The 133,317-nt window shown below is 37.0% G+C and overlaps 2 protein-coding genes across 4 annotated transcripts; one reads left to right on the top strand and one right to left on the bottom strand.

Moving 5' to 3' along the window:
* Nucleotides 1-22,311: 22,311 nt before the first annotated feature.
* On the bottom strand, nucleotides 22,312-126,410 carry znf385a (zinc finger protein 385A). 3 transcript variants are annotated; one of them, XM_038283125.1, is made up of 8 exons: nucleotides 126,208-126,410; nucleotides 66,504-66,655; nucleotides 56,005-56,115; nucleotides 44,209-44,383; nucleotides 34,784-35,137; nucleotides 29,253-29,437; nucleotides 28,144-28,236; nucleotides 22,312-26,427 (listed from the first exon to the last, which is right to left on the bottom strand). In XM_038283125.1, the coding sequence occupies exons 1-8, from the start codon at nucleotides 126,218-126,220 to the stop codon at nucleotides 26,176-26,178; spliced, it is 1,335 nt and encodes a 444-aa protein (XP_038139053.1). In that variant the 5' UTR covers nucleotides 126,221-126,410; the 3' UTR covers nucleotides 22,312-26,175. The 3 variants fall into 3 exon arrangements, with proteins under 3 accessions (XP_038139053.1, XP_038139054.1, XP_038139055.1); XM_038283126.1 differs by lacking the exon at nucleotides 126,208-126,410 and adding an exon at nucleotides 112,594-112,969; XM_038283127.1 differs by lacking the exons at nucleotides 66,504-66,655; nucleotides 126,208-126,410 and adding an exon at nucleotides 62,086-62,458.
* Nucleotides 126,411-129,165: 2,755 nt separating this feature from the next.
* Nucleotides 129,166-130,773, top strand: birc5b (baculoviral IAP repeat containing 5b). Its single transcript, XM_038283128.1, has 4 exons — nucleotides 129,166-129,353; nucleotides 129,940-130,049; nucleotides 130,433-130,550; nucleotides 130,621-130,773. Exons 1-4 carry the CDS (start codon nucleotides 129,228-129,230, stop codon nucleotides 130,711-130,713), a joined length of 447 nt encoding a protein of 148 aa, XP_038139056.1. The 5' UTR covers nucleotides 129,166-129,227; the 3' UTR covers nucleotides 130,714-130,773.
* The last annotated feature ends 2,544 nt before the right edge of the window (nucleotides 130,774-133,317 follow it).

The raw sequence follows: 133,317 nt of genomic DNA, 5'->3' as shown, positions 1-133,317 counted from the left end.
TTTTTAGCCTTCCTATTGCTCATGGCGACATGAGAAATAATAGTTAAAAAAACAGTTCTGCATCTGAAGTCTCTCTGTGGTAGATCATAAGAAACACCTGACAATAATTGACTTAATGGTTACTAATCAAGCTGGGGAGTTTTAAATGAGAGCTCACTTATTCCCCTCTAAGGGGGCATGCAAAATTACTTTGATGGATGCAGTTTTTTTTATACACCCTCTCCTCTGGGATCTTTGGCTTGCAAGGTCCTGCAGTGTCACTTTCATCTAAATGTTAATTTGAAGACACCATGGATGCTGATATTTTTTGAGTCATTTCATATAAGACGATATTTTTGCATAAAAGGTTCTGAATGACAATGTCTGAAATATAATAGTTTTTTTCCAGTCTTTTAAAAATGTTTTTTAGGTCCTTACTGGGGGAAAAAAAAAAGAAAAAAAACTTTTTTGTTCCAATGTCACAATAACTGGCTACAGAGAAAATAATAAGCTTTGATGCTTTTGAGACCGTTAGATAAGTGACCTTTTTTGGTCTGTCTCCAAACTGCATTGCCTATTTTTCAGCTGTTGAGCACACTCTAGAAGACACATTAGCCTCCTGGTTATCATAGACACAATCAGTGCATCTCATACTGCCTGCTGTCTTATTTGCACTTCAGTTGGTAAAAGATACAATCAGGATGATTCATATATGAAATTGTTTTTAAGTCACAACGTGCTACTTTTATACCAGAGAGCACAGAGGTCCAACTCAAGCTAACCTTGTGGACCATTGTTTTTTTTCTCTACAGAGAACGCACAAGAAAAGCTACCAATGACTTTTATCTTTGATAAGATGGGAACCATCATCATGTTCCTAAGTGAAGTGAAAACAGAATTTAAAAGCTTGAAGAGTTCAGTTTAGGCAACTCAACGTTCAAAGTTTCCTAAGTCATTGAGGAGAAATAACAAAAGATCTGGTTCAACTGCAAACCTATGGAGCGGTTATGTAAGAGGTTGGCTACTGTCATGTGTTCATCACCCTTAGTTTGAATGCCTAACCCACCATGCCTGAGGGTGCGTTGAAAGAAGCCAATTTTGACTTATATTATTTGGAGTTTTATTCTTCAGCTATAATCCATGTTTGATGAACATACATCGGAGCTCAAAATAATTTCACAATTTCCTCACAGCAGATCAAGTAATTGCCCGAGTAATTACTCCAGGAGAGGCATGAATCCTTCTAACCGTCTCACCTATCAATACTAATGAATGAGACAATGAGATATCTGAACTCCTCTGATTGAAGTGAAGCCTAGCACCTGCCTTGAGGAAACATCAAACCTTGCTTCCGGCTCAGACTTAGAGCAGCTTAATTTTATCTCAGGTGATCTGCAACTGCTTGTAAACTGTTGCAGTGATAAATAAAGGTTGTATTGAAAGTAAATAACCTGATATGATTTTACCTTGTAGTTTCTTAATCAAACACTGTTGTTTTCACAACTACACTGTAGGATTCTCCTAATGAGAAAAAAAGACAGGAAACAGGAAGATGGGTTAGTAGTAATTACAGTAAGTACAAACCTGCACTGTGACATGCCTTCACTCTTTGTCAGAATACACACACAGCTCTTGCGTTGGGCGTTCACAGACCATAGACAACAGAGGCAGACAACCCCTACTCCATGGAGAGTTTTGAGTATTATTTTTGGGGTTTGATTGATTGCCACCTTTACCATTTGAAAGTTTAGCATATCCTGGAAACTCCGAGGCTGCTCAGTGGAGCAGTGGGTAGAACTGCTGCCTTGCTGCAAGAAGATTCTGGTTTCGATTTCCGGCCCGGGGTCTTTCTGCATGGAGTTTGCATGTTCTCCCTGAGCATGTGTGGGTTCTCTTTGGGTACTCCGGCTTCCTCCCAAAGTCCAAAAACATGACTGTTAGGTTAATTGGCTTCTCTAAATTGTCCTTAGGTGTGAGTGTGTGAGTGAATGGTTGTTTGTCCTGTTTGTCTCTGTGTTGCCCTGCGATGGACTGGCGACCTGTCCAAGGTGTACCCCACCTCTCGCCCATTGACTGCTGGAGATAGGCACCAGCACCCCTCGCAACCCCACTCGGGACAAGCGTGTCAGATAATGGAAGGATGGATGGAAACTCTGCCATCTTCTTTTTTTTGGCCTCTTGGATCACCCTAGAAAAACATGTCAACAGGGGGGAGATGTACAAATGCAAAGACACTAGCTTTAGGTTCTGTTAAATCAACAAAAAAAAGGCACAGAACCTTTGACTATGGTGGTAAAATTGTCTAGATAATGTGTGAACTCAGTTACTTTATTTTGGGAAATGGTTAAAGCTCATTACCACGAGTAACAACAACATACTATCAAGCTGTAACATTGAGAAAGTGACTGTTCAGGAACTTTACTTCCCTCTGGTTGTTATTTAATTGGTCCTGCCTGCTCAGAAATTTGTGTCAAATTCAATCATGTAGTCATAAAGAGCAGCAAAGACGGCAACCACGAAGAGTCCATCGTTACATACAAACTGTTTTATTCAAACCGAGCTATTTATGATTAGGATTCGGTGACAAGTTTTTGTTTGCTGCACCAAGTTTATGTGCTTTTATTCCCTCATTTACATATACATGTATCCAACAATAAATGAAAACTTAAAAGTTAAAAAAAATAAATAAATAATCAGACAGCTTACAATTTATCTGGATGCATGTTTTAGCACCAAGTCTGTAGAAAACATTTCTTGACAGTTTGTATCATATTACACAACAAACCAATTTATCCTGTTTTCACAGCAGTCAGAATAGGTCATACCTAAACAGACAGAAATAATTTGCTTTTAATTAATGAATATACACCGTATTATTTAGGCTAATACCAAATCCAGAAAAAAAATCTTAAACATTTAGAGAATACGAACTGAAGCTGACTCCTGTTATGTAAATGTGCACACATGCTGCAGAATTAAAACAAAAAGTGTAACAGCTGTAAAACCACTAGGGAAATCTCAGTGACAATACTAAACTTTTATTTGAAAATTGCCTTTATCTACTAAATGTTTTAGTTTCAGGGGAGACAAAGCCCATCGTTAAAAACATTATTTATAGCGCATTCACCTAGAAACAACTGTTATTGCTTTCATAATAAATGAAGGGTCTTCCATTGATCATTACTGATATATTCACATTTCAGGACTTATCCTAATAGCAAAGCTGCAACAGTTATTGACAAGACCTGATCAAATTAGTAAATGATATTGATTTTTTTAAAACAATTTTAAATTTATGTATGGATTGCACACAACATCATAAAGGGCTGTTAAACCTTTTCAATCAATATTTCTATATTAAGCATGGGTCCAATGACTAATGCGTCTCATTAGGTAAAAACTCATACAGGCTAACAAATGCTTGTCAACAAAATAAATTGGTATTGTTATCTTTACTATTGACGTCCTTCCATAGGGTAGATAACTAATTGATGGACTGTAGATGTTTGAAGTAAAACACTAAAAGAGTATCAAAAAGTGAAACAGCTTAAAATGTCACTAAAAGAACCATGTTTTGCTGTATTTAATTCCAATAATGTTATGACTTTATTGTCATAATTAGAAAAAAGAGCTTTAGTATGGCCCCAATACTCTACTGTAGTAAGAATTTATTTCTAAAGGTTAGTGTTTATTTTTAAAAAGTCTAAGTACTAGTTCACATCACAATATGTTGCTGCTTTGCACCAAAAGGATGACAAACTTCACTGATACGGTTTGTTGTACAAATTACTCTACTGAGATGCAGCTTGATTTGCCAAGTTATAATGAGCCATTATATGTCTTTATACATAGTATAATGATGTTGAAGCCCATTAAGCAATAATTGAGCTCATATAGACTCTATCTAAAAACACTTAGGGACAAGGGGGGACTTAGACATATTAAGCTCCATCTACTTTTCTGCTTACCTGCTAAATACTTCTGTCATATATATAGAACTGTAGAATCAACACAGGGCACTGGTGGCTGAGCTTCCTTTACTTTATGATCTGCTTTTCTTATTAGTTCAAGGCAACCAAACTATTTCCTTTGAGGTGTCATTTCTTCTTGTCACAGTTCCTCTGCCAAATAATCGTTTTTAGTTTGATGTTAAATATAAACACATATAGTCGATGATAAAGGAAAACCCCAAAAATGCTGCATCTTGGTTATCTATAGTGATGAAAAACTAGAAAATTAAACCTGACAAAAAAACGGTCAGCTATATGTTTGAGTTTTATGTTCACTGTGTTGCAGTTTCACTATATAATATATTGCATGTTAATTTTGTTAAAAAAGGAATGGTCTTGCAGAAAGCCTTCATAAAAAAGGTTTCCATTGAGTCCTGTCATTTAAATCGGATGCCCACCTTACCTTAAATACTTCCATTTAATTTACCTTTCTCATGTTAATGCTATTTTCCCTCAGCAGAAAAAAATAGTCTCCATGATATGATGCTTCTGGTCCTCTTACTTTAAAGGTTTGGATTATGTTGTCAGAGTTGCAAACTTCTGCCCTGTTTCTCCAAATGTAACAGTGGTAATTATCGGCAAACACTTTAAAGGTACAGTGGAGGATTTTCACAAATTTTTGAAAAGACCCGCCCTCTCCACTTAAAAAATCTAAAAAATCACACCCCTGTACCGTCTCCTGAGAGGGAATGCCTATTAAATGTGTGTAAGTGCATGCACAAGCCCATTTCTCCTCGTCTGTTTAAAAGTTGCTGTTTGCATCAGTCATATAAGCTTACTTTCCAAAAGAAGATTTGCAATTTTTTCCACTATGTCAGACACTTACACCGGTAAGTGAAAATGGGGACGACCACGTAGGAAGGCCTTACGTAAACATATCACCAGATTGACAGAAAATAGGAGGACCAGTAATTTTGATAATCCATCTGGAAAAGGAACATCCTCCACTATACCTTTAACTTCAGTTTTTGAGTACAGAATTTATCTCCAAATATGCAGATCTTTGCCTATTTATTCATTTCTTCACAGCCTGATATCCGTGATAAAGGAGAATTTCACAATTAGTTTTGAAAAATATATTGCAAGCTCTAAACATCTCACGCAACACTACACCTGCAGACAACTTAATACAATGGAACAAGGCTTAACCCCTTAAGCCCAGAGGGTCTTCGGAGCAAATTCTACTTGAGATATATATGTCATGTCACCATGTCTGATTTATAGGTGATTAATCAAAGAAAATATAAAAGATATTTAGCCTGGCCAACATTTTTTCCAAAATAAACAATGAACACAATGAAATCCCATTTGAAACTCTGGATGAAACCTCAGACTTTATAGATCCACATCTTGACTTTGATTCATATTAAATTTGGACTGAATAAGTTAAAACATGTTGGTTCCACGAATATTTTAGTGGACAGTGCCAAAATTGGCAAAATTGTGCCAAATGCAATTTTCCACTAATTAAAGGGGATCTGACACAATTAGAGACCTTCTGTATAAAGCAAAGCCTTTTCCCCTTTCATTTAAACTAATAATTGAACACACAATATTATCACCAAACTCAATAGAAAATAAGAATAACATAGCAAGCTTATGTAACACATGCCAGTTACTTGCCTGAAATGGGCACACAATTACCTCCCTTCTGTCCTTGGAAAGGTCTGAGCCTCTAGTTTCCAATGATGCGGGCCATCAGGGGGTCACAAATGTCATGTGGAATTTTAAATCTCAATTTATTTGTTTACACAGCTATAAAACAAAAGGCATTTGTGAAAAAAAAATTGAAACATGTTTTTAGAAATTAGTTGAAGTAAACCATTATAGCTAATTACCTTGAAAACAATATTCTCCTCTTTAAACATGGCGGCAAAGGCATCATCAGGGGTAAGCTTATCCTTAACTGGGTACAGGGGGTTGTTTAAAGATGATGGGAAGATGGAGCTCACCATACCACTGAAAATAGTTTGGAAAGATGGATCAATAACTTCTGTTTTTGTTTGTTGTTTTGGTTTTAGTATCCCATGAGTCACATTGAACTATCCTGTGTAAAAATGCAACTTTCTCTTTAGTTTGGCCTGCCTACATACTGAGTGGAAAATATGTTTGGATTGTCTGGTTCCAGCTGGTCTGGTTCAGATCTTATTTGGCAGAAACTTTGCAATACTTGCAGCTACTTTGTGTAATTTGGCAGTTATAAATTACAGCAACTAATAACTGTCCTTTTCACCGCTGCAAGCTTTCTTTATCACACTTTAACTTTCTATTGCAATGTGAGCAATAGAAAACCAAACTAAATTCCTTGTTTGCGCAAGCTTGACCTTTAAGTTGATTCTGATTGATTTCTTTTAGTATGACAAAAATGTGGAAACGTTAATGGATTATCCATGTTTTTGCAATGATGTTATAAAATTTTGTTTCTGCACATAAAAAGAAAACAAGTTTCACATAAAGCGTGCCTACTTTGTGAAATGATTTGTACGTTCATTAATTTCCGAGGAAATTAATTGATATAAAAATTGAAGGATAAAATTATTTAATTTCTCCTAAAATCATTGCACCCTCGATAGTCGGATCTAATCAAAATGTTATTACCCTTTGTCCAGTTAATTTAACATTTCTTCTGTCTATTATTTCTGCATTTAGCAGCTTTTTATCACTGACTCACTTCAATAAGGGGCGCAGACACAGAGATAACAGCTTTACAAGTGCCATCCATAACAGACAGGCAGGGCTTCGTAAAGAGATTAAGTTCATAATACAAGATGTCCTGGCAAATAAACCTGGCACCACATCTGTAGACACGAAGGCTAATTGCTCCATCCGTATCAAATTTTTGATCATGTTTTAGGTTTGTCTTGAATATGGGTGGGAGTGTGTGTGTGTTGGTGGGGTGTCCTTGACAGGACTGATGGGCTTTACCTTTATTCCACCTCACTTACTGGAGAAACCGAGTCTATAAGTGAAATGATGTACTGTAAGAGAGTGCCAACTGTCATAAAAACTGATAAGATACTAGAAGGAGGAGACTTACTGTCTATCGTGGGCATTGGGAGGATATTATAAACCCATTATACATGACGATCTGATAATCACATGCATTATAATTCATTATAAATCTGGCACAACTGGATAATGATGGTTTTATCTGTCAGGGTCATCTCCTGATTATAACAATCATTTTGTGATTTATTTATGATAATAAAGCATCCAGAAGTAGACAGACAACTGAACAAAGCAGCATAGTTCTCAGCGGTTTAATCATTTTACCGTATTAGAGATTATGTTATTATTAATAGCAAGCCAACATTACTAAAGAAGTGATGAGCACATCTTTAAAAGTAACCATTATACAGTAAACCAGTGAGCATCATATGACTGAGGCTATCTGGTAAAAGGATGAGAAGCCATTATTTTCAAATCTTAACAGGATTAAGTTGAACTGAATTCAAAGTGTTCAACATCATACTGTTAAAGGTTCTTCTTCAAACATTTCACACCTCACGCAAAACACTTTGACAAGCTTTCAAACTGTGATCTGTTGACTTGCTGTCACTGCTGATTATAATTCCTTTACCAAGGTGAGAGCCGAGGTGGTGGAGGGTGGTGTTGGGTGCTGTTTATTACTCTGTCTGTTCGTCTGTCTATTTGTTTACCAGAATGATCAGAAAAATAAAAGATGATTCATGTTGAAAACTTGATAGATATATAAACCAGAGATTGAGGACAAAATAAAAAGTGCTTAATGCTCTAAGATTGACATCAACATTCTTATTTTAGACCCCTCGAGTTGCACCTTGTCTTTACAGCATCTTGCAAATATCCATACTCAGTTTTCCTTAATTTACATTTTGTCACCTTTTAACCTAAAAACCTAAATATATTTTATCACAGTTTATATGATAAGCCAAAATACATATAGTGCAAAATTGTCAGGTAGATGATCATTTATAGTTTTATATATATATGTATAAATAAATAAATTATATATAAACATATAGAGATTGATTTTATTTAATTTTTTTGCCTTTTTTGTAAGGGTGTGCAAAATAATCGTCATGACGATGCATCGCGATTCTAATTTTTGTGATCTACTGCATCGATTCTTGAAGGCAAGAATCGATTATAAAAAAAAATAAAAAAAATGAACAAATAAAATACATGAATGGTTGGCGCACATCAGCCAAACCAAGTGGAATACAACTTCCAGTCCAGCAGATGTCGCTGCGGATGTGTTGACACTCGCTGCTTTGTGTCACAAGCATGTCCGGCCGCGGGATACTGAGATGAGTCATATGAAATAAAACATGGAGGACACTATGAAAATTCACCCTGCGGCTCCATCACATTTCAAGTCAGATGCTTGGATGCATTTTGGCTTTAAAAACAAAGAAGGTAAAAATGAAATTGATATGATGCTCGTAATTTGCAAAAGGGGAAAAGTCATACATTTGAATGTTTTCATTTCATTGGTTCAAAGGACCACTGAGGCCATGTAACCGGCACTGATTATCCTTATTTTGTTATTTTAAGTTTGATGAATCCTAAGATCTTTTGTCAGTGTGTCCACGCCAGTAATAGTAATATTTCTGTCCAGTATTTGTTTTCATGGCAACACCTTCAAAAGTCATTTCAATAAATACAGCTATGTATGAATTCAGTTGCTTTCAGTTATGTAGACACTATCCAGACACTATCCAGATCATACCCAGCCAGTCAGCCACTGGTAAGGGCTGTATCTTTTTCTTAGTGTTCAGTGAAAATATAGCAATGCATCGTGATGCATTGCAATATTTCAAGTATCGTGATGCATCATGATAGAATCGCATCGTGGCATGTGAATTGTGATTTGAATCGAATCATGACTTCTTTGCCAATACCCACCGCTACTTTTTTGTGGATTGCTAATTGTTGATTCTTTCTTGTGAAATAACTCTGACTCAGTCAAACTGAAAGGAACGTTTTTGGAAATATATTTCTGTATGTCCTGGAACTCCTCCAGAGTTACCATAGTGACCAATAGGTGCAAATGTGCAGCAAATGATGGTACCACAAATGGCCAAACGTGCTGCAGACACATCAATGATAGGAACTCCAAAGCGCACAAACAAACAAACAAACAAAAAAATCTAGTATTAAAAAATTTTTTTTTCAAGAAAAATGCTGCAGCCACAGAAAATACAGAAGCAAAACAAACAAAAAAAAATGCTGCATTGCAACAGCAAATACAATAAGCTACAAATTTGCTTTAAAAATTGGAAGTGAGAAAGACCAGTACAGGAATCAAACACTGAGTGAGATACAGTAGGAAAAGAACTACAGTTAGACAAAATTTTTTTGGTTAATGTCTTTTTAATCATGCCAGGTTTATTTAAGTCTGCATTTTGGGATTACAATATGTTTCTTTTGAAGTATTTCTCTTTTATATTTGTTTTTTGTTTTTGTTTGTTTTGGAGGACGAGTTATTCTATTTTTTCTGCTTTTTTTGTAGGATTTGTCTTGCACTCTGCTTGCTGCTTGTGTGGTTTAGATTTTGCATCATTCAGAAGTTTAGCCATTTGCTGCGTTTGCACAGGTCTGCCAGTGCACTATGTTTCTTCAGGATAAAAAGCCGAGTAGCAGTTATTTATTATTTTGGTAACTATAAAGAGGTAATTGCAAAAAACATTTACTTCATATATATGCAAGTACAGTAGCAGCCAGTCAATATGGCCCTTCTTAGTCAAACGCCAGCCGGTTGGCAGCCCACCCCTCTGAAACTCCCAGCAAATTCCCCTCCTTGAACCCAACATATTTTTTTAACTCTGACTCCACCCTTTAACTGAATTAAAAGGTTTGACCAGGAGATGACGCTTCTCTTTAGATGACAGAAATAGTATTTTAGTACAAAGTTTGATGTTTGAAAAGGAATTGTAAGGGACCAGCCAGGGACCAGCCAAGGGCCCATCAAGGAAAGTGGGGAAATTTTGAATGGCTAATACTGTATACATGGCTCAGTTTATGTAATTTGGTTATTTTATTTGTATTTAGAACATTTAATATAATATTGGTCTCATTTAAGGTAAACAAAGACAAATGTGGCAAAAGAATGGCAGATAATTAGGGAATATTTGTCACATCAGGATACTGCTAAAAGACAACATTACTTGTTTCTTTCAGTCAGCCAGTCATCCTCTAATTGACAGTGGCACCCAATCCTTCACTTCATATCCAACTTCTGACCGTCAAGCCTCTGTGTCACTATTTTTCCCATCTTCCACTCCCCCGTGATCATTTTCATCACCCTCATTTCCTGAGATGCTGCAAGGCTTTACACTCAAGTATTGTGAGAGACTTAAATAGAACAATAATAGAAGGCCATCTGTGACGCAATGTGCCTTTGGGCAAATTTAGCATGGAGGGGTTACAGTACAGACAGTAGATCTGCTTTGGAGCTTTACAAACAAAAGACAACAGTGAAAATTCAGATAATGTCTAAGAGGCAAGTTTATATTTACATTGATTAGCTCAATTTACTCCTAACATAAACACTATGCAACGCTGTAAATTTGAATTCCTTATCTTAAATTCTTTGTACGAGTAATTTAACAATGGTATTTAGAGCTTCAACGTGACCATTCCACAGATTTACACTAATATGATATTTTATATATGTTAATAAATGTTTGCCAAAAGTGTTCCAAAATCAACATCATAAAGAAGATGACTATCTGTAATTGTAATATTAAACCCCTGATAAGTCCCTCTTTTTCTAAAACTCCAGAAGTGATTTATGGACTACAGTACCTCTCTTTGTTGACGTCAAATGTTTATCAGAGTTCACCGTTGATGTCCTGTCTACTGATGTCCTAGTAATTGTAATTTTAATCAATATTAAATCCAGTACTGGTTTTCTGCCTAGTTTTGCACTTATGAGGTACTTCATATGTTGAACCAAGAAAATAAATCTTAAATCTCTGAATATCAATCTGTCAGTTGCTTTTTTAGGAGGAGTGATTCATGGGCCTTAAATGGACATAGTGAAAAATATTCCTTTTTTTTACTGCCTGAAATCAATGACTGCCTTTACATACGTGTTTTTATTGATCTATTATTACCTCGACTAATTTCAAAATACATTTTCATAAGCGAAAATATATTATTTATCTTATATTATATTAATTTATACATAAGGATGGTCAGCTATTTACGAACGGGATGACAGTCCAGATGCTGGCAAGGGATAAAATAGCACTAATGCTCAGAATAACATTTCAGTATGAAGTTTAATTATACTGAGGGGCTGTAACAATACTTTAATTTGAATGCCTGGTCCAAAAGTTTAGATTTTCCTTATGAATTCTAACCTCCATTTAATTTCTCTACATTCACAAGTCTTGGAAAAATCTTTTTTTCAGTTCTCAAGTATAGTGCACTTGGCTTCACCTTTTGATTTAGAGTAGGGTTCAATTTTGGATGCACGGTTTCTGACCAGCGCAGTTAGTAAACTGTTTTATAAAGCAGGACTTACAGCTGTCCAAAGAAGCCAGACTATGGCTTTACTCTTAGAAGCCCACAGGGATTATTCACTTCCTGTCTGCAATGAGTGATGGGAAAAAACATATCATGCCTGAGGGACGGTATGGCGTAAAAATTTTTAGAGAACAGGATTCTTTGAAATAACTGTTTTGATATATATAATCATCTTAGCCGGATTTTAGTAGAATTGTGCCTTCTTTTGGAATTAGCGAGTTAAATTTATCAGTGACATCAGCTGTAGGAAAAGCCAGGCTATGGCAGGGAAAATAATCTGCTTGACAACTGCCAATCAGATGTATTTGTGGGTAAAGGTGACCTTTAATATTACTTTTCTTTCTTTATGACTAAAAGTTTATTGTCTACAATCCTTTAACAATTTGATTATTCTGTGTGTAGTCTGCTGTTGAGAAATTGACTAAATTTCCCTAAAGAGTGCATGATATTAGTCAGTGGATTCATCCCACTATCTTTATGTCTGCAGAGCGTCAAGAGGTTTCCACATTGACAAATGTGGCAGGATATTGCCTGAAGTGGTACCAAACAACAGAATGAAACTGGGATAGCTGTGATTTATAATAAAGGAAAGAAGTGAAGCTTTTAATGTTGATGAGAAGCACCTGTTTTCCTTTAAGCTGGCATGCCACCATGTTTTTTTTAACTGTAGATAATGCACATTGGGATTGAAAACAAACAAAAAAAAAGGCAGCAACACAACAATTTATCAGATTGAACATTTAGACCGAAGGGCAGCGTTACCTGAATAAACTGGGAGGTGCATTGGTTTCAAAACAATTTTTAACTTATTAAGAAAACAAAATAACATAAAGATTTACCCCGCAGTGTTTTCGCTGTTTCCTCCCAGACTAATTATCTCCTCTGTTATGCACCTGAACCTGTACAGGAAAATCCTGTTTGTGGAGAAACAAAGGAGAACACACAGTTAAAATAACCCAGCCAGGACAACTGCTTCCATGCTTAGATGATCATGTTTTACCCTGCCTAACATGTTGCCATATGGCAGACTGAATGGTCTGAATTTTAATCATATCATTAAGCTTACTCACAGTTTGAGATATGGGACGGACTGCGTGTTAATACATTCCTTCAAAACTAATTTACGGAAATGTGTAAAAGAGCTACAAACATAATTAGTACATTTTTCAATATTTCTAATTCTGCTACATTCATACACTGGGAGTAACCAAAATATTAAAACATAGATAATTGCTTATTTAGCATTGCTGATTTCTGTTACAGTTCTCCCCTTTTGGACTTCTTTTTGAGTTTTAAGTTATTTATGTCATGTTTGCTAGTCATTGGTTTCATTCCATTTTGTGTTATATTCAGAGATGGGAAGTAACGAAGTACAAATACTTCGTTACTGTACTCAAGTAGATTTTTCTGATATTTTTACTTTACTTTACTACTTATTTTTATGGCGACTTTTTACTTCTACTCCTTACATTTTTACACAAATATCTGTACTTTCTACTCCTTACATTTTAAAAAATTGGCTCGTTACTTTAGTTTTGAATCATTTCAATGGAGTTACCGTTATTATTTTTCACGTCATCAATACCAAATTCAATCTAATTGGATGGGAATCTACGTTGCATTTGACGCACCACAACAAGATGAATCGACAGATTCGGCGGTATTCATTGGCGGCAAATCATTGCAGCTTGGTGGCGGTGGCGTTAGCATAGCAGTATGGACGACGAGATGATTGAAAATGAACACAACGGAGATCTAGTCCTATTGGCAGACATCCATTTAAAATGTAGGCAACAGCATGAAAAAAGTGGTTTCTACTTTTACTTTTATACTTTAAGTAAATTTACAAGCCTGTACTTTGTTACTTTTACTTGAGTAAAGAAGTTTAATCAGTACTTCCACTTTTACCAGAGTATTTTTTAACACAAGTATCTGTACTTTTACTCAAGTACGGAAAGTACTTTTGCCATCTCTGGTTATATTTAGGCTGTGTTGCATTTCTATTAGTTACTCCCTGTTGCCCCCTTGTGCCAATCCCCTTTTCCCTAGCACCCTTCTGATTACTTCTACCCACAACCTGCTCCATATTAGCTAAATTGGCCAATTCTTTGTTCTGTCCCCCATATATACTCCTCCTCTTCCATTACTGTTTGCTGGTTTCTTGTTACTTGGTTCCTCAGGTGTGCTTCTCCCTAATCTCTTTTGTTATTTTTTTTGTTTTTTGTTTTTTGTTTCCTGTATTGTTTTTGGATTTATACTTCTGTTATCCCATTTCATCATTCTGCTTAATTCTATCTCTGTTTTCCCACTCTGCGGAATCTTTTAGTTCAATCTCCTACGTTATGCTCTCTCGGCTTTTTCTCATAGTAACTGTGCCTCATCTGTTCCTGTTTGGCTGTGACACCGTAATAGAGAAAAATATTAGCTGCGCTGCTGCTATTTATAGATCTTTGAGATCGGCCTGTTTTTCAGTGTAGTCCTGTTTCTCTGACTGTGACTGGCTGGATGTGCTCTCTTCATCCTCTGACATGGGAGCTGGCTCAGAGCTCATCTGCCTGGCTGTGTGTTTCCTGGACGAGGCCGCCTTTTACAGCTGCTTTTTGTGTCTCTGCTTCTGTCTCCTTGAACCCCAGTCGGCCTCAGCAGATGGCCGCTCACACTGAGCCTGGTTCTGCTGGAGGTTTCTTCCTGTTAAAGGGAGTTTTTCCTCTCCACTGTCACTACAAGCATGTTTAGTGTAAGAGATTGCATTTGAGTCAATGAGTCGATGCAATCAACTGGTTTTCCTTAGACAGAAAACTTTGAATCAATTTGACTGGATGATCTGGTGAACTGGAAAGTGCATTGAGATGACATGTGTTTTGAAATAGCGCTGAATACACTGAATTAAATTGAATTTGTTAAATAAGAACTCAGCAAAACTCATCTCTGCATTTGGGTCCTCAACGAACCTCCACCCAACCTGACAATTTCACATTTAAAGACACTTCAGACATTACTTTTAAATTGAACAAAATGTTGCATTTCTCTTGATACTTTTTTTCCCCAAGTCTGTGGAGGGATTTTTACATTTTAGTCAAAATTAGTGTATTTAACTGTCCAATTTTCCCGTGTGAAAGTATTGCCTGGCACGTGTTTTTTTTTGTTATTGCCACTCTTTGCAATGGAAAGGAGGAGAACTTGCCATGTAGTTATACCTGTGTTGATTGAATCAGTAGGAAGTGGCAGGAAAACAATTGCTCCTCTCACATATAAATCAGCTCGAAAGGGTTGAAGCAGCTAAAACAGAGGTAAACCTTTGCAATATGTATTTAATTTAGAACTCATATGAAAATGCTTTAGGTCAGATTCTAAATTGAGTTTTGATGTCAGTCATAAAACTAATCGTATGTGGTCTTAAATTGATATAAAAGCGTAAAATATAAACATTAGTTTTTTTCTAAAATATGGCTTACACTTTGCTGTACAAAACATTCCACTACATTTCACTGCAATGGTAAAAAAAATCCCATCACTTTGCCTCGTTGACTCCAAATCCCACTGTATGTCTTCTTCTACAGAAATACTCAAAAGAGCCTGGAACTAGTCTTATGTCCACCAACTGCAAGACCTCTTATGCTTTATGATTGATGACTTTAAGAAAAAATGGTAGACTTTCACAACCACAGTTGTTTAACTCTGCTTTGTTCAGCTGATAACAAAACTGGAATTTTTAAAGGTGGAAAGTTTAGTGAACTAAACAAAAGGCCAGAAGGGGTCCTCCAATTATTGCAACTTAAAAAATCAACCCCTTCATCAAGCCCCTGGGAAGATTACCCAGATGCATGTGGGTGGAGATACTACCCTGGCTTTGAAAAGCTCCACACTTTTCTCAAAAGAGGTAACAGGTGCTAATGTGAAAGAATATCTGTGATGCTCTTAGCAACTTTCTTTTTTAAATGTCTTTGGAGCCTTGTTAGAGTGTAAGGCAATTTTTAACAATACTAGTACACATCTAACACATCTCTAAAATATGTCTCTCTCTTTCCATTTACCTCCATTAATTTATACAGCCAAACTGTGACCCTTGCTCTACACCTGACCATTACAGGTTCATACAGTATCTGACCATAACCTCCAAACTAAACTCAAATTCCACCTTATTCCTCAATGTGCCCCCTGATCCTAAAACAGTTATTTCCCTCATGGGGTCCAGGCATTGGGGCCCACAAGGAGCAGTCAGTCTCCATGACATGCTGTTTTTCCAGTAAATGGGCTCCACAAAGTATCAAATACAAGAACACACTCACAAACCTTTAAAAACACCAGGACGCATACGAAAAGAAAAGCGTTTTCTTTCTTTCTTTTTTTAAAAAAGAATAACCAGGTGGTATGGCAGTCAGCAAATCAGTGACTGTTGGTGTATTGCTGCATTAATAGGCTGAAGAAGTTTTTGCATGCTTCAGCCAAACAAAAGGTGTTCTTTTTTAGGTTGGAAAGACTCAGCCTAGTAGCCCATTCTGCCAAGGTCTGCTCGTGAATCTGCATTAGTCATGTGGGATAAACAAATGTTTAGTACAGGAGCTGACTGACATACAACGGCTATTCCAGCAGAACAATGGTCTATCACATTAACCAATTAATCAGAGAAACCGTTCACTAGACAAGAGCTCTACTTTAATGTGAGCTCAACTTACATTTTAGTCCATCTTTGCAACTGCAATAAAATAATCACTCTTTAAGAGTCATATTTGAATTATGAAATTCTGTGATCTTACTGTCATTGCTCTCAATATTTTTGGTTTTGGGATAGCCTGTTTTGCTTGTTTTATTAATCATTTTGTCATGGTTTTGGTTATATTGTGCTTTACTTTGCTCTATGTTCCCTAGTTTTAATGGTTTAATTCCTTTTTGTTGTAATTTCTAGATTTGTTAGTTCTCATGTTTTTCTGTTGTCCTCTGTAGCCCTCTTGTGTGTGTGTGTTTGTTCCTTTGCTCTTGGCTCCCTCGTTGTCTCCTCACACCTGCTCCTTGTCAGCTCGTTAGCCCTCCCTCTCTGTCAGCTATTTATGCTCTTCCTCTGCTCTCACTCTTTGTTGGTTCCTCTGTTGTTGCTGGTCCTGTCATTGCTGAAATCGTCTCCCCTCGTCTCTCCCTGGCTCCTTCTATGCGTTTTCCCTTGTTGTCTCCATGGTTTTGGTCTGTTACATTTTAGTTGGATTTTTGGACTACCTTTGTTAACCATTTTTTCATCAAATCTACAAGTATTCACCTCAGCCTCTCTGCCTCTGCATTTGGGTCCTCCAAACCTCAACCAAGACGTGACACATTTATTTTATTTCACAGATTCACTGTCCACATAAACATAAAAAATATAAAATAAAATGTATTTTATCTTTTTATGATTTTCCTTTGTTTTTACAATTTTGAGATTCTTTAAGTTTGGTTGTGTTTTTTTTTTCTTCTCCATTGTTTTCTATTTCACTCTGTTGTGTAAAAATATTCAATAAAATCCGAGAAAAACCAGGGACAAGGCAGAATGCTAGATAAAAACTTTAACATTTGGAAGGTATAGCCACTAGATAGGCAGAACAGTTTATATCTAGTTTCAAATCTAGTGTTTGCAAACATAAAATACCAAATGTTGTGCTCTGTTTTGGCTACCCTGGGAATTTTCATATGACTTCACAAAGAAATGTTGTTAGAGAGGAAATATTGTTTTTAGAGAATGTTACCTATCCCAGGTGACTGACAGGAATTTTGGTTAATAGTGCAGTAAATTCTGGACTCCTTTAAGACTGCACTGCAATTTGTCAAACCGAAAATCTTCAGGATTTTATTTGCTTTGATCGCAAGTATGCGCAGTAATAATGTTTCACCATATTTATCTACTTCTAACTTAAAAAAAAATAAAATACAGAAAATTATGATTGATAGCAAAGTGCAAAAAGAAACAGAAACAACATCAGAAAGAGGATAATGTCAATATTGGTAAATTACTCAAAAAATTCCTTATACCCTCCTAATACTTCTTATGTTGGATCAGGAGGGGGAAAAGGACAAAAGTCTTACACTTCATGCACTGTGGGTTTATTTTTCTGCAAAGTTTTAGTGGATTATTCTCTTTTTGGCTTGTGTCATGTGTCCGCAGTGGACATAACATAATACAATAAAAGGAAGAAGGAGGTAAATACATGTTTATATTAGCAGAATAAACTGAACCATGAGAATAAACGTGGCAAAGTCTGTCGAAAAACACATGGAAAAAAAACAGGAGAATGGCCCAGAAATCACAGAATGACTCATACAGGGAGGTCGTACCATTATTTAAAAGACTTTTTAAAGGCAGGCACAAAAAGAATACTTTGGGAAATCAAAAGATGAATTCAAAAAGTTTATTTGCTCTGCAGGCAACTTTATAATTCCCTTCATAATTTTCTTGTAAAATGTTATACATACAAAAAAAATGTTTTTGTATGTAGCTTAATAAAGATTATAGTATAAAACTATTTCTGAACTTCAGAATTTGATATGAAACATATCTGCTTTTGAATAAGTTGTAAAGATCATGCTCACAGAATCCAAGCAGAGCTGAGCTGCAGAGAAAACCTCTATCAACCATTCAGAAACCTATTTACTTTCCATGTGAGCACTCATGTTTGACGAAGATTTCGTGGAGCTTTTGCCACATATCAATGCATCCACCTCTCAAGTGCTGCAGGGTCTCCTTAGGATGTAAATCTAGCCTTGCTTTTGCAGTTTGCTGTGGCTTTGAAGCACACAAAAAAGAGAAAAGACTTGTCTGTTATCTGCCTGTGGGTTTTAAAAGTAAAATAATGTATATTCTACTAATTAATGGATAATTATTGCAGCCAATAGCGTTGTATGATGTAATGACAACTAAAGATCAACTATAGGATTTAAAATTTGATTTATGTAATGCAAATTTAGGTAATGATAAAGAGGCTACGTTCAAGCTTTTAATTCTCTGTGTTTTTTAATTTTTTTTTATTCACAACCTTTATAGGCTGAGTGTGAGGGCATATATAAAAAATAAACACACAACACTTTATCACTTCGTGAAAGAAAACCACGATAATCCACTTTGAGTGGTTACATTTCAGTATTATTTCACCTTAAAGAGTTGCAGATTGTATGCATCATTTAATTTTACAATACCTTTGATGGCTCAGCAACCATCTGGACAGTTTATCTAGGTCTCATTGTCACCAAACAGCTTAGAGATCTTGAAGTGGTGCTGCTTGTATGGCACGCCATGCTATCAGTACTGCTCTTGTGTGTGCTGTTTATATTAGCCTGTAAGTTCTTAGATTGTTAGTCTTCATTATAAGGTCTGCTTTGTTACACAGCTCACTGTAAATACCCTGCTCTGTTCTACAGCCATCAGTCTCTCAGTCATTACATTACAGCAGAGCCATCTAGTGGCTGCATTTTGCATTTTTAAACAATGAAGAGACCTGCTCCCAAATACAGAAAATCCTTGAAAGAGATCCAAGGCTGTCGAGGACAAAGCAGAGGATTAGCAGTGTATAGTTCCTTATTAGGAGTCAGTTACCTCCTCCCACTTAATATTTGGGCTATTTAAAATTCAGCTTAAATAGTTTACTGTTTATTTTGGAGTACCTGATAAAACAGCAAAAAATGTAAAAAATAAATAAAAAATTAAAAGGAGAGAAAAAAATACAACTGTATTTTGTATAAAAATGCAAAAAGACACTGAAAAAGTATTTGAAACAAAATTCTTTGAAAACATCGGCTGATCTGATATAGTTTTGCATGTGTTTGTGTGTGAAAGAGGTGATAATTATATATTTATCACCCGTACCACAGTGCTGGAGAACATATAAAAGAGTAGCAATGACAATAATCAATAATTACCCAATGAGTAAATATTTAGGTGAAAATCTACATAGCTTGTCTCCCTTATTTATCTTAAAATGGGCAACTTCTAAAACGTGTGTAATTATCCTTTAAACACCCAATAAGGCCAAATGAAGAAGGTAGAAATAAAGAAAATATTGTCAAATTTTAAATAGCTATGAACAGACACAGGGTTAGGGTTAGGGTTAGACTGCAGAAGAGGATTAGAGCCAATGGAAAAAGAAAAGTTAACTGATTTTTAGATTTTATTTCAGTATATTATGAGAAAAAAAGTCAGAATTCTGACTTTTTTTTTTAAATTCTGACAGCTAACAAACATGTTAACATCAAACCATAGCCACGTCTGTTTTAGAGACTAGATCTCTTATTTTAATCACCTTCTGCTCTTCCATTAATGAAACAGCATCACTAGGGACCTCTCGGGCAGTCATTTTCCACCAAAGTGTCACTGGCCCTTCCAAACAACTCACATCTTTATCAGTGAAGCTGAGTGCTCCCACATCTCTTCCTTCATGGTGCCCATCTCCATTAAGATCCAGAATTCTGAGATTTAAGTCAGAATTCTGAGATTATAGTCTGACTATATTCTGACTTTTTCCCCATGTTAAACTGAAAAACAATCTAAAAATCAGTTAACTTTTATTTTTTCAGTTGCACTAATCCTCATCTGTAAGATACAAATAAATAGACAAATAAATAAATAAAAATGCCTAAAATATTAGCTTAAGCAGAAATGTGCAGCATATTCACTGACTATGTTTCATATTTGTCTATGTGTTACAAACTGGAACCCCAAGATTGTGCTGAAAACTTTTGTCTAATTTAGTAGAGAGCCCCAGAGACCGACAGGGGAACTAATAATCAACTCAATAGAACACTGAGCAAAGACCCTGTTTGTAAGAACCCCCTTCTAAAAGAAACACCAAATTGAAAATTTTAACATATTGTCTAATGTTTGGTTAACTTAACTTTATTTTCTAAAAATGCAGTAAAGATATATATAAAAAAAAAAAAAAACTATTTTGAAAAATCTGTAACCAAAATAATTTAGTATACTCTGTAGACAGTACTCTGCCCTGCCTTAATTAAAAATTTTCCTGGTTAAAAAAAAAACAAACAAAGTCTGATATGATAAGTTTAAAATGTTATCTTTGTTAAAGCTAGAATCTTAATTTCCTGTTTTTACAAGCAGAAAAATCTCACATTGTGTTTTGAAGAATATTAAATGAAAATTTTGAAATACTTTTGATTTCCTATGAAATGGAAAGCCTCTAATCTGATGCCAGCTTCTAGTCTGACCCCTGCTTCAGTAATAAGGGCATTGTTCAAATTTGAAGTAACCAGATTTTGATTCCAGTTCCTCCGTTAGATTCTCGTTACTGATGATTCTTGTCCTTTTTTCTCTTTTATTAGGAAGAGTAAAAAAAGCTTGTATGTTTTAACTGAGCTAGCTAACCAAAGCTCTGCCCACAGGAAATAGTCTGTGGCTGTATCCTGATGTCTGCCCTAACCCCATTGAGGGGTTAGGGGTTAGGGCGCTATATAGAGTGGGGACTACATAGCTGACTTTTTGGTAAACTCAGTTAACTGATTGGTCGGACAGATGAACACTACGTTTCACTCCCTGGTGGTCATGTGACTCTGGTTGCTCGCATGGTCCCTGCACCATCTTTGTTCTCTCTCGCCCCCAAAATCCCCAGACGCTTTGTGAGGAGAGCTCTTGCAAAGCATTCTGTGATATATCTACTGGTTAGCTGAAAAGTGATGCAAACTACTTTTTAAGGTGCATCATGTGAAATTTTGTGTCTTGTACTTTTTCATCCACGAAACATTCAGACGCTTATATGAAATGCCGTTATACCTATATAGTGCTCTATGTAGGGGTTAGGGTGGATGTTGGGACCTTTTAGTATTTTTTTTATTAACTTTAGTATACATTTCAAAAATGTCTATTTTCAACCAGCATGTAAATATCAAACTTATATAATTACATATAAGTTTTCTTAATATCATTTGACGTGGTGGCTTTCAATGTTGTGAGTAAATGTGTTTCAAAATAAAGGCATTTGTGTCGGCGGTAATATTGCCATAACAAAATAGGTTAACCTAACTAATTACTTTTCTCCATTGAATTACTTAGACTATAAGGCAGTACTTTACTGCATTCGATAAATTAATGCCACTTCATAGCACACTATGCTGCAGGAGAGACCTGATTTCTCTTCTAGCACAAATGGAAAACATTCCGTTCCTAAACTGGATGCATAATAGCCAGTATTTTATATTTGCTGAAGTCAGGCTAAATATTCCTGTGATTTTCAGATTGTTTCATGAACAAATAATAAATCCACCTAAGTGACAACAGCTCTAATCTTTATGATACCTTGAATTGTTTCATCCTGTCACAGCACTGACTTAAGTGTCTGTTTTCCAATACAATGCATTTCATTTGTTCAGCGTTGTGCTGAAATTCCTTGAAGAGGAAACTTATTGTTGCACAGAAATACTGAAGTTACATCCAGCATGGCTGTTTTGTGGAATGCTGCGACTACTTAATTCATTTACAAGGTATATCTTGGTTTTTTGTGCTAGTTGTAGTCTGTTTAAACCACCATTCTGTACTTCATGATAATCACTTGATGTACAAGTGATTATCCCACCTCCTGAAAGAATGGCACCATTGGTAATAAAGCATAATGCCTGTATCCAGAACCGGCAAATTACTAACGAGCTGCTTAAATAAAGCTTGTTTTAAATAAGCCTTTAAAGCAAATTAATGTAACATATGTGTATCTAAAAATGGACTAATTCACCATCTGCCAAGGCTTAAGTTCACTTTAATGTCTGTATTTATTATCATGAATATTAAGAACTGATAAAAAAGGTACAAAAAACAATGAGTGTTTTATAAAAACTCTGCAGACAATATCATTTCATGATTTATTGACATTTACTTTTTCACAATGGTTTTGCTTGATATCAATATTTTCCATAAAGTTTTTTTTTTTTATTTAAATTACATTTATGTTTTTTTCACATACACATTTATTGTTTCATTTTCTTATTGCAATAAACAAGAGTAGCCAGAATGAGTCAGGTATTGCTACAGTTTGCCATACAAACTCTTTATCCCTCTGATAATGAAGTTCAAAAATAATTTTATTGGCAAGACAAAATTACACCAAAGCCTCTCGGTCCCTCTCTTTCACTGTTTCTGCCCCGAGAGAGACTGAGGGCAGAATAAGGCTAAGGCTAAGAGCCTAAACACAGCTAATATAATGTCCAGAAAATGTGAATCAGATATTTATTTCCCATATGTGGATAATGAGGATGAATTAATGGCTGTTTTCACTTTGTGAACACATCTAGGACAATTTGAACATTTCAATCATGCTACTAGAATGACTGACCTAGCAGGGATACTAACACTTTGATAAGGCTGAGTTATTGATCAGCTCAATGATAGAATCCTTCCTAATTCACCAGTCTTCTTAAGCCAAACAGGAATTTTTGTCTCCATTACTGGACAAAGTCAGGCCACGTTTTAGCTCCAGGTCACCTCTCTCTGCTACCAGTGGAAGGTAAGAAGTGAGCAGCTTCCATCACAAACTAGAATATATGTGGTACACACACCAAGAGGAAGGCAATCACAAATCCTGGAACAGCATCTCACTCACAAAATGAACAAGAAGATAACTTTCCACAACAAAAAGAGCACAATGGTGGAAGCTGACACAGAGTCAGTTTCTTCTTTAAGTAATGGCATTGATAATGTCTCTCCTGGTTTTCACTTGGACAGATCACTCACAAGAAAAAAAAAGGAAAAAACAAATTAATCTCAGGAAATCCAAATAAAAAAAGACAGCTTTTTGAAAATATCATCAATCTGTACTCCTTTGATGCATGTTGGTTTACCCTGTTCTCCAAACAGAGATTCCCATAGTTTAAAGGCCCTTTAATATGAAGAGCCGGTTCCTTTGCCGAGCTCTGCATCTGCGTTTTGCTTCACCTCCCTCATTACCCTTAAAGGCCCAAACTCCCCACGGAAGATAAAGGAAAAATCTGTCAGCCAGCATGCTACCTCTTTAAGCAACTCCAGACAAAAATGTCACAATGAAGTCACTTTGATAAAAGTTGCTCATTGCATTGCAATATTCAGACAGACGTAAGACGTTAGAGCTCATTGTTTCTCAATGAAAGGGCACAGTGTAATTTTCATTTAAAAAAAGGGATTTTAGTGACAAGCTTTGTAGCAAAAAGGTCTTCTTTATTCTGCTTAACCAGCTTATATTGGTTTGTCATGCTTGTTTCGTTTTCTGCATTCCAGTCAGAGCTCTGACCTTGAAATAATGCAATAGCAAAGTTTAGCCTAAAGGTTAAAGGTCAGGAACTACTGGGATGTGCTAGATTAACTGTACTGTAGCATCTTTGATTCATCAAATTTTGTAAGAGAATGAATCTTTCCAGCAGAGCACGGTGATAACCCATGTTTCAAGTCTCAAAAGGATTTTGAGTGACAACAAATGCAGCTGCTACTGCACCATTCAGATTAAAGTTACCAGTTTATGGCATTATGCATTAAAGAACGCTAAAAGGTATGCATAGTTACACTGTAGACTATAGGTTAGTCGGATCTTAAAGTGTGCATCTTTTGTCATGTACTTTTGTCTGTTTTCTATCCATCTGTTAAGATAAATAGAAATGTCATATCTTAAGTTTAATCTTATAAAAACGTATTAAGTATAATTACTTTCTTTCAGGGTTTGCAAGTAGAAGATTTACACCAGATTTACACCCCAACTTTCTTCAAGATGTATTTGAATCACAGCTATATTAGATTTTTAACGTTCCCACAGAGGATATTGCAGATGCATTTGAATTGAAGCCAAATTTCAGCAATAAGGGAAAAACCGAATGGTACCATGCCATGTTGAGATAGATCAGTCATAATTAAGAGAAAACTGTTAGTTGTAAGTCAGAAATTCCAACTTATAAGTGAAAAACCAAAGGCCTAAGGCTGACAGAATTGCAACCTCTTTCTTCAATTTCTGTCATGGATGAATTAATGAACATTTCCTACCTGCAAAAATATTTTTTGTATATTTTGCTCATTTTTTATGTGCAGCATAAACAAAAAGCAACAGTCCAAAACAAGATAAATCAAAGTGCTCACCAGTCTTTGTAAAAGAAAACAAATCATGGTGCGTGTCATGGCTTTCAGTTGTAAGACAGGAAGTATCAATAGTTGCCTTGAGCTTGACGTCTTGGCTTCTGCTCCTGGGCACTTTCTCTTGGCCTCTAGTTCGGTTATCACTCCAGCTCATGGTCGTTTTAAACTTAGGGAGTATGCTTTTCATCTGACTCCCTTCCAGGTTATTGGTGTGTCAGTTCTCAGACGTAACTGGGTTTTTCTTCTTTTTTTTTTCTTTTTTTACCGGAATAATCTAACCTTTGGATATCAGCCAGGCGAGGAGGAGGATGATGCAGACTTGTCAGAGATGAAAAGGGTCAATGCACGGATGCTAACCCTTTTCCATGAGAAGCCTTATTGTAAGGATGCATGCAGGAACAACATAAATACATCAGAACACAGGGTTAGATTGAAGTCATGTCTTCCCACCTACGCAATAATTCAGCCTGAGAAAAAGGAGCATGGCAATGTGTGGATTTTAACTTTCCTGATGGAAAAGAAAATACTAAATATAACCTATGCTCTTTTTAGTTTCATACCACAATAGTGTAGAACATAGTTTCCTTGAACGCAGTACTATCTGTATAAGATTGCCATGTCTTATATACAGCAGTACAGTGCATTCATCTGGCTGTTCCACCTTTCCCTTCTGCCTTTTTTGAGGTCCTTCTCTAACTGCTATGGAAGCTGGCAAACATGCCCTATAGCAGTGTCAGTTGCTGCAATTTATTTTAAAACACAAATTTGTTCTGGCCTGTATGTGTGTGTCTGCATGCATCCTGTATTTAATCCATCCATTGACCCACTCTTACCCTTCTCTCACCTCAACTTCTTGGCAATGAAAGGGGGTAGAAGTGCAATTCTCTACAGTCCCACTTCTGCTCTCTTAACCTTCCCCACCTGACGTGTTTGGTTGCAAGTACCACCTGCCTGTTAGACAAAGTCATGTTTCATCTAGTCAATACCTAGTGTCACAAATGGAAGAGCTGCTGGATGCAGAGCAGGACATGTACAGTATTGAGGAGAGTGCCACAACCATGTGTGGCGGATACAGCAAAGACCAAAGGAAGCAGCTATCCTACTGACATAACATTATTGTCCTGGATTTTGAGGTGCATAGGATGACAAGAAGAAGTCAAACTTTGATAACCGGAGAAACATCCCCCTTTCCCAGATTAATGAACACTATGCATGGTTTGACATTTCTAGAAAGATTTACGCAGTCTGCGTAGTATTTTTTTTTTTCTAAAGTGAGGTGGCCGTCTTTTGGCCACAGTGCAAGGGAAGGAGTAAGGGAAACGGGAAATGTACAAGAGGACAATGCATAATGAATTCTCTCCTTCACTCATTCCTTTTAAAGAGCCATCAGAAGTCCATTGAAAAAGAGGACGAGTGAGAGGAGAGTTTAAGGTAAAGGGAAAGAGACACATACTACTTGTACTCCTTCCGATTGTTCCTTTCCCTTGCTATTCTATCAGATATTTAAACTACTGGATGTTTCCCTCCTTATCGATTGCTTAATTGTTGACCTTTTTACTAGCTTCACAGTGTGCTTTTGGAGAGAATGTTTCTGATTGGATGAAGTCACAGGATGATGTGTCAGTATGGAGAGAAGAGGATTGGCCCATGGGTGGTACGAATGGGCCCAGGAGCAGGTCTCAAGATGGCATGGCTGAGAGGTGGGCCTTGCAAGAGGTGGTGGGGATGTGGGTGAGGGCTGGGAGCAGCTGCCCGCAGAGCCAACTGGTTCGAGGACGCCGCCGCGGCCATAGCTGCTGCAACGGCAAGGGGGTTGGGCAGCAGCCCTGCACCCAAAGCTTTGGTGAGATCCTTGGAGAAGGTCAAAGAAGACTAAAAACAGAAACAGAGGTGAAGGCAAATTAGTGAGTTATTATGTTTGAAAACATTGGTAAGAGAGCCTATGGCATATATAATCTCTGACAGTTAAGGATTACTGCATTTGGAAGGATATCAAACTGAGAACAGTTGATGGACACCTTCAGTGATTGAGTTGTTTTTTTTTTTTTTTTATACACAGTTTTTGCTAAATTATTTTTTTTATCTCCCTTTATATGTTTACCCATCATACTCAATGCACAACAAACACAAAAAGCAAAAAACAATGGGCTAGCAAACAAAAGAATGAAGCTAACACACACAGCACATACAAAGGAAAAAAAAAACACAAAAAGAAATACTACAATCGCAGAAAATGAAAAGAGGAGATGTGCAAAATCATTGCAAGTACACCAATGTGTTGAAAATAGAAAATGTGCTGTAAACACATATGAAGCTAACACACAAACCCACAGAACACATGAAAAGGAAACATTATACAATTGACAAAAACAACTGCTATTTGGGAAAACTACAAACTAGCACAGTGCCCCAGACTGCTAGTGAAGGAGACCTTGCTGAGACTCATGCTGAGACCAGACATTACTACGTATCATTGTCTGATCAGACTTTTGGTAAATACATAAACAACATGCCACCCCCGACGCAGTAGATTTTGTGCAAGGAAAGAAAACGTAAGTTTTTATCAAATACTTTTTAAAAATACAGAATTCCTCTAAGCTTCGCATTTGTGCCTTGATTAAGGGTCTAGCCCAATAGGAGTTGATGGTTGACCCTCCCTAGTACTCTCCAATACTTCTACTATGTGGAACTAGTTTGCAGATTTTCTTAACTTGTAATCGCTTTTGCTACATAAATCATTTTTATGTGTGTTTGTGTGTTAGCATTATCTATGTGTTTGCAGCACAGTTATGTATTTATAATTGTGTTGTTTTTCTGTGATTGCATTTGTCATTTGTATCATTATTCCTTTGCATGTGTTTGTGTGATTAAGTTTTGCATTAACAACTCTACCCTAATTTTTGTGTTTGCATTATTGTTTGGATTTTTAGAATGTTTGCATCTCTAAGCCACCATACTGTTTCAAAAATTCCAACAAAGTTAAACTAGAAACAATCATATCTTCTGGAATGCTATTTCACTATTAAGGAAGGGAAAATTTAGCTTTGGTTTTATCACAATATTTTGAGGTATTTGTTCAAAATGATCAACAATAAAGAAGACAATAAAATGTGTACATATTTTCCTAAAAGTAACAGCTATAGAAACAACAATTCCACTTCAAAATTAAACTATACTAACCCATTTTCACTTTCATTTTACTGCTGATATTACTGCAACTATACCTCTAAAAGGCATGGAATAACTATATCTATTTGGACAACATTTTTATATCTTGACTTATTTTGATGCTTTCAGGGAACCACTATTGGCAAAAATGTTTTAACAAATTAGTGACTGTATACAATAATGCATTTATTCAGTTTTTAAAGTTTTAAAGTGTTATTTATTATAGTCTTTAAGGTAATAAATCACCATATATATATCACAATAATCCCATATTTTTGTTTGGCTATTGGTAGTTTAATAAACGCCCATCCCTAATTAGCAGATATTAAATGCTGGTATATTCGTAAAAGAAAACTGATATTGATATAGACATTCTTGGGCTTGCTAAATGTTTAATAGGAGATAGAAATCAAGGGTTACCGTCAGATCCGCCCCCCTGTGCTTCTTATGTCGGCTGAGGAGGGGATTGGGCTTTCCTGCCATGCCATCTCGGTGCCGTCTGCTTGATATGTGCTAAAAATAAATTACGCATGAACACTTAAAAATTTCATTTTTATAGGGTTTGTAATTTGCTGACTTTTCTTGATGAAAAAACATTTACCACTATAGGCTAGGCTTACAAAAAATAGAAGAAAAAAAAGATGCAAAAAGAAAAAAAAAAACACTGGTGTTATATCAAGTCTTTACATTACAAGTTTAAGTATTTTCACTAACTCTAAATTTATCTCTGTATTAAACTCTTGTATTATCACAAGCATGTTGCAACAGTTCTACAGTTTTCCAACTATGGATGAGTTAAGTAATTTACCATTACTGAGGAATTACTCTGGTCACTGAAGGATAAGTGGATAAATTCGTACTGCATGCAAAAAGAAGAATAATCAGAAATGAATAAATCTATCAACTTTTAAAAATGTACTGATAAATGTAATCCCCTAATTTTAGGCTAGGTTGACACCAACTAGTAATAGACCTTGGTTAACAATTTAATAAATATAATAATCTGAAGATAAAAGTTTTACATTTGAATATTAAATAGGTGAGGCAGATTATATCAAATGTATCATCATCACAAAACGTTTATGCATTTTTTTTTATAGGCATAGTATGTGACTAGGACTCTTTATGAATTATGCTAATAGAATATTCATTCAGATGGACATAGTCTAAAGGTAGCAGATGGTCAACCTTGGCATAAATGACATGCCTCAAAGTGCTAAAGGTCAGATTAGGAAGCACAAATGAGAAAGAAATTAAAGTAAAATATAAGCATATAACCACAACTGAATTTCCCTTTGGGATTAATAAAGTATTATTGAATTGAGTTAAAATGAATTGATATCATCAAGTGCAATATACAGTAAGCCATCTTTATCAGGATTTTCTTATAGCTTCCCAATTTAAAATTGAAATTATTTCTGTTTTATAGATGACAAGTATGTAAAGCAACATAACATATTATTCCCTTTTTATAACCTTCCCTTAGTTTGTCATAAGCTAGACCTTGCAGGTGTTTATTCTTCACCAACCTGTTTGAGTTGCAGTTCGGAGTTCACCCGCACATTGCAGATCTCACAGTGGAAGGTTCGTTCCTGAGTGTTGGGGTCTACTGGGCCCCCTCCCTGCTCTCCACCAGGCTTTGGACCCAGGCGGGGGTATGCCTTGATAGGACCAAGCCCGCTTCGGGCCTCCAGGATAGTTTTGTGTTTAGTACCTTCAGATAGACACAGAGAAGCAAAAATAAATACATAAATAAACTAAACCATTGAAAACAGATGGTGCCATTATGACAACCAACCTCCCTCTATGTCATCAATAGACCCAAGTAGAACATGATCTATTATAGATTATGGAGCAGAAATTGTGAAATATGAAAATGTTTAAGCTTGATAATAGAATGTCAACCTCTCAGTTCATTCATCAGTAAAGAAATAACCCATAAAGTGGAGCAGAGATCAGATGGTATACAGTAACATTATAAAAATGTAGAGATACATTTCTACCACAAGATGGCAGTAGGTGTACAACAGCTGTAGGAATGATAACCAGAGAGATAACTCAGAGGTGACCTCATAAAACCTTTAAATTATTATTATAATTATTATTTAATTTTATTTTTTTTGGGAGGGGGAGGGAATACAGTATTCATAGCCACAGATACAGCTTATAATTAAAATGTAGTCTGTTAAAATGAAGTCTGCACCTTTAAATAAGCTATGAAAACAAGATAACATTTTTTAAAAGCACAATTTTGTCAAACATTAATATTTTGACCTTTAAATATTCTTAAATATTTCTGCCAGCTTTCAATGCTACCAAATTATTAAACTGTCTCTAGATGAAAGAGATGTAAGACGTTTAAAAATTCTAACAAAATAATGCATCATTTTATTGTACATTGGCTAAATAAAAAAAACATATAACTGCTGAAGAAAGCCTCCATAATTCCTCACAATTAAATAATAATTTCCAAATAAAAAATGTTTATCTTTTTAATAACTAAAATAATTTTGCAAGTTTTCCCTTAACTTGTGATATGGTTCCAGTTGAAATTTAGACTGCATATAGAAAAATAAAACTTGCTATAGACAAGTAGGTTATATCATTATCAGACATCTGGCTTTGGATCAAGAAGTCCCCTTTTTCCAATCCCTTTATTGCTGCAGTACTAAAAAATGAAATGGATCCCACCTTCATCAGTCTGACTTTGACGCAATCATTTTAGCCACCTTTAAAATGAACAATGCAAAGGTCACCCAAAGAAAAGAGTAACCATGTGAGCGAGTGGGCTGTGTAGAACATAAAGGCATCACCAGGGGGCTTGGCAACTGCACTGATAAGTTTTACTCACAGCCATTTTGGTCTGAAAACTAACATTGGCCCCTAGAACTGTTTGTCTTTGTAAGTTTGACTCATTTTATAGACTAACACACATGTTTATAACACTTACTTAAAAAAAACAAAAAAAACAACAGGAAATGTTTTGAGGAAAACAAAGTCTTTATAGTTAAATACTTTGTAATCCTTGTTGTGTTTTTGATGTGTTTGGCACTTAGTCTTTCTGCTGAGCACTTAATGCATTTACGCGTCTGTCTCTGTGTGACACATGCTTTTATTTTTAAACTGTGAAAATGAAAAAGTGTTTTATTTTAAAATCGAGTGAGGGTAATTATTTCCAGATTGTCCTCTCCCAACTTTCAGCTAGTTTAAATGTTAGATTTCCAGGGCCTGAACTCTCCCAGCAGGCAGAGACCCAACACTATGCAGAGAAGGCAAAAAAAACTAAAATACTATATGATGTTTTGCTTTCATCTTGCATGTTCAATTTTTTTTAGAAACAGTGCATTTTTCTGTCACATGTGGAGATAGGAAAAATTATTTGTTCTATAGATGATAAAAAACAATCTGTCAGAAAGTCGTAAACTGCTAAAAATAAATGAAAGTAAATTGTTCTTTAAAGGTGGCAGTGCTAATGCTTATCCCACATTAGAATGGACTTATTAGATGAGGAAGGTGGGACTAATTTACTTAGGATGGGTAGGATGTAATTACTGTACTTCAGTGATCTGCCAGTCCTTACAGCTCTTAGTATTCTGCCAATATTTAGATCTAAGTACTGATGGCAGCTTGAACTCCTTCCAATTAAGCAATGTTACAAACACACAAACAAGATGTGAATAAAAATTGTTTAGCATAGAAAAAAATCAAAAGTATGTTATTAATTTGTATTAACCCCTCTTGTCTTAATGCTTTGCAAAAGTAACTTTTGTTGTAGGTACCTTTGCAAGTCTTTTCAGATATGCTTAACCAATCTTATTTGAAAAGTAGATCAAGCTCAGTCATGTTAGGCCTATGTGAGAGTCATTTTTTGTGTTACCAGAGATGCTATATTGCATGTAAGCTGGCTGGGACGAAAAGTTCAAGCGGCATAAGTTGCTGTAAAATGTTTTCTTTCTTGCATTTATTTCCTAACTCTGACTACTCTCAAACTCTTTTTTATTAGAGAAGCATCTCTGTGTCATGATGCAATCACTGTTATATTTTAAACGACACATGTGTGTTCAACCACAAGTAGTCCTTTGCCTCTAGGCCATAAAAATTCAGTTTTGCTTTGCTTTGCAAGTGGTGACCTGCAAACACAACTCTTTTGGTTTTCTTTTAACAGGATCTATTTATTCTTGTTTTCTCTCCATTAAAGTCAGATTCCTGAATAGTCCAAATAATAGTTGCCTTGTCTGAAGTTTTTCACGTCAAAATAATTTTCCAATTCTGAATCGATTCTTAAAGCTAATCTATGCAACCGGTGTTGATTTTCCAGCGAGGCTCCCCCCAGAGGGCGAAAGTAAAAGTGCACTGTCGTAAATATGCTCAGCTGTTCTCCTGGTTTCTCCGTCAAGCCAGGCGAGGTTGTTTTGAGCTTAGCAGACAGGCGAACGCAACTAATACTGCGGTAAGTGACAATTTTGTTCTCGCCATTAAGCAAGACCGACTCTCGCGATGTACGAGACTTCTGAGCCTGTGGGTGCGGGCCGAGGGCTCCTGCAATTGCAAGTACGGTATTTCCCCTACAGACCACCAGGGCGGCCGAGAAAACCTTTGTTCGACCTGAAATGACTCATTTAATCATTCAAAACGTTATGGAACACATTAATTAACTGAAAAATGTTGCATAGTATGCCTTTAATTCAATTCTTAAAGATCAGTTCATGTAACATGATTGAATTTTAAAAAATACATTCCCACTGCCCTATCAGTTACCACTGACTACTATTGCTGTTGAATGTTAATATAATACTAGTATAATTATTATGCATACCTACACAAATATATAACTCAATTTAAAGAATGTTTTTGATTGCAGCGCTCCAAGTTGAGATCAGAATGGATCAAAAAGAACTAATTCCATATCTTGAGAATTGGAATTGAATCAAACCTTAACCTCTGAATTGATCCCCAGCCTTACTGGAATATTCTTATTCTGCAGGTTCTTTGACAAGCCTTTAGAATTCTTTACAGATCAGATGGATTTATGAGATTGAATTACACACATAACTGCAGTATTTAATCCCTTTAAATGAAACGGATTGTTCTGAATTATATTTAAAATTTTATATTTTACAATTATATTTTATATTTTCTAATTATATTTTAAAAAGGCAGCGTAAAAGAGGCTGGTTACAAATTACTTCATAAATACATTTCTACACACACACACACAAAAAATATAATTTTCCTTCTACTTGAGAATTCTGCTTTAGTTTGTATTAGTCTATTTCATAATATCTCAATTTAAATAAGCTACTCAAAGAATACAAACTGTTAAAAGTCCCTTACTGTATGTAGACTAGAACCATCTTGAGATCACAATTACAGCTAGACTTACTGTAAGGTAGACTGGAAGGATTAAACTGACCACTTTGGCATCTCAGGGATAATTATAACACTGACAAAGCATCATCATGTTTCAAAGCTGTCTGCTACAATGTTTCCAGCGGTATTGTATATTCCTGCTTACATCCCTCTAGTAGCAGTTACACAACCAAACCATCAACATTAAAAGCTGGACTTGTTAACAAGACTTTTAGAGAGATTATGGGTAAGATAAGAAATTACCAAACAAATCCTGATTCAATTGTTTTTAGGCAAGGAAAAAAACATAGTCTGACAACAAGCTTTGTGCTGTGTATCCACAAAAGTTTTAACTAAGAAAACAGTCCTCAGTTACTCCACTTAGTCGCATCCAATACTCTAAAAATGAGACTGTTATTCAAAGTATTTAGTATATATTCTAAGGTTCGGTCTGTAAGATCTAAACTGAAATCACTGGTGAGGGATCTTTAGCTTGATCAGTCGTGCTTGGTAAATAATAAGTCAGCTCAAAAGTCTTTTTCACAAATCTAAGCAAATAATGAATACTTGATTCTAGTGCTGGGTGACATGCACTTAAAATCTTATCACAATATTGGGTAATATTATTATGATAATGATAGAATCAAAAAATTTGCATTGCTTCTTCATAGTCTTTCTCAGTAAATATGGCTTTTTCAGGAGACTACTTACAATAAGAATCATGATTTTTATAACTGAACATCTCATATTATTTATTTTTAGTAACAATAAAAGGACTGTTGGGTGTCCAAGTGCCTTTCCAAAGCTGTGTTCTCCGTAAAACGTGCAGTGGCAATGGGGACATGGCTTTGCCCTTTTTTGGGGGTTGGCTGGCTGCCATTGCTGTCAGTGGGGATGTATGACCAACATGCTTGGATGCCTCTCAGCTTTTTGTGAGGTCTGTCTGGGTGCATGCCTTTCAGCAATTTGGCCTCCCCTGACTGATGTGGGGCATATACCCGAAGCTGGGTGCATGGTACACCGGGGAGTGTTTCCTGGTCCTCCTCTTGGTGGAACGTGACTAGGACAGGGGCATTTGCAACACCTAAGTTGAATCCTGTTATTGTGAAAGAGAAGCAGCTCCACTCTGAGCATCTCGAGAATGGCTGAGTTCTTTCCCCTATTTCTAAGGGAGTGCCCAATCACCTTGTAAAGACGCCTAGTTCGGCTGATTTTACAGGGTTACATTTTACAGTACTGGCTGCACCAATCTGACAATCGACCCCCTCCACTGTTCTCCCCTCACTTGTGAAGAGGACCCAAATATACTTTTGCTGCTCCACTTGAGGCACAGACTGTCCTCCTACGTGAAGCGATGAAGTCACCTTATTACTGGTCAAGAACCTTGGCCTCAGACTTGGAGGAGCCTATTGTCATCACAGCTCAAAATGAATTACTTAATTTAATTCAAAGTGTTAAATAACTTTTAAATCTGTTTTATAAAGAAACTATACAGCTGTCTTTGGGAATTTATTTTTCTGGTAAAATGGACAAACTGGGTCAAATAATTAATTGACATAAATATTTACCAATGTGGGTTGAGGTGATGAGATTACATGTTGGAAAACTGTAAACTTTGTGAAAAAAGGACCAAAGGGAAAAAAACGAAGTCACACTGGTATAAAGCTCCTTAACATCAAGTAACTTTATCAGATCAGAGTTTAGCTTTTACCTTTGTTGTGGGCCTCCAGCTGTGAGAGTGAATTGACAGCCACCTTGCACAGAGAGCAGTACAGCAGCTTTTTGGCCTTATCCTCCTCCGTCTCTGGGTTGGACGGGCTGCTGGAGGATGGAGTGCCTGCAGTTCCCAAAGCTGTTGGACCAGATCCAGGCTGGTCTGAGCTAGTGCTGCCACAGCTGGGGGAGGAAGAAGTGGGTGGGATAATGGGAAGTGTCTGGTTTGAAAGAAGTGGGCACAGTGACTGCAGGGGTGAATCCATGGGTGGGGTTGGTGGGTTGGGTAGCGAAGAAAGGGCTCCTGGTACCAGAGAAGGCTCGTTTAACTGTGACAAAGGTCTTGTTTCATCTGGGGGAAAAAAAAAAAAAGTAGAATTTACTAAGTTTACATAACTAATAGGAAAACACTTTGAAACAGTAAACAGTTTATACTAAAAGATCCCCCTGATAAAACTTTATCTGATGAATATGGCAGATGTGGTCTGTTTGGTACATCAGACAAACCAACAAAGGTTTTAGCACTCAAAAGTAATTTTTATTTACTCTGCTGTAATTCATAAGGGGTTTGAAAAGACCTTTTAATTAAAATTCTACAGTAAAGGAAAATACCAAACTGCTGTGTGTAAAAGAAGGAACGTGTGTGTAAGTCATCGGAGGGCTTCATCCTTTCTTGATGTGGTCTCAATGTGTTAAAAATTTCCAAGCAGGGAAATAGGAAGTAAACACCACAGTCTGTTTAACTCCCGCAAAAACACCTGTTTTTCTTTTCTTACTATTTTGTTTTTTTTTTTGCTTTGGAAATAAAATGTCATATTCCAATTCATAAAGTCCAAATTATTTTGAAAATTAAATTCTTCATCTATTATTCCGTAACACCACACTTCACCAGACAGGTATTCATAAAAACATAATTGACAGACAGAGGGCTATGTGTGGTTATTGATTCCTAATTATCAGCTGGGACCCAGGTTTGGTTATTTTAATAAAATTTTCCCATATTGTTCAGACTTTCCTTTGGCATTAAGTAACCAAACCAAAGCTACAGAACATCCCTCAGGTTTGATTAGTCTAAGTATATAAGTATCTGAGCCTAAATTAATCCCAGTCGGGCTGAAGGTCTTAAACAATGAAACAACCATCCATCCATTTTCCGTCAAAGGAGAATTTAGAGAAGACAATTAACCTAACAGACATGTTTTTGGACTGTGGGAGGAAGCCAGAAGTATATATATATAAAAAGCTATAAAATGAATCATCTTATTGTTCATATCATTCTATTTTTATTATTTACATCATAACAGTTAATTATCTCATTTTATCAATATCATTAATGTTCTTTTATACGTTAAAACTATTGGAAATGAAATAAGATGAAAGAAAGAAACAAACAAAAGTCAAAAGCGCATCTTTGACTTAAATGCTGCAAATTAACTGGAAATCCACAAAGCCAGGATGTCATAATCTGGTCTTTTTGTAATTTCTTGAAGGTATATTAATCTTAAATATGTATACTAAATGGTTAAAAGGTTAGAAAAACCCTCTTGAAGAAAACCTTGCTTAGGCTGTCAAGGACATTTTAATTTGTATTTCCCTGAGGCTTTGGATACGACATAAACCAGACACCCATTTTTACTTTGCCATCTGGTGTAAAGGAGGTATAAGAAGAGAGGGGTTGAGCATAAAGTAGTAGCCTGAGATCAAAAAGTCTGCATGACTACCATTAGATGCTATCCTGATGGTGACTGCTTGTTTTGACGAAAACCAGTAAGAAGCTTTTTACTGCACTATAAAAGGCAAAATGTCATGACCTGCTGCTCTGGATTTTTAAATCTGTTCATTTTCACTTTGATTTTCTGTTTGGGTTTGATTTATGTTATTTTGTATTTGCTGTTAACAATTATATATTTATCTCAAATTATCTCCAGTCTCTTCCCCTATACTCTAGTTTTTCCCTTTGGTCACTCTTTTTTTTCTAGTCATTGGACTTATTCCTCTTTAGCTTTTTTTAAGTTATTTTCTAGTCTTAGTTTAGCCCTGTTTACTCTTTGTTCCCCTCTCCTTTCACCTTAGTTGCTTCTATCCACACCTGCTCTCAATTAGCTGATTACTCCACTCAATGTTCTGTCTCCCATATATTCTCCTTTGCAGTTCCTCATTGCTGGATTCTCTTCTCTGTCATGTGTTTTTATTCTCCTGAGTGTCTTCCTTCTTTGGGCCCTGAGTTCCCTGCCTCTTATTGATTGAATTTATGCTTCCGTTGTCACCACTCTCATTAATTCTACTGTTGTGTTGGGATCCAGCTACTGCATCCTCCGAAGACCAGATTCGTTGGCCAATTCCATCATAGTAAGGCGCTGTGGCCGTTTCCGATTAGCATCCTTGTTTTTGTCTGTTTTGAAGGACGGGTCCTGTGAACGTAGCCTTTGGTATCCCATGATTCAGTTCGACTCCATGCAAGCCAGCTGCTCCATGCTCAGAGGAAAACGGGAAATAGCGCCCTGAACAGTTGTGAATATTGGAAGTGCAGTTTAATATAATACAGGAATGTGAAAATAGTTTTGTCTGGAATTAATGAAAATAGCTATTTTAAATGGTTATTGAGTCAAATATGTGGCAGATAATGTTTGGTTTATTTAAAGGTTTTATCTGTCCCTGTGTGAATGGTTTGACTGACATTCAAGCACAGATTTCAATATCTGCGTAGTGTGGGGACATCAAATATAGTGGTGAATATCATATAGATATTATATTCATGACAACCGTACTGCTGCTGAAAGTCCTGAACAATGTAATTAGCACACATAGAACAGTAGAGAGAAGTTTTGACATCCATTCTTTGACTGCTTTATGTATCATCTGTAATGATTGCTAGGCAACAGAGCGTATGCTGACTGAGCGGGTATCTATTTTGTCAGATAATTTGTCTCAACTTTGAGCAGAAATGATGATGCTCTGGGCAGGCACAGACTGTTTAAGGTAGGTGCTTCTTGGAGAGGATGGTAGTCCCCACAATTAGTAGATCTGTGATATCACTGGTATACAATGAAAAGGAGGAGTTCATCCTCAGAGAGCAGAATGGGCTATAAGCACAACTTCAATAGTTCTTGAACTTAAGAAAGCTCTTTAGTTTTCTGTCTTTCATTACTGGATGAGGTAATAAATCCAGGTGTGTCTGACCATGGTAACTGAGTTCAGGCACACCTGGATTAATCAGTTCATCCAGTAGAAAAGGACAGAAAACAAATGAGCTGCCTTAAAATCAGGAAATGGTGGAGTTATGCATCGAGCCCCTTCGTGAGGATTACTCAGCTGCCATTAAACAGGCAAAATACTTTTTCAGGTATGCTTTTTATAAAGGAATAAAATATAACTACTCAAAGGCTTAAACAATGATTTAACATGATATAGGCCTTTATATATATATATATATATATATATATATATATATATATATATATATATATATATATATATATATATAAATCATCATAAAATGTATGTATTTCAAATGGAAGATTAGATTGTAGGAAAAGTAGCAATGGAAGATTATATGACTGCAAAAAGTGATTAATCCATTAGTTTGTACATTTTTACCTAGAGCAGCAATGAGCAGAAAGCTGTATGTTCGACACATGTGTTTCTTGTCAGCCACACCCACACTCAAGACCAGCGGTATTCACTAAATAGAGAGCACTGACAAAATACCCCCATTTCTTTGGGTGGGGTATTCATATTTCAGCACAGACTGTGGGGCCCGCTTCCAAACAAAATGTAAGCAACACTAAGAGTTATTTTAAAACCTCCCACACATATAACATGACAGGGATTTTATGCACTATTATTGAAAAGGAAGTATTGTTTGTTCTGAATACCTAATTTACAGCTGTTTTTCCATATTCATTGCAGATTTTCATAGAAATATCACAATGATAGTTCATATATTTATTTCTGCTTGATTTACTGTATACCTCATGGAGTGTTTCGGTTATTGTTCTTCTTTGCACAACCTTTAGTCAAGATCATGTAAGTTTCCTCTTGTCCACCGCTTCACAATATTAAAATTCCTTTGTTGCATACTGGTGTCCAGTTGGCGAACTGCATGTGCATTTGTTCAACATATGTGCGTTCAGATAGAAATACATCTCCCTCTCCATGTGACATCAAAAGTCAATAAGTTCAAAACCGGTCAGGGAAAAAGAGACAAGAAAAATTTGGCAATTAGCAACAAATAATTTTATACTCCAAGTCTGTGTATGCAGACAAACATCTCTGCACTTAGTTTTATCTAATGAAATAATTAAATGTACATTAAAGGTCTTGTATTAGCTATCTACTATAAAATAACTTAATTTTGGGGCTTTTGAAACATTGTGCTATAGTTAAACCAAAAAAAAAATAAATGCATTTCATAAAATCTGAGATATGCACTCTTCCTATCTCATTCAAAGTGAAAACAGTGTAATTATTAACATAAAACCACTAGAAGAGAAAGAATGAATAGTTTATTTTCTTCTTTTACACAATCTCTTCAATAGAGTTAGCTGATTCTCCTACAGCTCTGGTTGTTATTATGTTAGTCTATTTAATCATTTTTAAAGTAACTCCCTCATGACCAAGTAGGAAGTTGCTCTTAATGGGGAGAGGTCACGAGGGAGAGATAACTCAATCCAGATGCTTGGCACTTATTGTGGTGAGCTTTAATCCACTTCGGGAAATTAAAACATTGTACTGGATGGGCTCAGGAGGTAAAGGATTGGTTGACCAAAGCTTTTGAGTTAATTGATTGATTTTCAAACACCAACTTGTTTCTGTCAAAAGAAATTGGGCTTAAGGCTGCACATAGATTACATGTAAGGGTTGTTTAGAACTGTCTCTTAAATACTGTTATATAATAATAATAATAATTTAATGCAGATGTTATATAAACGCCTAAGGTGTCTCTTGTGAACAACCAGCTGTCGATTGTGGAGACATTTAAAGCAGGATTATGTTATGAACACTATCTCCCCAGCTGTCAAAGAGTAATGTTCACTCCTTTTATATGGCTTATCAGCAAACCTACAAAGACGCATTCCATAATATAAACTTGGAGACCAGGCAAGGAGAGCATTAATCAGACAAGCAGTAAAGAGGCTAATGGTAACTGTGATGAAGCTACAGAGATCTACAGCAGGGGTGAGAGACTGTTGAAAAAAGGCAGATATTTTTAATGAACTACACAAATTAGGCTTTTATGAAGTGGCATGAAGAAAGTCATAGAAGGTGCTACGGTATAGCCCCCTCGCATTTTGACAAAAGCCATGTTATGGGAACAAAAAACAAGTGGAAAAACACACTCTGGTCAGATCACATCAAAAGTGGGCTTTTAAACGTTGATGCAAAAAATAATCTATAAATGAACTCACTGGCTTAATCTTGAAAGATAGTGGTGGCAATAATATTGATCTTTTATATAGAACTTGAGTAAAATGCATTAAAGTTTATTAATGCAACATGTGAAAAAATAGGAAGGATTTCAGGTTATGAATACGTATGCAGGGTAAATGAAACCGTCTTGAATGTGGTAGCAGATTCTGTGACTATTGTTAATTATTAAAGATCTAAGAAACTCAAAACTAGACTTTCATCTATAATGCATCTGAGGGAATTTTCCCAGTTTGCTATGAATTTGAATCCTTATTCATACAGAGACATTCAAGTTATGCAAAAAATGTCTATCTTGTTCTTTGAATTTGAACTCTTAGCTAAATTTGACCAAATAAACCCAAACGAAACAAAAACAGAAATGTTCAAGCCATCGACAAACAAAAAGGAAGTCCGTTCTGTGTAATCCAATGCTAGCGTCAGGTCCCTGCTGTGCAACACAACCCCTCACATGAAAGTCCTGTTTCATTGACCTTGGGTGTGTGAATGTGGTGGTTTTAATGTAGCCCTTCATTAAAGTGGGAGTGTCAGAAAGCAGAATAATAAAGAGAAAAAGAAAAAAGAGGGGGAGGGTTGATGGAGGAGAGTTTTTCTCTGGTATAACAGCTGTCACTCTACTTTAGGCCTCACCAAAACCTCTTCTCACTAGTCCTTTAAAGCCAGGGGCCTTTTTGGGGAGGACTACCTCAAACCCTTTGATGACTGTAAAACTCCCTCTGTGAACCGTACAGTTAAGGAGGCAAGAGCATTTAGACTGTAACCCCCTGCAGCTTCAGACCTCATCAAAAATCTCCATATGTGGGCATCACTTCTGACTGCATTCAATGTATTACCAATAAAACGATGGAGGACAGTAAATAAAGGTTGATGCATATATGAAAGTCCAGTCTGCTGTTGTATTATATCTTATTTTCTAAGAATGAAAAGGGATATCATCAAAAAGATCTTTTACAGTACGAAAACAATGTCAAACACAGAGGGGGATAATCAAAGCGCCTCTGTGGGAACATCATTCTTACATCTGAACATTTAGCCTAGGCCTTACCATATTGGTTATCTATGTTTACTCATGTTTATGTACATAAACTCCTGTGACCGACTGAGGAAGGGTTCAGATATCCAAAAGACTGTGTCTGTCCCCATAGGATGTTTTCCCAGTTGAGGAAGTGCACAGCTGCATCGTCCCAGAGATCTGCTCTCCACCACTGAGCTGAGGATCAAATCAAAGACACAGACATACATACAAGCCAGCATGCATACTGCAAAATCAGGAAGACGCAAGGTTCCAGGGTCACGAGAGAAAGGCTTGGATGAAAAACGGCATTCTTTCACATGTTTCTACTTTTGGATCTCCATCATGGCAGGCCTTGTTTCATCCCCTTGTGCACTTGGAGTCTCAGAAAATTGCAGTAATGGGGACTGATTTAGAGGTTGAGTCCCCTGGGAGAAAAAGACTAAAAAAGTTTCTACTTATATGGGACCAGCAAGAATAAAAAGTGTCAAAACAGAGGCAGATAAATGCTAAGGTGTTTGCTCTGACATTCTTGATCAAACACATTTCTTTTTTCTTTACTTAAAATGTTTGCACTGAGGTCCCACATCAAACTTGTGAAAATGTCTTGTAAACAGTCATCTGCAGAAAGCTTTGCAAATGTCACTTAAGCATGGTAAATCTCTTATTTCCTGATCCAAATGAAGCAGCGACACTGGGAGAATGGAAACTCGACGAGACAAAAGAAGAGGGGATCGAAGCAGACAGTACTCAGCTGCTGACAGAGCTTGAAATAATAAGATGAGCCAGGCAAGAAGGGCTCAAGTAAGGCTAAGACAACAGGGACATAGCTAGAATTGTTCTGCTTGGGAATAAGCATACAATGTCCCTTCTAACCATTAATCAACTTGCCAACAGTAAACAGTCCTATTAAATCCAGATCAGCTGCTGCCACTGTCCTTTTTGACTTTATGCTTTCCATATTTAATATTCGGGTCTCATCTTTATTTATAACCAGTCAGTCTTAGCACTTATTACCACGTTGAGAGTAAGCAACATTTTTTTTTAATTCAGCTGCAAATTGTATGGTACCCCCAGAAGGTCATTCTGTTGTGCAATGAATGGCAAAATTGCTTATTTTCAAGTAATACAGAAAATTCAATGTATTTATCAAGATTTTATGTCAAAAGCTGCATAACTATGCAGTGCAAAAACAAGGATACAAAGGTGGGTGAGCATTTTTCGACAGGTCAACTCTGCTCATTTAGAGAGAGAAATTCCTGCCGATTCATAGCCTTACCCCTTTCAAACCGGATAGAGCATCAAGGAATATGAATCTATGTTGTTTCCACAATATCTCAAATTCTGAATTTGGGTGAAAAGTATTTGGTTGACACAGAAAATTAGAAATCTTAAAAATCAAACAAACCTTAATGATTTTAATAATAACTATACATATTTGTATTTGATCTGCTCACCAATAAAATAAGCATTCTAATCTGAGTACATTCAAAAAGGTCTCCAGAATCTGATTAAATTTCTGTATAAGTACCCCGTGGACAAGAACGGGGACAAGAGATTGTTCCAACTATAGGAATATCACACCTGTCAGCCTAACTGGAAAGGCCTAAGCAATGGTAGTGGAGATGAGGGTCTGGCTGATTGTCAAACCTCTGCTTCAGGAAGAGCATTGTGGTGGTTGAGCTATCAGAGGAGTTTTCACCACTAGTCAACATGTATGTGAAAATGTAGGAAGTAGGGCCCTTGCACTTGCACTTTTGTGCCCTTTTGATCAGTGAGGTGGTGTTTACAGTCAAGGTGAGGTTGGATGTGATTTGCTTGGCTTTGGTGCTGCTGACCACCTCAACAGCTGAGCTGTTGATGACCAGTGGAGCGTGGTTAGGTCGGTTCTTCCTGAAGTCAACAATGATCTCCTTCACTTTCTCCACATTCAGGATCAGGCTGTTATCTTTGCACCAGTCCACCTGCTGCTTCACTTCCTTTCTGTAGTCCTGGTCATTCTCATCTCCGATGAAGCCCACTGTGGTGTCATCTGCAAACTTCACAATGTGACTGGAGGTGAACCTGGGGATGCAGTTATGTGTCATCAGAGTGAACAGCAGCGGGCTCAGGATGCAGCCCTGCGCTTAGGGTGATGACATCAGAGGTACTCTGTCCAACCCGGACTAACTGAGGTCTGTTTGTGAGAAAGTCCAACAGCCAAATGCAGAGGGGTGTATTCAAGCCCAGCTGTTCCAGTTTTCCTATCAGATGCTGCTAAATGATGGTGTTGAAAGCTGAACTGAAGTCCAGGAACGGCATTCGCACAAGGGGGTTCTTCTCCTCCAGGTGTGACAGGCTCAGGTGAAGAGTGGAGGAGATGGAGTCCTCAGTGGAGTGGTTCCATCGGTAGGCAAACTGGAACAGGTCGTAACCCGCACGTCGTCATATTGGGAGTCAGTGCAACAGGCCTGTAGTCATTGAGTGAGGCGACCTGAGGCATTTTTAGGACCGGGATGATGGTGGCAGACTGGAAGCATGCTGGCATTATGGATTTGATAACTAGTCTGTGTTTTTTAGAACATAAAAAGCCATTGAAATGCATTGAAGTTTGCAGTTCTGATTCTGAAAAGCTTAAGCAACATGAAATAACTCGTTGGTTTGATTCTGAAACTGAATTTGATTTAATGAAACTGGGATTAGCCTTGAATAGTAAAAGGTTTTTACACATATACCAACCTATTATCAGCAGGATATTTGGTACTCTGCTTCTATAACCTCATCAGAGCACGGAAAGATTTTTCTCTCTGTTTCCTCATAGGATCAGCTACACACTGCAAAACCCCTGTGATCACAGGACTTATTATTCTTGCATAATTCCCATTATATATTCTGGCAAAATGTTAACCCTTTATCATCCTGCATGGATATAAATGATTATATTTATCAAATATAGGGATGCACAGGCATGTTTCTACATCAAGTGGTATTTTCTGCTGTCTCACCTGCTTTGCCAGCGTCACAGTCTTGAGCAGTGCCAGGGGCTCCAGGTGGAGATGGGGGAGAGGTCTGGGATAGAGCATGAGGCTTGTCCCCTTCCTGGGGACGACTCTTGGATGTCTCAATGCCTTTAACTCTTCTGGCATGGCGGTTCCCTTTGTAATGGGCCTCTGCCTGGCTCTGTGAAACAACAAGGATAAGAAATTTGTATGGTGAATGAAGACACCACTGACCACTGGAAGAGAATACATATGATTAGACTCTCTGTCAGACTTTTATGTAAAAAGCTATGAACTTATGCATGTATGTTATTTAATCTACATATATGTCACATGCACAGAAAGGCAGCTTCTAGAGGAGGTGGACCATAAGGAAAAATTGAAAAAAAAAAAAACAATGCAATGGTGCTTTGATGGCATGAAAAGTATTAAGTGTATTTAAAAAAAAATGATAATATTCATCTGGTAATAAGTTCCAATATGTTTTATTCTATATGTTAGCTGTTAAAATGCGGAACCCTCCTATTCAAAAAGCCTTAAGAAAATCAAAGGTAAATTCTGCTCTTAGTTAATAGGTAAATATTGGTACAATACTATTATTGAATTATTAGAAAGTATTCAAGATATTGTGTTGTGGCTGATTTGAATAGCTTTCTAAAATCAGATGTACAAGTTAGAAATAATTGGTACACTCTAGTACTTACCCCTGACAAGTTAGGTTTGATAATTATCTTTATTTGAACACGGTGTATAGATTCTGTTACTTCTGTGAGGATTACATCAAAGAGCAGCACTGATATCACAGACAAACATTTTCTGTCACCACTTAGCAGGGAATGCCTATGGCATGAAACATTCACCTTTTTGCAAATTTTAGGAATAAATAGAGCTTTGAAACAAGAATTGTGTTAATGGAAAGCAGTTTCCCCAAAGAGCTATAGATGCAATATATAAAGACTGCTGCAGTAATTTACAACAGTCTCCAACACACGTGTTGAACAGCTAAAGCAGAGCTGATGTTTTAAAGATAAAAGGATCTGGATCAGTGTCAGGTGCAGACAGACATGGCAAGAAAGATGATGAATTGACATATGATGATAAGATCTGAGCTGGATATGATAAAACAGCCATCATATTGGAATACTGTGCTAAAACCCAGGTTAGTCATTTTATAACTAAATATTTTGTTGAATGACTGATTCTGACAGATCCAGAGAGAATTAATTATGATTTCAACAGGAAGAATGTGTGTCTTTCTGGTGGTCAGAACCAAATTCTAAAACAGAAAATAGGAATGAACAGTGACAAAGATAGCTGGTTCATGAGGAGTTTTGAAGAAGAAATGCAAGTCCTACTAACAGCAATCTTTAGTTTAATCAGTGGGTGAAACAGACTACCCATTTTTGTCAGAATTCTTACGCCATACACTCATAGATAAATTTAAAATGTGCATGGATTAGTTTTCATGCTTGTGTTTTATATATAAAACTTTTCAAACGGGTATTTATTACACGTGTGGACTTTTGGCAGAATCCTGACGCCATATACCCAACCTACATGAACTGTACTATTTTTTTCCCCCCATTGTTTATTTGATATATAGCAACAAGCAGCCAACCTGTCTGGAAGTACTTTGATGTGAGGCTATATTTACAACAATCAGCAGTTATACAAGGTTGCTGGAGATATTTTTCCTGGAACAGGGTCTTTCTGAATGGAGTTTGCATGTTCTCCCTGGGCATGCATAGGTTCTCTCAGGGTACTCTGGCTTCCTCCCACGGTCGAAAAAAAAAAAAAAAAACCCTCTTAAAAACATCACTGTTAGGTTAATGGACTTCTCTAAATTCTTCTTAAGAGCGGATTATACTTCTGCAACCGCACACATCAAATGTCGCTTGCGTTTGGTCGCGAAACAGTTTTGCTGGTATGCTTCTGCAATGTCGGTCTGGAATTTCTAGGGACACACAGCAGTTTCCCGCCAAAGCGCTAGGGGGAGCCTATTCAATAGCTCGCAAGAACTCAGGCGGATGGACACGAGAACTTCTTCAGCAGCGCCGACAGGAGTGTTTATTTTCCAAAACAACATGTCTGAAACATCGTACGAGTGGTTGTACTTCCGAACCTCCTTGTTCAACTTCCATTGTTGTTATTACTCCTCGGTTTTTAAAAATGGCGCACCCCGCCACCGAATCGAGAAGGACGACCACACAGACAGCCGGAAAGGCATACCAAGGACCAACCACAGCTGCTTTTTGTCTGCGCGGGTTTACGACCGCCCGACATTTAGTCAGGATGTTTTTGAGGTGCGCGACAACGGTTGCAGAACCTCTGCATTGGGGCGTGGTCATGTACACAGACAGATTTGACGGTTGCATAGGCTATGCGTCAGAAGTATAAATTGGCCTTTAGGTGTGAGTGTGTGCATGAATGGTTGTTTGTCTCTGTGATGTTCACCGCCTCTCGGCCGTAGACTGCTGGAGATAGACACCTGCGACCCCGCTTGGGTTAAGCGTGAAGAAAAAAATTGAGTTAATCTTAAAAGTTCTTTAACATCAAAAGGTTGAGCTGTTGACTATGTAGCTTGTCAAGGTCCAGAAGATGACTAGTATTTCACAATTGTTTGTAAAGGCGGTCATGATTAGTAGCTGGATTTTGCAAATCTATTATCATAGAAGTGATTGGAATACCTGAAATCAATAATTGGGATTGGGATAGTCCAATAGCTGTGTTCCACATGGATGCAGTTTTACTATCTTTTATGTTAAAGGCTAGAGATATAGATCTCGGTGACAAAGCTCTAAAGGTTTAGAGAGAGCGACGGTAATAATGAAGAAAATCTCCCTGAGCACTGTGGGAAGATAAGAATAAAAATCCTCAACATAGATTAAATAATGATATTTTAATGTACACCTTATATGTAGTACTAAATACCAACTTGAAAAATAGTGACAGAAATAATTTCCAGCAGCTCATCAGGATGATCTCTTGATGACAGACTAGGTTTCTGCTAATGTGTTTGTTTAGGGAGATGATCGTCAGGAGACTACATGGAGATTAGGCCGGTCTGTCTGTAGCCACAGTGTTACTATATAGAGGTATGTGATTCAGGGACAACATAGTGGAAAAGATGAGGTTTATATGCAGAACTGTCTCCTAAAGTCTGAACATACAGTAAAGTGACCGTTAAGCAAACATGCATCACCTCACAGGCACACCACATTATCTAATGCAGTGGCTCCAAACCAATGTGGTCCCTGCATGTTTTAGATGTGTGTCTCTTCCAGCACTCCTGATTCAAATGACTGCATTGACACCTCTGCAGCCACCAAGTGCTGCAGAAGCATGTTAATCATTTATTTATTTAAACCAGGCGTGTGGTAGCAAGAAGACACCTGAAATATAAAGGACAAGGGTATTGGAAGAGCATGTTTTGGACCCATGGCTTCAATTTACAAGTTAAATTAGTTTAAACCTGTTTTACTGTGTATTATATTTATTTTCAATAAAAAGCACAAACAGGCCCCTAGCTGAGATGTTTGGTACTTGTTATGTCAGTTTTGCCTTTTCCTAAACAGGTATAAGGAGAGCAGATTTGCCAGTAAGAAAGTGGTTTCCACCAGTTGATGTTCCCTGAGAGCCAAACAATGGCTGTATTGATTTAGAAAGTTACTTTACTTATAGTTGCCAGGGAGAGGTTTTGTGTTGATAAGCAGCTGTCAGCTGTGATGAGCACTAAAAGGGTTGGACACTGACTGACACTTAGGACATCTCACTAATCACAGGCTCAAGTGTGGAGATAGCCTGGCTTGTGAAAGAAGGCAGGGGGTATGAGTAATGTTACCAAGTCTGGTTGTTTATATTAGCTTTATGTGGGTCTTTTAATGCATCAAATGCTGATGATAAACTTAAAGGGATAGGTCACAATGTTTGAAGTAAGGTTCTATTAAAAGGTAGAGGTCATGTTTACTGTATTCCTTGAGAAGCTAAGAGCACACTTAAAAATGTCAGAACAATTCTTGTAAAAGGTGTTTTTATAAACCATTAAATGATATATCCCTCACAGTGGGTGTTTATTTTCAAAGAAGGGAGACATAGAGTTACAGGGTAATGCACAACCAATGATTTTCTGGGGTAAAACCATCCGTCTTTTCCTGCTTATTCCATCAGGGTCTCAGTGGGACCTGTGCCTATCTCCGTCAGTCCATGGGACATGAGATGGGGTGCACCCTGAAGGTGCACAAAGAGGCACAAAACTTTGCACACACATGCACACACTCATACTGCTTTGTGTTCATGAGATATGGGGACATCTCATTGACTTTCATTTATTAATATGGCCTAGCCAGACCCTTACCCTAAGTATTACCAACATATACCTAGCTCTAACCCTAACCTAAACTAAATTGACACTTTAGGCACCTAAGAACAATTAAGAGAAGCCAATTAATCTAACAGACATGTTTTTGGACTTTGGGAAGAAGCCTGAGTAATATAAGAGAACCCAAGCATGCACAATCAATGAGGTGTCAAAAGTTTATTCACAGTCTATTTTTTTTATATCTTAAACATCTGACATCTTAACAAGTAAAATACAAACTGCTATACCTTTTAGAAGAACCTCACCCTAATATTTCTGAGATATCCCTTTAAACTGTGCAGTACTTTCTCATCGAACACATGTTTCCTGTAAATTCAAATCTTAACTGTTCCCTGCCAAAAGGAACTCATTGAAGTGATTTGACAAAGCCTGCAGATTAATGTGGAGAAATAATGCTAAGAAAGAAGAAATAACTTAGATGAAAAAGGGGATTTATGAACACATTAATACCACCTTATTCACTCCTATGAAAGCAATGGGATCCCCTGCTGCACTCAAAAAAAATATTCATGCCCCTCTTTGAGATGACACATTTTCTTACTATTTGACTTACCTAAACTAATTTGTTAGATAATTATTAAGTAATATTTAAATGATGTAACACAATATTATGAACATTTTATGTATGATGCAAAGTAACCTAAATCCCCTGTCACATCTTGACAATGTAGACCAGCATATGCTTGATGTACAGATAATCTGGCAAAACACTGACAGATTGGATAATATATGGGTACTTTTTGTATAAGTTATGAGCACGATGAAGCACACAGAAGCACGCTGAAACACGCTGGTACACGTTGACATATACGGCAAGTACGTCGAGAAATTATTGCAAAATTTCTTGACGTATGCCATACGTGGGGCAATAGCTACAAGTAAGTTATCTGATCATTGACATATGTTAATGTAAGTGTAAGTCACTCATAATTCTTGGCGTCCAGCTTATCCAAAACCTATGAGTAACTTCTCCTCCAGACTGCATCGCCATCATATGGTGAGCGAGAAGGGGAGTGTGATGGATCCTCCATGCGTTCACACCCATGACCACGACCAACAAACTTCCTAGCAAACATGATGCTGAATCTGCTGCGACTGCAAACCTTCTTTCTTTCTTTTTCTTTTTTCTTTTTCTTTATTCTTTTTTTTTTAAGTAAATCACTCCCCTCAGGGCAGCAATGCGCCTGAGGGGAGCTGCTTTAACTGACGCTGCGTAATGCATTAAGCATAAGTTAGTCTGTCATTGGTCATAAGTTCTGGAGTTGTTATGAATACACTATGTATACACCAAAAATTAAAAAAAAAAATCATAGAAAGTTCAGCGTATACCAGTGTTTTAGAAGATCTGGGGACGATGCCCATACTGCCAAAATCGGCAGGTGTGACTCTCAAGAGAAGTAAAGAATTTTCGGATACTTTGCAGTACTCATTAAAATTGGTCCTTGCTAAGGTTACTTCCTTTAAATGTTGGACCACTTTTGCCAGAGAATGAGCCAACTTGGCAGGTAATTCTACATCTAAAAGAGATAGTGAAGTTAGTTGGTGCTACAAGTCCACACAGATGAAACCATAAGTTATCTTGAGATCAAGATCAATGGTCAGTGGCAGCTCTATCTTCATCAAGGTTCAGCTCAACAAAAGTAGATTTTATTAGGTTTGAACCAATAAAACATATTAAAATTTGATGTATGTATTCATGGCCTTTTAAAAGTATTCTGAAAAACTGTGTTGAACAGACTCACTAAAATTACACCACACAGATAAATGTGGATTTGTTTCAGCTAGCAAAATTGGATTGGATGGAAAAACTGCCATCAATTAAATTGAGTTAATCCAATGAGTCATTTTTATGAGTGTAAGGATTTAAATGCCAAACATAAAAGAAAAAGTGTGTTAAGTCTAGCATAAGCTCTGCAAAGAGTTGCTCTTAACTAAAAAAATAAAACGGGAAAAGTCTCTAAGATATCTGAATGTTGTTGTTCCTCATAGTAAAGTTTGGATGTCCAAGCAAAGCTACTGAGCTTGGATCACGAAGATCAATGGATGCAGGTGGATATGTTGAATAAGTGAGTAGGAAGAAAGAGAAGAACAGAAAGGAGACAAGGACAAATATATAAGATGTATAGCAGCCACTTTCTACTGCAGCAGCTCTGACGTCAGCCAATGCAGCTCCATAGAGACTATGGTGTCACTATTGCAGCATGCCACCAAGGTTATTCTGCATCACCCAGCGTTTAGCACCTCACACCACCACACAACTTTTAGACAGCAGACCACAAACCCTCCCTCTCCCATCTCCTGCTCCGGTTCTTATCCCCCAACGGCACTCTCTGCCAGTTTCCCAAGATACACCGCTGCTGTCGGAGCTAGGCACTAATCCATGCCTTTGACGAATGCATCTTATAATAAGTAATGGCAGGCAATTTTAGGAATCCCCACACTGTAAATAATGCAGCATGAGAGAGCAAGGATATTAGAAAGCAAGAGGAGAAGGTTGTTAAGACAGGAATGGGAAAAAAATTGAGAAAGGAGCAGGTGCTACCAATGTTGGCGCTGGGGGCAAGGGGTGGGGAGGAGGGAGAGATTGAGACAAACCTGGATTTTGTTTTAAAAAAAGTATTTCCCTTAGCAACCTGTTTAACTGTTTAACCAACAAAGGAAAACAAAACAAAAAAATAAATAAATAGACAAACCACATTTATGAACTGATCCAAACTGGGGGGAAAAATCACAACCAACTGCCACAGAAAATTGCAACCACACCAGACTGTCTGCATCTTTCTTACTCTGAGTTTTGCAGGAGAGACAGGAACCAGAGAACAAACAAAGACAAAGTAGAACTTTTTCCTGCTCCTTCCATGATAGTTGCCACTTTCAGTTTGAGGGGGGGGGGGGGGTTTCTGAAGAGAATACAGCAGGCTGCCCTGTCATGCTACAAACTGCTTATCAATACAATCAGCCTGGCAAAAGTTTCCTGATGATTAGAATGCTCCATTTTTTTTTTTAACAAGTAAAAATAGGGGAAGTTGTTTTCAGCAGCTGTTATATGCTTATCTATTTATTTATTTAAAGGTTATTTATATAGTTGATAAGCTTTATTTCAATAAAGGCAGAAAAACCAATCTGACATCAATATTTATGTGTTTCCTCATCTACTGATCTGCTGTTGAAATACAGGTGAATGTTCCTCTAAGGTGAGTTTTCTAGTGTATGTTAGGCTTTTTTTTTAACAGAGTTCATCCATGATTCGTTCCAATTGCTCTGTAATTGGTAGATTTCGTGGCACTAGCTTATGAAGCTAGAAGAGTCTAATAAACTCACATATGTTATCCACAATTGCCCAGCAGCTCCATACTAGCAATCTTACACATTATTGGTACTATTAACAGTGATTGATGATACTTTTATGAAATTAAATTACCAATCAGTGGCTAATAAACTACCAGTTTATTGGCCAATGATTAACCCGGAAACACTCTTAAACACTTTCGCCCATGCATCGATTATATGCATCCCCTAGCGTTATTAAGGCCCAATCTGCACAGTAAATTGGTAAGGACTTTAAATGAAAGCAGAAGTACATTGGCAGTCGCATTTATAAAGTGCTGTGCGAATAGCACTGGCAGAAAGGAGGGAGAAAAAGAAAGGAAAGGAGCCTGCATGCGTTCTATGATAGCACATTTAGCACAGAGACCTTGCAACATTTTTATCTCATACCAATTTTTTTTTTAATAAACTTTGGTTCTCCAACATGAAATCCATACTGAGCTGTGACATGATTGCATTTCTACTGGCAATGTTTTTCAACCATTTTCTTTGGTCCTTTTCTTTTCAATGTGTACATGGTGCCTTCTTAGCTTAGATGACTTTCACTATTTTGGTCAATACTCTTTATTCTGGGGATGAATACCTTTAAATGAATGTCCATATTTTCAATTGATAGTAGTGATGTTATTCCAGATGTGTTTAGTTTCCTGTTCGGCAAATGTCATAGTGATCAAATTCACACTTTATCTGTTGTCCTGATACCACAGCCGTGTGTGTGTGTTCACAGGAAATTATATGACTGATCAAAAGTTATTTTATTACATACAAAATAAATAAATGCATTTAGGTGCAAAACAACCATTCATTGTCTTAAACATACTAAAAAACACTAAGAGCTTTCTAAAAATATAACTGTTATTATCTGCTTACTGTTCATCGTCAAAAAGAACTTAACCAAAGTTAAGTTAAAAAGTTATTTTTTTATTATATATATATTCAAAGCAACACCTATCATGGCTTCTAAACTAAAAGGGCATGCCTTCCAGCAGTGGATCTTACAGTATTTCATATGTAAACATGTCTGACTGCTTCCTGTTGCATGGGAGGATGCAAAGAGAAGCCTACATAGAGAAGATTACAGTCCTGCTGCTCCCTGACCACATGGAAACCATGATTGTAGATGTGCAGTGTATATATAGCAGCGGTCCATTCCTTAATGTTGTGTACTTTGCATGGCTGTACAACACAGCCCTCAATTCTACACCACAGAATAAGTAGAATCACACCCAAATTATACATTATGCACATGATATTTTGCAATGATGTTATTATGCACTGACCCTCATTATCAACATAAAAAAGGAAAGAGAACACATTGAGTTTGAAATCAATATTCAGGCCAGACTTCCATTTTTGGCTTCATTCATCAGAATGTCGTATATATGAGTTGGTGATGACGGTTTAAGGTTTATTATGTTTATCTAAACTGTTCTCAACATGTTTTAGGTCTCAGTCAAACTTCTGTTGTTTATGCTGTACTGCTTAAAGCTTTGGCGATTGTTGCTTCTGCTTCTGCTAACTCCAGGCTGTCTTAAGATAAATTCCACTAGGGTCAAGTGAGCCAAAATAAGAACCAGAGAAATGCATAACATCCTTTAATCTACCTCCTGTTTTTTAGGAAGACAAAAGGAGACTGTGTGAGGAAAGGAAAAGCTTAGAAATATAGCTATATTTCAATGACACTAAGAGGTATAAATTCATTCTCAAAGCAATATGAGGCATATTACTATGTGTCATCCCCGAGTCTACAAAAACAGTTTTTTTGTTAAATTGCAGTTCTATCTTCACATGTATTAACTTCAATCCTTGAAGTTCTATGTGCTTGGCTGGGTAAACTGTCTCCCTTTAATTTGGAGTAAGTGGGGATCTTAATCTGGATCTAAAAAAACTATTAATTTCTAACATCAAGTGTCTTCTGACTGGAAATAATATCAAGAATATGCAGCAGCCAATCCAGTCTTGACTAAAAGCCTATGGAGGCAGCTATAGATTAGGGTGATGGCAAAGGAGGCTATTAAACCTCAAAGGCTTGTTGGTTATTGCCATAAAAGAACAAAATATTAATGGAAAGGCTGGAAATTTGTAATAAGCTTATAAGCCATTATAAAATGTTTTGTATTAATGGATTTATGCATTTTTAAAGGTTAAATAAATGTAAAATAGCTATATTTAAGTAGTTTTAATAACTGTTGATAGAGTTCTAATTAATCTATTATTAGAAACATACTAATTGGTTAAATGAAAAGCATATTATATAAAAATCAATCAAAGGCATGAATAGTTCTGCTTTAAAATGTATATTTTATGCACATTAGCTGATAAAGACTAGGTAAGGACTGTGACTTTTCATGTCCTAATGTGTAAAACCTTACATGCTCCTTAACACTAGAAATACCAGGATTTTTCTGCCTACCTAGAGCTACTAGAGAGGGGTCAATTGACCCGGCGGCTTTTCCCGAATACACTAATCACTCATTTTGTCATGGTAATGAGGATGTTATGGGCCGTGTGTGGGGTGAGGGGTGAGGGGGTCACACCTCACAGTGGTAACAGCCAAGACAAACAGGGACAGACAGCTTCTTCCCAGTGTGTTACAGTTTTTCTCCCTTGGTTTTGCTCATTTCTTGAAATTGAGATGTCATTCTCAAAACATGGACAAATCCCAAAACTAATTTGCAGTTCCTCACAACAGAATGGCATTTATCATAACTTTCATCAAATTTCAAATGCTTTTGTACATGTCTCAATCATTTACTACATCCTTGCAAATGGTTATGTACAAGTAAGAGTAATAAAGATAATTGTGCAAAGAACATTCTATGAGTTGCAAAAAAATGTGCAAAAAAACATACTAGGTCAGTTGAGGCAGACAAGATTAACATGACCAGGAAAGAGTGTTGACAGATACATTTATGATATAATATAGAGATATAGAAGTGAAAGAAATGAGACATATTTCAAGTCAGTATTTCCATAGTGTAATCAATAGTTCCATAGTGCAATGATTGAAAGCTCAAGCCATTGTCTGAATTTTTCCAGAGTCCCCCTTGTCCCTCTTTTCAGTCTCTGACACTGTTGAATTGTTCATAAAATGTAATGTTGTCAAAAGTGATTGGAATCTGTTGTGGGGCATCACATCAGCAACTGGGGAGTTCCGCGTATCTGTCTCCCAATACATACGGGTTCCAGCCATTTGGACCAAGCCCATCCTCAGGTACATGCCCAACATTTTCTGTATTTCCTTGATTGTGGCGTTCACAGATCTTCCATTACTTTGGACGCTGTACTCATTTGTATGGTTGAGTTGGCTCACTCCCACGTGGGTATGAAAAAGGCCCAAAGGGAGCAATTGCTTCGGCAACAACCCTCCACACCACAACTCGGACAAAGAGCCAAGTGTCAGGCTAAAATCAAATGCAAGGACAATCGTGCAACAGTGCGCAGTGAAAAGTGTTACAAATACACATGTGGGAAATGCCGAAAGGAGCAATGGCAGTGCCAGAATTGTTAGTGACTGCTCAAATGTATTTCACTCATTTGCATTCTTTGTAAATATGCTTTTTTTCTTTGTAATTTCTTTTTCTTCTATTTTTGGCACACAAAAATAAGTTACTTGTGCCACAACCTTCCACACGAAAACTGGGAAAACAGTTGCTTTTGCATTCATTGTAAATATGTTTTGTTTTGTATTTTTTTTTAAATAAATGTTTAGAGTTTTGATCCCAAATTCTCGTTGATCCTGATGATTCGCTGCATAAAAATCCACTAAAAACTATACTAAAAGCTTGCCTTGGCCAAGCTTTCAGTTGAACCTGTGTAGCTTCCCCACACAGGCTCAAGCGACTCTGTGACTCAAGTGACAGCTATGAGCTGCTAACAGCCACATTTCCACAACAAAAGGAGTGTCCGCAGGAGGTCCAAAGGGTCAAATGACCCTCTTGTAGGGCTTTTAGGTAAAAAGGTAAATTGACCCCTCCGTAGAAGTTCTAGTGTTAACCTTACTATTTGTAAAAAAAAAAACATAGACAGTGATATACTTGGGATACAACTGGTATAAGGATGCTTTGTATGATAGTATCTTATGATGGTTCTTCTACCTCTGAGTTGAAGCGGATCTGACAGACATTGCAGGAGATGACCGGCCGCTTTGTCTTGACGAGAGGCACTCCGAAGGTGTGGTTTATTACAGCCTTCTGGACTGGGTCCATCTAGGAGAGGACATGACATAAGAGAGGAAAAACAGAGTAGAAAATATATAAGATACAGTTAAATTCTCCAAACAACAAATATTCAAGAGCCGTGAGTCAATAGGTTGGGCGTCCAATAACTTGTGAGAAAACTAATTAACATATTACCTTTTTAACGGTTGAAGCAGGAATTGAGAAAATAAGCTAGAATTTGCCATGTTAAGAAACTAAACTTTAAACTTACAATTCCTTGCTAAATATATCATGAGTTACCCCTCCCTTGGTGTTTTATTGTGTTTTTTTTTTTTATTTTAGTTTGATTTTAAAAACACAAAGTAGTCCATAATTATCAAGTAGAAAGGATATGGTTGCAAACTTATTTTGCAAAAGTATCTCTAATTTTCAATTCCAACAAAGAGCTATTTGGATTTAGGTCTGGAGTTTGAAACATTATTTAAAAAAAATAAATATGCTCTGATCTAATAAATTACAGGTGCTGGTCATAAAATTAGAATATCATGAAAAAGTAGATTGATTTCAGTAATTCCATTTAAAAAGTGAAACTTGTATATTATATTCATACATTACATACAAACTCATATATTTCAGATGTTTATTTTGTTTAATTTTGATGATTACAAATGACAACAAATTAAAATCTCAAATTCATCATATCAGAAAATTAGAATATTACTGAAGACCAATAAAAACAAAGGATTTATAGAAATGTTGGCCAACTGAAAAGTATGAACATGAAAAGTATGAGCATGTACAGCACTCAGTATTTAGTTGGGTCTCCTTTGGCCTGTATTACTGCAGCAATGCGGCGTGGCATGGAGTCGATCAGTCTATGGCACTGCTCAGGTGTTATGATAGCCCAGGTTGCTCTAATAGTGGCTTTTAGCTCTTCTGAATTGTTGGGTCTGGTGTATTGCATCTTCTTCTTCACAATACCCCATAGATTTTCTATGGGGTTAAGGTCAGGAGAGTTTGCTGGCCAATTAAGAACAGGGATACCATGGTCCTTCAACCAGGTACTGGTAGCTTTGGCACTGTGTGCAGGTGCCAAGTCCTGTTGGAAAATGAAATCTGCATCTCCAAAAAGTTGGTCAGCTGCAGGAAGCATGAAGTGCTCTAAAACTTCCTGGTATTTGGCTGCGTTGACCCTGGACCTCAGAAAACACAATGGACCAACACCAGCAGATGACATGGCACCCCAAACCATCACTGACTGTGGAAACTTTACACTGGACTTCAAGCAACGTGGATGAAGTGCCTCTCTTCTTTTCCTCCAGACTCTGGGACCTTGATTTCCAAAGGAAATGCAAAATTTACTTTCATCAGAGAACATGACTTTGGACCACTCACCAGCAGTCCAGTCCTGTTTCTCTTTAGCCCAGGCAAGACGCTTCTGACGCTGTCTGTGGTTCAAGAGTGGCTTGACACAAGGAATGCGACAGCAGAAACCCATGTCTTTCATACGTCTGTGTGTGGTGGTTCTTGAAGCACTCACTCCAGCTGCAGTCCACTCTTTGTGAATCTTCCCCACATTTTTGAATGGGTTTTGTTTCACAATCCTCTCCAGGGTGCGGTTATCTCTCTTGCTTGTACACTTTTTTCGACCACATCTTTTCCTTCCCTTCGCCTCTCTATTAATGTGCTTGGACACTGAGCTCTGTGAACAGCCAGCCTCTTTAGCGATGACCTTTTGTGTCTTGCCCTCCTTGTGCAAGGTGTCGATGGTCGTCTTTTGGACAACTGTCAAGTCAGCAGTCTTCCCCATGATTGTGTAGCCTATAGAACTAGACTGAAAGACCATTTAAAGGCTTTTGCAGGTGGTTTGAGTTAATTAGCTGATTAGAGTGTGGCACCAGGGGCCATCAATTTTGAACCTTTTCACAATATTCTAATTTTCTGATATGATGAATTTGAGATTTTCATTTGTTGTCATTTGTAATCATCAAAATTAAACCAAATAAACATCTGAAATATATGAGTTTGTATGTAATGTATGAATATAATATACAAGTTTCACTTTTTAAATGGAATTACTGAAATCAATCTACTTTTTCATGATATTCTAATTTTATGACCAGCACCTGTAATCTGAATGGTTGGCTATAGGTCTATAGTTTGCAGGTAACCTTCAGTCTGAAGTCTTCTACCTATTAAAACAATTTGTTCCAGGATATTTCTTTATTAACTGCATCAATCTCTGCATCAACTGGGACCAGTTTTCTCTGTATTTAATATAGAAAAAGTTTCTCAGAGCATGACGCCACTGTGGCCTTCCATCACCAGTGTGTCACAGTGGTGATTTTATGTTGGGGTACTGAACAGTTTTTCTCTCCTGCACATGCAGCATTTTGAATTTAGGCCAAAAGGGTAAGTTTTGGTCTCATCTGACAAAAACGCAGCACTTAGATGGGTCTGCTTGAAGGCTTGTTACAAACTGGAAATTGCACTTGTAGCTCTCTCTAACCAGTGAATCTCTTCTAAAAAGGAAAGATAAGTATATGACTAATAGGTTACCTTTTTACAGATTCTCTGGTCTAAGCTGTGAATCTTCGCTGCTCACCCAAAGTTACCATAGCTCTATTAGCTGCTTCTGTAAGTAATGCTCTTCTTGAGCAGCTTGACAGTCAGGTGGACATTTATCAGTAGGTCTGCAGTTGTGAAATACTGTACTTTTCCTTTATGGGATCATGGATTGAAGAGTTTACAAAGATTTTAAAATATTTGGATCTCTTCAAAATCTTACCAGCTGCTTTAAATGTCCCATAACTTTGTCCCTGACATATCCTTTGTGTTGCTCAGTCTTTATGATGATGTTTCTTTGCTGATATTCTGTCACAAACAGATCATCATAGAAGGAATTCTATATAAGACAGAGACTAAATCCCTGTTTAAGAAACTTTTGTAAGTCTATAAATCTCTGAATGGTTTAGCACCAAAATGCATTACAAAACTGTCAGTTTAACAACTGCTCAGACATCTCAGGTCACTGGAACCTGAAATTGGGATGAAAAAACATACTTGTTTGGTATGGTCTTTGTTGTGTAATCATAATTACTTAAGTTTTCAGTCCAACATTCCTTTCACTTTTTTTTTTTTTTATCAATCACTATCTTTTTAAATAAAATTGTCTTATTTTAATTATGTATTTCAATTTTTTTTTTTATTACCTGTGTTGCATTTATGCCACCCAAATGTACTTTTCTTTTTTTATGAACAGCACTTTGAATTGTCTTGCCACTGAAATGTGCTTTATGAATAAACCTGCCTTGCTTTGCTTTTCAATGAAGTTGAATGTTCTTAATATTATTTTTGCATTTTAAAGTTAAGGAAGCTGCAAGACTGTTATTTGAAAAGAGTGTAAAAAAGAAGTTGCTTGATTTTCTTTATGGGTTTTAAAGTTACAACTTAAGACAATGTAAAATAGTTTGTAAAATATGGATACTTTTTAAATGCACTGTAAAAACAGCCACATGCAAAGAAAATATGCATACACAAGACTATGGAAACACGTTGTCCCTGCTGTAATTATTTCAGCTGGAATGCCAGTCACATGTTTGGTAATAACAACGTTGTATAAATTTAACTAAATGGCTTAGCAGCACCTTTAACATGTCATTGCTTAGGCCATCCTAAATAAATCTGTCCCCGACACAAATGACCCTGACTACATTGATCTGAAGCATCTCCATTCCAATTGTTTATCTGTCTTTGAAGCTGAATTTAGCCACCAATCACTGTTAGTTGACATTAGCATTAGTCTGGATTTCCACCTTAGACATCTGTCTGGAGTAAGCATGTAGCCAAAGTGAAAAACATTTATGAAAATAAGTGTCTGGATTTATGGAGGCAACAAAAATAAATTGTTTCTGTTGTGAAGAACTGAACTGCTATGATGTTTTGGCTTTAATTCAGAACTGTCATGAGATAAAGTTTAAGAAGTTTCTTCAAGTCTGGTGAGAAATAAATCATATTAGTCTTATCCTCCATACAAATGACTGAGCAACCGGGGAGTCATTTGGAGCAAAAATCAATAAAACTTGCACTTGAGGATATGAACAGAAACAACAATTTACCTAAAGCTTTTTACCCAAACTATTAAAAATAAACAATAAAGGGAAAATGGGCCCTAGCCATTTATTTGGGTAGGAGCATAGAGGAAAACACTCCATCTGGATGGCAGAAAGAGTGACAGAAAGGGAGAGAAATAATAATTGGAGCAGATTGGAAAAATAAACTGAAGTGAAACTGGGAATGAGTCCAAAAACACAAAGATACAAGGAGGAAGAAAGAAGCCTAGTCTGCAATTCCTCACACCAAGCATTCTTATCTTATTTGGCTCTCTTTCCCATAGTCCACATTATATGACTCCCACTTATAATTCTATGCCTTCTTAAAGTATTCAGGCATCCTAAACTTTCTCCCATTTTATCACACCAAAACCACAAACCTATCTGCATTTTGGTCAAAATATAGTAATGCATTGTTATCTAACAGACCGAAAAACCCCTGCATAATTTTTGTCCAGTTGGCCAAATGTCAGAACTTTACTAGACCATTCCAAAACAGGAGTATTGTGTGACCTAAAATCTCCCACTGTCGCTTTGGGTGTTGATTCTTGTTGTCCTGCAGGATGGAGTATGAAGTCCTGTGAAACCTTTTATAGGCTCCTATAATGCCTGTAGTTTTTTTGTGTATTAAATGCCTCAAAGCTTTTCTTCAACTTCGACTTCTCTTTCTTTGCTACACAAAAACATCTCTAAAGCATGATACTGCCGTCGTCATGTTTGACCATGTGAGTCTACCTGAGTGGTGGATCTCTGCAGTTAAGCTGCAAACTACCATGTCTTTGTAGATTTCCTTCTCCAAAACATTCTCCCTGACCTGTCTGGTCTGTTCCTTGCTATTCATGGTACAATATGTTTCCTAATGTTCTCAAACAGATGTTGGAGAAGGTGGAAGAGCTTTTAATTATTAGGAGACACTAAAGGAAACATGTCCCCAGAGCAGGAGGAAAAGTTTTTAGAGCAAATGTTATTAAGCAAACATAACACTTTTGTTCTATGTCACATGAAGTTATGAACTCTGGTACAAGCATCTTGTAACTAAAATGGGTTAGGTGTAGAAAGGACTGTCACCTGTGAGAATATCTGTACGGTGTGTGATCCAATGGAAAATGCATTGTTAAGCCACACTCCAACAAGTAGTTTGTCCAATGCAGCCTAAAATCCCTGGAAGTCATCTGACTGTTTGTTTTAATGCCCGAGCAGAGTTGAACATGAGGCCGAGCAGGCGTGGTCCATGTCTCACATGAATCATCAGGTTTCTCCCTGGTTCAGTAAACCCAGCTCTCCGGGTGTTGGTCTAATCCATTAGCTCCTTTCAGCTGTTAAAAACACAGCTGCCAACACGGCTGTTTGTAAGGCGGCATGTATCGTTCTCACCCAAAATGCCTTCTGAAAGCATGTTCTCATGAAATAAATGAAACACAAGGATGCAACCGCAGAGGGATTTTCCAAAACCCAATCGCACAGAGTAATGGTAAATTGGAGGAGTAGTATTTCTGGAATTTGATAGATGTTGATAAATCAGCCATGTCTTTGTTGAGTTCATGGAAGCTCTCCCAGATGTGGGTAAACCACAAAAACGTCAGTTTTAGGACATCAACAACCTTACATGACTTTAAAACTCAACCACACTGAATCCTCTTCTAGCACTACAATATACCCTTTTACACTTTGATGAATTCTGCCATTATCTTTTCTAAGGGTTGTTGTGCTTTTGATCCTCTAAAATAAAACAAATGTGAGGAACAGATTTTCTTCAGAAAGGAATGTACTATTTACTATTACAAGACTGTTTCTGCCAGCAAGGGAATGCCAGATAAAAGCAGCTTATCTGGCACATTTTGCATTGAGCCAAAGGATCAGAACACAGCTGGTTGGGAGTTTCAAAGAAATTATATTATGTACTCACCATTTTCTCCTCTGTGTCTCTGGAGGTTTGCAGCTGCATTGCCCCTCCTGTGTTTGAGCTGCTCTCTGAAGCAATGGTTTGGGTCTCAGCGTGTGTGAGACTGAAAGTGTGTGGTGCACTGTCCTCACTCATTCAGCTGCTAGTACTGTGTCAATGCCCGGTACAGAATGACTCTTAGGCTTAATCCTTAGTGATGAATTACAAGCTGTAACTTTTTGTTTTTACTCTCTTGAAAACATCTGCCTTTCTTCAAGGTGCAACATAAGAAACCCCTCTTTTCTCTTTAACAAATGTTCTATCAAGTGCATGGATCTGCTGTTAAGCTCCCTCCACCCAACTACTTCGCTCAGACTCTGCACTGTATTTGCCTCTCTCTGCCTCCTAGATTTCTCCTCCCCTTCTCTCTCTGCATCTTCGACTTGCTCTCCTTCCCTTTATGTAATTTTCATTCAACCAAATGGTGCTGGATTAAGTTTCTAACTATCCCTCAGCCTATATTTCCCACATTCACTTCAGGCTGACATCATAGTCATGTTTTTTTTTTTCCCTAGTCCCTTGATTCTGACTGTTATACAATGAATTAAGCTCATGTTACTTGTCACATAAGACATGTTCATGGATCACCTATTTCATGGGTTTTTATTGTTTCTTGTTATCATTGATCTTATTTTGACAACAACAATATTACTTGTCATTAAACAAAATTTAAAGATGAGATCTCATTAAAAGGATGGCATCTATTGAAGGCACTTCAACATTTTGTAGTACTCGAATAGATTATTATTTCTGGGTGTTTCATATCTAATCATAGACAGCTGTCTTTGTTTTTTTGGTTGTTTTTTTATTTTTAACTGATCATTAGAGGAAAATAGTTCTCATTGCATACATTTAGTATGGTAATTAGTCAAAGTGTTGCTTTATTTTTAGTAAAATATGATCATCTGTGACTGCGTTTTCAAGACCTTAGATAATAAAAATCTATTGACTCCATGAAATGTTATGAAATGTTTATGTAAAGTCTTTTTGAATCTATGTATGTGATTGTTGAATCACTAAAGTGTACAGAAAATTTCATTTGAGTTGCTCTTCAACCTCCTTACATCTAATATGCTCAGATAAATAGGATTTTTTTGAGCTGTGATACAAGGACTCACTGTGTTAGGAAAATTATTGGATTTTGAGTGGTTTTTTTTCCAACAAATAGTGATAAAAGCTGTGTTGTTGGAATTTCAGCTCTGTTTTGTTAATGAGTCTTGTTTTACTTTGCCAGTCTGACTTCTTTTATTTGTTGCACTCTGTTACTGTTACACCAGTTTTTTACTATTTTCGTCTGTTATGGTCCAAAATCCGCTTAAGGGCTGGTCATGCCCTTATTTCCTTTTGCTTTCGGTCCAGTACCGGATGCAAAAACTTAAATTCATCGTATTTTTTCTTATACCTCTACAATTTTTTTCCCAGTTTTTTTGTGTATATTATACATGTTTAGTCAAATTAATGTTAATGAGGTTTTAATGTTAAATTAATATCTCTGTCTAGCTTCTGCTTGCTTTTTATTTGTCACAGACATAAGTTGACCTTTAGGATGATGGAGAGAATAAGCCCTAATTTTTATTATTTTTAAAGCGTCTCACACCACAATTCATATTTAAACATATCTTTCAAAACTCATTATTTTGTTTAAAAAACAACAAAACAGGAAAAAGTTGTTTTATAACCCAAATATTCTAATCTTGACTATAAGTTGATTAATAACATTTAAAGTCCCATATTCTTGTAATTTTGTCAAAGTTGTAAAAAAAAATTCTCTCTGCTTTTGCATCAGTAAAGGCTGTTCAGCCCTAAAGTGCATGAACACATGTCTACATCAAAAACCTGAAGCAGAAATAGAAATCAGCCTCATCTCTGCCTACAGGCACATTGGAAGAGACAAGCAGCTACAGGGCAAATCCCATTAGAAGACAATTAAAGCTGTATTTGGCTTTAGGAGATGCCATTTCTCTGCTCTGCTATGGGGCTAATAACTGTCATTGTGGAGTGCAGTCTCATTATATCTGTACAAATCTGAGCCCAGATCAAGTATAAAAAAAGGACTGACAGAAGTACCAGCTGTCAGATGAACAGTGACAATTTGCACAGCTGAACTGCAGCCTATTTATTAAAACAATATGTTTGCGATTAAATGTATGTAAACCTTAATGTGTTGCTGTAGAGAGGCATGAAGAAATATACATAGAAAGCCTACAGACTACCCTTGCTAATTGTTTTCTTCTTGCAAAACTAAATAAAATGAAAAATCTAATAAACTGCAGAGGGCCACTACTTTCTCCACAACCAAAAAAATAGCTGTCTTTAGCAGCTACAAAAGAAGCTACTTTTTTGTGTGTGATTACACAGCACACTGCAAATTCGATACTATGCAAGATCTACATAAGAAAAAGGAATTCTGTTCTATTAACCAACCAAACCAAACAACATTTATTCAACATAAGCTGCAATTTTAGGAATAATGTGCAAGTCACTCATCCCTCTTCTGTATTTTTGTGCTATTATGTCCTTTGTGTGTCTGCAAGTCTGTCAGTCTAAGGTCAGAGTGTCCTTCAATCTTTTCCTATAGCGCCCTCTCCTGGTAAAAGACCTAAAAAAACATCTCACTTAACTGGAGCTCTCAACTGTCAACTACAACCGCTATTAACATCTGTCAAATCCCTGTAGACCTTCAAATCTACATAACTCTCTGAAGACGAGGATGGGGAGCAGGGATATAACAAAAAAGCCAATGAAAGGGAGAAATCTGGTGGGAGTTCTGAAGAGGAAGTGAGAGTAAAGCAGGAAGAGATTATAAATCTCTGTTAAAAGAAGCAAGAGAAAAGTGATTGTCTATAAATCCACATATGCTGCTGCATAGAATGGCAAATGACTTGTTAGTTTGGCCGTCAACATTCCTTTCTTTTTATTGTCCTCTGAGAAACATTAATAGCTTTTTATTATTAAAGCATGTTGAATATTATATAGCATGTATCCCTGGACCGAGATGAATTATTAAAATGCATGTGTATATTAGGTAAAGGGCATTGCTATGTTTTCCCTTTACAGTCTGCAGCTAAATATCCCAGATGACATATGGGGACATGGCCCAGGAATGATTTTACACATTGCTGACAAGAAAGCTGTTGACATTGTTCATTGGAGCCTAAAGGAGCAGCAGACACTACACATTATGCTGAGCTGGCGAGATGCTGAATGTCTCCACAGTCTTCTCAGAAAGCTGATAGTTAGAGACCAGAAGAGACAGAAGGAAGATCATCTGCTCACTAAGAACAAACAACTTCAAACAAACTGCTGGGTTTGAAGTCTGCAGCTTTAAGGATGGCCTTGAAACTCCTCTTTAATTTTTGCCCTTTGATAGTATTTGCATATGAAACAGTTGTATGTTGAAATTGCTGTACATTGCTAATCTACTATACAAGGCTGTAGGCTCTTGATGCACTTTCACAAGTGGCAATAAAATGTAACTATTGCAAGGCATATTTCTGAAGCATACAGTATACATGCATCTGAAGGTGCAGTGTAGACAGTCTGTCTTTGTAATCGTATCGATAGCTTTTTTGGCCTACTTATTAAATTCCCACTTTGGGTAACCATATTGTTTGAATGATTTCCTGAGGGAATATTACACAAGCATACTCATCATGATTCAAACACATACACAACAAAATTTGTCAACAACCCAGGAGAAGGTTGGGTTGATTCTTGATTTGTATTTAAATTGGAATATGCCGAGAGGGCTGGACCTTAAAGCTCAATCAGCACTCCTACTACAGATTGCTCTAGTGCTAGATGACAAAATTGACAGGTGTTGGGATATGAGTTGAAACGCCTTCTGAAAAGCCCTCTTGCCTCTGTTTTAAGGCAAGGCAAATTTATTTGTATAGCACAATTCAGTACAAAGACAATGCAAAGAGCTTTACATGATTAAAATATAGGAAAACAAAACAGAACAAGTAGAAAAAAATAAAATAAAAAATGCAGAAACAAAAAAGAATATTAAAAACAGTTGGACTAAAGAAAATAAAAAAGTTGAACTAATGATGTTTCAGTTGAACTGTTTAACTAGAACAGTCCAAGGCAATCCTAAACAATTGTGGTTTTAGTCTTGATTTAAAGGAACTCAGGCTTTCCGCACTTTTACAGTTTTCTGGAAGTTTGTTCCAGATAAGTGGAGCATAGGAACTAAATGCTGCTTCTCCATGTTTAGTTCTGGTTCTAGGTATGCAGAGCAGACTGGAGCCGGAAGACCTGAGTGGTCTGGAGGGTTGATACACTGATAGCAAGTCTGTTTTGTGGTTGTCATGATCAAGATGACTGAGATTTTACACAGGACTTTTTAAAGACTGGAGCATGTTGTGTTTGTTTCTAACCGTGCTGAAGTTGTGGAAGAGACTCATGCTGTGCGGAGGAGGTGGGCTTTCCATTGGAAACTGTAGGAAGGGCTTCATGTCCAGATGTGGCTGGATGACTGTGGGGGTGCGCAGGAATGTTGGTACTGCTGCCCCAGCCCGATTAATGCCTCCTGATATCAAAAAGACAAACACACAAAAAGGCATAGTTATATGTTTATGATTTTATTCATTGAGAATCACACATTTAAAAAGCCACTTCATGCTTCTAATATTTTTTGTGAAATAATGTAACATGCATGAAGATTAAGGTGAGGTAAAACAGAGCCTCTAGGTTATGCTGAGCTCTCTTCTCTATGAAATGCGCCACATTAAGCCATATTTCATGGGTTTATACATACAATTGAAGAGAGGGCTAGGCAATAAAACAATAACAATATATCAAGATAGACATGTGATCAATATCAATAAAAATGCATCGGATAGAATGACGTATAATTTCACCAAACTCTTATCCAGAACCACACTGCATCTGGGAGGTGAATGCAGAGGAAATGATTTAGCCTCTCAACCTCTCTGCCAAGCTATGTGAACTAGTGTGATGGTAGGGCTTATTTTTAAAGGTTATGTTAAAATGGAATTAGAGTCATTTTTCAATCAAGTGAAAACAAAAGCAACAAACCAACAATTATTGACATCAACTGTTATGAAAGGTATGATGGTATGATACTTTTTTCAGTCATGTTGCACAGCACTAACTGAAACCAGATATTTAATAAATCGTTTATAAACTGCATAAAAAAAAAATGTTGGTGTTCTTTATTTCACAAACGTTCCCCTTTTTCTCTTACATTAATAATGGACATTTTGGTCCAATACTTTGTATCTATTGTCACCAAAACACAGATTTATCTTAAAATAGAGTTTGTAGAAGCTGATACCAGTTTGTACTAACTGTATGTAGCCTTTTGTGGTATTTGCAGCAAGGTCTTCTTGCTTACATGAATGGCTTTTCAATACGTGGCAGTGAAGGATGTGTTCAATGTGGAGTGGACCCTCTTCAGCAGCTTTTGTCACCTTCTTGAACGGTAGTTCTGCTCGTATTATTGGGTTGATACAGATATTTATACCAATAACTCTTTTAAACTTCCAAACTTGTAAAGCTTAATGTTGTAGCTGCGGCAAAGGTTCCGTTTTATTCTTTTGAGTTTTCAATTTTTTACTTTAATGAAGGAAAAATAAAAGAATATAAAAACTGTGTTCAAAAATCCCAACCTAAAGGTAAAGGTCTGCTTTCTTTGTAAGAAAGTATTAGTTACTGTGCTAAATGCAAGTATAGGATGTTAAAGACAGTTTAAATGCCATCTCCAAATTGTTTTGTGCATGTTTCTTGCTTCAAATGAACAGTAATATACGTTGTGATTGTTGCTTGTCTCATCCAATGCAAAGATCTTTGCGATTTGGTGCATTTTATTATGCATCACTACAGAGACGCAGTGTGAATTCCTGCTATCCATTGCCCTTCTGTGCTACTATCAACAAATTCAGTGGGATGATTTCATATTCTTAATGGATTTTAATCTCGACAAAAACTACTTCATGATGCTGACTTCCGTGGTGTGGTTGTGTCTGGTTACAGTATAGTGGCTCGGATGTCGGCATCCATGCTAGACACAGACTACTTGCAATTGAGGCTAAAAGCTGTAACCATAACCAGAGTCTAGTTACACAGAGAGAAACGTGACAAATGTTGAACTAAGCTGATTTCTAATTCTCCTGTTGAAATACATATTCATCTCTCTTAATATTTTTTCCCATCAGTGTTCCCATTTGCCTTCTTTTCTTCCTTATCCCCCTCTCCTCTTCTCTAACCTCTGTCAAGGATGATAGTGATGGGGCCCACATAGCAAAACTCAGCCTCAGCAAGCTCTTAGATTAAGCCTCTTAATATCCACGACTGGATTTCTATGGCTTTTAAATTCCTCTGAGACTTAAAGCTTTGCTGCTCTTCTTTTTGGGATCGCTATAAGCTACTGATCTACTTCCTCTCCCCTACAGGCATTTCTAACTTCAATGCCTAAACATGTAAAATAAGTGAGCCTTAATTTACATCTTTGTTTTTGTCAAATGTTAACCATAATTAATAAGAGTGCATCACAAGACTACTACATAGAGAAATACAATGTTATTGGATGGAGACTCAAAATGTTAAGATCTGAAATCACGGGTTAGATGAGAATTGGTAGAGAGATTAATGTTGCATCAAGGTCAAAATGTAGCCTGAGCAGAAGTTTGCTGCCTTCTGCTGCACATCTGTAGGCCTAAAGGTGTGGTGGACTGCGTCATTACCTCTGGTTATGCATGAAAGAGTCCTTCACAGAGCAAGCCATCAGTCTTCACTAGCAAACACATGCACTAGCAGATCAAAACCATGATCCTGAATGTCATTAACAAGTCAACATCTGCCACTGACTCATTTTTAAATGTTTTTATATAGATAGCAAGGTCCTCCAAAATATCTATTTGGCAAAGTCCCTTTTTTAGTTTTGTAAAAATCAAAACATTAGCTTAGGGGCACAATTTTGCTCAGTTATTAAATATCTTTCTGTCTAAAACGCCATAATGATAATATAGAAAAATAAATCCTTCAGTTGATTAGGCCTTCACAGTTCTTTCACTGCTCAGACCTATTATGTTGCTAGAATACATCAATCTTGACACATGGCCTGCATTTGGCTCTTGGCACAAGCTGGTAGCATTGGTCTGTGGTTTACTTGAAACCACTTTGTTTGCTGAATTTTCACAGCAGTGATGTTACCACACACCCCTCACTCTACCCCTGTGCACAGGGGCTGCAGCTGGCAGTGGGTCCAGCAGTGTCTGGCAGGCAGACAGAGAGACGGGCTGACTAGAGGACAGGATGTGTCGCTACAGCAGTGGCCAGAGGAAGGAGGATCCACTGAGGCTGCGGGACCAGACGTAAGAGAGACGAGCAGACATTCTTCAGGCAAAGACAGAGTGTGTCCCATTAGGGACAAGTGTACTTTGTGGAAGTGTGTGTTTGAGTGTGGGTGTTTGTCAGAAAGCTAAATCTCACTTGGGCTACAGTTTATAATTATCACATTAATTCAATCTGTCTTTAGGGATCTTCTTATGCAGTAAATCAAACAAATAACTTTATAGAAGATGAGATAGAGTGTGCGGGCAACTGTAGCGTTTTTCCATGTTGTTTAAGCTGTACACACAGTGTATTTGAACTCAGATGAAAAAGGGCAAAATGGACCGATTCCTCAGTTTTGAAACTGAGGAAAACACCTCATCAGTAAACACCTTCTAGCGGAGTATTTTGTTTCCTCTTTTTGCACGGTCTGTTTGTGGCACTGTGACAAAAAAGCTTTTTGGAGTCTTAAGGAGGCTTATGATGATAGAAAAAGATTTCAGCTGAAGCTGCTACAAGCTGTAGTGGCTTTTTTAGTGTTGACTTTAATGTACCCATCTGTTCTATTATGCAACAACAGTATACACAATTCCCTCTTTTTAATTGAACTTAAACCCCCAAATAATATCCTGTCTCAAATATGATCATTTTTTTTTTCTTTTTCTGTTTACCCTTGTTTGTTTAGCACCTTTACACAGACTAACTTAAATTGGATTTCCCTTCATTGTTTGACACTTTAGGTTTAGGAGATTTTTTAAATTAAAAAAATGTCCTCAGATTATAAAAGATGTTGGTGTTTATATTCCACACAAAAAACTTTCATTTTAGCCACCAGCCACCCTGCAACCTTGCAAGGAAAAGCAAGTATAGACGCAATGGCTGCATGTTTCAGTGCAGGGCAGCTGGTGGGAAATCAGAGAGCAGAAAGGAGAAACATTACATCATAAAAGCAGCAGACTTTTTTTATCATCTTGTCTGAAATACCTTGTTTGTCTAGTCTCTTTAAAACATTGTTATTGACCACTTGATTTTTGCATCTAGGAAAACACGTAAAAACACACATCCTCATAAATTTACCAGATGTTTCAATGAGGAACAGCTTTTTCCCTTGATTTGTTTCAGCATAAATATCTGCATGTCTTAATTTGAGGAAGGCACAGGCTTTTAGGTCCGTCACAAGCGTTAGATTGTCACAGCTCCTCTCTTTAAAATTTAGGACAAAATTTTAAACACCAAACAGTGATCTGCCTGGAAAAGCCAGACCACTTATGAGTAAAGCCATAACTGTTATGGTTCTTATTTGTTGTGACTCTGAGTTTTCAGTTTTCTGTTATCAGTTGTTTTGTTTTTATTTTCTATGATCTTCAAGCATTCTTTAGTTACTCTCTGTTGCCCCCTTGTGATTGTTTTCTTTCCCCTTGGATTCCCTATTGCCAGTTCCAACCACACCTGCTCCCCATTCAGCTCGTTAGTCCATCCTTTTGTTTGGTTGTCCTTAAATACTCCACGTCTGCAGTCACTCAGTGCTGGTTCCTTCTTGTTGCTGTATTGTCTACTCTGCTCGTCTCTCCCCGGCTCCTCAGACTCGTTTTTCCCCTGATGTCTCCATGATTTTGGTTTGTTTTATATTTGAAGTTGGATTTCTGGATTTCTGCCTCTGCTGCTGTTTGGTCTGCAATTAAACCTCTCTAGAACTCATCCCTGCTTCACTTGTCTCTGCATCTGGGTCCTCAAGCAACTTCACCATCCAATGTTGACAATAACACAAAAAGGGTTATGGAGATTTAAAATGTAGGCTCTAAATAAAAACAATTGCAAAACCAAATTTTGAAACAGAAGATTAGGATTTTGATCCTGTCCTCTGTTTTTGTTTTGGTTCTCTGTTGCTCTTTGTCTGACTTGGCTTTAAAAGCTTAGATTATTCCCTTCAAAATGCATATTTACACACATATTCAAGATATCAAAATAGGAAAATATATCATCATAAACTGCATATTATAACAGTTTCAGGAGCAAAGTCTGTGAAATTAAATAAAGCGTTGGCTCTATCCATGTCATGACATGAATCCCCTCTGCAAACATCTTTTCAGAGTAGAGATACAGTACATACAAAAATTTCACAGACTAGATAGCTACTGGCATTATAAACTGGTATAAAGAACATAGTACTTATAAAACCTTTTTGACAAACTAAATAAAATTAAGCTTAAGGACGGTTTTATAATTAATTCTCCATACAGACAACATGAAAACAGAATATGTATAAAATTGAAGATAAAAGTTCCAAACTACTACATAGGAAATAAGGCATATTTTATGCTCCACAAAATGTGATTAACTGCTTTTGTTCATCTTTGTGAATGTACAGTACAGTAATGTTGAAGCGTTGCTAAGGGTACAGCTCTGTTTGAGAAAAGCACCAATGTGTGTTTTCCTTGTGAGGCTGCAAGACAAAAAAAGCTGTTTACAGAATCTAGGCTAAGAGAACCTTTTCATGTCTTTAGATTATCTAACAGCCTGTGTGGGTTGCTCCAGAATCTGTTCAGGCTGTTTTTTCCCATGACCATTGGGTGCTTTCAGGAGAAAACAATGGGAGCAGCGTAGCTAGCAACAGCCATGCTGGGCAGCCACAGATGTGCCAGGATATTTGGCAGTAGGAAGAGGTGACTCTTCCAAATTGTATTTCTGCAGGTCTGTGATGCAGGCACCTGTTCACCAATATAAGCTAAAAAGCTCATCATTGGATGTTGATTTGTTTGATGCTGGAATATCACCAACAGATGTGCTGATCAGATCTCATACATAATCCCTGATTTGGATTTGCACAATGCGCCTATATCTAAGAATTGTAGCATTATATGTCTTTAAACATTTTCAGCAGGTTGCAGCTTTTCTGATTTACCATGGGCCATTCATTATTCATGTTATAGACCAAAGGTTTTTAGAGCATTGGGGTTTCAGAATAACTGCTGCCTCTAAATCCTGAGAAAACCTGCCTTCAGTTAATGTATACATTATTGAGGAAACTCTGAGTCAGTAAAATGATTTAAAGAGGCCAAGAGGCAGCAGAGGGAGAACCTCTCAGTATAATCCAGCCAGTGCTTCTCATCAAATCTCATTTTTCTCCTCACACTCACAAAAAAATCATACATCACTGACATGTTCTGTCTTATTCTAACAGTTTACTATGTTTTCTTGTTTGGATTAACCCCAAGTGTTCAACACAAGTAGGACTATTTATCATATTCAGATGGAAAAGCATCACTTTCCACATAACATTCTCTTTTAAACGATATTTGTATTGTGCAGTCCTCCTTTCATCACTTTGAAATAGACCAGATATATAGAAAGCAAAAGCAGTTTTCAAGTCTTTCCACTATTTCTGAAGGATTTTTATTTATTTATTTTTATTCTTGGCATTGCTGTGTTCCTTGGTTTTGATTATGGTCTAAAAACTCCAAGGCTTTTATACAGCAGTTGGAGTGATGCAGAGATCAGGGTTATACACAAATAATAAAAATGTACTGCTTTTTGGTAGGTAAACTTAAGCAGGAAATAGTTCTCTTGCACTTTATTCAGGATTTTTTTCTTATTGAAAATGGGTTTAAGAAACAAATATATCCCTAAAAGTTTTTTTTTCTGCATTCATTAAATGCAGTCTCAATAGAATATGTCTCTATTGAGAGAAAATTAATATAAAAATAAAAAATATTTCTCTTTCAACATTTTACCTCTAACAGGTTTACTTTCTTGCCTTTTCCATGATGAGCAATGAATGAATTTTGTTCTTTAAACACCTAATAAATCTCTCTGGCTCTAATTAACCACGACTTTTATTCCAAGCATATGGTTCTAATTATTTAGCACTAAAAAACTGCCCAAGTAAAGAACAGCGGTTATCTTAAAGCTGCGTCTTGAATACTGTTTCAAAGAAAAAAGACCTGCAGAGGCAGCTCCCTTCTAGCAGTTTTCCTACCAAGTTTAATAAATCAATAATAATAGAGCTAACGTTGCAGTTTACTCAACACAGTTAATGTTAACAAAATAAAGTTATGAATGCAAAAATGCACAAATATTATAAAATATAGCAAATTTGAATCCGAATAGCCACCAGAGTGTGCTGCAGAGCACTTCAAGCTCAGCCCTGAGGTTAACAAGAAAGTTTTATAGAGCTTAATTTCTCCTAAATCTATCTATAATTGCTTTATGCAAATTGAAATTTTTTTATTACCGGTAATGTTAATTTTTAAGAGGCATAAAAGGTAAATGGACAGAGATAAAGATCTGTATGATCTGCTGGCGTGATGCTTGACTTAAACAGCATACTTCCGCACGGCAATGCTAAAACTTGTTTCATTGCTTTAGATTAGAGGAGGCTTCTGTGTTTGCATTTGAAAATTTGAGTAATGTTTGTCTCTGTCTCTGTACAAGTTTGTTAGTCTGAGAGTTCAATTCCTGGTGCAAAGCTACATGTTTTCTTGAAGTCAGGTTTTTGAAGAGATTCAGAATACTGTCCACTTGCAAAAATGGTAGAGTGGAGTAAAACAAGCGTTTGCAGGAACAGTTTTTTTTTTAACACATATCTTTTTGATTAGGATATTGACATGAGACCCATCAGATATAAACAGCCCAAGTCACCCACACATACACAGTAATTAAAATAGAAATGTACAGAAATTAGTGTAATAAAGCGGGATGGCAATGTGAATAGATAATGAACTAAAGACAAAATAAGGGGCAATTAGCCAAAGACAACCAAGACCAGCTGTTAGTATTTAATGTCCCCAAACAGCAAATATTAGCTGGTGTAGAATTCTCTGAAGCAATATGAAGGTTTTTATAAACAAGTTATTTTACAAGAAACATTTAATGATAGGTAAAAGCAAAGAGCTCCCTTAAAACCTTTAATATTTATTGCAAAACATTCCTTACACATGCATGTTTGAGATTCTGAACTCTCCAAAGAGCAATACAGGGACAATAATGGAAAAAGAAATCTTACCAAAAACCAGCTATGACCAGATCAATCAAAACAATGATCAGCAGTTTTTAAGTGGCGAAGGACCCATTACAGTCCATGAAGATTCTCAGTCATCAAGGTCATGGTCAAGCTTTAAAAATTCAGTTAATGCAATTGGACGTGAACTTTTCTAGAGGGCGTTTTGCCTTTTATGGTGACAATTAGTGAATGAGAGGTGAAACGTTTTCTAGAAAACGTTGTGTCCAGTTGTCTAAACTGAACCTTTCAAGCTTGACCAAATGTGGTGTGCTTGAAAACTACCTGGAATCAGCAGTTATAATTTTTCCACGACAAGATCAAGTAATACAGTTAAAATGGCTTTGATAAACACATACTGAACAAGACTCCACCATTGAAGAAATAAGTAATTATTCAAACTCCTCCAAAGTTCTGTGCTAATCATTTAGCTATCCTAAAGAAATGCTAGAATAGCCTTTTTTTGAACAGATGAGACCCCAACTGATCTCTGTTGCACACAGCATGTTCAGAGAAGGTATTTCACAGCACATCACTCCCAAAAAAACCTATTAACAGTGGAGTGAAGTTTTCATTGTATGGGACTATTTTTCAGCAAATGATAGAATTAGAAGAACCTGAAGAGGAAATGAATAAATGAGGCATAGATGTAGACAATTTAAAAAGGGAGAAAGAGTTTAAGGACTATTTGAGTGCATCAAGGCAGGTGACTAATTTCTACAAAGAAGTGATATCTTGAAGCTGCCACAACCAAAAAAGGCTTGCATTCTACATATCAAGTCATTTTAGAACATGTCTCCTGTGCTTTTTCTTTTTTGTTCTGATCTTTTAGACAAAGGTTTCTCCTGGTCTAATATTTCTTCTTTATTCTTCTTAAGGCATGTATCACCATGGGTGTTAATAAAATCTGCTTAAAGTCACAGTAAAAGGTGTTGACATGTTCAATCCTTATTTTCCTGGCTGTGTTTAAAATCCACATTTCTTTTTCATAATTCTATTGTAACCTGACCACATGCTAAAACTTGTATGATATTATGCTCTGTTGGTGGAACAAACACCCGCAGCACAAGGTCAGACAAAGTTAAAACAGCTTCCAACAAGTAATCAGTATGCAGAATGTCCATGGCTCATTTGGCTTGTTTGCATTTTTCTGGTGAAGGTACAAAGAATCCATCACTCTCCTTCTAAGAGAAGAACTAACCAAAAAAATTGTTATTTTTGTTTGTACTCTGATCATAGACATTTCTTTATGTTAAACCCTTCTTAGAGGTTAATATCATTCAATACAACAAAACATCTATTTTCTACTGGAAAAACACAGAAATCTTTGTTTAACCTGATTTTCCTATCAGCCAGATTAAATATTTCCTTCCCTCCCAAAGGAGAACATTTTGTCTAATGACAGACTAGCTATGGTGGTAATGACACCCTAGGAAGATAATATGACAGTAGCAGGCCTTAAAAAGTCCCCCAAAAGATCCTACCTTGATCTCTCCTAAGCAGCTTCATCAAGGCAGGGAGGATTTAACTATCTCTCTGTTTCTTCAGTAGACTCACGCGGGATGACTGGGTACTCCACAAAAGATTGGGAGAAGAAAGATTGGCTATGGGGGGAAGCCATAATGCAAAAATAATTGGATGGAATGCGCTAAAAGTCTGCCTTCATTCCCCTATATTCCTACTGTATGCTTGTCTTTTTCAATCCCCACATTTTACACTGAACTGAATTGTAAGAAAAATAACATCAGGGCTAATGCAGTTGTTTGTGTTATAGAGGCAGATGGACATTTTAACTCATTGTCTTCTTTATAAGGTAAGCATTACCAGGTTTGGCTTCTGTTCTTTTCTACTGAACTAATTGAAACAAAGTTTTAAACATGACTATGTTGATCTTTAGGAATTAAAAAGAGTTATCCCTAAATGCACCTTAAAAGTTTAGCTTCTACAATAACGATGTAGCATTTGTCAGTGGTACTACCATAAAGTAATTAGACCACTATAATGATAATCTATTGGTGCATCTACATACTACATTGTGAGGTAAAACGTGCAACAGCCTATTAAAGACTAGAGTAATAGACTCACTTAATATGTCAATTTAATCCAAATTGTACAGAATTTTCTATTCAAAATTTACAATTCAGAGCTATATTGATACCCAAATTACAAATGTTAAACCATTTTGCTTTGAAAAGCCTGTTTGATTCTCTTTATGTACACATGTGTGTTCTATGAGATGACAGTAAGTGTTTGCACTGTTTTGAGGTCAATAATGACAGAGAAATAGCTGCCAGGGTTAATGGTAGGGGACAGCCTGGGATGACAAGAACACAAAGGGAACAGGGCTGCATTTCTCAACATGGGCAGACACAGCCGACGAGGCTTGGAGTGCTGAGACGGTGCTAACATGGGGAGAATCATAATGAGTGCATCAAAGATCTAAAATTACAGTGTCCTCTGCACTTGGTCTTTAACAATAACCTTAACTATCAATGTTACACAGTTTTCTTTTTTTGTTGTCCTTGTGAACAAATATTGTACAAGAGTGGTCTATATATGTATAGTACATATTTTGCAAATACAAGTTTACTAAAATAAAAAATGTTCTATGTACTAAAAAAAACAAAAAAAACATCTGATTTTAAAATTGTTAGTATTATTTTCACTCACTCAACCCACTATTGAAATTTTGTTTGTAACTTCATTTCAGCTGCACAATATGTTCAGACTGTTTTTTGCTCCCAATAATTACAAAATTATTTCTCATTTTAAAGTGTATGGCCCCAAAACTTTATCACAAGCTATGTACATTCGTCTGTTCACCCAAAAAGTTAGCTGCTGCAGGAAACTGCAAAGTTTCCTGTGCTGTTGGTTTGGTGGAGCTTTGCACAGAGCAGCTGAAATTTAGTAGATTTTGCTGTTGCTCTTGTCATGTTTTTTTTTTCAAGTTTTATCTCTGAGTTTTCATTGGTCTTATTTTTCATTCTTGTGTTCTGAGTATTTTTGATTGTATTTGAGTTCTTAGATATTTCCTGTTTGCCATCTTGTGTCAGTCTCCTTTTCCCTAGCTCTCTTCCTGCCTCTGATCCCACCTGCTCCCAATCTGCTAATAGCCTGGTCTTTGTTTCTCTCTGCCATATATTCTCCTCCTGCTCAGTCACTCTTTGCTGGTTTGTCATCATTAATTTGTCCCCTTCTTGTTGTGAGTATTTCTGTTCTTTTTTTTGTTTTTTTTTAGCATTTTTTGGATTTTTGCTTCTGTTGAACTTTTTGTTAATTAAATCTTCAAGTAAACTCCTTCAGCTTCAGTCTGCATTTGGATGGTATATGAAAACTGTTGTGGTTAAGATAAAGTATCTGTTGCTCAGAAAAAAATGTAGCCAAAGCAAACTCCTATCCATGCAAAATATGAGGTGTCTATGATTCTAAGAGTTTGCTTGCATTCAAGCTTTATCTTGTGTTCAACAGTTAAGTCCGGTGACAAAACGTCCCCAATTAATGGGAACAGTCCCCGTTATGGACCACCTGTCCTCGGCTAAAGCTGTCCCCAGAAATGTCACAGATTTAATAGTTTTATGAATGAGGGGAAAAGAGCTGTGTGTAGACTGTTATCACGGTAGAAGGAACATGAGCATTCTGGGCACAGAAACAGCTGTTGACTAGCTGGTTGGCAGCTGTTAACTTATAAATGAAGAGCAGAGCGCACCACCTTTTAAAAAGAGGAGGAAGTTCGCTATCAGAACCGGTCGCAGCTGCCCTTTGAGTTAATCTGTTCATTTGATTTGAATTAGGCTGATCATTGTGATAAATGTTTGGTGTTTGATGTGTTTTGTTTCACTAAAGATGAGGACTGGAAATTTACATAAACCAAGTTAATCAACAGAAAGTAGGACAGACCATTGGCTGCAGCTGGCTTTAGAATATAGACTAAGATAAAATTATACTGAATGATTGAAAATTCCTTGTAAGGTGCTAATCTGGTACAGTGGTTCTCCAGAGTTTAGCATGGGTTCATATAAAGATGTTTTAGAACCGATTGGTGAGCTTTAGTTTATGTCTTCAGATACTTTAGTTATTGTAAGGGGAGTTATAAGTTGTTTTGCTGTTTTATGCGTGTGATCTATGTTTTATTCTACCGTATACTTGTGATTTAGCATAGACTTTCAGGCTTAGTTCTACTTATCTACCACTCATTTTTGATATATGAAAGTTCCTCATTATTAAAAATGAGAGGCAGTAAAAGGAAAACTGAAGGAGACAAGGTCTGCATGATCTGAAAATGATGGAGGAAGAGATAACCACCTGTTTTATGTCTATTTATTAGGTTGTTTTTACTTGTAGCTCCAAATATTGTGGTGATTAGCATTTTTTGTATTTAATCAGGTGAGATAAAAACAACAATAATAATAATAAACACCAACAACATAATATTTATGATGAGAGGGATTTTGATTGTATTATGTCCCTGTTTTAGATTAGTGTTACATTGATGGAAGAGGAGAGGAAGAAGATTAGAAGACTAATATAAAGAACATTAAATGAGATCGGATGAAAATGGGGGCACTGATGGAAAGATCAATTCAAGAGAAGGGAGAAAAATCTTCTTAGAAGAGTAAAACAGAGAGCAGGCCAAAGTCAGCTAGAAAGAAAAGAAGATGGAGAGGGAAGAAGACAGAGACTGAATGACCAGATGGCACTAATAAACACTATCAATTGTTTAATTTGATTAGGAAACAGAAGTACATTCCTACACTTGATTTTGTTGTTTAATTATGAATAAATATGTAAAAATAGATGAAAGCATCACTGTCCTGTTTTCCTATTTTAATTTTGACATTTATTTATTTTATCTACAAGTTGGAGATGTTCCCAGATTGGATTGAAGAAATCTGATCATTTTACAGTTAAAGGAAAGTACCTGTTAAGTAGGACTCGCAGAAGCAAATTTTTTTTATTGAGGTGAATATTCTTATAATGTGTTCAAGGTGCCTAAAGCTAAATGTAGCACTAATATTGAAATTGGTCCTGCTAAATGCCAGATACTTGGATAAGAACCAAACAAATGAGAAAAATATGTTTAGCTTAACTTTAAAATATAGTCATTTGGTGTAAATTTTTTATTTTTTTTTTACCTTTCTGTGTCCCCACAGAAAAGATAAGGTAGACTATTAAAAGAGTTGCACAAGTCCAAACAATCTCCTGAATAGGTGCCAAAACGTTTTCAGAAGAACTGAGCAAAAGTCCAGTTACCTCAGATTCAAGCCTTTTGGTTGTGGTTTTTATGATCTGGCGATGGAGAATTTGCACAGGCATCCAAACAATCATGTGCAATCACATCACTCTCAGGTAAATTAATGCCTAACGTTAAAGCTCCTGAGCCTTTTTTTTTTTTTAGACATTTTGACAGTTTGAAAAAAACCATGCATGTCCTGAGTTTGCAGATGAGCCAAAAAAATTCCTGCACAGTCAAAGTTTAAACAAAAACCTTTGCCTTGATAGGACAGTGTTAATTAGTGCCTAACTGTGCAAACAGTATGAAAGTTAGTTTTGTAACACAATATCTTTTTTTATATATATAACTTTTGAACATCTTGATGTATAGTAGTTTAGCTAAGCACATCCTCACAATAATGACAAAGACTGATATCCCAAGACAAACATCTTTACATTTTTGTTTCAGAAACCCTGGCTTTTGAATCCCTGTTGTCTGAGGTTTCCTATCTTCTTGTGTTTTTCTTTTGTAATGACCGTCCCTCCCTTTTTTACCCCTCACAGCCACCAAGAGCTATAGTAAGAAGATCACAGTTTTTTGTCCAGAGGAGATGTGTGTTAGTATTGATGGCTGCGGGCCATGTCTGAGTCAGAGATGGATGTACTGTTGGAATGCTATGAGGAGGAACCAGGGCACTGCTTTGTTTTGTCTGTTTAAAGAAAGTGATCCAACGCTGCAGCAGCAATGGGAGCAGTAAGGGGCTTAGCCTTATACAGTTCACATTCTGTTTATATTTATTCTATATATGCTCTACACACTGATGCATTCAGCAGAATCAGGGAAGTTATATCTATTATATTTATCAACTCACATCCTTGGATGTTCATTGGTTTTCTCACTGCACCCTGTTTCGATTTACTCTGTTTTCCTGCTGCCCTGCCCCCATCTGCTCCTTAATTTTACCCCCACCACCTTCTCATCTTCCCTTGTTCAAGGCAATGATCACACACCCAGGAAGAACAATAACTGGGGACTTTATTCCCATGCACCTCCTTCAGACTGGTGCCCTCAGGTATGGAATTCTATCACTCTGCAGAAAAATACATGGATCAACCCATTTACACTTTGTTGGAGAATAACAAAGGCACCAGATAATTTCAGAGATTAGACACCCAGCCTGGAGGACACCATAATAGATGTGAGGAATCTGGAGAGGAAGGAGGCTGTTGATACAAAATAAAAGCTACTGCATTCCCCTACTCCCATTTTTATTTACTGCAATGCCCTAAACAGAATAAAGGGCAATAAGCCATCAACCTTACAGTTAGGTTGTCTGGTCGAGATTCTCATTTAAAGTAAAAAAAAAAAAAAACAAGCTACTGGACTTTGTTTTCAAAGTTTGAAGAAGTTCCGCTTCTCACTAAGGAAGCTTTCTCAATTCAAAATGTCTGGATTAGCACTCCAGGCTTTTATAGAGTAGTCCAACAAAAACATTGTAATTGCTTAGTAAACATTCACTTTCAAAGTGGAAAACCAGCTTCACCCCTTAATAACGGGTGACCTTGAGGTATTTTTGGCCAGCAATATCCGATGCTGGCCCATTCCTCTGAAAAGGCAGTCGTTAAGGGTCATTGTTGGCCTGGCTGACCTGGCGAGACATTTTGTTCCCCTGCATAGTGATGGGGGTTGAGATGGTATTGGGAAGGAATCTGTGTTGTAGGTTTTTGGGAGTTGAAACCCGAGTCCACCCCCTCTGTTTAAGGTTGTTTTTTCTCTCTTAACATAAATGGCTTCCTTCACACCCCTTTCAAACCACCTGTCTTTATCTAAAATGTGAACATTCTGGTCCTCAAACGAATGTCCTTTGTCCTTAAGGTGTATGTGGACAGCAGAATCTTGTCCAGAGGAGGTAGCCCATCTTTGTTGAGCCATGCGTTTGTGGAGAGGTTGTTTGGTTTCTCCAATATAAAGATCAGAGCATTCCTCACTACACTGAACTGCATACACCACTCCACTTTTCTAAGCCATTACAAGGCTTTTGTTGGGCCTGTTTAACGTTTTGCACTAACAGAGGGTTAAAAAGGTTTTCAGGCTTTAAGTGCCATGTCTAGCAATAAATGACATATGCAATGAAATTAAAGGTCTTCCACCTCATCTGCAGTTAACTCTTTATTATTTTTTTTTTTTTATGTCTTGGGTATCCTGTATAATGTCACAAGTGGGACCACATATGCAGAGTTTCTTTACATAAGAATCCATTATATTCACTCCATAACTTCTAAGCAGTTGTGTTCAGATTTTCCCAAAAATTCATGGTTGTACTAAATGGAGCATTTCTCAAAGTGCCTAATCTGCTTATCTTGGTATCAATGAACAGAGTAGTTCTGGAGGATGGAGTGGATGTGAACATTGGAGAGTAAACTATTCTGTACCTGTACCTAAATGTCCCAGAGTAAATTCCACCTAAACATAAAAATCCACAAAACCTCTTGTTGTTAAGAAGAAAATTAGCACAATGAATTTTTACTGTAAACAACAGCTGAGTAATAACTGTAGCCTGGTGTCCATACAACAAACGCTGCTTGGTTTTGCTTATATTTTTGGGGTTGATTTTTTTGAGTGGTCAGGTTTAAAGTTTCATAGTTCTACTAATGAGTCTGCCATGATGGATTCAGCAAGATATTGGATTTCACTAGAAATGTGTCTTTCGGCACAACTTTGTGTTTTGGAATCCAGGTGCACAGAAACAGAAACTTGGTCGTATTGCAAGTTGCATTTTGGCTATCTGTGTGCTTTTGTGTATGGTGTTTGAGCTGTGCTCAGTTGATATAAGAAGGAAGTAGATACTTTTATAGGGGAGACTTTGATAAAGATTTGGATATATAACAAATGTGTGTCAATCTCACAGTTTTGATGCAAACCCTTGTATGGCGGTTCGGGGGCTTGAGAGGTTAAAGGACTTGATGGCGCTGTCACACCTTTTAGACAGTGTATGCCGATGTACAAAAAATGTTTTACCTGGGGGAGCCTATTATAAGGAAATTAAATCTGTATGAACTAATGCTTAGCTAATTTGACAAAGCAGGAACTAATATTTTGCCAAATTTACGCAATTTTTCTCTTCTCAAACCCAAACTGAGGTCATCTCAGCACATTTTTATTGATAGCATTATGCAGTTAGCTGTGTCCGAACTTTCCAGATATGAACCTCTACTCTAAAGTCATATGCGCTATGTTAGGCACACCATCACACATAAAGTTCTCTTCTCCAGCATTGACGCTTATAAAAAAGGAGCAACAGAAAACCAATGAATCACACCTCCATAGAATGAACTCTGACATAAAGGTGCTTGGATGAAATGAGTTGTCTTTTTCTGAAACACTCACCAAAGCAGCATGGTAATGAGAGTACTGAGGAGATCACGCTCTAAACATGCCGCAATATGCTTGTTAAATGTGACGGCTGAAATACTTTAGAGCCAAACACTTGTAATGCAAATATTCTGGCCCTAGTTTCCACACTATTTGACATGTTTAAGGAACTTTATGTTGATGTGCTCATCTTTAATCTGTAATCATCAGGGAAAGTTACTGATTGGCAGCATAGTTTGAATTTAAGGGGCTCCTTAGACGAAGTTGCTGCATCATGAATTTATTTGCCTCAAGCCATAAGTCTCTTGGTGAGCACTTATCTACAGTTTTCTGTGGTTTCTTTTTAGTAATATTACGTTTTTTTTTTTTTTTTCTTTATTACTGCTTTGGAGGAAAAAACGATTTCCAAATGGAAATATTATCTACCTTAGTTATTAGACATAACTAAGGTAGATCTTTAAGTGTATCCGGAAGGAGCATTTAATGACTATTTAAACACTGTATGATCTTTAGCAAACTTATAAAATCAAATTATCGAATGGCACACAAGATGTGAATCTTATAGTATTTTAAGTTGGATGTATCTACATTGTTTGAAAACAGATTTATGCTAACTTGGTTATGAATGAGTAACTTCATGTACATCTGCTGCATCAACATACCATGGAGATTTTTTTAAAAACATGACAAGCAACATAAAGAACTCAGAATATTGTGGTTGTAGTATTCTCATGCATCAAAACAGATGCAGAATAGGAGACGGAAAAGGTTAATGTTGATGCATTCATAGCTTTATAAAAGAGGACAACTTGGATAAGCAGGGTTAGAGGTATGTATTTAATATTAATCTGTTGGAGTTTATGACATGCATATTTGCTGCTATATATGATAATTGATTAGATATAGAATAAGTAATGAATACAGACATATACAAACACTATGCAAAATGGTATAAACAACATAATCACTGGATGAAAAGTACTTTTTAGGGGCGGATAAGTAGCTGTTACAGTGTGAGATAGTCAACTTAAATGTCTGCGATTATAAGACCTTTATAGCAGGTTATCTTTGGTCACAAGACATTACCAACAGATTCTTGAACCTGTCTCAGAGTGCAATATAGGAAAACAAGAAATTAAAAATCAAAGATTCCTAAAATATTTTCCTACAATTGTTGTCTGTGATGACCTGAAATACCACGGTGTTTACCAGCCATAAGGGGAAAACAAATGCTTGCAAATGAATATGCAGTACTTAGGTTAATTTGCAGAGATTTTCAAGACCAAGTATCAACCTTTTCACATTGTGTCCCGTTACAACCCTCCCTATATTGCATAACAGGAGCTTATTTAATAAACAAACAGAAAGTTTGTACCTATTTCAAGAATGAAATGGCTTATTTTGCACCTAAGTCTGCTCTCATTTGATTTGCAACATTAGTTACATAATATAATTAAGTCAGTGGATCTAATTAAAAATGGTTAGCCCTTAAAATGTTAATTTCTTTTTTCACATTCCCGTCATCTTTGAATGTTTTTTAAAATCCTCTTTTGAAGTGTTTCCAATCATGTAGGAAAAGAAACATCCCATGTGTACTGTACATGAGGAGAAAAGGAAGTAATGCTGACTTTACATAATCTCTCTCTGTGCTAGATGATTCAGTGACTCTGCTCTGTGCCCGTCCTCAGCTGCCTCCATGCTCATGTTTATCCCCTCCAAAGCAACATCACCGCCAACTTTGTAACTTGGGTGAGTCTGATGATCAAAGGGGAAATGGGAGACAGGTTCAAAATAGAGAACACATTTCACTTGGACAGCTGTGAGTAAAGGGGGGTTTAATGCAGTGGTTTAGATGCTGCATACCCTTGCAGCTTTAGGTCGATTGATATTACAATTTATTTTCTAATGAGCAGAGCTGCCCTCCCCTCTGCCACACAAAGCCCTGATTGAATCTGGCGTATTATTAGCATGTTAAAGAGGGCCAGCTTCATCTTTGAGCCCCTGACTGACAGTGGCTATCATCTCTCTAATTGCTGCATGAAGTGGACCTCTAGCCTGCCATCTTTGTATATTTTAATTTACGATTTTTGTGAGCCAATGCAGACAACTGGGTATTTTTATTTTCAAGGCACACCGACAACCCATGGCTTAGACCAAACAGCAACAGCGTTTCATAACAGAATCTCTTCATCTTAAAAGATGTTACACAAGCTATTAATGTTGCACAGATTTGAAGTTGCATGCTGTAAGGACATGACATTGTACCTGACATATTTATGTGGCAGGGCTTTTCATATATCGTCCTTTGTCCTTTGGTGTTTATGAACTCACTCAATCCAATTCTTTCACGTTAACTTCCTCATCCCCTGCATCACTGAGCACATCTTCTCTTCCTCCTCCTCTTCCTTCTCCAACAATCTTGCTTCTGCCTCCCCCTCTTTCTCTGCAGTAAATGGTAATTGAACAAATAGAAGGGTGGAGGAGAGCTACAGAAAAGATGGTTATCCTAACTCTGCATGCAATGCATCCCAAATTAACCGACCCCCCCTCCCTTTCTTTCTTTTTTGCTCTGCTGTGACATAATGACATGAATGCAGTTTTACAACATTTCCAGGCTAGTGGCTTAATATTAGAAGACACCACAGCAGGGCTGTGGTGAACACGTGCACGTTTTTACTGCGAAGAAAGATTAATGACAACCAGGGAAAACCACAGCATATTTTATAACTCAACATTACAAAGAAGCGAGTCAAGATGTTCACATTTTTGAGAGCAAACAGATGTTAAAAAAGCTGTGCAACACTGCTAAAGCTCCAACTCAATAATGTCAACATAAAACTTCTAATTTAGGATTCATATGGATGCAGTTTTAACATGAGATAGATAGGAAGTGCTTTCTGTCACTCCGTCAGTTTTAAATAGGCTGTATAGATTTACTGGTTACATAATTAATGTGGCAGGTTAATGCTTTCAGGTTTTACTGTCAAGCAAAAGAGCTTAATCCAATGCTACTGGCTGTGATCTAAGCTTAGGTTATGCAAACAAAGGCAGGAAGTGTCTTCTACCCATTGCAAGTTTTTGTAGATAGTTATTATTTCAAATAAAATTTGTAAGCATATAAATAATAATACATTTATCTCAAATGCCCCTGGACACTCAAGGTCACCGGACAAAAGATAAAAACACAATGGCAGAAACAAAGTCAAAACAGAATAAAAACCATTAGAAAAAATACAAAGGCTGGGACAGTGATATTAAGGAGAATAGGCTATTTCAAACAGATGAGTTTTGAGTTGTGATTTGAAATGGAGAAGTGATTCCATGTTTCAAATCTAACCTTGGTACAGTATGAGTTTAGTTCACTGAATCATTTTTTTTGGCATACTTAAACCTCTCATGTTGTTTTTCCTGCCTCCTTGAATGTTAAAAAATAGCTTAACTTGTTAAAAAGAGCCTTAGAACATTTCCAGATAATCTTGTGAGAACTGCTTCAATGCAAGTAAGCATTTTAATAAAATTTAATGCATTCAGTCTATCAATCAAAGTTATTTTTTTCTCTGAAAAGTTTTAATGAAGAGTGCTGAGGAAAATAGATTTGCTTCCATGCCGTTTTTCTCTGTGTTTATTTTATTGTTACATTTGGGGCCTGGGCATATCTTTTGAGACTATGAGGCTGCAACCAATGTCCACTTGTTATACTTATATGCACGTCTTATATGATCAAAGTAATTTCACTAACACAAGCAATCTTATAAAAAAGGAAAAGCTGTTTCAATCAAAATTTCATTTTATTAGAGGAAGATAAATAATTAAAAACAACCAAATGCTATAAAAGAAAAGATGTGTTTAACAACAGTTTCACTAAACAAACTGACGATTATTTCTTAAAACTCAGCTAAACGGAAGAAATCATGAATCAATATAACAATATGACAGAGGAGAAAATAATCTGACGAAGCAATTTTTCCATGCTCTGGTCATAAGAAATTAATTACTATATGGGAAAATTAATTAGTCTTGAACAGGATTATTAAGGCCTTGCTAAGGCTTCTTGACTCAAATGAGGAAAACTTGGAACAGTGGTTAACTTTCTCAAGAATTACCAGAGAAGCAGATCTATTACACATAAAAGAGTCACATTTTCCCAGTAACATCTTGATGATCCCCAAGAATGTGGACCGTTGAGTCAACAGAGGAACTTTTTGTTTGGTCAGCATCTTGCAAAAACTGATGTTAAAGATCATGAATCCAGTAAAATACCCACAATTCTGACTCTGAATGCCAATAAAGCAAATAAATAAATAAAGGTTTTGAAGAGGTTCACTGCAGCATTACTTTATCCATCCATTTTCTATCACCCTTATTCCAAGCGGGGTCATGAGGGGTGCTGGTGCCTATCTCCAGCTGTCTATGGGCGAGAGGCAGTCCATTGCAGGGCAAGTATCACTCTAGTATGGACTTATTAATGAATCATTAATAATAATTAATGATTTGGATTATGTCGCATAATCTTAAATAGCTGTTAATGCTTTAAAACCCTCCAGTGTAGCTGAATTGTGATGAATCTTCAAAGAAGAGTGTGAACAAATTCTTCTGCAGGTAAAACTGATGGTTATTGCAGGTAATGGCTGTTGGTCTTGCAAACAGGGGCCCAACAAGTTAGTGGGCAATAAGCTTTGCACAGAGACCTTAGTTGGATTTGAAAGTTTTATTCATTTAGCTTTGTTTCCTAAATAGATAAAAATGATCATTGGAGATCTGTACTTGTCATTTACTGAGGTTAGCTTTGTCTAATGTTAAAATGTGTCCGATCTGGAAAATTTGGATCTGGAATGAGCAAAGCCACACCAGGACAGGAGAATAGTAACACAAAAATGACAGAAGACATTCATATGTTTGATAAGCTTTATGTCCTACCTAAGTGAGTTAGACTTTTTTTCTCCATGCATATATGTAAACACGTATTACACTTCAGGAACTAAATAGACACCTTGCTTTTTTTTTTTTTTTTTTTTTGTGGATATAAGAATAAGCTTTTAAAATATATAAAAGATAATGGATGATATTGTTTAGAAGATGCCCAGCCAACTGCTGATGAACCAGCCCAGAAGAAGCACAGGATATTGGAGATTCTGGCTGAGCAGCAGAGTTGAGCTGAACTTCAAAAAACAATCAGAGCATGAGTTTCTCCTGGAATTCAAGATGGGATGTTTACAGCTGGGAATGTATATGTCTCACATAAACTTGCACGTGAAACACTGCTGAGCTTTTAAATCTATTCTTCTCTATGACATCATTTCATAATTCATCTGGAAGTATATGCACCGCTGGCAGCTAGAATCTATACATCGTCTAAACAAAGCAAAGAGTGTTATAAATACCAACATTTCTATGTTGTGGTGAAGATGTAGAGTTGAAGTGACAATGCTGAACAAGGTCACGCTGTGTCTGAAGACAAATAATCTCACTGGTATTTATACTAAATCGTGGATATCGACATGACAATAAGAATATTAAGTTGATTGCATTTATTTTGAAATATATACTGTACATTTAATTTTCCCATTATTTCCTTAATGTTTATTTATCTTTACATCCTTTATCAGGTCACATCACCATGGTCATCATGAAAAATCAGCAGCAACTTCAATGCCTAAGGAACCTCTTGATGAACAACATGGTCTACTGCTGACCTTCTACTCCTCATTCACTGAGAGCCAGACAACACACTGTTTTACACTACAATACAGCAGCTGCTCTGTTGTAGACAAGAGAAGGCTTCAGAGGGTTAACAAGTCATCACAGAGTAGGCTACTATTGGCTTCCCTCTCTCTACCAGACATCTACACTCTCTGCTCTCTCTCAGTTTTTTTTTTACTGTTTAACCAGTTGCCCTACAGAAAAAAAATAACAATAGGCTAAAGACCAGTTTATTTCTGTAGAGCAAATACATCCTAATACAGGGGTGCTCAAGTCCAGTCCTCAAGAGCTACTCTCCTGCAACTTTTTGATGCACCCCATTTTTAACACACCTGAGTCAAATGAGTGGCTCGTTACCATGCCACTGCTGGGCTAAATGAGGGTGTGTCACAGAAGAGCTGCATCTAACAGTTACAGGACGGTAGCTCTTGAGGACTGGACTTGAGCACCCCTGCTCTAATATCACATATTCACATTTATGCCCTCCTCATGTAGTTTCGCCCAACCAACGTCCTTTCTAGAAACCACTGTGCAATTATACATATTCATTTGTAATCAATTCCCTCAGTTGACTGCAAAGGAGCAGTTGTTTTTAATCTCATTAATAAATAATTAAATCCAAGTCAGAAAAAGTAATGCCACAGTTGCATAATGCACTGAGCAAACCACTTCCAGTGACAAAATAGAAATCGATATAACTTGATTGGCGGCAACCTTCATGTTAGTTACAAAATCCTGAATATTATGTTTTCCAGTTATTCACATTCAATAATTTGATTGGATTCAGGAAACGTGAAATGTAAAGGACCTCAGTGTGACAATGTCATTTTGTTTCTCATAATCTATAAGATCTTTGACAAAAAATTGTGTTTTGTGGCATAAGGTCAAATCAGTGTACCACTTAAAGAACATGTAAACACCGCATGTTGCGCCCTTCACATATATTTGAAAATGTAGCAATATTCTCCCTTAATCTATCCTTCTCCTAGCATCATCAGACAAAATCTCACACTTGTAGCACATTTTCATAGCATTAAAGCTGACATACTACAAAAATGTCTTTACTGTGGCTATAACTTGTTCTACATGAATGGAAACAAGAGTTTCTGCACAAATGTCCTGATTTCAACAAGAAGGAAAAAAAAGAAGCATATGCTTGAAACTCGAACATGATGTTCTGATTGTAATGATCTCCTTGATGCTCTCTTGTGCTTCTCTGGAATTAGCATCACATAGTATATTGAAACGCACTGTTTGGTCAGATTGATGTTTATTTGAGCAATGCAGGGCTGCACTGCTTTGTACGGTGACTGACTACATTAGCCGCTTGCTGCTAATCTGAGAGTTAATGACTTTCCCCTGTAATGTTATTTCATTGCAAAATGTTTTATTCAAGTGCCTGCTGGATCTGGTCGCAAGTGTTCAGATGTATCACTGTTACTTTTCCCTGACTCAAACACTCCATCCAAATCAATGTAGCCAGGTTTGAAGAGGTAGTTTATCACCACCAATTAACCTCAATATTACAGCCTCTCTCAAGTGTCATTAACCAGGCAAATCAGACAAATAAGCTTTTCAGTATCAATATATATTTAGTCTGCTCCTTACAGCCAAAAAGAGAAAAGCAATCTGAAAGCAGATGTTTTTGCACAGGTGCACGATATTACAGGCATTTAACATCCTATTTACATCATTCTTTAATACAAGGGTGTAGGTTTGATTTTAACTTTGGTAGGGACACTATTGGTCAGGTGTCATTGGTGCTATGCGATATGCCCTTTTTTATGCTCGATGTGAGCATCCGTACTGATAAGAGGAATTCAATGTTAAAAGAGAAAAGCATAATTTTGCTACATTAATAAAAATGAAATAAAAAAAGCACTACACTCATTAGATGCTGTTTATCAATGTTTGAAGCATTAATTGATTATTTCAATAATCGTCAACTAATTTAATAATTGATTCATCATTAACTGGAGTATAAAGACTCTAAAACATAATATAAATGTAAAATGTGTCTTTTTCCAACAGAGCAACCCACTTAGATCAGTAATTATACCAAAATTGTAAAACTACAATACATATATATAATCAAAATTCTCCATCCAGAACTCATGTGGAAATATTTTAGTATCACCTGGTTTATTTAGACATCACCTGAAGCACTGAAGGGCAGCTGCTTCACCTACAAGCTGCCCTGCACCATTATTACTGGATATCTGTGTTTCCTATAATCATATAATGTATAAGTGCATTTTTAATAGTAAAGGATTAAATGTAACACAACCTTTTATCATTGTCCTATATTGCTACTGTCTGACTGTATAAATAGCTCCTTATGTATATTTTCTTTTTAGTGGCATCATCTACAAACACAACACTGAGAATGAGCCTAAGTTTATTAAAATATAAAATCACTTTTAACAATTATAAAAGACAATATAACACTATCTTATCTGTAATTTAATAATATCCAAAATAAACAGTCAGATTCCAGCATTTTTACCAGACCATAATGTTTGTACTAATTTACTTATAGACTGTGTGGAAATCTATGTAAGATAAAATCAATGTTAATATTCTTCATCTGTTTGTTCTTGTCTTTATCCTATTTCTAGAAGTATAAATAGTCAATTAAATTATTATTATTATTTGGAACCCTAATTATGCTTTTTAAACGATAAACAGCAGATGTTTAGCCACCATTTCTTGTTGTTTTCCTCTATAAGAGAAATAACACCTGCTAATAATTATACCTGAACTTCCTCAAAAGTCATCAAAAAATGAAAACAGTAACAGCAACTAAATATTGGTAAAAAGGAAACCCTCACATTTTCTTTTTTAGGTGGCTGTGGCTAAGAATCAGAAATGTTGGTGGCTTACAGCCTTTATTTGCCCATTTTTCCAGCAGTCTTCAGAACTCCAGGCTGACTCAGAATATTTCGTTTTATAAAAGAAAAAAAAAGGTTTTTGTTTTTTAGTGTACATGATATTCATTTTTTTTATTGGGACTAGTTTCATAGTCTAATATTAATTGTAGTAACCGCTGCATTCTAGTGTGAATAAATTTTCAATGTTGTGCTCCAAGCACAGCGGACTAGAAAACAGCCAATCAGAAAGAGAGAAGGCGGGACCTAAGGCAGAACAGCCAATGAGAGTAGAGTTAAACAGCGCAGCACAGTTCAATGCGCTGCTAGGTGAAAGGGACAGGAGAGACCAGGCAGAGGAGCTGCGAGAGGAAAAGAGCCACTGCTGTAAATTATAAACATGTTGCTCACATCCAATTATTGGTCGGGACAATTAGGACGGTTCAAAACTTTGGTAGGGACATGTCCCTATGGTCCCTATGCAAACCTACGCCCATGCTTTAATATGAATATGCAGACAAAGATCAGTATGAGTTTAAGGAGAGGATATAAAGGACTTTGAAGCCGGAGTTTTTTGTGTTCATTTTTTTTTATCTATGAATCTAATTCTACATATATCAACTTGTATTAACTTGTGGAAAAATTATTCAACCATATTTCATAATGTTACATTGATTTAATCAATGTCTGCCAACAGTTAACCCTAAACAATCAGTTGAACAGCATCAAAGTAGAATGAAATGTAAATTAAAACCTTGCTGAATTTAATGAACTGCTTTTTAGTAAGGGAGGTTATAATTTATCCAACATCACCAGCTGTCCAGTGGCTCATTTAGGGATTTTTGTTTGTTTATGTTTTAGACTATGAACTGTTTCATCCTTGAAAAACATACATTTATTGACCTTTAGCCATCATAGTATTTGCATGTCTGAATTGTGTGGAGCCATTGACACATGTTGCTGACAAGGTGTGTTGGCCCTATCACACGAAACCAAGATGAGGAATTATGTCTGCAATTTATGTTTATCCAGTTACAGATTTATGATAGCACTAACACATCAGGTTAAACTTCTGTGAAGAAGACAGGCTAGCTCAAACCTGGGTCATTGTTGTCCTAGTGCAGTGGTTCCCAAAGTGTGGGGCGCGCCCCCTAGGGGGGGCGCAATGCTATTGCAGGGGGGGCGCGGGAAGCGGTATGGATGAATGAAGAAAAAAAACACAAAAAAAAACAGCGCTTGCTTGACTGAGCATAATGGACAGTTGTGACATTGCAACCCAGATTTGAGAAGATCTACAGCAAAAAGCAGGCTCACTACAGCCACTGAAAAGATGGGAGGATTAAAGTACAAAGAAAAAACTCTCAGGGAGCTGTTCAATGTTTTCACTCCATTTTGCACAGAGGCTTTTTTAATGTATAGATTATAGCAAAGTTAAATATTGTTACAAATAAAAAAAAAGAAATATGTTTAAAATAATACAGACAACAAAGAATCCTCTTCTAATCTACATTATAGAGCTATGAAAAAAATACAGTTACACAAAAGTGTTCCACTGTAAATATGGTGTAGTTTGTTTTGTTGCAACCTGAAGTGTGAAATAAACTTCAGTGGAGTTTGAAAACAAAATATGTGTATAGATTTATTATATCTGAACGATGTGTGTGCCCAGTTTATTCTTTTTTTTGTTTTGTTTTTTGGGGTCGGGGGGATGGGGGGGGGGGGGGGGGGGGGGGGCGGGGAAATTTTATTGTAATCCAAAGGGGGGCCCAGAAGAAAATCTTTGGGAACCACTGTCCTAGTGGGTGAGCAGTGCGCTTGTGCTCTGTGAAGGTTTCAACTACCCTGTTCGATCCCCACAGCCTGCACTTTGAGCAAAACCCCTGACCCGACTCTGCCTGGAGACTTTCCCCATTGTGGAGCAATAAAGGTATTTACATTACACCACCATATTGGTGGCAAATATTAGACATTACTACCATGTACTGTGGCAGGACTGACCAACTGAATATAAATTGTACATCGCCCCATTCCCCTTCAAATCAGTGGCTTCTGTCAAAAGAACAGCATAACACTAATTTATATGGCCAAGTATTTTGATTATTTTAGCATTATCATATTAGCCTATACCATTATTACCTTTATAACTGTATTTGGACATTGTTACCATTTGCTACCTGTAAAAAATTACTAGATCCCCAAATTCAGCACTGCACAGATTTTTGGCTAGTGGTACGCATGTTCCTTTATGCAGCAGGATGTGCTGATAATCTTAGGAAAAACTCAAATTGATATAGCATTGGGAAGGTGTATTTTTGACATTAAAACGATATTAGGCAAATATTTATAACATTTCCAAGCTACAAATAAAGGAACTATATCAAAGAGGGATTCTGCAATATTACAGGTAACGTAATTTAGACACATCCTAAACTTCTAGATCTAAACTTTGGAAGATTTGGACTTTGTATTTGAATTTTTTGATACAGGAAATATTTCTGGGAATAACAAAATGATTTAACAAAGAAGTGAAAAAGTCTTATCTGTTTTTCCGGTTAGATTACTTTAGAGTATCCCACCTTGAAGAGAAATACTTAAACAACTGTACCATAAAGGGACTAAACTGTCAGACAGAAATGTAATCTATGTGTATATGAGGAAAAATAAGTTACTCCTTAAATTATGTTTTTAATTCAAAAAAGTGTTAAGGAAATGCGTATTTTAGGCTGCTAAGGTATTTAGTTGATCCACTTTGTTTGCCAAATCAGTTAATCTGTGATCAACGTTATTGTCTCTTGAAAAGAATTGCAGCCCTGCATTTAGCTTAATGATTCACACCTGGCTTTAGGAAACCACACCTATGGATCTTGGCTTGGTATTTGTGGATCATATAAAACCAGGATGCACTCCTCATTCTAGGTCAAGTCTGGCTTTATCTCTTATCCTGAAGTTTCTGAATTCACCTTTTTTGAAATGGGGCCCTGGTATGCCAGCTGGTGCTTTGTTTACAGACAGATGTGACGCTAAAATGATGACGTTGACAAACCATTAAATAGTATTTGCTGCCATTTGCTGTGTTCCTCTTATGATGCAGCCTGCCATTAGAACATCAGACTGCGGCAGCACAGGGCACTGAGAGAGAAAATACACAACAGACTTTTTTTTTTTGAACACTTAAAGAGAAGTGGAAGCTTTTTAAGGAAAGATGGAGAAAGTGAGTTGGACTCAGAAGATGGCAAAGGGAGAAAGAAAAGACAGGTGGAGTGGAGCATGTAGATATGGTTGAGGGTTCATACTGTACTGTAACAGCCCCACTGAGAACTTCTGATTTGTACATGTTTTAGAGAATTTGCTGGGAGTCAAACGTGGGAGAGGGAGAGAATTCTTGATTATACCATAAAGAGTCTCACCTTGTTCTGCACCATGCACACACAGCACCCAGCTGTCACGCAGCCTCTCTATCTTTCTCCATCAGGCCGGCTGGGAAAAATGCATCATTCATGAGCAGAAACTTTACTTATTTAGCTGCGTCATCTCCTCTGAGCTGTCAATAACTGTTCCTCCACTATGACTCTGGCAGCAGGTTGACTGAATGTACACCACATATTTATCCAAAAGACAGCAAACTCAGATTCATGCCAGAATGTCCTACAACTTAGCTGTATCAGAACCATTGATAGGTATCCATTAATGTTAATATTGTGTTGTTATGAAAAAAAAAAAACATTAACTAAATACAGAATTTTCTGTTATATCTAAAACTTAAAATACCCTTAATGCCTTAAAAGGGCATTTACAGGTAGATTGTACAGTGTAAAGGTCTAGTTATGTCAAAAGCATCATGCATTGCCAGGGGAGAGAGCAGGATTTTGTCCAGCCCGCTCTCTTCCCTGAGTGCATGCTGCATCGGAGTCTGCTGTGAGGCTGCCTGCTGTGAAGGTCACCCTCCCTGCAGCTATGGATTACAGGCGCAGAGTAAGGCAGAATATGACACTGCCCTAAAGGCAAAGTCTGAAGCTGGAAGCGACAGACAAGAGTCCCCATGGACCAACCAGGACAGGAAGTTCTGATAAGTTAGATACACATTCTTACCAACATACTAAGACTAACGTTCATTTACTACGTTTACTACTAAGTTTAAAACCATTCCTCTATTGTTACTTACTTTTGAGTAGCTGCAAAACAATTTTGAATAATGATGGGCTTCTGTGCTGCCCCAGAAGTCTGTAGAAAGCCCCACTAGGACTGAGCTATTTATCCATACATCAATTTTTGAAACACGCTTAGTCCTTGATGCAGAGGGACTGGTAACTTACTCAAATGGCCAGTAGATGAGACGATTGGACAGGTTGCCAGACTGGCTACACAACAATAGAGAAATGCTATACTACTACTAAGAATAATAAATAAAAAAATAAATAAAATATATATATATATATATATATATATATATATATATATATATATATATATATATATATATATATATATATATATATATATATATATATATATATGTATATATATATATATATATATATATATATATATATATGTATATGTGTGTATATGTATATATATATATGTATATGTGTGTATATGTATATGTATATATATATATATATATATATATATATATGTATATGTGTGTATATGTATATGTATATATATATATATATATAAAAGCAAGAATAAGCAGGTTCTCTGATGCAGAAATTCCAGATGGAACCATTGTAGATTTTGTCTTTTAAAGTATAGCAGTGCTTTGTTTAGTTGTGTTCCCTCATATTAAAGCTGTTTGTTAGGTCCATTAAGTTATAATGTAGCATAAACACTTTATTCAAGTTAAAAGAGTCAGTATAGCTAGGTGATCCCCACTTTAGTCTTGAGACTGAGAAACATAAATAATAAATGAAAGTAACCAGACCAACTTGTCAGCAATCAAACCTTTTGAGGGTGTTTATAATTGGGGAATTACAAAATACTGAGAATAAAACAAGTCCTTCCCACATTACAATGCCTGGTGCGGACCTTTTAAAAAAGAGAAATGGACAGGTGGGCTTTTCCAACACCAGCACAGCCTGTTGTGGGCTAAGGACTTTTTCAACAAACTGCCTCAAACAATATCTAGATTTGCAAGAGAGGTTAGATGTACTGATATTTTACAGAAGAAGTACAACCTGGAAGAAAAATTATATTTCAATCAAATTTAGTTCTAATTAAATATGTAAACATTGCCAAAGAAAAGGCTGTCTTAAGACACATACAAAATATGTTGTTGTCACAATAGCAACCTTAGATATCGATTGTACAGTATTTATTGTTAATGATAAAAATCTGAAATGATGAAAAAAGGGCCAGTCATTTTATTCTAAGAAAACAATAGAGACTCTAGCAGAAACCAGGTCAGCTAGTCGGTATAATACAAATGTCATAAATTCTTTAACTGATACCCTCGATTATGTGGTTTGAACATTGAGGATAAAGACATGCTTTAAAGATTAAAAGTACTTTAAAAATCTTTTAATGCTTTCTTCACAGCCAGGCTTTATGTGTTTTTTTAATTGTTGAATTGAATTAATTAAACACATAGATCTAAAACATAAATACCAATGCATCATTTAAATAAATGTCTCAGTGCAAATGCTAAGGTTGTAATAACAGATCAGCTGGTGTCTTTATCCCTAAAATCATCTGTTGTGTCTGCAGCTACTGTACTCCTTCGCTCTGCTTATTATCACCAGTTATTTTGTTTAGTGCTGTGTGGCGCTATCAGCTCTGCTAGGAAATTTAAGGTAAATTAAATTGTGGCCTTTAATATGTGCTCTGCAACCTGATGATGGCCGATGTTCGTCTTCTGACTCAGCTTTGTCTCTCCCCAATAGTGACTACAGTATTTGTGTAAAAAATCAACTTCTTTACTGCTTGTCTTTTCAGCCACCGCAGAATCCATCTGTTGAGGTGCTAGGGTTCGCTTTCAATATTATACATTAGTGCAACAATATTGCACAATAGTGAAATAAATTTTTGTTGTTTGTTTTATCTTTTTGACCTCTTAAAATCCTTTGAGGGGATTTTTTAACCTCTGAAAGTCCTTTTGAGGGGATTTTTAGCATTACAACTTATCATATTAGCAGTATGACATTTATTAATTCTATCATTTTCATTTTATATACATACATTTGAATTTATAATAAAAAAGGATGCCACAAGCACTTGAAGAGTGCTTGCATTAATCTTGTTGGTTTGAATACATTTTCTTCTGCATCCAATAATGAGGTTTTTTTTTTCATCACTCATTTGCATTTTGTCATTTTCAAGTATTTTAAAGTAGTTTTATGAATGTTTAAAGAGTTTAAATGAAATGTAAAAACCCACATATTTTTATGAAATACAATTTTTTATAAGGTCTGTAAATTCACAAAGAAATATCTTAAATATCTTTCAGTATACAATTTGTTGCTTGACTTTGGCATTTAAATTTCACAAATACACATACAAAATTTTTTTTTTAAATTTGCATTAATCTTTGGTTCCAGATATGATTTGGTTCCAGTTATACAGTCATGGAAAATAACATGTTAAACAGGCGATGCCAAAACCTTTGTCCACACAGACTGGGTTGCTGTTGGTGCATTTGATCATCCTGTAAGCGTTTAAGAGAAGAGAGGCCTGTAAGCAGACACGTGGACACCGATGAAAGCAAAAGAACACAAGCTGTCTCCCAGCAGGCTAATCCTCTAATGAAGATTTGTGGCAGCGGCTGGTTGGTGATTATTGGCCCGACACGGGCACAAAAAACATCTTCAGAGCAACAGTAAATAAACTAGCTCACACATTTATACAAGCCGTCACAAGATAAATAAGGACATTCTGGGTGGGAAACAACAACATTGGCATTTTCCAATTTGGACCAGAGAAAACTGCAATAGCAACGATAATATAAATAACAAAATGCAAAACAAGAACAAAATGACAAGCATTTTTCAACAGTTATGTCTATTATGCTTCCTTATCCTGACAATGCAAATTTTGGGGATATGGTTTGTGTTCAATGTTGTCCTTTTTTAGCCATTCATTAGTTCTCCATTTTAACTGAATGAATAAAGGCTGCCTGTACTTAGGGGATGGTTGAGAGGCACTTTTTTTTTTTTTTTTTTTTTTTTTTTTTTTTTTATATATATATATATTTTTATCCTTGCAAATATTCTGATAAAGAGATTTTAAGAGACAGAGGGATTTAAATCAATATATAGAAACAACAGAAAATAGATTTGTCTTATTATATCCAACCCTATACCTGAGATAATAACACACAGCCTGAGGAAGTGTAGATAAAAAAAAAAAACAGGAAGATAATCAAATGGCCTTAGGTACCTCATCACCCCTGTGTCCCTTACAGCCTTCTAATCCACACCTATGGCACTTCAACCACCCTTCCTGCCTCCCTCCCTCCTCCTCTAACTCCCCTTTAGGCAGTGGTAGAAGAGGCGTGATGCAAGTCCTGGCAGAGTTCCTTTGGCCCCCTGCCTCCCCCCTACTAACTGAGGGGTAGGGCCACTTATTCAGGGGAGGGCTTGTTTGGAGACAGGTGTGCATACCAGACGCCTGTGTTAAGCCCTGTGCCACACGGATCCTATAACTACGAGCAAGCAAAAGGTTTCCCCGGCTCTCATCCAACACTGAACAAAGAGATACCTTCAGGTACAGCTGAAGGTACTGTAGCTACAATCAGTGGGCAAAATGCCACAGAGGATCGGTCACCTTTACATCAGCAGACTTTTACTGCATCCCATCAGCCATTAGGTGCTTTATTAAAGTGCATCTGAGGAATTAGTTGGACAAGAGAGGGTGTCAGGGTTGAGATCGAGCTATTTTGAGTCACTCATGTAACATTAAGGATTAAAGGCTAGCACAAGGCTTCTTGGACAGAAAAAAACCTTGAAGTATTTAGTCAGTTTGCTAAGCCAGGCAGCCAAACTGGAGTAAAAGTGGAGCTGCTTTGACGAATGAGGTAGCAAAGTCGGGAGATGTCCTTGTAGCCACAAGTTCAGACGTTGTGATAGGATGAATTTCCTGACAGTTTTTGAGATATGCTGCTCATATTTCCTTTTTGCATAAGTCAGTTGATGCAAAGCAGCCATAGTTTAAAGATGCAGTCATAAACCATTATCGGTTATAGCCTGTAGCCCTACTCTAATCAGCATAATACCATCCCAACTCTCTTTACCTTTTTATTTTCCTTCTTTGAGTCTCTATATATGGTCACACTTCACTCAGGCCTTATTCTATCACTGCTTCATAAACTTCCCGCCTCATCCCATTAATGTCCGTGCGTGCTACCTTTGCCCCACCTTAATTGACCTTGCAGCAACTCAAGAAGAATTGATTTTTCTTTCGGTCTTTGTGTGAAACTCTATATTAGCAGTCAGACGAATTTCCTCCTTCAGTCCCCAGAGATGGATGGAGCTAGTTTTCTTTCATGATGACACTGTGCCCTTCATTTTACCCCACCACCTCTGCTCATCTCTCCTTCTCTCATGAACCCAAGCAAACAGAGTAGTTTAATTAAGTTATGTGCCTATAATTTTTACTATATCATCACTTTAGTTTTCTACTGCAAATATGTTGAAAATGTTATTTTAACAATTTCTTTATTATTTTTCTTTTGATTCAAAAATTTACTTTGAATTATAATATACTAGGCTTTTTAGCAAAGCTTAGATGTTGTTATCCTGAAATCAAAATTCTATTCAGAGTATTAATTCATATGAAATGACAATAATTTGGGGTATAACTGTGCATCCTAAGTAAACACCTGAAACACTCTGAATCTTGGTGTTATATCATAGAAAATCTAAAGGAGCTTGCTAAGATAACATGAAGGGGACCATCTGATTCCTATTGATTCATCCATTATCTGTTTTCCATACGGGTGCAGGTCTCTAGAATGCATGTCTAGAGATATTTAGCAAGACAGGTGGTCACCATGACACAGCAAGGTCAGTATGTAATTAAACCTTTACTTGAGAAACCATCCCTTGACCCAGATAACTTTGTCAATTATAGACCTTCAATCTTCCTTTCTTATCTAAAATTCTTGAGGAAGTAGTTGCCAAGCAAGTGTGCGATCACTTACACCATAACTAGCTTTTTGAAGATTTTCAGTCCGGCTTTAGAGCTCATCATAGCACTGAAATAGCACTGTTGAAAGTCACTTTAGATTTTCTCATGACCTCAGATAATAAGATACTTGTATCTGTACTTGTTCTGTTAGATCTCAGTGCTGCATTTGACACAGTTGATCAAAATATTCTTTTAGAAAGACTTGAATATTTGGTAGGAATTCAATAAACATTACCAGACTGGTTTCAATTGAATCTTATCTGACCGATTTCAATTTGTTCACATTAATGATAAATCTTCCTCATGCTCAAAGGTTACCTGTGGAGTACCACAGGGATCAGTGCTAGGACCAATTCTCTTTACAATATATATGCTCCCAATCAGTAGAATTATTAGACAGCATTTCCACTGTGATGCTGATGATACTCATCTATATCTGTCTATGAATGCAGATGAAGCTAACCCATTACATAGATTACTGGCATGTTTTGAAGACATAAAAATCTGGATGACTCTTTACATTCTTCTCCTGAATGCAGACAAAACATAAGTTATAGGCTTTGGACCAGAGTCTTTGACAAATAAGCTGATTAGTCAGTCCCTTCATTTATATGGGATTAAATTGATATCTGATAATAAAATAAAAAATCTTGGTGTTATTTTTGAAAAGGATCTGTCATTTAAATCCCATATCAAAGAGGTTTCTTGAAAGTCCTTCTTTCATCTGTGGAATATTGCAAAAAATTTGAAATATCCTGTCCAGGGGTGATGCTGAGAAAGTAGTTCATGCATTTGTTACTATTGTAATTCTTTACTATCAGGAAGTCTACAAACTGTAGTTAAAAGCCAGCTGATCCAAAATGGTGCCAGAGTTCTGAAAATTAAAAAGATATTATATCTCTCCTATCCTAGCTTCTCCTCATTGGCTTCCTGTTAAATCCAGAATAGAATTTAAAATCCTCCTTCTCACATATAAAGCCTTAAATGGCCAAGCTCCATCTTATATCAAAGATATTATTGTGCCTTATGTTCCTAACAGAGCACTTCGCTCTCAATCTGCAGGTTTACTAGTGGTTCCTAGAATTTCTAAAAAAAAAAAAAAAAAAAAGACTGGAAGGCAGATCTTTTAGTTATCAGGCTCCTCTCCTGTGGAACCAACTACCAATTTTAATCCAATAAGACACCCTGTCTACTTTAAAAGGTAGGCTTAAAACTTTCCTTTTTGATTAAGCTTATAGTTAGAATGGCTCAGGTTATCATGAGCTATCTCTATAGTTATGCTGCTATAGGTTTAGACTTCTGGAGGACATAGGGACCCCTTTTTCATCATTCTGCTTTATTCTATCTCTCTCACTCTGCAGAATTTGTTAGTTCAATCGCTAACTTTATGCTCTCTGCTTTTTCTCATAGTAGCTTTATCTGGTCTGTTCCTATTTGGCTTTGATACCATCCTGAGGAGAAATATTAGCTGTGATGCTGCCATCAATACCTATGTTTATAGATCTTGGCGATCGGCCTGTTTTTCAGAGTAGACCTGTTTCTCTGACTGTTACTGGCTGGATGTGCTCTCTTCATCTTCTGAAATGGGAGCTGGCTCGGAGATCGTCTGCCTGGCTGTGTGTTTCCTGGATGGGGCCGCCTTTGGAGCTGGTTTACAGTTGTATTTTGTATCTCTGCTTCTTTTTCTATATCTGCTCCCCTCACCTTGAACCTCAGTCGGCCTCAGCAGATGGCACACTGTGTCTGGTTCTGCTGGAGGTTTCTTCCTGTTAAAAGGGAGTTTTTCCTCTCCACTGTCGCTTCAAGCATGCTTCGAGTGAGGGATTGCCTTTGAGGCAATGAGTCGATGCAATCGACTGATTTTCCTCAGATAGAAAACTTTGAATCAATTTGACTGTATGATCTGGTTGAATTGTAAAGTACCTTGAGATGACATGTTTTGTGAATTGGTGCTATATAAATAAACTGAATTGAATATGATAAGGTATATAAATATAATTAAAGACTATATCCGATATTTCATTTTATTAATTTAGATTTTTTTTTAAGTTATTCCATATATATTGCTTTGTTTTTAAACAACATGCACAGATGGGCCTGTTATTCACTTATTTAACATTTGAATTACACTGTTGTACTAAGCTATGTTGCTAACAGGTGCTTATCAATGGTGCATCCTTCTCAACAGCATGCTGCATTGCGCTGGATATCAAAGTTCACCATTAGCTGCACAGTATGTTACCTGATACGATTGCTATTAGCAAAACTACTGACATTTGGAGTTCTGGCTTTTTCCTTCTGCCACTGCTTAGCTTAACACTGCACTAAACAAGATCCTCACTAATCAAATATGGTATTTGCTGGATATTTTACATAAAAATGCAACAAACATGAAAAAAAGCAAGAGACAATAACAGGTTTTTCGGCTTGAGGTGTTTTAAGCACTTTGTGTGTAAGTTCATGCAAAAAATGGCTAAATTGAAATATCAATAACTAATCATAAATTGCTTGCAATATCAGGATATCACAGATTTTTAGTTTTATCAAACCACTATCGGAATGTTTAAGGGGCGTGGGCACAGTAGGTAGCACTGTTGCCTTCAAGAAGGTTCTTGGTTCGATTCCTGGCCCGGGGTCTTTCTTCATGGAGTTTGCTTGTTCACCCCGTGCATGCTTGGGTTCCCTCCAGATTTTCCAGTTTCCTCCCACAGACCAAAAACATGACTGTTGGGTTCATTGACTTCTCTAAATTGTCCTTATTTGTGAGTGTGTGTGTACATGGACGTGTTTCTTTGTGTTTCTCTGTGTTGCCCTACGACAGACTGGATACCGATGGATGGATGGATGGATGGATGGATGGATGGATGGATGGATGGATGGATGGATGGATGGATGGATGGATGGATGGATGGATGGATAACTGAATGTTTAATTCCTGCTGCCATCTTTTTGTAGAATCAGACTAGTAACAGAAATAAAGTAATGTTCATTTTTTTTTCTTTGTGCACTTCTATCAACCTTGGGGAAAAGTTGTCACCTGAAACACGTTTTAGTGAAGCAGCATTTTTTCTGATTTTCAAAGATTCCAAATGTTGAGCTAAATTGTCTGAGCAAAACAGAAACATGATGCAACATAGCCGAGTGTTTAGTTAGTGGGCCTATTGGGCATCTGATAAGATGCACAAATGGGTTAGGTTCTGCCCCAAATTAAAACAATTACGAGTAATTGGTCATTTGGGAGTGAATGCTACACAAATTCAAGTTCTGCCATTGAGTTGGAGTTATTATTTATACGAAACCAATGTTCATCATCATGAAGACTTGACTGACCTGTCACTCAGACCTTATTCGCTTTGGGAGACCCTACCAGGGGGCATTACAACCCCAGAAGACTTGGTTTCTTGCATCATCTGAGAACTGAACCCCCGACCATATTAAAGTGGCGGTTGAAGAAGGGGTGAAAACCTTAATTATGATAAAGAAGACTAGCATTTTTAATATAAGGTGGAACCTGGACCCCAGGCTAAAGCTGAGGAAGAAGGTTTTTCTTTGAACACTCTTTGTTACTTTTTGTGGGAACAAGCCAGAAAAAAATTGAATGATACTGACTAGAAATGGTTGGGCTCATCTCCACACACGGAGAGGGGGGAAAGGGGACGGGGTTGGTTTTCTTGTCTCGCTCCAGCTAAGCTGTCTTGTGTTAAAAGTGATAAGAATTATAGATATCCTTCATATTGGGCCTTTAATAAGTTTATGAAATGGCTTCCAACAAAAGTGAAAAGAATTCCAGTTACCATTTAAAATACACCTTTTTTTCCAGTTTTTTTTGTAATAATCACTATCAAAGCATGCTAAATCTTTAACAGACTTTATTGCCCAGGTGTCTTTTAGCCCCAAGGATTCCCAGTAGGCAACTTGTGAATGCATTAATGTGACACCATAATCACGCTCAGCCTGATCTCTTTGCCTTAAGCAACAGCAGTGACTTCTGTTGGTGGCAGATTAAGGCCCTAGAGGGTATTGCATAAACAGCATGTTTTATTCAAGTGTTTGCAGGTGCCAAAAGCACCCCACACATTTAATGTTTGGTGTTTAAAAAAAAAAAAAACAACTTCTCTAGTGTCCCCTTGGCTGTGTCTTTGGTTAATGGTCTTTGACAGAGGACACTGCAGAGAGAGTGATGGAGGTGCTGGAGCCAGCGGAGTCTCCACCTCCCTCTTCTCTGCAGTTCTACACACACCAAGAGGCCACACACACACATATATGCTCTTACAGACACAATGGGTTGCGTTCCCACCAGTCCAATAACAGGCCTATTCATTAGAGTCCCTTACAGACAGTATTGACAGCCTGCTGACACATAGTCACTCCAGCATAAACAAATGGAGCAATAGCAAGGAGCAAAGGCGGGAAGGGAGGAGGGGAAAGACCTGTTATAATGGCTTTTTGACCGAGGAAAAGATCTCCATGCGCAAGGAGTGAGCAAGCACCCATGGAAACAAGAGGAGGAAAAGGAAATAACACAAGTATTATTGCTCTATCTCAAGCTAAATAGAGTCATCCATCAGCTGATCAACATGTCAATCTGTCATCTGAAGTGACACCCTAGAAATTGGATTATTTCTACAACCATATCTTGAATTTGCATTTTCGTTCCGGATCGTATAGATAGTATAACTGTAACTATAACTGTAGCTGCACATAGGAACTAGATAATTATTAGCTTGATCAACCCAGACCACTGATTGGCCAGACAGTAACTTTTCAGGTTGATAAATGCAACATCTGTATGCATTAGATCCTTATTCATACATTGTAGCTGTTGTAAACCTCTAAACCTCAAAGCCTGTGTGAGGTATTTTTCATCAAATGTACATTGACTCTCTGTGGACGCCTGCCTACAGCTCAGGTTTTTGCAACCACACTGGCTTTGCACTCCAGCACGGACAATAAAAATCTACTGTTCTTACAGAGGTTGGTGCAAGGTTCATATCAGATGAATAAAACAGTGGGTAAGTTTATGAAAAAATGGTATAAAAAAACCAAACCAGGCTTGTTTTAAAGAAATTCAGAAGGGAAAGACCTAATGTTTACTTTATTTATTTCTGAGGATTAAAATGCCCTCATATTGTAATAAAAATATTCTTCTTTTAAGTTATTTTATCTTTTTTTATTTGTTCTTTCCTTTTTTACTGCATCACTGGTATTTCAATGTATTCAAATGCTAGCTGAAGCATCAACATACCCTGTGATATCACCTCTTGGGGCACTGAAACATGGCTCCGCACTTGCCAAAAAATTTAAAAACAATGCTGTGTTTTTTTCTTTTATGTTTATGTTTGCCACATTTACAACAATTATTAATAAAACTAATCTTATAAATAAGGTTAGTTTAATTAACTATTTAATTTCCACTTTAAGCCAACAAATCTAGGTCTCTAGTTATAGGAGGGGAAAAGTGGTTGACATGTTCAACTTTTCACTCTCAGGAATCACCATCCCATCTATCACAGAGCAACCAACAGCCTTGGAAAGGCCTTTGGCTGTAGTCTCAGAGATTCTTCTTCCAGCCAGAGAACCAGTGAGGAGCCAGAGGTTGGGTTGAAAAGTAAGGCCTTGCAAACAAATCCTGTTGCCTCTGCTGGTGTATAAATTTCCCATCTCAACTGTCGAAGCAATGGAGAGAAGGATCAGCAGTTACCTGTGAATATGCTTGGTCTCCCACACAGCTTAAAGGGATAGTTAGGACCAAGGACCAATAGGACCAAGTGATAACGACGTGTGACTTTTTCCACTACAATGTTTTTGGGATGCAAAAATATCACTCTTTTGAACACATAATGTTTTGGGAAGAGAAACGTTTTATTTCGCTGGCTCTAGCAAACCTGCCGGACTACTTTCGGCTTGACCAAAGCTGGACGAGAACTCTGCTCACAGGATGCTGCCAGGGGTAAGTCAGTGTGATTGCATGACACTGGTGATGGGGATGCCATACAGATTCATGTCAAAAATCCCGAACTATCCCTTTAAGCAGCACTGCCCTGTATGGTTCTAGCAACATCTTGCAGCTTCTAATACGTGGCATGGCCTAAGAGTTTATGGTGTTCAGAATGGGAAGAACTGCAGTACAGGGAGTGGTGAGATCCTAAGTTGGCATCAGCTGGCATCCAGGTGCACACAGGCTGTAAATGAAAGGCAGACAAAGCTCCGGAGGTTGCTGAGTCAAGGTTAATGCAAAAGGCTTTGGTGTGGGATGAGGCAACAGGGTGTGCAGGAACTGGGTATCTCCCAGCAACCAGGGTAGAAAAGGCCAAAGGAAAAGACTGTCAACATCTTGTTCAAGAGGAGGTGTGGGCAGGCATGGAGGAAGCAGCAGATAGTAGAACAGGAAAGCAGACTACCACCTTAGTACAGGCTGTGTATTATGTCTTTTTGAATCCAGCTAATCTCCAAGTCTAGGGAAAACAGATCTGCGTCCCTGTCCTCAGAGCTTAGGACGGGGATCCCTGGAACATCTCCTTAGCAGCTGCCTGAAAGCACTTGCAGATGGGCGCTATCATAGGTGCAATGACCAAATGCTTACTGCAGTCACTGACTGCATAGCTTCAGCCATCAACATCACCAACGGGCAACCCAAGTTAAGGTTATCAAGTTCCACAACATGGAGAGATGTCCAACATTCAAGCTCAAGCAAAGGCAGGTCTTCTTACCTCAGCCACTGATTGGGGACTAGAAATGGACCTGGGCAAACAAGTTTCCAGCCGGGATAACACCAACCCAGCTTTGACTGGATATGGTCATTGTGTCTGATTCCACTAAGCAGCTGATCATTCTAGAGCTCTCGGTGCCCTGGGGAGAGTGTATGGATGAGGCTAATGAGCGGAAGTGTGGCAAGTACCAGGAGCAAGTGGACGACTGCAACAGGGAAGGCTGGATAATACAATGTGAATATTTGGTCGCGTCACTAGGGTTGGGCAATGGGATGAATCTATCAACCATCAACAATAGACTCGGCCCTTCAACAACAATTATTTAAGAGCAATATTTGATTTGTTTCTTTGTTGGACCTACGCGGCCCACGACAAAAAAACACTTTAAAAAATACTTTAAATTGTACACACATACACATACTTTTTCCTCAGTGTCACCACACATATTTATCTATTTAAACTTGAGACAGAAAGAAAGAACCGATCCAAACCAGAACCTAGCTGTTTTTCTTTGTTGTTGTTTTAATTTTTTAACAGTGTATACAGGCCGCTCCATCTGTTACAGAGTTGTTTTTATCACAACAAATACAAAATTACACACAAAATAAATAAAAAAGGAAAATTCTCTCCTCCCTTGAAGCTGTTCGCCTTTCATTAAAGAAAAAAATCTCCACCTCAGTTTTCACTCTGTTCGAATTTTGTGCATTCAGATAAAAAAATGAATAACAGTCAAAAAACTACAATGTCTCATAATATAGTCAGAACAAATGGAAAAGAAGAAACTATTCCCACTTGAAGAAACGTATCCTTTTGGACTGGAAATCAAGCACGTTTACCTTATTGAGTTTTAGTCGTGTACACAGGTGGTTAACAACATTACCAGCATTGCAGAAGACACGCTGTGTGGAATAGTCACTTGCACATATATACCCTGCATCGCAATTTGTAGCAATTACGAATGTAGGGTTGAAAATTTTTACAAATTGCCCTTACTTAGCATTCACTCTGCAAAGAAGTACTCATGCTGCTGGGTCTCATTGGAGAGGCCAAGAAGGCCATCAGATCCATAACCGAAGCTGCAGGAAAAGCCACAACGTGGGTATGGATGAAGAGGCCAGACACGTGGACTAATGCTGCTGAGACACAGGCTGGGGTCTGATCAACCCTGGTCAGGTCGCCTGGGCGAGGGTGTCTGTTCTTTGACAAACCCAAAACATCCAGTGACCTCAGGTTACATCACTGATGCGTCCATGCGCTTCTGCTAGATGTATCTTTTGTCTTCCTATTTCTGAAAATTCAGAAATTCTTGCTTAATTTTCTACATTTTTAACTCTCTAAATTCATCTTGATCACAAAAATGTTTATTAAGATATTTTAAGATATTTTTAGATGTTACCAAAATGTATTCCACATATATTCCATGATAAATTATCTGCCTTCCTTGTCTGTGAGCATAAATCTCAATTAATAGATTTATGATTATTATTTTATTAAGTTTGCTATATTTTTAATCTGTAATCTTTTTTAACATTAAAAATGACATATTCTACATTTTTTTTTAAGAAAAATCAAACAGAAAATGTTGCTAAAAGGTAGGAAAAAAATCAGTTATGTTTATTTGCACCTTCATCAACCCTTTCCAGAGTGCAAGTTCATTTTTTGTTGAGTATTTGATTGCTTTTAGTGGCATTTATCAATATTTAATGTGTAATGCGTTTTTAATTTGTATCACACTTTATGGATTTCAGTGTTACCTCTACTATGCAAATTATTAAGGAATAATAATTACATGACAAACTGTCCATACCAAATGTCTGAACATAATTACTCTGTTTATTTGGCCCAAAGAAAAGAACATGTTCAAACAAAAGGCAAAGAAAAATGCAGACTTTCAAAAATACTTTTCCTCATTTTGACCTCTGGATTCAGGTGAGCAAAGAAGGGGGTGGAGAAAAACAGGTGAACTGAAGAAGCCACAGCTATGCATACAGGTCAGCATAGAGACAGGCTTCATGAAGACAGATTAGGTCTGCGTGGGCACACAAAGACAAAGAGACAGATAGACTGGAAAGCCCTGAACTCAGAGTCTGATTCAAACAGACAAGACAGATGAGACAGGAAAATACATTCAAACATGGACTGATCTCGACACGATGGAACTGTCCTCCCTCCCAACTCTAAAAACAAGAAAAACATTTGCCTTTAAATTGAATTTGTAAGAAAAAATGCTGTTAGACAGCTTTTAGAAAACTCTTTTGGAGAGAGATGTTTTTGTTGTTGTTGTTTTTTTCCAAAAGTTAGTGTCCTACCGTAATGTGAATCTAAAGGCATTTATCTTTTGGTTTTCTTAGACAGTATGTCAGGTCATGTTTTCTCTAAACATTTTAAAGCATGACAAGCTCAACGACAGAAGCTGCAGATCTTGCCCGCAGAGTGAATGTCAACCAGATAACTAAAGCTCACCAATTATCTGCTGTCCTTATCTGCATTAGCGCTGTTTTCATTATCAGTGCTGCCAGAAGCCTCTGCTAGGATCTACGAACTACTGCATTGCTCATCAACCATTGAATCGAAACCACAACATCATGGCAGAACCATAATGGCAATGGTTTGTTGCTCAAGGTCAGAGAATAGACAGAAGCCTTCATTTTACATGGGCATACTCTCACCATCCAGGCATTGCACACAAATCTATAAGCACCACGACTTTTCTTCAAAAGCCATTTAATTTTGAATCTTTGATTAGAAACTACAAGATCAATATCAATGAGCTCAAGTCATTAAAATTATCTGATTGGAAGTGGAGACCAGCTCACGGTAGAAATGTAAAGGTCATTGCAATGACATTACCCTTTATGAGAATAGTGACAAAAATGCTGAATAACTCCACAGAGTTGCATGAAAAAGCATTTTCCCTGCTGCAAACCCCCTTCTGTTTCTGTTTATTTGTAACAGTATGTTAAACATCAACAACAGCAACATGTTCAGGTAGAAAAAAAAATCATTTAAAAAAAAAAGAGACAGTTTAAATGGTGATTTCATGCATTAAAGGTAAAAAAGCTATCAAAAAAAAAAAAAAAAAAAAACTGGTCATGTCAAAGCATCTCAGTCACATTTAAGTCCAGACTTTACCTAAGTCCCTTTTTGTAGCCACTCAGACATGGTTTGCTGGTGTGCTTTGGATCAGTGTTCTATTCCACTATTCCCTCAAGACTTTTTTTATAGACTAGAAGTGTGTCAAATTTACAAAAGATGAAATGTAAGCTGTTCCTTCCAAAAAAAACAACAACAAATATGTTACATTACTTCAACTGAACATGTTAAATTTGAACTTCTGGTTAAAAAGTTTTGCCTTTTTGAACAGAAGTGCTTAGATGTTGTTCTTATTTGTTTTGTAACCTCTTGGACGAAATATCAATTTGTACTTGGAACATTTTGTTTGACTGGGTACTTGAGAGGTTCACCACTGGTGAGCTTTTTCTTTATTTGTCATTAATGGTTTTCACGATGTTTATCTAGGGTCCAACGGATATCAAAAAATCCTTTATAACTGACTTGAAAATGTCAGTTATATGTTAATTTTTTTTTCAGTTTAATAAAAAAAAAATTTCAGTGAAAAAATATCTTAAATTATGTTTTTAGACTGTTTTTATAAGATAGTGTCTTGATTATAAATTCCCTTTTCACATTGCAGCATGTCACTTTCAAAAGTTTTTTTTTCTCAATAAATGAAATCATTATTTTAAAAGTGTATTCAGCAGTTAGCCTGGTTAACTTTTTAACAGAGTCTCACTTCAAATGCTATGAGCTGTCCCCATAATGCAGCAGCATTGGTTAGCTATTAGATATGACGGTGAAGTGCGCAGCTATAAGTTACACTATCACATTTTCAAATTAGGTCAATATGCTGAAGAAAAATCGTCAGCGATAGCAACTTGCCTAAGTATGTTTCTGCAAAGGTCCTCATTAAAGAGATAAATTCCACATTTTATTACTTAGCCTAGGCTCTTCAGTCAAAACTGACATCATAATAACTACCTTAAGCTAAAACCATTAAGGTGGTATAGCTGAGCTGCTGTTAAGTCACCCAGGTTGAATATCATTAGCGGCAGCTGCTACAACCTTCAACCTGATCAAGACAGTACATGTCTATCATATAACTGCAAATGCAAGCTGTAAAACCTCACAAAAGAGTTTATCCTAATGCAAAACCTAACTTTTTTTCTTTCACTTATACAGAAATAAACTCTACACAAACACTTCTCTTGCTCTCAACATTCATATCTCTTAGCTCTTAAAGCCTACACAACTCCCTATAATCATTAAAGATGTCTGCATGAAAAACATGCCTGCCGGGTGGGCAGAGAAGCGGAGCTGTGCCTGAATCAGCCCAGGCATGCGTTAAAACAAAGTGGCCTCTCCTTCAGAGCACATAGCAACAAAGACAAACACACGCATACACACATTTTTGCAGAGCTAACCCCCCTTTTTTTTTTTTACACGCACGCACTGTCTCATAGAAACATAAATACACATATTAGAACACTTGAGGACATGTATTTCTATCCTGTTCAAACAGTTACTGGACTCATCCTCTGTATGAATGCGCACACAACTCCCTCTCTCCAGCCTGGTCAGTATGAGAGCAGCATACTAAAGAAGAAAAAGCTGGCTGGCTGACTCAGAGCAGAGCAACAATGTAAGATTAACTGGAAACAACAATCTCCTGCATGCTAGAGACTGGTTCATTCCCTATAAATAGTTGTATTGGAGTGGAGGGGTTCTCACCAAATTATCATTATCTTATGTCATAAGACGTAATAAAAGGTCAATAATTCTTCCCATGTGGTACTGTCTTTTTGTATGAATTTGCATCCATTATGAGTAAGTTTGATCAAAGCATCTCTTTCCGCTCTCCTCCTCTAGCAGAACATAGGAATGGTTGAGTCTGATCATGTGACCAAACAGCTCCAAAACACTTTGACCTTCACTGTCATCACTCACACCTGCCTCAGTAATGGCACACAATTGTTGTAATTATGCACACCGACCATGACTTAAAGGTTTATCCGGGTGCAGCAGACGAGCTGAACATGGCATTAATCAGGAGCTGCTGTTAGCCAAGTTTAAGTAGGGATTAGTGAGTGACCTCACCAAAAATCCCAGGCACCAAAAAAGACAGAGACAACTCACCCAGAATCATGCTGTGTGTGTTTGTGTTGCCTTTGGTGTCCCCTGGGGCTGGCAGGTGTTCCCCCACTGCCTGAGTCTCTCCTGCTTTTGCTGAGAGACAACAACAGCTCCAAAAAATTCAGTCGTCCCCCCCCTCCTTCCACTCTCCAGAAAGAGGCAACTCAGAGAGGCAGTGCTGGATGTGAGGACAGACTGCTGCTGCTGCTGCACATGTTGTCCCTTGCGCCTGCCCTCTCCAGGTGTAGAAGAGAGAGAGCGTGGGTGTGTGTGTGGATATGTTTGTGCGTGGAGGGGGAGGAGGGAGGTCCAGTGTTTCTGCAGCGGTTGCTCAGGTATGCCTAAGGACAATGTTGGGAGCAGAGGACGGTGAAGGGGAAAACGAGAGAGGAGAATGCAGGGGGGGTTGAGCCTAAAGTGTGACAGCCAATCACAAGGGGGAGGGCTACAGAGTCAGGATCTTCTACTACACAGCAGCCAGGAGGAAATGCAGTGGTCTCCAGTAAACAGCTGACAAGCACTTTACTTTCATCTGAACCATTTCACAAGAGGCTTCAAAAAGAAGAAAAGACCGGGGAACATCCTCTATGCTATGTAAAGTCAGCACCTTCTTTGGTCTCTCGCTGAAAAATACACACACTCTCTTCTCCTGGTCTCACTTTCTCTCTGTTCCTTGCTTTTAGGGTTGGGTAAAACCTAAAGGCACCTTAAATGCCTTTGCTCTGATTGGTGGCAGACTTGGCCAATGGGAGCAGTGGCAGACACTTGTCATCATGCAGAGTGGAAGTCATGAAGGAGAGACAGAGCATGACTGAAAATGCTTTCTCCCTCTCATTTTTCACATCTACTTCCCCATGAGCCTGGTTTCCCACATCCATGGTTGTTGTTCACCATGCTGTCCCTCTCCTGCAGCCTCGCTCCTGAGTCCTCTGACTCCACACCTATGTGGACTTGTTAGAGGATTCTCCAATATGTCCTTCTCCACTTCCATTTTGTGACCCTTTGAGGCAAAGTTGGACTCTTTATCAACGCCTGAGCTTTCGTCAGAGGGATTGGAATTTCAGTCTAGGGAAGAGAGGACGGTCGGGGGGCTGCCAGGCAAAAAAAAAAAATTGAGATGAAATGGGAAGCGACAGAGCAGAGGAAGCAGAAAAAGGAGGGGTAGAGATTAAACTAAACACAAACTGACAGAGAGATGAAGAGATGTGGAGTGACAAGGAAAGACGACCAGAAGGAAATGCAGGCAAAGAGAAAGAGAAGCTGTCAGATCCTGGAGAGAATTAAATAGGACTACAGCAATGCAGCCACTAATTGAGAATGAGATTCACAGACAGCTGTTCTGGGTTCAGTTCTATAACACCAGGAAGCCACTCGGAAGAATGTCCTTTGTCATGTTCCTGCATTGCATATGCCTTCCAGTTCCCCCTTTATGAAGGAGAAATCAGAGGGCAGCCTGGGAGAGACATTTTCTAAAATCACACAGCTCTGACTTTATAGAGAAGCTTTAGAGAAGGCATAACAAAACTGTCAAAAAAAAAACTAATCCCCTTGGGCAGGCTGGCTTGCAAACACAACAGATATAACCACGTGAGCCAGGAGCGACAGCAGAAAGCTGTGTGATGTTGATGGAGTCTCCCTTTGCCCTTCTTTCTGCTTTTTATTTTCTAACTGTACTCTCCCCCTTCCATTATCACGCTCTCAGGCTGAGGCAGTGAGTCAAAGGATGTTGGAGTGAATACTAAGGAGGGAGGCTGACACCTCCAGAACCACTCTATGAGAAGCTCTGCACTGCAAGTCTTTATGGTGTCTTGCATAGGTAATCATACCTTATAAAGTTTTTCACACTTTAAAAAGTTACAACCGCAATCCTCAGGGTATTTTTTTCATATGGGGTACACCACCAAAAAGTATTGTGTTGCTGTAAACTGGAAGGATGTGAATGATGTTTTTAAATCAAGTTTATAGTGTGGCATTCAGTGTATCCAGACCCTTTTACTAGGACTGCTCTAGTTAAATCCAGTTAAACAAATTCCCTTTGTAAATCACTGAATCACCCAATTATGATAGAGTCTGCCAGTATATACTTAATTAAGGTGTTCTGTCTGATTCTTGGATGTTTGTTACAGACAGATTATGAACTAAGTGCAAATACTATAAGATATGGTCATCCACCTACGCCAAAATGCTAGCTAGAATTGAATTGAGCAACAAAGCAATCAAGAGATACTGTTACTCTGGAGGAGTTGCACATATTTATAGCTCAGGTAGCAGAATATAAAGTATAACTATTAGTCATGTGCATCACAGATCAAGCATTTACATCTTTTTGGATCTGATGTTTTGCAAAAATAAATTTCAATAAGTCCATCCACTCTCCATTATGTGGTGTTTTAATTTACTGCATTTTGGGGTTAATTCATTATCTGTACCTATTTAAAAGCAATGATGTTGAAGCCAGATCTCTTGATTAGCCCCAAAATCCAATCCATATGAACGTAGCTTCAAGAATGCTCCATGCCTTCATCTTCTTATTTTTATGCATTTCGCTAAGTAAAACCCGACCATTAATGGGCTTGGATTAGATACTACAACAATTTTGGTCATTTGTTTTGGTGTGGTTGAAGAAACTTTTTTTATTTAGAGATAAGGGTTAAATCCAAAAATTGCTATGCGGAACTCTTAAAGGGATGCGCCAGTTTTTTTTACATTGGGCCCTTGATTTTACGTTATTACATCATGTTCTACTCACCCATATGAGTTTTGTGTCATCATTCTGAGCCGTTATGAAGATATTCTGTTAGGTTATATCTAAGTAACATCTTCCTATTGGCAAACAACTTGAAGGCACAAACTAAATTGTTCATAATATATTCTTTATAGTACGCCAGCATTCATAACATGTTGGCGAATCACCGTCCCCCAGACATCTGCGGTTATATTTTTTATATTTATAAGTTTTTAAAACAAAGCGGCGCGTGTATGACGTAATCCGTGCGCCGGACTGGAGTTGTGACAGGCAGCCCAGGCCACAGGCGCTACGCTCTACCCCTTCTATTTGTTCGGCTAGCTAATCTAAATCGTTCAATTCCATTTCGAGAGTGAGATCATCTGTAGTAGTAGTACTAGACATCTTCCAGCCATGTGAGTAAAACTAGCAGCAGTTCAGCGAACAGGAAAAATGAATGGTAGCCGGCGCGCAGGTGACGTCATAGACGGGCCGCTTTGTTTTAAAAAAATATAAAAAACATAATCGTGGATGTCTGGGGGACAGTGATTCTCCTACATGTTATGAATGCTGGCATACCATAAATGATGAATTATGAACAGTTTAGTTTGCGCCTTTAAGTCATTTGCCCATAGGAAGACGTTACTTGGAACAGAATATCAGAATGTCTTCAGAACAGCTCCTAATGACACAAAACTCATATGGGAGAGTAGAACATGATGTAATAATGTAAAATCAAGGGCCCAATGTAAAAAAAAACGGCGTTTCCTTTTAACAAGATGGTGAAGCAGGGTCCTGGGACAAAAGGGACCCGTTCATGGGACCATGGGATTGTCTAACACCCTGTTAACTTTTTAAATTGTGACAGCAAAGCTGGTCAGAGGCACTTGAAAAGAAGATTGTTTTAACTTAATCGTGGGTAGTCCCACTACATCTGATCTACATTCTGCAGAGGCCTAGAAATTTCAAACCAGGGATACATCTATAAAATCCAACATACTAGCCCCCTATGACTGACTTTGAACATTGTCGAGTCTGCAAAAGGTGGTGGAAGGTCATCTACAGTTTGGGGCAACAGTGGCATTGGATGAAAGAGTTTGCCCAACCACAGATTGTCGGTTCAAGCCCTCGAACCGGCTTTCAGTGTTGTTGTGTCCTTGGGCGAGCCTCTTCACTCTGTCTACTGATGGTGGTCTGAAGGACTGGTGGCGCTAGTGTACGGTAGCCTCGCTTCTGTCAGTGAGCCCCAGGGCAGCTGTGGCTACAATGTTGCTTGCCACCATCAGTGTGTGCATGAATGACTAGATGTAGTCTAAAATGCTTTAGTCCAGTCCTTTGTCTTAAAAAGTGCTATATAAGTACAGGCAATTCTCCATTTACCAACAGGTCAATGACCTGAAATCTAAAATCAGGCCTACTACGGAATTGTTTAAGCCACAGTATATTGATGAACTAGCTTAGCCAAGTCAAATTTCAAATCTAAATCCTATTGAGAATCTGTAGCAAGACTTGAGAATAGATGTTTGTTTACTAATTCTACATCTATTATAGCTGAGCTTGAGCTATATATTTTGCTAAGAAAAATGCGCAAAACTCCATGAGGCATTCCCTTAAAAGCTTGCAGGTATTATTGCAGCAAAATAGGATAATAGCTGAGTTCTAATTCATCAGCTTTGTCCTCCAAAAGCCAGGTTCGTCGGCCAATTACGTCATAGCGCAATGCCGTGGCCTGTTCAGATTACAAGACTCCTCATTATGCGGCCAACAAATGCAACCTTTTTTTGCCCATGTTAAAAGACAGGTCCGGTGTATCCTACGTAGCCTTGGCTTTCTCATGGTTCATTGCGATACCAAGCGAGCCGGCTGATCCGTGATCAGGGGAAATGCCCCTATTGTAAATGCAGTTTAATATAGTAACAGTATGTCAATATTTCAGTCTGAAATTCATGAAAACAGTTGTGTTTAATGGTTACGGAGTTAGATATGTGGTTGGTATTGTTTGTTTTTTGAAAGGTTTTAATCTGTCCCTGTTGAAATGGGTTTGGATGACACTTAAGCTGTTCAGACATGTTTGAATCTATAGCCAAACTCGTCCAACCTTCTTATTTTCACGGACCGAGTTGGCTGGGCTGAGTGTGTAAATGATTGCAATACAATTTTACTTGAAAGATTTTGAAAAGCCTGCATTACTTTCCTTGCACTTAACTATACACTTCTTTGTGTTGGCCCTTTACAGAAAACTCTAGTTATTTAACAATGCATGGCTGTAGTATGACAGAATTGGAAAAGTTTTAAGGGGTCCAAAATGAAGGAAATTAATGCCACAAATGAAACTTCCATTCCTTACATATTGTGTAAAATCCAATGTCAAAAAAAGAGTGTCTGTAAATTTACACACAACCTTTACCGCTACACAACTATCACCTGAATTAAAAGGAAAAAAAACACCAAGAGAATCCCACAGCCTTATTAAGAGCAACAAGCAAGCAGTTTATTGATCTAGGAACAAAGAGGTAAGTAAAATTAATTCAGGGTTTAGATGAACCACAAACTCACATGCTGTCCTGCAGGAATTCTACAATGACTGCCACTATGAGCAGGTGGAAAAAGAGTTATCGTTAATAATGTAGAAAAAGGAAAAGCTTGCAAAAAATTTGTGTGAATGTTTCTTTTCTATGTGAACATTCAAAACATGTGTGTTTGTGTGGGTTTGGAAAGAGATAAATACAGCTGAGATAGGGTTTCTTCATTAGTTGTGTTGGTATTAATAATTCAGAGCTGGTCCTTGTTGGCGTTCAATGGGCCGAGGGCTAATGTGCTGTCAGGCCAACAGGGGCCCAGGGCTGAGCGCCACTTTAATGGATGTCATGATGAGAGGGTGAAATTGGAGCGTGGATATCCTGTATCATCCATAGGCGAGAGAACAGGGCATGGAGAACGCAGGGAAGGAAAGTCAAAGGACATGAGAAGGGTGATGGCCACCGGGGAGGGGACAGATGGCATCACCGGACAGGTAGGTGAGCGGGAAGGTTATAGAGCAAAGCTACGGGGAATAGACAACCAGAGGTCACTTTATTAGCAGGTTAAGAGGATGTACTAGGGTTAAGGGGGACAAAATTGAATAAATAGAAATGTCATAAAATATAAATAAATATGCCATTAAATCATAAAATGTAGAATGATAAAAATTAATGTACCATTGAATGTAGTGTTAAATAATAGTTATATGCACCATTTATTTATCTAATGCATCATTAAACAATTAAATGTGCCATTAAATAGAGATTATTAGTAGGGATATATATAAGCTGGAGTTGCCCCCCTGATGCTCTGTAAATACATTACATCACGTTTTAATGGTATTTCCACAGTTTGTGATAAATGATAATATAATATCGACTTCTGAGTGAAAGTAATCCAGGAAAAGTCATCCTATCTTGGGAAGCAACCAATTAGAATTGAAATTGACAGCTTAAACAATTTTGGGAGTCTCCTGCACAGAAACCATTAAAAACTTAATGTACCATTTCAGGTACTGAAAGGTATGTTTATTTTTTAATGGCACATTTATTCATTGAATTTTACATTGCATAATTAACAATTACAATTTAAATGTTGAAGGATGTTTTAAATAAATAGATGGTTAATTTATAATTAATGGCACATTTTTTGGTACAATTGTTTATTTAATTTTACATATTAGATTTTATGATTTAAGTGCAATTTATACTTACATTTTTTTTCAGTTACATTTTTATAAATTTCATTCTGTATCTTTAACCCACCATAGATGTACCAACATATATTGGTATCGGTAATAATTTATAGTAATATATGTAGATTTATTTGTTTATTTTTTACCTTGTATGAAATGTTTGAAAAGACTGAAAAATAATCTCTTCACTCTATTAGTATTTCCTTGCTTTCTGCTTGATAAAACATTAATGTTGGAGATGTTGTGACCCACAACACAGTTTTGGCAACACCCAGGCATATTTCAAGAGAATCCTAAAAAGCAAACCAGTGTTTTAAATATGTTTTCTGCAATCTTTCAATTAATTTTTGAGGAACATTTCATATTCCCAGTCTGCTGTTTTAAAGATTTAATTATGAAGTACACCTGTAGGTTGCCTATCATTCCATGGATTCTTTTTTTATAACCACATATAAAATATGTAGCCTCAAACCATGAATTATTCCCATGCTTTAATCATTTGGTATGTTTCAGTTGTCTCATACGTACTTATCATGCTTTTATAACGTGTTGAAATTTTAATTTTTTTAAGGCTTCGATTTGAGGTCTTGCTGAAAGCCAGCTCACATCACACACTCTATACTTTAAAGTCCTAGCTATCTGCACATTGCACTGATTTGCAGTACTTATGAAATCTATTACAGAACTTAAACCAAATTCTTTATCAGGTTAGTTTTCTCCCACTGACCCACTTGACTCATGTTGTTTTGTCTTGTAAGAATACCTCATGAAAAGCCATGTTTGCATGTGAAGTCATTTACCTAAAGGTGTTGTAGAGGATTTCCACAATTTCCACTTAAAAAAAAAAAAAAAGAATGCACATGCACAACCCTGTACCTGCTCCCGAGATGGAATGCCTATTGAACGGGTGCGAAAGCATGCACAAGCCCATTTCTCCTCGTGCATGCTCTTTTTAAAAGTTGCTGTTCTCATACCTCATACAACCTTACTGTGTCCGAACATCCACGCTAACCCCTAAATACCTCAATCACTATATAGAGCGGGGACTATATAGTGGACTTTGCAGCAAATTGAGTTAACTTTATCGTTCAGACAGATGAGCACTGCTTTTTGCTCCCTGGTGGTCATGCAATTCCTCTTCCACTGTGCAGTGCCTGCGCCATCTTTGTTATTAGTGGCCACTGTCGGGTAGCGACATCTTATGGCGACAGTGGGCTGCTGTGACAGTAAATCCCATAATGCTTTGAGAAAAGAGCTCTCCGCGCAAATCATTCCGGGATATATCTGTCTCTTCTGATGCCTTTCTTTTCTTCTCATAGACATTTTATCTCCTATGAACCCTCTGCCATTTTCAAAGAACCACGGTGAGATGTGAGTTTCAGTGACTGTCTGAAAGCGTAGCTCACCAAACATATATGTGTGAACGTGTGAATGTGCAGAAAAAGATAGCTAACAGGGCGAGCATGTAGGACAGCCTTATCCCCAAAATGATTGACAGTTAGAAGGACCACTTATTTAGATGATCCACCCAGAAATAAAAGATCGTCCTCTAAATCTTTAAGCCTTCTGGAAGACCTGAGGCCCTTTTTAAGATTGTCATTGTTATATAATGACATTTATGGATCTACTGTTTGTATTAACTTCAAAAACTCGTTCTTTTCTATTTAAGTTTGCTTGACCGACCATTCTGTTATTATATTTGGTTTTATTTCAGTTTGATATGTGTGGTTTATGCTTTAAAATTCTCAGGTTGACGGCATGTCTGAGTTTTTTCAATATAATTGAATTCTCTGTTTCTCCTTTAACTTGATGAGTGTGTCAGTTTTCTGCAATGACCTAGCTTGAGCTTTTACAGTCTGTCTTTAACCTTTGAAGATTTATTTTACATTACTTTGTATGAAACTTGCTGTACTAATAGAGTTGCATTTATCTTTGATATCAAGAAATATAGTTGCATATAATCAGTTTCTTTAAAATTCAACACTTATCTTAAAAGACTCCTTGTCGGCTATCTGAGGATTATTTGACTGATTTGAAGGTGCTCTCTTATTATACTATCAGATTGAGTATATACTATTAGTCTAAACCCCATATCTTCATTAGATTTGCTTATACCATTGCATAGATTGTCAGTCAGCCAGAACAACACAGGCTTGAGCTTCTCTCCCTTTCGCGGTACCCCAGAGTTCTTTACTGGGACAACTGCTGTTTTCCACATGTTGCTGTAAGGATCTATCTTAAAAGAGCAAAGCATACCCTTTTTTATTATTTTGCCATTGACATTGATGCAATGTGCTGTTAAAATAAGCAACAATAATTTACTGACACCATTATACTGAAGTATTCTAGTTCAGAAAATCTAATCTTCCCCATTGTAATCTGATCCTCTTGGCACTAACAGCGACTCCACACTGAGGAATTTGGGCATTATCTCCTAAGTTTGACAAACAGTAATTAAGTAATTACGTCAAGCTTTTTTCCAGCTATTACTCATTGCTAAAGCAAAGCTTTTTTCTCGGTTTTTACAGATCTCCTTTTGTCTGGACTATTGAAACTCTTAGAGCATCAATCATCAGGGTTTTCAGGTATTTCAGTATGCTGCAGTTGGTCTTTTACCAAGTCCAAAGATGCACAAACACATCACTCAAGTTTTAAAATCCCTGCATTCGATTTTTTGTCAGTCATTGAGCTGATTTTGTAATTTCACAACTCCTTTTTTTTTATTTTATATGATCAAACCCCATCCTGTTTATGTGATCTCTTTAACACCCACACCACACACATCTGAGAGGATCCCAGTTTCTGGAGACAACTAGCCTGTTTTCCTTGCCGTAAATATGGGATGCAGAATCTAAAAACTTTACAAAGGAAAACTGTTACATTTTTCTTATTTACCACACTTTCTTCATATTTAGTGATTATTCTATTACATTTAGTAAAAAATGCTGAATGTTAATGTTCAGTGAATATCTAAATATTATATCTATTTTCTTAGGTAAAATCTATTTCAACAGTCTGCAGTCCATATATATTAACAGTATATGTATTAAATCAAATATATACATGATACAAAGATTACATCAATATCTAAAACCTTAAATTAAATCTTAAGTTTTGGGGTTTCTTTTGCCAGACTTTTACATGTTTTACCTCATGTGTTACCTCAGTGGCTGTGACTCCTGCAGGAAGTTGGCTAGAATCATTTTAAATCCTATCAAAAAAAAATATATATATATATTTCCTGGCCTTTGACTGACCGAGTGAGAACCGAAAGGGGTCTTGAAAATACGGTTTTATTTTGATTGTTAGTTTATAGTTGATCACGTAACTGTAAAGCACCTTGTTTAACTGTCGCTATTTAAAAAAGGTCTATGTAAATAAATTTGACATTAATAAAAACTGAAGTGTTTTAGTGAGGGTGATCAGATAACAAACCTGAGTATGCCTTTTTTTGTAACACACTTTACCCAAGGATCAACCAAGATTTGTAAAACTCCTTCTGTATGCTAAACGTTGTTTTGTTCAAGCCCTTTTCTGATTGTAAAAACGTTTAAAAAAAACATCCAAGCTGAATTCCTTGTAAATTTGTCTCTCAGCTGCAGGATATGTGAGTCACCTCTTCATCCACCCACCTGCATTTAGTCATTTTCCAGAGATGCCAACTTGGATTTTTAATACCAGAAGAATACCCCCATTAAATTATAACAGAATATGAGTCAATCCATGTCTTATTTTTACATCAAATGTTTAACATCTAGAAAAATACAGCTTTATTTCCTGATAGTCCAGCAAAGTGCATTTGGTAAGCATTGTAACCTAGTAATGAAAGTTTGCTGCCCTCTGTTGGTAAAATCAAGTCAACATGGAAGAGAATTCCTTGCTGAGGAATTTCAAGATTCCAGAAAAGATCTTTGCACATCAGTTTTTTTCTCACTGAAGGGGATTCTGGCCTGAAAGCAAATTGTTATCATTTAAAAGCCGTTCTGACACACTTACAGATAAACAGGCAACAATGCAGCAAGGGACAGAGCTGGTTACACCTTTGATGGTCTGTCAGACAATAAATAATATAAAAGTCGCTCAGCAAGAGAGCTATTGTGAAACAAAAAAACTATTATCCTTATTTTTAACACCAGTATAGGTGACTTATGATTATCTGTTTTTGCTATTGTTTGAGAGTTCTGGAGGGATGAGTCAAATTTCAGAGAGAAAGTGTAAACTAGATATATCAATCCTTCCTGCCAAGAGACCATGACTGAAACTCATGTTGTAAGTTATTTCCACAAAGCAGATTTTATTTCCTGAGGAAACATAACATAAATTATACTCATATAACAGCAGCTACATATTTTTAAAGTCCCTGTTTGACTTTCCACAAATGTTCCTTAGCTCTTTTCTTCTTTTTTAATAGCAAATATTTCCACTGACATAGTCTGCAGTCAGACCATATATTATGCTTCAGGTCTTTGCTGGCACTGCTGTGGTGAATTTAGAAGATCCACATGAAGGTCAAAGGTCAACTAAAGAGGTAACATGTAACTTAGCTCAGAGTGAAATCAAGGCACTTCAGCATTCCCCTTAAACTGGACTGAGCCTGTAAGTCTGAGAGGCATATCAGTTTGCCACAGTGAGGGATAATCATGCCCCTTAATTTAGACCATTGATCAGGTGTGGAAATGTGTCGGAAACATGGTCAGCATGTTGAATGTTTATATAATAAATTATTTTGTTGCAGTGGAAATTAATGCTCTGTAGGGATTCAAACTGAATAGTTGGAGAAGAGAGAACTAAATTCCTATAACATGAATAAAACAGAGGTTTTGAATTATTTCTAAATCTGGAAATCTGTAGCTATGCATTCTTAATGTTTGCTTGTTCTGTGCCCGTTCATATATGTTACAGTACATCACAAAAGCATCATAGCTACACTACAAAAACAATCTAGAAATTAGTAAAACTTCAATTAAGTGTATTATTTACCCTTAAATTGAGTAGTATCATTTGCCATTGGAATTAGATTTTTTTTACTTTTAAAATAAGATAATCAGATAATATGCACTTGAAATAAAACAATGCATTTTTTTCTTATTTTAAATGTAAATTGTCTTGTTCTATGGGCAAAGTATCCCACTTACCTCCTAAATTCAAGAAAAAAATTACCAATTTTTTTTAAGAAAAATCGACATATCTAGATTTCAATATTTTGCAGTGTAAACCTTTAAGCAGGTCACATAGCTGGTATAAAAATATGACTAAGTTTTCCATTTTATTACTTAAAACACATCCTTTTTACGTTTTAATTCATTTTATGTCTGAGTTGTCTTGTATATTTTTTTATGAATTATTAAAATTCGCTCTCTCACACTAGAACCCAACACACCTCTTCCAATTAAGAGGTCAGAAAGGAGACTGTGGGATTTCCTAGGATGTGCTGATAGACGAGGGTGTGGCTGACCTGTGAATCCTTGCCTGCAGAGATGGAGAATGTAGATGTTGACCGTCACACTCTCACACACCCCTGATGTTTTCACACCACCACTGGTGGACAGCATGTCTTTCTTTCCAGACAGACTCACATCACACTTTGACCCCAAAAACACCCACGTCATTGAAACCTGCATGAAATTAAGGCTTCAATGACACTCTCAGTTTAAACGTGATGTTTTATTTTAGTTTGTAATAGTGTTTATGAAGAAAAATGTAATTCCTCCAGATCCCAGTCTATTTTTAAGGCTTTGACATTCCTCAGATGACAGTGAGAACAAGTGTCAGCATTTTCTCTGCATAGGACTGCGTCCCCTATCAGCTCTCCACAGACACAATAAGTTTATTTTCCATTTCATAAAAAAATTAATGTAAAATTTTCTAGACTTTTAATCAACCTATTTAGTAAGGAAAACATCACAAGATCATTTGTTTATAGAATATCTCTTGTGGCTAAATAATTTGGATGCTGCGAACCCATAGCACTTTGTTTCAATAATCATTCATCATTATACCAGAGTAAGGATCTGTTAATATTTATCGTTCTTAACTTCTCAAGATCCTCCAGAAAAGTGGGTCCCTTTCTTCTTTGCTCTATCCATCTCCCCACACTGTTCATCTTAGAAATCTGGGCTTAGGACTAACTGCTGTAAGGAAAAGGCTGGACTCACTGTTCAGGTTTATTGTTCCCTCTTGATTTTGCAAGATGTTGTGAATCACTATCCCAGTTTTCCATTTTTCAGCTTTTTCAATATCAAGCTAGAATAACATGTAAAATAATCTGATCTGTTAAGCAGTTTATTATGCTGTGTGAAAAATCCCTCAGCATCACAGATCATTCATCATACCTCACCATTGGCATGAGGAATTTTTCCAGATGTTCATCTTTTTGCATTTGTATTAGTAGAACTAAAAACTTTAACATAGTAACAGACAACCAGTTGATTTAGAGTCTTGTGGTTGTTTTTGACCCCAACATCCTGGTCTTTGAACTGTCTTTGATCCGTTTTTGTCTTGACCTCTGCTGCTCACTGTGCACAGTGGAAAGATAAATATGGGTTATAATCCAGACATGAACATGCTAACAGATAATTGACCTCTGAATCATACACTAAGGAAAACCATGATTTGCATTGAGAGGGTTTTAGAAAAACTTTGATTTCTTTTAAAAAGGGATGATTTTTTTAAAAATATTTATTGTGTTAATTTATTTTTTTTTTTATGTATATGAAGTTATATCACATTAGATAATGAAAGGAACATTTTATTTTTAATGCTTTTATTTCTCTGTTAAAGTAAGAATTAGTCGATTTAAAGGCAGGATTATTAAAAGAACATTTAAGGGTGCCAATGAATGTCATCTTCACTTAAAGCATGGTCTAATAGAAATAAAGCATTGAGTATGCTTCTGTAAGCTCCTGCAAATACAAACGTCTTCCAATGTTTTAAGATGGGTTTAAGCTGTAGAGCAGCAGAAGTCAGCTAGATCTGTCAGGGGAGCACAGATATTCAGTGAACACATGATTCATTCTGATACTTTCACATCAATACAGTTGTTTTAAAGGTTTAAACATATTTCAAAGCTCAAAACTCAATTTGTTAATAATAGAAATAATTGGTTAGTTTAGAAAAAGAAACCCTCCATGGACACAGACACGAGCAGTGGAGGGTCAAAGAGTGGGTAATTTCTTACCTGTGCTCCACATTGGCTATGTCTTTGATCAGCCAGTCCTCTGTGATCAAATTCCAATCCTTGCAAGGAATGCTGGGAGAGCTTTATGAGTTCCTGCCCACCATCTAGTGTCTTGAGACACAAGAAAACTAAAGTTCTTTTTGATCTGATAAGTTCCCAGATCACCTGCAAACAGCAGGTATGATAGCTGTCCAAAAGAACGTGTGGACTTACAGATGACATACACATAGCTTGTGTCACCTCCCATCAACCACTCTGCATCATACCCCCTCCCCTCTGTCTCTCCCTCCCCCTTAGTGTCAACTCTATGTGAAAACAAAGCCTGCAGCAGGAGATTCCAGCAGCTTATCTTAGTAGGCCTTAATAGGCGAGGACAGTTATGTCAGAAGATTGTTTAATGCAGGACCAGGTAGGCTGCAAGGCCTTTATATCAACAGGAAACATGAACCTGTGTTAGGAGAAATCCTGAAAAAAGTAACAGTCAAAACTGTTGTAAAATCACCTTTTCCATGTTATGAATGATGAAACAGAAACATTTTGTGGTTAAAAAGTCAAGGATCTCATGAAACATGTCACCATAGACAAAGCCAAGAGGGGGTTTAGAAAAAAAAACAATGATCAGATCCATATAAAAAAGTATGATGACCGTGGTAAAACAGAGATGCAGGACATGCAGAAAGCAGCCTATGACCAGACCTTAGAACAGTAAACCTGCAGCTTAAAGCAGCCTCACACAGTATCACCTGTCAGAGTAACTTCGTAGTGAAAAAATAAATGTATTAAACCACCAGCCTTATGAGTAGCCATGTGGTGTGTCATCTCCACTGCATGCAGCCCACAAAATTTAAAGTTGCTGGGACTTTGGCAGTAGACGAGACCTCAGTGTACAGCTATAAACACATGTCAGCACTCAGGGGCCTGAGGGGTAATGTTACAGAGACTTGCTGCAGACCGGGTCATCTCAATTTCTCACAGTAATAAACAAGCTTGTAAAGCTTGGGATGAATATGGCTAAAGAACTGTGTTTGGATTTTATGTAAATGTTGACTTTTCAGTCAACATTTACATAAAACAGAAAGAATACTGTGCAAAATTATTCATAGCCCTTTTCCAATTTTGTCACATTTAATTCTTAGATTTCTTTGTAACTAGATGCAAACATTTACATTTTCCTCACAAATAAAACAACCAAAGATCCTTGTGGTGCAGTTGCACCTTTGCAGTTGAATCTGGAAGCCCAACATAAATCAACCAGCTGTTTTTAGAATTTGCCTATTTTTGTAAATAGATTCCAATTGGTTGTTACTACTACTTCTTAGAGCTAAATCAAGGCTGCCAACTTTTCACCAAACCTTGGAATGAGTTTTTGAAATAGTTTAGACAGGCAACCCTTGTCACGGTTAGATTGAAAGGCTATGAGAACAGTTGCAGGTAAATCCTCTGAAAACCTACAACCGTTACCTGAAACTAAGTGAAAAAAATTGGAATGCTATAGCACAGTAAATGTTACTGAATGATAATAAGTGATCCATGGTTATGTTGAACATTTTCACACAATATAGACTATTTTCTATATTCTGATGAATTTCAGAGAATTGAAGTAAAAGTATGGGCCCTACTAAAATACTTGCATCTACTGTCAACTAAGAATTTCACAACAGTGTTTATTAATAATTCTATGCAGCTCTAGTCATATAATCAATGGGAACCAAATTAGTTACTACTGGATTACTGGGACTAATACAGGAACCAGTGCAATCAAAGCCCATGCAAACTACACTGTGTATGAATATTTGGTGATAGGCTAAGGATTAAAAAGCTTAACTGATTATCTTATTAGATTTTTGCAATTGACAATTTAGACCTTCTGAGAGGCTGTAGATTCTATAAAAACTCGCCATGATACAAGACAGTATTTCTCTGGAGGTTTCTTGTTGGTCCATTAAACATATTTAATGGAGCAAAATAAGAATAAATGAATACGATAAGATATAAAAGAATGAGAACATCCCTGTAGTTCCTCTTCTATCAATCACTGAGTTGTTCTGCACATCCTCTCTGTATGTGATTGGTCTTTTCTTGGGTGGCTGATCTTTTGAAAAATAAAATGCAATTGTTTTATTTTGTGGATCTCCTATTAACTATAAATTAACATGTTAATATAGATATAATATGTAGATACAAATGTAATAGTTCTTTGTCAATGAATATGAAAAAAAAAAAACATTTAAAGCCAAAAACTGTTAAATAATAGAAAAGTGACAGTGAACATTTCTACATTCAACATCCAATTTGCAAAGAAGTGTGTTACCTAAAAGTATTGACTCTACTACTTTGTGTTTATCTATAAAAAAAAATGGTCACCCAAAAATCAACAGAAAACCGTGAGTGTAGCATGAGATGGGATTGTATCAACTTACTGTAAGTGTCTGAGGTTTTGGCTCATGTGTCTAGTCCAAAATCTCTCTGTGAAAAAACATGCGCTTTTTGAAAATATATGTATATTGTTTATTTGGTTTAAGTATTTCTTTATAGAAATTTTTCCAGGTGCATATGTATACTTAGTCTGACTCAGAAAACACATAAACTTAATATAAGCCATACAGGTACTAGCTATTTAATATTTAATCATAATTAGAAATCATGGACTGAATGTTTAATTTAGAAATGTGCTGTTTTCATTTCTCAAAGTCAAACTCTTAAATCCTCTTACATGTTTTAGAGTATATCTTATGAGTTTGATTTCAAATATATATTTAGGGATTAAAAATAAAAATAGTTTTCAAGAGTATGATTGAGGTGAAATTTTCATATGGAATAATCTGAGAGAATTTAGTTTTTTGCTGCAGCTATAACCTTCCCCTCACTGAACCTGAGCAGCATTTAATCAAGTCAAAAGTGAAAACACCTGCAGAGATGTGTAGGGAAGCTTGAGCTGTTGGCACACATATATACAACAGTCCCAACTCAGGGAATGGGAGTTAAATCCATGTTGGCCTGAGGCTGTAGCAGCAGTAGGTATGGTGAGCATTGATGTGCTGACATCCAGGTTTTTTGCATATGACCAAATGTACAATCATGATCTGCGGGAGCAGAGCTTTGCAGACTGGCCATTTAGAGAAGATTGCAACTGCACACCTGAAAAGGTAGGAGGGTCTCGGTGTTATCAGACTCATCATATTGGAATGTCTTGAAGAACATCTGAATAAAACAACAATATAGGATATATAAGATTTATTTTGCTGCTCTTGGTTATGATTTAGGAAGAGAGTGAGAAATCATAACTATAAAGGGACTATGTCTAAGATTTTAAGATTTTACAAACTAATTAAGATAGTTACTCTTTTTGTTGGATCTTCAAAAAGAAAATAGAAAAAAGGCCAACAGAAGTTACTGCTCATAGTTTCAGAACAAAATGCATGCTGGTTAGGTTAGACTCTGTAAAGATCACTTGTTTTGTTCTTGACTACTTGTGACCTAAAGCTAGAATTGATTATTCTCCATTTTATTACATTTTTTACTAGTTTAACACTACACTTAAATAAGAATCATTAACTTTACCTGCTTATATATTTTAGTTGTATCAATCAAGTGTCTCTTCCTGCAGTCGGTCATGAAATAATTTAAAATTGTCACAAAGGTTCAGCAGATGGTTTGCTCCTTTCATTGAGTACATTTTTCTTTTTTTACAATAAGTTGTATGAGAAGTTACAACAGTGTTTCTATCTGCAGATGGCTAAGGCTGGTTTTGTCCACTGTCCCAGTGAGAATGAACCAGACGTCGCGTGCTGTTTCTTCTGTCTTATCGAGCTAGAGGGCTGGGAGCCAGATGATGATCCCTGGTGAGAAACGCATCTGTCCTAAACCATGAGATGTCTACAGTTTAAGCCAAAAGTAGAGACTTTCAGACATTTTGCATTTTATACAAACTTTAGTGGTCCAGTCCCAGAAAGTAGTCCCAGAAACTGATGAATAAAAGTTGATATAAAGATTTAACACCATAAATATTTCCCCTGACATTGTGCAAGAATTATCAGGATTGGAATGTTAAACCCATTTAACATGTTTGAGACATATGGGAAAGCCTTATCTAACTAGCAAGATGAATTGTGAAAATAAAACTTCAGAAAATCCTCCACTTGTGCAATAAAGTGCATCATCCCCTTAAAAAATCATGATTATGTACAGAAGAAAAGTTCTGATTTTAGTCATATTTTCCAAATAGGTCTGAGCATGCAAAACGCTCCCCTAACTGTGGATTCTTATCCATGAAGAAAGACTTCACTGAGCTCACTGTGCGTGAATATACTCAACTAGAAAAAGACAGGCTGAAGATCTATTTGGTAAGTACTGAAAAAAAATTGAATGAGACCAAGTTTTTAGTTCTAACCTTTTTTTTTTTTTTCTCTTCAGAGGAAAAGTTGTCATAAGAAGTTGGCATCAATGCGTGATGCTGTTGATCAACTACTTGAGAGCCTAAAATCTCAGCTGGAATCAATAGAATAACTGTTATAAACTTCTGTTTCTGTGTAATGGAATTACATTTTAAATGAGCAATAAAGTTTGAAGGGAAATGTAGCCTGTAGTACTGTTATCATCCACTGGATGGGGTGTTTGAGCTTTCAGTATGGGGTCAACACCATGTCAGAAACTGCTTTCTGAAATTCCCAGTCTCTGAATTGAAAACATCAAATGTCTTCTAATATAAATGCCCAAGTTGGAGCAGGATTACAATGTTATGTTCTCCTTTCACTGAAAAACTTGCATTTTCTTGAACGCACCATCATCCCCACATCCTTTCAAACCTTGACCCTGGACAGATGGCCTGAAGCCCCTCCTTTTCAATACCAACTGTTGCCCCGTTAACATCTGTTACATATAGGGATAGTGCTTACTAAGAGGGCTTGCTAGGACACTTTTCTTGCATGTGAGGGGGGGGGGGAGTGCAGGATATTTCAGCTGATCGGTAATGCAAGAAAAGTTTATCTAACAAATCCTACAAAGCATTGGCACAAAGTATTGGAGAATTTCTTTCCTAAAGTATCTCTTCCACTGTGACTGATGGAAGAACAGGGTAGATATGGTCCTGGATTAAAATATTTTGCCCAACCTTCCCCTGTTGTGGATTAATGTCTAATGTAACACTCCGGCCACTGAGCCCAGATCGGCTGCTTAATTCTCCTTGATCCGCTCACAGAACAAATTGAAGAGTATTTTTAGACAATAAGTAAAATACCCCCCACCCCATGATATAACATTTGGAATGAAGCGGCCATGTATTGAACTTCCTAATTCTGTTAAATCTCTTTTTGGCATTGTGGTCGTGTAGTGCATTGCTAATTTCCCAAGAATATGTTATAGATTATGAGGACTTGCAGTTCTTTTCCCGGGTTAAGTTTAGGACTAAGGTGTGAGTTGAGTTTATGGTTGGGTATGTAGTTCAGCTAAGAGTCTGGGTTGGATTGTAAAAATTAACAGAAATCAATTGGAAAGTCTCTTTAAGGAGGGCTGCAACGTGTGTGTGTCAGGGGGGATTTCTATGTAATTTTAAGACCCTCAGACTGTTAAGGATGGTTTAATTTGGAGAGAAAGGGAAGCGGTAACTGTATATGTAAGCATCTGAGCTGATGCCTATAAGTGGTGTCAGTTCACTTCTTTTTAAGTGATGGACCACCAAGTGTGACAGGTGGGATTATCTAAAGGAATGAAAGGAAACTGTCCCTTTAATGAAAGTCTTGATTCTCATACTATTTCTAACAAGTAGATGAGTTAATATTATGCTTTCCAAATAAAACCATATTGGAAAGACTCTAAGAGGAATACGAATAATTCCAGCTCTTAAAATGACAAATGAGTCATTAAATCTCATAGTGGCTCTCACACACAAGTATGTTTGCACTTGTATAGAAACCAGAGTGAGGACCCTTTTTCCAATTTCACCATCACTGAGAACCAGTTGTAAAGTGAGGACATTCTGCTGTTCCTTGCAAGGTATTTAGCTAATGGTTAGGTTTACAGCTAAGGTGTCAATTGGGTTAGGATAAGGTATGCATCAGCAACGGTTAGTGCATAGAAAGGGTTGAAAATGACAAATGGAAGTCAATGCATGGTCCTCACTACGTATAGAACCAACATGTATGTGTGTGCGTGTATATATATATATAGAGCAAGAGAGATTGTGTTAAGTAAAAGGAAAAGAAACATAAGCTTTTCCAATCAATGTACTACAATTCCTGAACTTACTAAATAAATACTTTCTACATTGTACCCCTCTCCTGACTAATAACATTCATATGGTGAGATCTGACCCTTGAAATCACCTCTGCAAATCTAAATGATGCAAATGTAAGGATGCAGGAAAAAATCCAGCCAGGACACCTGAGCTTTATTCCAGATAATTGATGCCAGGTTTAAACTGAATTAATCAGGGGGTGATTCAGCAAAGTTTCTTCAAACCTCCCCAACCATTTAAATTTATATTATAATTTATATTTGAAAAGAATAAATATATCTTGTTTTTTTACATCCCACAAACCCATACTTGTAGACAGAAATCACCATAAATTTAAAATATACTTGCCTAATTAAATGTAGTACACACTTTGCCATTCTCTCATCTAAAACCTAATGTGAAAATTATTGCACTGATGAACACAATTTCAAATTTCAGGAAATTAAACGGTAAACAACAAAATGTAGCAGATGGAAAGACAGATGTTTGTAACAGAAACTTTACAATCTGAGCTTTGCATCAGGCCCCATCTGTTGCTCCTTCCACCCGGACCTCCCTCAACCCTCCTCCAGCTCTTGTCCAAAATCCTCATCAGCATCCATCAGACAACCCCTCCCTTTCTCCCCTGACTCCTGTACTAAATAATGTTAACATTTTAATGTTTAACCCTTGTGAAACAAGATTTAAATCATATTTTGAGATCAAACTATATCAGTCAAGATGAAAACTTCTCAAAGCTGATTGTAAACTGCATTCTAATCCAAATCCTCTCAGCTTCACTCATTTGGTTTAGCAAATTCAGATTTAGGAAAGGGATGAGATGAGATGCACAAGAAATAACTATAAAGATGTTCTGACCCAATTATTCAGAATCATTT

The sequence above is a fragment of the Cyprinodon tularosa genome, unplaced genomic scaffold, assembly GCF_016077235.1.
Source record: "Cyprinodon tularosa strain WSP-4 unplaced genomic scaffold, ASM1607723v1 ctg19, whole genome shotgun sequence".
Classification (NCBI taxonomy): domain Eukaryota; kingdom Metazoa; phylum Chordata; class Actinopteri; order Cyprinodontiformes; family Cyprinodontidae; genus Cyprinodon; species Cyprinodon tularosa.
The sequence above is the reverse complement of the archived record's forward strand: the minus strand, read 5'-3'. Positions and strand labels throughout refer to the sequence as shown.

Coding starts and splice junctions, on each gene's coding strand:
- znf385a (XM_038283125.1), bottom strand. Junction 29,438..34,783: donor GCTGGAGGCCCACAACAAAG/GTAAAAGCTAAA, acceptor GTCTATCTGAAG/GTACTAAACACAAAACTATC. Junction 26,428..28,143: donor ACAGGGGGGCGGATCTGACG/GTAACCCTTGAT, acceptor TTCTGTTTTTAG/TCTTCTTTGACCTTCTCCAA.
- birc5b (XM_038283128.1), top strand. CDS start 129,228: ATGGTGAGCATTGATGTGCTGACATCCAGGTTTTTTGCATATGACCAA. Junction 129,354..129,939: donor GCAACTGCACACCTGAAAAG/GTAGGAGGGTCT, acceptor TTCTATCTGCAG/ATGGCTAAGGCTGGTTTTGT. Junction 130,050..130,432: donor GAGCCAGATGATGATCCCTG/GTGAGAAACGCA, acceptor TTTTCCAAATAG/GTCTGAGCATGCAAAACGCT.